Raw genomic sequence first — 144,179 nt, 5'->3', positions numbered from 1 at the left:
ATATCTGCTAAAGGTCCCCAAATAAAGAATTTGAATTCTAGGACATTACAGTTCACTGACATTCACATTACAGCTGGTGAATTCTTTTCATCACTGTAGTTCTCGACGGTAGCTGGAAATTAGAGTCAGATGACGCTATCTGAAACGCCTCTTTTAGGCCCTCGTCTTCCACGATTGAAGTCGGCCTGCAATCAGCAGCAACCCACTTTGCGATTGAGTTTGTCAGTTTTTCTGTCGTGGCTTTGCTCATTCGTTTTCCTAACTCAGCAAGTGTGGGTTGGCGGAGTGAGCTCACGGTAGCACTAGCGGCACTAGCAGCAACTACATGTTTAGCGTTTAAATGATAATTCAGGCTGGAGCTGCTACGGTGATAGGAAAATTCTTTTTTACACAAGGTACAAATCACTGCGTTCTTGTTAATAGTCCCGTCTTTGTTCTTTTTATAAATAAACTTGCCGTTCAAAGGTCCAAGTAGGCTTGCCTCGCTCTCTGGTGTCGCATCCATGTCTGTTGTCACCCTGCGTTTGACTAGTGCGCAGGTAGGATGCGACCTCACTGCAGCCTACGGGTCACTCAAAGGGCCAAATTTAAAATGCTTGCGCATTGACTTGCCACTCACGATTAATTGCGTTAATTTTTATAGCGCATTCATTTGCAGCGTAATTAATTAATCTAATTAACGCGTTAAACTGACAGCCCTAGTAATTGCACCATCAAGGTTTTTTACCCAGCCTTTATTAAAAACAGGCCTGTATTTATTCTGTTGCTTCTACCAATGTGCAGTGTTTCCTAATGCAGTTTTAAATAGATGGCAGGAGGCAGGAACAGTGTGTAACATGACAGAGATGTGTGCTGACTTGAAGATGAATAAAGGCAAAGCGAGTGCACAAACACTTCCTCTGAGCATTAATGATGCAGAAAGAGGCTGCAGGCACTCACATTGTTACAGATGTGGCTGTCTGCCCCCGCCTCCAGCAGCAGACGTACTGTCTTCTTATGATTCAGAGCAGCTGCCACGTGTAGCGGTGTGTCCCCAGCCTGAAGTCACACACACACACACACACACACACACACACACACACACACACACACACACACACACACACAAATGCACACATGCATACATGCGTACACAGAGAACAAGAGATGGGAGTGTGAGACTCAAAACTTCCAAACGCTTGTATGATGCTTGTATGAACATTTATGTCTTAAATATGTTTATGTTAAGCACAGGTCCACATGCAGACAAACATAATGTCAAAAGAAGTGGGACATTTTAACTGTGTAATTCACAATGCACAGTAACAGACTAGATCTAACAAAAACACTTTGATGTATCACATTTGCAAGTGAAATTCTGGACAGAATATTGTGTCTCAAATACAGCAGGAAACTGACGTTCTTCTTCCAATGGCAAAAAAGTATCAAACAACTGTCCCATGTCAAAGTGGCCAGTATGGAACAGTAGCCCTGACAGGCTTCTTCAGCATGTAGCTGGTGGTGAGTGATTATTTTCTGTGGAGTGGGTAACTGACCAGGTTCTTCTCTGACACGGAACAAAAGGCTCCCAGCAGGATGTGGATCATAGCCACGTGGTTGTAGCGAGCTGCCACATGTAGACATGTATCTCCAGCCTGGAAAAATATTTAGAGATTAGCAATCTTATAGGAATTTAATCTCAAAATAAGGCATTCATTTACATCATACAGCATAAATGTGTTCTATTACATTTTGAGGGACCTGACAGTATTTTACATGCATGTATATTTTGAAGGGTGGTAGAAAGGAATCCTCAGTGATTATCTTTCCGTCATGCTACTCTGGTATAAAATCCATTTATATGAGAACTGAAGAAACATTTAAGTATTTTCATTTTAGGCATCAAAGGTCAACTAAACAATTAGCCAACCCTTTTCTCTGTCGAAAATCATGTCAATTAGATTTTAGAATTTATTGTTAGTACTTTTGAATTACTCTGGATGTACATCACAAATTCTCCACCTCTCCTTTGAGTTGGCCGCACACTGTATGTGTGTATGTTAGCTGAGCTGAGCCGGGCACCAAGGCTCAACATGAAAGAAAAAATGCTGCTGGTAACTATAACCTACAAGCTAAAAACAGTGTTTTGTTAGCACTACTATTGAAGATTAAAAAACACACCATTGAGCTTCTTAAATGATCAATGCTGACATTTGCAGCTCAGTTTTTAAGTTGCCCAATGTGCAACAGCTGACCAGCTAGATATGTGGCCGGCAGACTGACAGCAGCACACTGCCTCTAGTGGATGATAACTGTCAGTGTCACTGTCAGCCAATGACAGAACAGTGATGTTACAGTTTCATGCCAGTAAGTTTAAAATGGAATCGTTACATTGGCTATATGCCAAGAAGTTCTCTTGTAGATACAGAAACACAGCATTCTAGATGGTTGTAATGCTACTTTTTCCCTTTTGGTCTAGTTTGTAGAATGTTCATATAAACATATGAAGTCATTAAATATGATGCATTATTATTATTTACTCAACAGTACTGAAACACGCAAAACTAATTCCATTTCATGCCATTTAAAATAGTATAATGTGATGTTAGGAATTTCCTACGATAGTAATGGTACCTGGAAAGCATCAGTGCATGCTCCTATAACTGAAGGTATGAGAGGGGAGAGTAATGTGTTGAGTGTGTAAACATGTAGTTCAGAGCAGCGACTAAAGACTTTGTGAGTGTCCTCCTTCGTGTTACATGTCAAGCAGACATTACATATACCGAAGGCTTTTTTTGGACTGTTGGTCAGACAAAAAAAGGCAAAAAGCAATTCAAGACACATTGGCACTAAAAGTGAGCCACATTTATCTCTATTATGTCTGCTTCTATGTAACTGCAGTTAGTTTAGTTAATGACAGTATGCCTAAGCACTGGTCCTCCTGCTACAGACATCATGGTGAAATATTGAAGGCTCCACACTGAAAGTCAGCATGAGTGAAGCTTTCAACAAGCAGCACTCCAGCTGCATCTGAGGACGGCTGCTGCTCCAACCCACCACCAGCATCCTCCTCCTGCATTTGTGTTGTGCAGAGTAACAACAGTTTCCCCCAAGGCTGCAAATTATGTTTGAAGTGCAAATGTACCATGCAGCGTTTCATAATTAAGTGACTACTGTGCCATGTAACAGCACTGTGGTAGCAGTGCACTGCTGTGAGCAGGCAGTCACCCTGGATTTCAAAGCTGATGGATAATAGAAAGCACGTTTATGTCAGTGAGTGAGGAAGGAGCCATGAAACAAGTTTTGTTTTACATGAAAGAACAGCAAACTTGAAAAGTAACAGACGGAGAAAAGGTATGTAATAATACAGTAACAGGTGAAGAATAAAAGTCACTATGTTCACCAGCACAATGGGACATCCACCTCAAAGGTGAACCACACCATTTCACTAAAAACCCAACAGCTATATGATGATGATAAAGCAACGTTTGAATATGAGGTTTTTTAGACTGAGAGGTGTCTGCATGTCATTAACTCAGGTGATATCTGCAGCAGCATCCACAAAGCGGGAAGACTTACATGGTTCTTGCTGTCGGGCCTGGAACCTCCCAGGAGCAGAACCTTGGAGCTCTGAGCGTGACCGTTCTGACACGCAAGGTGTAGAGCTGTGTTTCCTGCCTGGAAACAAGAGAGTCAGAGTCTCATCATTCATGAGTGTTTACTCAGGCCACACATACAGGGATACAAACAACTGATCCTGAATAAAACTTGAAAGGAGCTGTGAGTCTACGCAAACTATGAAACACACTGAAAAAACAGCATCCAATCAAGCCAGTCAGTTAACAGTAGTCCAGTAGTAGTAGCAGACCAAGAACTTATACACAGGAAGTTATTTTTCCTGACCTTTCAACTGCCATGAAAGGTCTCCATCAGTGGATGGACTTTGCTCAGTCATAAATGTGATGATAAATGTGACGACATGATGATGGTAATGGAATTGTTTGTCCCACAGAGACACTTGGTTTCACAGCCAGTTCAACACAGAAACATACAGATAAAGACAAGACACAGAGTCTCCATAAATATCTGTACATCCATACATCCAGCACACAACACTGTTGGTGAGGCAGTTAGTGAGTTTGTTCAATGCTGCAATAGCAGACAAAACCCCTGCTAAAGCGAGCTTTCCTCCATTTTATGCTCCTGTATCTCCATCCTGACAGTACAAATGTGAAGTGATGACTGAGGGGTGTTCAGTGTCATTTGCTACCATGAGTACTAGGTGTGTGACGGCTCTGTTGTTCATATCTGACAGTTTGGGTGTGAGAAGGCCAATGATTTTAGAGGCAGTGTGTGTAAAAGTTAGATTGTCTTGCTTAAATATACAAGTGACCTCTATCGTCTTCTCGTCTCAGTGTAGCCATTCAAGGCTTTCCAGTTGTGTGAGGAGCACAAAATTTTAAGTTTTTTCACAGTATCTACTTAGTGCAAACAGATTAATTTTGGCAAAAGTTTATATGAGACAGGTAGAATAAAAAGATCTTGATGAAATCTCACTGTTTTAAGTTAAGTTTTCCTGATGGAAGTGCCCATAGCATATGATTACTTCATGGACCATCAGAGGGGCCCACAGGGTTTAGAGGGTTAAAGATATAGGAAGCACTGGATGAGAGCTTAGGTTAGGATTACAGGAAACCAGTTTATATCAAACGCATTTAATCAGTGCTGCGGTTAAACTGCAGGATCACCTTGTTTTTTGCATGAACGTTGGCTCCAGCTTTCACCAGCAGTTTGACAGACTGGCTGAAGCCATGCCAGGACACCTCGTGGAGAGCTGTGTTGCCGTCCTGACAGGACAAAAGACAAAAAGCCACATTCACAAACCTATGATTTGGTATATTCCCACTTAAACAGGGTGGTAAGTGGCATGACATGCTACAGTGATCATTCATAATAAGACAACTGTAAAGGAGTTATAGTGAAAGGGGCTTTATTAAACCATGCATTGTATTAATGGCTGGATTATTTTTGTACGCCCACTGGTACAACATTAACAGTCTACTAAAATAAGATAATAGTACACTATGTTTCAGTATGTAGAGTTTTGACATAAAGTACAAGAAAAAGTGAGTAAAATTAGAGTGTTCATGGTTATAATTCCTCTAGGTCATTTCTCTTTTCACTGTGACTCTAAACACACTACTCTCAGGCTAAGAAGATTACAGGCACGCTGGTTTCTCTGTGATTATCAGATGCTTTAATGCAGTCATTATGAAGGCTTTGACATTCCCCCTGTTCCTCTGATTGACTGTAGTAAAGATGCCTTTAGCCTCTGTGTGTGTTTGTAAGAATGTGTGTGTTCTGTCTTTTGGTCTGTACCTTGTCCTGTCTGTCCAGTGCACATCCTTCCTGGATGAGAGTGCTGATAACATCACTGTTTCCCACCACTGCAGCCCGGTGTAACGCCGTTTGCTCCCCCTGCCAACGGACACACAAACACACAGCACTGACGAACGACATGTGACAAGCAGCACTCAGCTACAGGACAAGAAAACCAGCATCCAGCCAGAGGAAAAAACAAGTCCATCATGTGAAAATCTTGGAGCCCAACTTTGTTATTTTATTAAAGTTCATTGTTACTTTACAGTGTTCTCTACTTGAATGAAGAAATAAAGCTGTTGAAGCTGTTGAACAAGTGGAACAAACACATGTCAGTGCATGCAGGTTGAGCCTAGTTCAGCTGAATTACTGCATTTTAATGGGATCAATAATAGACTCAGAGGACATACACATAAATGTTTTCACAGACCAAAAGCTGGTGTAAATGTCCTGATTTACATAGTTATACAGTCTCAATTTACAGCTAAAGGAATAGTTTGACATTTTGGGAAATCCAGTTATTTGCTTGCTCACTCTTTCTGAGAGTGAGATGAGAAGATGGAAACCAAGTTTTAAGTTTCCATCCAAATTTAGTGCAAATTTTAACAGAATTTCAGCAAAATCAAAAATTCTAATTAATATGTTTCCAACCAATTCTGTTACATGGATACTAGGAGTTGTTTCATCGGGATAAACATTCTCCTGTCAGGTGCCATTAAACCACTGCAGAAGAAGAGGGCACAAAGAGACGGCTGAATTAAAGGAACGCCAGTTATTTTTTGTCTCAGTGGAACAGAGGCTTCACCGGATGTTTGTCACATGCTTCGTGTATGCAATGATTTATTTACTAGGTCTGTTCGCTTGGCACTTTACTACCAGTAAATCAACTTTTCTACCTCAGCCAAGCGGAAAACCTTTTTTTTTTTTTTTTTTACTTTTACATTTTTTTCAAATGGAAAATGTGCATGAAACAGGTGGATGGAAACACACTTAATGTCATGTCCATATGTGAAGTACAGAGCTGGAGTCAGGACATGTTTAGACTGGAATCAGGGGGAAACAGTTAGCCTGGCTGTGTCCAAAGTTCAAACACACGCCTGCCAACACCTTTAAAGCTCACTGATTGAGCTCAGTGACTTAATGAGATCGTCAGGTTTGGTACCACTGTGCCTGTACGAAGACCAAGACTAAAACTTGTCCTCACCAACCAAAACTGGTAATCCATGCTATAGCTGGAGGCACTGCACAGAAGGGCCGGGGGACGGGTACGCTGTTATTCATCAAAAAATGAATTCCAACTAAAATCAGAAAGTTGTTTTAATGATTCTGTTTGTGTGTGGATTAAACAAATTCAATTCAATTCAATTCAATTTTATTTGTATAGCGCCAAATCACAACAGAAGTTGTCTCAGGACACTTTCCATATAGAGCTGGTACAGACCAAGCTCTTTTATCTACAAAGAAACCAACAATTCCCCCATGAGCAAGCACTTGGCGACAGTGGCGAGGAAAAACTTCCTTTTAACAGGCAGAAACCTCGAGCAGAACCAGACTCTGGGTGGGCGGCCATCTGCCTCGACCGGTCAAATGAGATACAAAAAAGTCAGTGCACTACAGAGGTGTTGTAAGTGTGTCTTTAAACTTTGGACAGAGCTAGGCTAACTGTGTCCACCTGCTTCCAGTTTTTATTCTGCACTAAGTTAACCACGTCCTGATTTCAGCTCTGTAGAGTTAACAAACCTGAGGCTGATACTGATCTTCTAATCTCACATTTTCAGTGGAGCAACAGTGGGCCTGTTCGATAGAATGCAACTTTAAACATTAATGAAGTCTCTAATTTTACAATATATAGCTAAATAATATCATCCATCCACCAGCGTAATGGTGGACAGTAGATCCAAATCAAGAGATCTCAAAACATAGTTAGTAGGCTCAAGAATATGAAACAGGAAACCCTCAGTGTTGCAGAGGGTGTGTTTTCCTGTCACTGAGCAGAACAGCTCCTTCATCCCACAGACTCAGTGTGCTCAGTGAAGTTCAGCATACTGTCAAATATATATTCAAAATAGTATCAAATTCCCAAAAAACAAACTAAACCTTTAAATGCTGACAGTTTTGCAAGCACACCATAAGCACACCATAAACTCACAATATTGATGTTAATATGGTCCCTATAGAGCAGTTATACAAATCACAGCAGGTAATCTCAGGCAGCTCTATTAGCTGTTTACAGCCCACAGTGGTTTGTATAACCATATGAAAGCAGTAAGAATAAAGTTCCAGGAAAAAAGTTCAGCTCACATTCATGCTCAGCCACACATGGGACTGATGCACACAGAGCAGATTAGTGGTGAGTGACACTTAGCAGGTCAGGTTTGACATGAGGGCGCAGGAGGAAAGAGCAATGAGCAACGACTACCATGAGGGACGGACGAGAAAGAAGAGACAGAAGAGGAGGAGAGAGGCATTCCAAGCTAGATAAGAACTGAGCCGAGCACAGCAGCAGTGGAGGAGGAGTGAACTTTGTTCAGAGAAGGAAGGATGGGGGGACAGATTTCCACTGGCTCAGTAAGAGCAGGTTTGGCTAACCTCCTTCACTCTCCCTGTTCCTCCAGGCTCTTTCCCAGCCCTCTTCCACTGTCTTCTCCCCTCCTCATCCTCCTCCTGCTTCAGTCTGCAACTCCTGCTCCCTCCAGTCCTGGAGGATGTATTGCAGCCTGTTCCGGAGCTCATTGACCACAGTGAATCAACTTGGCAATGCCATAGATTTGTGTTATCACTATTTGTGGGAAGGAGGAACTTGCATCCTGAGGGCAAACCCACAAGTGGATAGTCCAGATAGTCCCATTCAAGGCCACTTGAGGTCATTAGGCTACAGTTGTCTTGGTGTTAAAAAAAAAAAAAAAAATAGGTTTGCTTCCACTGTGAACCACCAGTCAGGACTGCAGTGTGAGAGCTGAAAGTGGATGAAAAGTGGAAACCTGGCCAAGCAGCTGATAAACAGATGAATTTACTCACATCATCTTGGATGTCCAGGTCACAGCCAGCTTTGAGCAGGATACGCACAACCTCAATGTGGCCTTTGTAGGCAGCCAAGTGCAGGGGGCTTCTGCCATACTGTGGACACAAAAACACACACAACTCACAGCCCAGTGAACACAAACACACAAAGTTCCCACAGAAGCAGACAACATCAAGTAAAGAGACCCACCACTGCTGTCCCACACAAAGAGTCACAGTCCAGTGAGTCAGATATCTCTGTACGGCAAGTCACAGTGCTCATAGCTGGTGGCACGACTGAAGGCAATCTGCCAGAGAGCACAATCCATCTCAGTAATGACTCAACCGAAAACAAACAAATCCTTAATCCATGATTTAAGAGAATAGTGCACAATGTGCACAGCTGTTCATGTCAGCTAAGCAGAGGATAAACTCTGCATCCTGCCAATATAAGGGAACTGAAGCAAAAAGGTTACTTCACTTGTTATTGGTGATACAGAACTGAGAAATGTAACTAAAAATCTGTATTATGAGGAACACCTTGGTGGTCGAATGGTTACCCCGTATGCCACATAACTGCAACATCACAAAAAAGAAATGTATTTTTTACCCAAGAAATAGTTCATATAGAAACTGTTGACAGCAAAGGATCTGTGGATTATCCCAAGCACGTCCAGAGAAGCATTTGTTCAATACCGTGAGCACCACAAACAAACTTCCATTCATCTCCACTGTATTCAGGATGCAGAAAGTTTCAAGACAGATATGTATGTCCAAACCAATGCTGGTATGTGTAAAAGAGCTGATGAAGAGCAACAGCACTGACCGGGTGGTGGACTACCAGAGGAACAGCAGCCGGCCTGTGGTTCAGAAGTACCTTGGCATCAAAATCAATTAAAAAAAAAAAAACTGAACTGCCCTCACAACACTGAAGGCCTCTTCATGAAGGGACAGAGGAGAATGTTCTTCCTGAGGAGACTCGTGATATAAATTGATTTGACTTGGTTAAGCTTTGTTGTTCTGCTGTATGTCTATTAGTGTGGAGGTTCATTGAAAGAAACAAACAACAGTCAAACTCCTTGCATGTGTTCACATGCTTTACCAATAACGCTGATTGAGGCCATGAAAGTAGACAGTGCTTCAAATGCACTTGTGCAGCACTTGTTTTCAATGGTTTGTTCAAAAGTCCCTGTGTAGCTTCCCCATTTATGCAAGGTCCGATCCCTCCGAATACTACCCAGCAGTCACTGTATGCTGCATTATATGTGTATCACACTGATGCATGCATGAAGAACGCTAATAGAAGATGTTTCCCCAATAGTTATATTGACAACATGTTATGCACTTTTAAAGCTGCATCCATAAACGTATACAAACAAATCTTAAATGACTTTGAGAGTGAGCAACAAGAGATCTATCTGTTGAGTTGCTCCAGAATATCGACCAGAGAGTCATCTTTATGTTTTCTTTTTCACTGTGGCTCTTTCATTTTCAACAACAACAAACACAAAAAAATAGCTGCTGCCCCCAGAATGACGTGACCTGTTATATTACACCAATACCAATATTAACTACAGGTGTCACCAAATCAACCAGGACTGAAACCTGTGAGATGAGACCGGGCATTATCACAAGATGAGATGTGTCAGGATTTGGGGGGCTTAATAAATTGGCTCAGTTATTTCCAATGGAAACCCTGACTGAGCTAACAAAACCAGATTAATGTCAATAGAAGTACAGTAAGCAATGACATACATTTTTGTAGTTTGCGTAAAGAGCCGTTAACATCCTGCAGTAATAGAAAACGTACAAGTTGGAAAGCAGCGATGCTCCATACTTAAACATACAGGGTGAGTGACATAAGGAACGTAAACAGTGGGAAATCCCTCTTTAAAGTAGCCAGGAGATATTAGAATAATACTCACTGGGAGGATTAGATGAAAAGCTCTCAACACACACTGACATCCTGACATTACATCCGACATAATGAACTGCATGAAAAAGAATGACAGAGCAGGATGTCAGCATGTAGATAACCATTCACACTTCAAACACAAGATCCAGGTGATCTGTTAATCTGTAATTATCCTGAGTAAATTCATCTTAATTACAGAGCCAGTGTTTATTCCCACACAACAGCACAAGCCACATTGCACCCCAGGTATTATCTCAGCATTTGGAGGTTTGTGCTTTGTTTAGGTGGGGCTCAGCTCCGCTCTGCATTCATGTGGTCCTCGGATTGAGTTACACTAGGCTGACTTGGAGGGAAGCCACCGACTGAGCTCAGGTAAACAGCAGGTTTCAGGCCAGTGAGGAGCCTCTGCTGTCATCAGACTGACTGAGGGTCTGTTTGTGGCTCTGTGTGTTGGTTTTTCACTGGCAGTTACTCTGTTGTCTCCTGCCTTTCTGATTTGCCTGCTACGCCCTGATCCTCAGGTGGTCGAACTTTTTACATGGTCTCTGAGTCTGAGGGCGTATTCACACCTGCCTTGTTTGGTTCGAACCAAGCCAAAAAATCACTGGCGTGGACCTTTGGGGCTGGTGTGAAAACAAACCATCGAACTCTGGTGTGGACGAAACAGCCGGACCGAGACCCAGTCGGAGAGGTGGTCCCAGTTTACTTCCAAACAAACCCTGGTACAGTTCGCTTGATATGTGAAAGCGACCGCGTTTGGTCAGACCCAATTCTAAAAATTCTATGCCTTTTTGGATGCAATGGGCTCCCCTTGCTGCGGCCATTATGTAATCATCAACGTCTTCGATGCTAAACATCACATTATAAAATCAACGTTGTGCCAAACACCTCTGATGTTCCAAAAGTTCTGCAAATGTTTGTAACTGTATGAAACAAATCAATAAAAGCACGACAAGTGTGTTTTCACCGGTTTCAACTTTTCATCTAGGAAAACATTCTTCACTCTCAGTTTAGTATTTCCAAAGTTTCAGTCTTTTCAGTATAAAACCCCCTTTGTGGTATTTAAATTTATATTCATCAGAGCTTTTTCATTAAAAACAGCTGCCTGTTGCTGCTAAACCAAAAACACCACTGACTGTCCACTAACTGTCTTTACCTGGACTATCAAACTATAGGCTGATGAAGACCATGAGATGCAGCTGAAAATATGTGGATTGTGAGTTCAAGTTGTTTTTTTTTTTTTTATCATGCCATAATTTCTGAGGTGAAGAATGGAGCTTCATGCTCACTGTATATGTGTAATTGAAAATTAATGCTGAAATGTTAACAGTGTTTCCAGAGTGTGTCATTTGTTTTTATTGTTTTATTTTATTGATTTCTATCAAAATTCAAATCAAATCAAGCGTCTGTCGTCACGTGGTGGAAACAGTTGACCTCTCACCTGTAAACCATCCCTTCTTCACACTCTTCTTCCACACATGTTCTTCTTCATTACCTAGCTCATCTAACTCCATACTTTATCCTTCCTGCCTTCTTTTCCATACATCTGTTCTCTGTTTTCTCAGCTTCAATCCATTCATCATATTAGCTTTCCAACAACTATTCCTACATTCCTTTTGCTGAGCAGAGTAATGTTTCTTATGAAACTCTGCCCCCTTTATCCCGGATTTAGCTTCCATAATGGCACCCTGCCAAAATACCCACATACAGCTGGTCAAAACAAATCATCAGAGCGAAAAGCAGCACATGTAATATTGTTGTAGCTGTTACAATACAATGACATGTGTTCATGTTTCCATGGAAAATTGGTTTGCAGTGCCAGAAAAGAAAACACAAACACATGATGGACAACAAACACATGCAGCATAAAGCATTCACAGATGGGTAGTGCTCAGCACTGGCGTTTCATAGTGTCTCTTTTCACTTCAGGTATCTGACATGGAGAATAAAATAATATCATAAACCAATGATTTTATACATGTGTCTTCTTCTGCTTCTGAACATCAAAAGTTAAACTCATTTCCTAAATCCAGGAAATATGCAGCACAAAATACCTGTTGTTACTGTGTCTGAGGAAACAAATTGATCGCAGAGAAAAATGCCAGTGCCCCCTCAGTCGGATTATCCCACAGACTATAAAGATTAACACTGTGGAGATCTACAAGCTTGATGTTTCTTCACAATGGAAACAGCTTTCTTTCACACAGATACAAGCTGTTCACATCAGTCTTACTGTATGTCCAATGAAACTGGCCCACAGTGAGTCAAGAAAAAGAACACGATGTCACAGGTCTGATAATATTGTAACTGTAAACCATCTATGACAGAAAATGCCATGGTTATAATGCCATAAAGTAATATTGTATGACACAGCTTGGTGGCAAACCCTGAGAATTCCCCAAACCACAGCTATGGGGTTCTCTCCAGCAATCCCAGCCAAATTATCCAAGACAGCATTATGTTTGACAAACACATCAGTTAGTCCTCAGCCTCAAAGTGCCTATAATCAATATTTCAAACGGTACACTTCTATCAAATGACAGTTTGACGTGTGTAACAGTGACAATGTAAAAGGTATTGATCATACTGATGAACAGAAAATCAGCTTTACAGTTTTAAAGAGTCTAATGAAGTTTCAGCTCATTATTTGGCTGTCCAGTCCACAACTTTACTGTGCTGGTTCACTCTCACAGCTCTTGTGGTACACTGCCTGCTCAGCAGTGAACAGCAGATAGACACAGTTAGAGACTAACTGATGAACATAGGGGCCGGATATTTCCCTCAGACATTGGCCTGAGGCCTAGAACAGAGGTAAAAGAGAGTGAATATTGGACTTGGAGTCATCAGGTGTCCACAAACACTAATCCAAATGAAAGATAATATTGCTCTGTAACTGCTGGATGAGTAAATAAACAACTATTTGCTGACAGGTTTGACTAAATAACTAAAAAGGTGATGATATATCAATGTTGTGTTCATTTAATACCACTGCCCTCAAAATCTGTTATTGCAGGTTTAAAGTATTTTCTTTTCACTGACAGACTCTTGTCCCATCCCATGGACACTACAAGCCCATTAATGCAAAAGTCTCTACATTCAGTTTGACATTATATTTACACACATTTTTGTTAATTTCCGATTTTTTTATTGGTGCACATTGCACACATTCTTTTTTCTTTCTTACTTTTACAGTGCTTGATTTACTAATCTCTTACCTTGTTTTATGAAGCACCATAGCAGCAAGGCCAATTCCCTCTATGTGAAAACCACCTGTTTTAGCTTCTGGTTAAATTAAACTACTGTTTTTTTTTTTTTATTGTGAGCCTCCAAACAGAGTACTGTTAGAATGAAATAGCAGTCTGATCTTATATTTATTTTTACTTATATGTTTTCTAGTGCTGTCAAAAATATTGCATTAACGCTTTAGCGCAAATCAATTTTAATAGCATCTTTTTTTATCGCAAGATTAACGCTCTTTGTGACCGAGTGAACTTGTAGTTTTTTAGAAGCTGTGGCCACTGTTAGTAACGTAAGAAAAACTATGGGATCCAGTTTAAACCAGAACAATAGGCACGCCCCACGCACGTGTTTGGTCTTGTCCGTTCGCTAGCTGTAAAAGAGTAGGTTACCGGTTTGTGTGGATGTCAAGTGCGAAACGCTGAATTGAATGTGAACAAGATTCTGAACGGAAAGTAAAGTTTCAAAAAGTTGTCAGATGGGTCGACTGACAAGACCAAAGTTATCTGTGTGTATTGTCGGTGTGAGCTGAATTATCAACGTAGCACATCCAGTCTGAAATACCACTTGATGGTGAAACACACGGCGAATGCGAATTCTCCGCCGCCTCCTTGCCAAAACCAGGCGACAATGGATGGCTTTCGACAGAGACATATGGATGCTATTATGTTCAAAGGAAACTTAAGAAAGGAAAGTTTAAGCCATGGTTTAACTGCACTAGTCCTTGTTTACAATGATGTGCACTTTGTAACTTTATCTTATATCACCCTGTTTTGATCCCTTAGAAAGGGTTGTTGAAGGGGCTTTTTTGTATCCAAGTATTTATTTTTTTGTCATCTGTTCATTGACAGTGTTAAATTGTGTGAGATTTGATTCATTCAAATGTGAATGACTGCTCAAAATGAGAATATTAGTGTGAAATATAACACTACACATTGTTTTCAATAAAAAAAACATTTGCACAAAGCAAGCCTATCCACTTTTCCATGTTGATAACAGTATTAAAATGATAATTCAAGGGACATTTAGAATAGATAAAAATGTGCGATTCATTTGCGATTAATGACATTCATGAGATTAATCGTGATTAAATATTTTAATTGATTGACAGCACTACACTCGGGCTCACTGGCTCTACCCTGCAATACAAGACCAGTGATGATGTTTACTTTCCATACTCATGTTGCACGTCACATGGAACATAAGTGGGTCAGGATGTTGACTTTTACATAGACATGCAGCTTTAGCCTCAGTCTTTTAGCACAATATCATGCAGCCAGAAAGTGGATATTTTAGCAGATACAGAAAAAGTTGGGATACTGTATAAAACAAATAAAATAGACTGTAATAATTTGCTCATTCTTTCTGACACACACTCAACTGAAAACAGAACAAAGACAATATATCTAATGTTTAACCTCATCTACTTCATTAAGTTCATTAATGACCGGGAAAGATGTGGAATGCTCCAAAAACACCTGTTTGGAACATTCCACAGGTAAACAGGTTCATTGGTAACAGCTGATAGTATCATGAGTCTGTATGAAAAGGCTGTCCTGGAAAGGCTCAGTCAATCACATGCAAGGATGAGGCGAGGTTCACCACTTTGTGAACACATGATTGTACGAAGGATATTGTGACGTGAGCCCTGGAACATGTCATAAAGTCTTTGCAATGAAAGTGATTGCATTCTGTTTTTATTTGCATTTTACACAACGTCCCATCTCTTTTGGAATCAGGGTTGTAATAACATTTCCACATCTGACATCCCGGCCATTGTTCTTGATGAACATTGGCCCAAACTGGCGTGTTACATCATACCCTGAATGTTGGTAAATGACCTTTGAACCTTGCCCTGTTTCCTGGAGATGTGGGATGAAAGATTACAGCAAGGCCTCAGGAGACTTTGTTGTTTGTTCTGACTGTCAAACTGCATATATGTGTGGGTGTGTGTGCGTGTGTGTGAGAAATTCTCTGACTGAAAGCTATGTCAGCATCATCCATATGGCCAAGCAGCAACTCAGTTTGTTATTGTTCTGTTAAACTTGTTAAACGTGTGGGTGCATACACCACGCTGCATGGAAAATGTATATGCTAGCTTAATTCACTTTGCTGAATCAAAGCTACATTCTCAGCTGATGAACCTGTTTGTATTGTGATATTTAAGAACTGAGAATGACTTCATACAGTAGAAGGATCTTAAGTGTGGTCATTGATAGCATATCCAAGATGTCAATATTCAGACACTGGGGACATGGGGATTTTTTTAATTTGAGTTTTAACATTTTTTCAGTGTGTCAAAAGGAAAAAAAAAAACTGTCTTTGAGGGATGCAAAATCCCTGAAATATCAACTCAGAAACTCCATCCACTGATGAAGACTGTGAGATGGAGGTCAAAGTACAGCTAGCTGCCAAAGTAGGATTAGGGTAATTTATAAGCAGTGTCACCGTTAATAGTTTGTCCAGCAGAAAACACTGACAAGTTCATTTCTACACTATAAAAACATATTCTCAGTGAGCCAGTATCTGTCAAGTTAGAGTTGAGAGCTCTTAAAAGATCTTAACCTTGACTTGAGATTGTGTCAAATGTTAATATTTCTTATGGTATTGTAAAAAATACTGCTTTGGTATTGAAAATCATGCATCAATTTGACACTAATATCAACAAATTTCAAATGATATCCAACCCGACAGCCTATCATTGCAAAAGACATCATTTTTAAACCACGTAGCTCTTCTGATTTGCTTTCTTGTGAAATGTGAAATAAAGCTGCATGCCAAGTCTAATTTTAGGATATCAACACTAGGATCAGTAAGTTGTAATTGTAAATTGTAAATTGTAATTGTAAAAGGATCCAACGGAAACATCTTGATATCTCCTCAACTCTCAGATCACACGGTGTAATTAAAAGGAGTCTTAGCACATCCCTGTGTGACACCCACACAAGCACTCTTCACCAAAATGATGAGAGGGCTGACACAGCCCACAGCAGCTAGAGGGGCAGTGAATACATGGGTTCTTAATTATCCCCTGACTGAATCTAGAGCTGCTGGAATTATTTTCATTAGTATAGTTTTGAAAGATGATAGGGTTGTATTCATATGTTAGCAGCTCCAGTGCTGCTAACCTTTTCATGCTCTGTTTTGTGTCTAATTGATTTAAGAAATGCAGATGAGCCCACAGAAACAGTGTCACTGGATATGTTATCTCAACTCATTTACCTCACAACGGCTGAACAGATCTGCTACAGTATCTCGCCAAAAATAGAAAATGACAAAGTGCCTTTTTCAAAGTTCACAGCTGCAGTGAGAGGACAGTCTGACTGATCCATGAGTTACACAATTCAATGACACAATGGAAATAAAACAACACCCAAAAGGTGCTAGAATACAGGCCACTAACAGGAAAGACAAAGCTTGTGAGCTGATTTGGGCCAACCGCAACCCAGGGCTCACCAAGAAATAATGAACCATGAGCTGAGTCAGCTGAGACTGCATCTGGGCAGGTAGGAAAAGGACAATGAAAAGGTGTTTCATACTGCAGTACCGTGTAATACAATGTTTCACTACAATGAACAGAGTAAGACACAAACTCATATACCTGTTTTAACTCCTTTTCACTTGGGAAAAATCCTTGTCCTGGCATGGTAATGTGCACTGGGGCTTCCATGGTGACTAAATTATCTTGCATAAATATATAAATAAATTATACAGATCAGGAAGTACTCTTGCTGTCAGTTCACAATCAGCAGGTGGATTTAAGAAGTAGTACAGATTTGGAATTCATGCTGAAACCACACTCCTACTATCACACAGGCCAGTGGTTGGTCTGCTTTGCTTTAAATACACCAGAGCCCCCTTTGAACGGAGAAAAGAGCAAATAACCAGACTGAGACTGTTTGACAAGGTGGGTGTCAGTCTGCTTCTCTGGATCACACCGGAGTTTCACATTAGTCTAAATTAAGTACACCAAACAGGCAAACACACGGCAGTTTGTTTGAACCGAACCCAACGAGGTTAGACCTGAAAGTCCAATTTGTGTTCATCTGTAAGCACAGATGAACAAAAAGTTGGTTAGTGTCAGCAAACCCAGCCTGTAGTTTTAAAGATACTTTGTCCAAGATCAAATCAGAGCTGAGAAACAATTAGCCTATTAATCAATTTGTCAATTAACAGAAATGAATCTGCAATTACTTTGGTAATGGACTGAGTTTCTGAGTCATTTTTCGAGCAAACAGAGCACACAGCCATGCTAATAGCTTAGAAGCAGCAGTTCTCAGTGCTCTGCCTCAAGCTTCTCTAATGTGAGTATTGGATGCTTTCCCCAATCACTCACCTTAGTGACGGCTACTTTTGCGCCCTTGTTGATAAGCTGAACCACATTGTCAGCTTGTCCCTTGTGTGCAGCTATGAGGAGGCGCTCGGAGAGTGCGAGGACCTCAGCTGCATCCTGCTGGCTCATGAAGCAGGGCGAGGGATGCTGCTGTCACAGTCAGACACGGTGTTTCAGATGGTGGGGAGGCAGCTGTGGTGATGGTCTCTGACGCCTCTAACTCATGGTGAGCTCCACTATAGACAGAGGTGTCAAACAGGAGCTGGAAAGGCTGCCTGTGCCACTGTTCCTTCTGATGCTACAAAGTCCACAAATGACCAGGGTTCCTCCCCTTCATCCTCTCAGCTGCTGGGGAGAGAACAGAAAACACATGGAATGAAAACAAGGCAACATGTGCTGTGCTCACAGGAGGCTGGCAAACAGGAAGCCAGGGAGGAATGGGTAGAGTGGACGGACATCCCTACTGTCCTGGTTGTTAAACTCTTACAGTTCTTGTGGGATCATGTGAGCTGTACAAGACTAATGCACAATGAGAGCCAAAAAGTGGGGTCAGATTTAGTGAGAGACTGAGAGGCTGCTGTACTGTGAAGCAAGCTCTTCACACATGAGTCAATAAAAATGGCGAAACACAATCACAACAGCCTCAAACAGCAGAGACACGCTTTATTTGGTTTGATGGGGTCTTCTGTGACACGCTTCTGTGGTTTTGGTCTAACCACAAGGAAGGTAGAGTGATTACACGGAAAACAGCTGACGGGCCTCAGGTATCTAATCTGTCTCTGATCTCTCACTCTGATCATTGAAATACATTGATAGACAGATATCACGCTGTCACAAAATCTCAGAATCTACAAGCTCACTGGAATGCAGTCCTGCCATATTAATCATTTCATGAGTCTCCCTCAGACATCCTGTTATCTCCCAGTTTGCTTCATTATTAACAACTTAGCAACTTTCAGAAAATGGCTATGGGCTCAAACCAGAGCAGTGCAAATGTGTTCAAGTGTCTTGGCTGTCAAAGGGAAAATCAATCAACCTTTTCCAACAGTACATTAGTCTGAGCTTTGACTCCTTGACCACCAAGCTTTCTACCAACTGGGAGTCACAAGTTTTCCTAGGAAGGAAAATTAAGGTTTATTACTACTTGGCTTTTATTTTCATGGCTCTGGTCATTGGTTCTATCAGTTAAGATTAGAGATGTGCCGGTATGCCTGTTTGTCTATATACTAGGGTCTGGTGATATGACAGTATACATTTAGTAGCGTCTTTGCAGCAACATCGATATCTGAAGCATTGCAGTTCCACTACAAGCTCACTGGTTTTACTGATACCGAGCTTGACTGATTGATTATTGTTGCAGCATGTGATGAAGCTCTCTATCAGTCCTCTTTACTCCTCTGGAAAAATAGTCTCCAAGTGAGGACAGCATGTCTCTCACTGGAAATTATTCACAAAATTCAGCTGTAATTCTAGTTTATTTTTATTTTCTATCTTTCCAAGAGAACGACACCATCCACAATCAATGAACACACACACACACACACACACACACACACACACACACACACACACACACACACACACACACACACACACACACACACACACACAGTGTTGCTGTGTAACCTTTATATTAACATTGTGCACGTCTCATCATCTCATTCTGAAGATGCTTCTCCCTCTAGCTTGTCACTGTTGTCAGTGCCATCATTGTCAGACAGTTTTTTCTTGGTGGCAAATTTCAATAGTGCATTTGGTCTATTTGCTTCATATTTGTAGTTGTGTGTGAGAATTTTTCTTCTGTCCTCCATCCGTCCCTGGCCACACAATACTTTATGGCGAGAAACATAAACAGAACTTTGTTTACAAAAAGTCCACACAGTGTACACTGACAGATGACAGCTTTAGCAGGCAGATGGAAAACTGTGATGGGTACCACAAATACTTTCAGTCTGGGTACATGGGCTTCTTTCATGTTGCATTATCTTATTGTTATCAATCCAGAGTTAAGAAATGAGCAGGGGCCCGTTGCACAAAAGTAGGATTAAGACATCCAGGATAAGTGACTGAGTTCAACCAATCCAAAACATGAGCGTCCAGGCTTAATCGGTTGCACAAAGACCAAGCCAGGATGAGCAGACACGGATTCAACAAGCCAGCTGAAACCTATCCTGGATCAGTATGTGCACGCGGCTTCCTCAAATAGACACATCACAGATCACCGATTCACCATGGCAACTAGAGCGGCGTACTTTTCCCCGTCGGAGGCAGAAATCCTCATGGAGGCTTACGAGGAGGTGAAGGACCAAATTGAAAAGAAAGGCAACACCGCCACAGTTATAAAACAACGAGAGAAAGCGTGGCAAAGTATTGCAGACTGCCTGAATGCGTAAGTAGCGCACAAATACTCACTCACTGCTCCACTGAAACATCACAATTACAATCCAAATAGTTGATTAACATCTCCGAAAACGTAGTTGTACTCTGATTATGAATCAGTTGAAACTGTAAGTGAAATTGTGCAAATGTAACTCCATCAAACTGTATAACTCCTTGTTATACCATGGTCTGTGTGAATACTCGATTCTGATTGGCTGCAGGGTGTCCGTTAAAAAGTGCTGTAGGACACCTATAAGAAAGTTCCGGTCTTGCCGTCTGAAATGATCCTTTGTATCATGTAACATAACGTTAAGCAGTCATCTCACTTCCCTCTGCTGATTAGGCCTAATATAACAGCTGCAGCCGACCGAGCTGCAGGTTCTGTGGCCAGAGCCGGTTACCTTGGCAACGCGTCACAACGAGAGATATTAAATAGTCCACTCAGCTGCTTCTTGTGGAAAAAGTTACGATTTTAATGGTAAAAAACAACCTTAACGTATTAATAATTGATTAAATATTTATTTCTTTCGTAAGTGACCATGGTATAAGCGGGATAATGCCCAACGAGGTGTCCATTATCAGGTGGAGGTGGCCTCTTATGTTTGTGCCATACACTAGCTTGCAGGCTCCTGCATCCATTCATTTGTCTGTTTACTTGTGTACAGATTTGTCCTGCACTTGTTTCAGTGTGCAGACATGTGGGGTGTATTACATACAGACCGTTGGATGTGTATTTATTCTTGTGTTGTATAATATGCTTTGATTCTGTGCTTTCTATCTTGCAGAGTCACTGTGTGACTTCAGTTTGGAAAGGAACTGATGCTTTGATTTATCCTTATTCAATAAAGGAACATCATGTTACTCTTTGATGTGTATTTATATTTATATTGGATGTGTATTTTATATATAGTCTATGGGAAACTGTCTATCTGATGATTGCAACACATCTAAAATCATCATTTATCTACAATGATTGAAATGAATGAAATTAATTAAAATTGAAATTAATGATGCTTATGTGCTTGTATATGCTTGTGTTAATGTTTAAATAATGACAGTGGATCTAGTTGAATGTGATAACAATGTGTAGTGGTCAGTGGAATAACTGTTGGTTTCAGTTTGTGATGACTGAGATAAGGGATGAGATTAAATAGATCCTGGAACTTAGCCTGGTCTGGAGCAGGCTAGCTCCACAGAATAAATCTCCATGGTAACTTATCCCATAACATATCCTGCTTTCCGCTATCCTGCTTTTGTGCAGCCGGATCATGGATAAGTTGAGCCAGGATAACCAACATATCCCGGCTTAATCCCTCATCCTAGTTTTGTGCAGCGGGCCCCTGGTCATAATTTGAGTGAAAACAGATGCTCAGAGCAGGTCCAGACATGAAGACTAAAGAGAGATTAAACCACCTCTAACACACATTACTTGTGCTGTCAGAACTCCCAATTACATTTGACAGGCATTTGTCCTTTTAGAAACTTTGTGTTATGGTAGAAAATTACATTTTAGGAGCCATGAGATGTTCATTAGCCATTAACCTGGACTGCAGCCATAATCCAAGCTCACTACGGCCCAAAACACAACACACCACAGCAGACTACAGCGCACACAGATGAAAGGGAATAACTTCTAGACTGCTGAGTTTGAGGTGAAGTTTTCCACATCAAAGGTGTGTTGATAAGACTCCAACACGTTTCATCATGAACTTTCAACGTAGTTCCCAGAAGACTAGCACAGACTCCCATGGACTTTTTCAGGTTTCTTTTTGTAAACACACCTCACAGTGGATTTAGGGATTAGGATTTCTTTCAAGTATGTTATCATTTATTTTAGGTTTTGGATTCTTACTGATTTTAGATCACTTTTTAAACATCTGCTTAGCCATTATTTTATTCTTTGGTGTAAAACATTTTTTGCATTTCATTTTTTGCATTCTCAGCACTCATTTGTAGCCAATAGTGAGGTGGTTCTCTGAATGCTGGGGGTAGAAGGAGGAGGGGGAGGGAACAAGTGGCTGCAGAGTTTCACTATTTACAGTATTTGTGCCATGAGGCCTTTCATCACAGCCACAGCAGGCTTCTTCTCTCTCCCACATTAAGGCTTCAGTCAAGGTTCTCACAGTCTTGTGTTCATTCAATCGTTGCCCTCAATTAACTGGATTAGTGTTGGTGTATGATGCCAGGGTCAGATTATTAAAGAGATCCCTGCACGTGCCTCTGATCCCCTGTGAAACTCGGTTGGGCTGCTTGACTATCTCTGAACCAGCAGTTCTCAAATGTTTTTGGTGAGCCCTCCTTAATAAAATAAATAAATAAAAAAATCATGTCCACCTTTGACTTTTGTTTTTATTGTTTCACTGGGCTACATTTTGAATGCGGTCTCTACCTCAATGTACTTCCGAGTTAAAATAAAGGTTGAATGAATGAATAAAGCCAATTGTGCTTGTGTTTTCATCAATAATGGCAATACTGGAGACGCTGAGCTGAACTGAACTTGAAAGGGAGCTGAGCTGAACTTGAAACAACATTATCAAGAATGTGAACTGCATGCTTATTTTCACCCTCATTAGTTTCTGTTGTGTTCTGTTCTGAGCAGCACTTTCTTTCTGGTCTGTCAGAAGAGCACTCTGTTTCCAAATGAATCTGTGTCACAAAGCGTTTTCAAAGCAGATGTTTTGACTTTTCGTCACACCATAGCTACAACTAATGACAGTAACAATGGCCCACTCCAGCAATTATTGTGATGTGGGTCCTGTGTTTGCCAAGTAGAAGTTTCCAAAAATGTGCAGAAAGTCCATGTGGAGTGTCAATGTGGACTCATTCCACATTTTCCACCCTGGTCATGCGTGTCTTCCCTGCAGTAACTCTACAGCTGCTCAGAAAACCTCATTCCCAATCACATTATTCTATTAGTAATGCAAATTACCAATAATCACATATCTAAAAATATCTAATTTAAGGTTGTTGTTTTTCTAACCTGCGATCGGCTGGCGACCGGTCCAGGGTGTACCCCGCCTCCCGCCCGTTGACAGCTGAGATAGGCTCCAGCCCCCCCGCGACCCCGAAAGGGATAAGCGGCATAGAAAATGGATGGATGGATGTTTTTCTAACTTTGTTATATTGTGTTAATTTAATTTGTAAATTTTTTAAACATTATTACTGGTCCCTTGTCATTTTAACCCAAACCACAATCTCTCCCAAACCAAGTTGTTTTGAGCCTAAACCTCACCAAACCTTAACCATAGTGCTGTCACATCATACAACAGATTTATCTTTTTAACAGTGAGTTATGGTTCTGGACAACACAGACAAATAATGCTGTTGCAAGGTGTGTCCAATCAAGTGTTGTTTAAAAGGGCTAAACAACATATTTTGTTGTTTAAATTGAAGGAGTTGTTGCTGTTGTAAACACCTTTAGAGGATGTCAGCAGATATTATGGATAACAGACAAACAGTTAAAATGGCGTACGGGAAATTTTCATGGCAGGTGGCTGTGGCATCAGGCTCTCTATTAAGGAAGGCTGTAACTAAACATGAAGCAACAAACTCACAAATAGACAGAATATAATGGAATGATGCTAACGCTATAAAAGCAGTATGAGCCATGAAAAGGATTAGCACTTTGTAATCATCTGTTTCCACAGGGGCATTACAAAGCCATGTGAGGGTAACCTGAGATCAACACAGGATGTGAGAGACAGTGAAAACAGCATTTTCAGCTCAACACTGATTGTAGAGCTCCACTGTGCAGAGGAAGAGGCATGTCCCATCTGATCCCCAGAGTCTAATCTGTCAGTCCCTCTAACGACTGTGTGTTTCATTACTGGAAACACAGCAAAGAATGGGAGGACATGGTACAGATGACATCAACAGGACTGATTCACAGTGCTGCAGGCATGCACGGCTAAATCCGGAGAGAGAAATGGATTATTTCCAAGTCATTAGCCTTGCATCTCAACTCAAGCATAAAACATGGCCATGCAATACAGTTCCTGAGCCAATTCATTTCCACTGGACACAGATTGACTTTAAAAACACCAGGCTGTCATAGCTCTCACACCAGAAGTCTGCTGAATTAATACAAGCAGGAAAAGTCCAAAAAAAACAAACATACCCAAATTGAAAAGAGCACCTCTGCTAGAATCAGAAGAAATGATAACAATTTAATGAAGCATGATATTAGGCTTGTTGAGTATCTGGAAAAATGAGCAGAGCTGCTAAATCAAACAGCAAAGGCCAGCTCAGTGGGTCAGCAGGTCAGAGGGTCAGAGGGTCGATCAGCAGAGGCAGAGCAGGACGGCAGGTAGGTGAATAGGTGAAAACTGCAACACAGTCCTCACATGTAGCTAAACTGTCGAGGATAAAAGCACAATAAATCTAAAAGCTTATTTCCACTGTGGTCCACATGTAATGAATGAGGTCACCATTTTAACTGTCATCTACTGACTACACTGAAACCCTGACATCACAGCTGTCAAATACCAAACATTTCAGTCAACAAAACTGCACAAGCATTTGCACAAACACACATTATTGCATATAAAAGCACACAAAACTAACGTTTCCTCTGTGGAATCCTGCATTGCCACACGCGGTTAATATCAAAATGCTGCTGGACGGAAACATGGCAGCTGCCCAGCTATGCACTGGGGAGAAGTTGACATGTCTACGTTGTTCTTCATGCTGGTGGCGCTGTTTGGCCTTACTCACTGGCTGACAGGCCAATGGCAGACACAGATGGCATCATGAGGAAGGTTTTTACAGAATTTACAGAGTACAAGGATGGCCAGATGGGCTCTTATGGTGAAAATGGTGTGGAGAGTACAGCGTTTCAACAGGTGTCTGTGCTTACAGACAATGGAAAAGATACAAATCTACAACACAATTACTTTTCTGTGTTGAAAGCCGTTTACAAAACAACTGCAGTGTGATATGAGGCTCATGTGATGTTCCACTTTGATTGAATTGTGCAATCTGCTGGACAAAAGGGTGAAAGAGTGACCCGAGGTTTGCGTTGGACAAAATATCCTTGAAACATCCCCAAAAATTTTAAATTAGACCACACAAAGTGGAAGGCCAAAGAATGTGTGAAAACCTCACCCTCAGAGGTCAATTCACTTGAGCTGAAAAGGGTGCTAATTCACTATGGTAACATTTGAAAGACTCCCTCCTGCCAGCTGAAAACTGAATAAGATTAAGCAAAGGGGGGAATTCTCTCCCTCACTGCATTCCAGTTGATTCTCGAGAAGATCCTGTTCACTCAGAGACCCGTGCACACAAAGCAGGCCTGGCAGTCGCAGTGAGGCTCTTCACATGCAGCTAGGCAACAGGGCTTTTGTGCAAACTTTTGGAACTCAGGACTCAGTTCAAAAACAAGGAATGCCAAGCCCTCGCTTTCACATGGCTCAGGGGGCGGCCCTGGCATATTTATTAACCTGCTCGCTTCTGAAAAAAGAGCCACCTTCTCATGCGTACAAGTCACTACATATTTGTGATGTTTCCAACTTGGAGAAAGGGGCATCAATAGGGGAGATGGAAAGCACTTTTTTCTCATTAGAAACAACTTTAAAGTAGAAGTATTTCTATTTTCTACTGACAGTGACAATGAAAAACTGCTGTTAAGTCATGTCTGTCAGTTGAAGAAAAACCTGAGATGTTGAAATATAAGATGTATCATCCACTTTGGCTGATAAGCTAATGTTACATTAGTTAACACTGTAATTGATTAACAGAGCAAGCTGCTGCTCAGCTCTCAATAATGTGATGTGCCTAAAAAAAGCAAGTCAAACTTTTCAGCCTGTGGTAGCAGTCCATCAGTAAATAAGAGCTATCCAGTTAAGACTTACAGGCTAGAAGTTTCTGTGAGCAGTCAGCTCACACTAGATTCATGGACAGCCTCTCTGTAGGTCATTTTAACAGTACAGTTACATGATCCTTACAAACTAAACTCCAAAACAACACAGAGTGCCATTTCCTACAGCAAACCATCTTTGGCCAAGAGTAAAGACACTGTTAGCGATTCATGCTTGCCACATAACAGGCAACATTTTAATGTTGTTGTTTGGCTGACTCACTGAGTACAAGTGTAAGAGGATGATAAGTGTGACAACCAACACTGATCCTGCACTCCAATTTATGGAGGACAAAGGTGCTGGAAGGTTGCCGTAATGGAACATGTTATTTCATAGGGGGGTCATCGTCACAATGACATGCTCTTTAATTTTCAGTTTAGAAGTTTCGTGAATGGAAACTCACATTTATTTTCATTTTCTTTGCTCTGGAAATTCTGTTCAACTCTGCACTGCATTTCAATGGAAGGTTGTAATACACAGAGACTTGTTTTACTGTGTAGGTGAATTCAAGCTTCAGCTGACACTGGAATCCTGATTAAAGCCTGGAGGGAACACAGGTGTTATACAGAGTTTCTAGGACAGGATGGCCTGTCCAGACCACAGGCCTTCATGCCTTGTTGTCACACCTCCCTCAAGAGAGAACTCTGGGTCAGTCTGGGGTCAACAGCTTGGCCGCTCAAGTCTTACCTCACTGGAATGCATCAAGACCTTTGGCGTTTTTATGTCTCTTTTCAAACCATGACACTTACTGATCACAATTTCTACTGAATCACACCTTAAATGTAACCAACCAACAAACAGAAATGATCATAACCTTTCAGACACACTGTAAAAAATGAGCTCCATTTATTAATGTAAGTCCCAGAGTCTGTTCTAATTGACGGAGAGCTGAGCTATGACACAGTCTTGTGTATCACAGTATGCCTCACAGACACTGTGGGGTAAGACTGTAATTCTGCCCTCAGATGGTTGAGATCATCAGGGCTCATCACTGCTGCAGAAATACAAATGTTTCATTCTGCCATGCCTTAGTATTGAGCCTGTCGGAGGCATCATTAGCTGAATTCAACCAAATAGGTACAAAAGGGGGTTGATCACATGATGGTCGCAATGACACACTGTTCTGCCTCACTCTAACAACCAGACCACCTCTCTGCATCGGCATCCACCTTAGCTAAAGACTGAAATAAGGATCATTTGATCATGCTCATATTAATGTCACATAATGCATATAGTGCGCACTTAAGCCTCTTCATTTGTTTGGGCAATGGTCTGCTGTATGGGGTTAAGTGAAACAGGAAAACAGTCAGCAGAACGTCATGTTTGGGTCAAGGCAGCTACTCTGAAAGCTGGCATGTTGAATCTTGCTGTTTGGCCTTCTGGAGGTATGACAGGCGTCATTCAGAGAAACAGCTGTGATGGGAGGTGCCAGTTTAGTCACAACCATATGCAAGCAACAAACATTTCTCACTACTAAGGTTTCTGAGGACCAAATATTTCACTGGTTGATTTAAAATATATGAAGAACCACAGACTACCAGAACCTGATCAGTGAAATCATACACTAGAATGACAAAGACAACTGGTGAAAATATGAATAAACAAAAATGGACAAAAGTGAATTCATTAATGACCTCATGTGCATTTAATATAGGTTTACTAAACAGGAGTTCATTTTAGTTTCTGCACTGTACTGGTAATTTAGAACTGCATGTATTCAAGTAAAAGAAAATCAGATTTATTACCATATAAAGATCATATAAAGTCATTTTCACGCTTTAACTGTTCAGAGCTTAAACAAATAATTGCGTGCTATTGACAGACCTATTTTAAAACTCAATATTCATTGATTCCTTCTTCTGAAATGTGCAGATTTTCTGCTTTTCTGTTATATATTAGGGTTTGGACTGTTGGGTTGGAAAAAAAAATCTGATTTAAAGAAACTGATTTTATAGAAAAGCTGACATTTTACAGACCAAATGATTAATCAGTTAATCAAGAGACAGCAGATAGACAGCAGATAAATCAATAATGAAAATAACCTTTATTTTAGAGCACTGCAACTGTTCATGTGTGTAGTCTAGTTTTTAAGCAAGAAATGAAGATGCAGATTTGGAATGTGGTCAGTTTATCAAAATAATGCTCACTTGAGCATGAGATTACTGCCAATGTCTACGCTCATCCCGAGGAGGACAGTGTTGTCATGTAACAGCTGTACAGTTATGCGGAAGTGAAATCACCTGAGCATGACTGACTGAAGAAGGCTTTGAATATTTCTGTATTAAACACTGTGTGAACACTGGACAAACACTTTCCCAAAAGGCAATAGCTCACAATAGGCTTTAAAACTCAAACTGCTCACTGCTATGAAATTGAAAAAACAAAGTTAAAGAAAACATGCATGAGGAGGAGTGTTTCAGTTGGGTCCACCTTGGCATATTTAAACATGCAAAGCACCCAAACAAGAATATTTATTGCACAACAGTGGCGCAACATAGACACAACATCTTTGTCTTATCCACAACTCACTCTTCACTACTGGCTGGGAACCCGAACTGACTTAAAGGACACAGGCAGGTCTTCAAACTCCAGTTTTTCATTGGTGCTCGCCATACTGTGACTGATGTCAATCAGCTTGTAACCTCATCACCTGCTGCTAACGGTGTATGGCTGAACTTTGGTTCTGCATTACAGGCATCAGTCTAGACACCATGTAGTCTGCATGCAGCTGCGTGCACCTGACCGTGACCTCCTATCTATACACAAAGCGTTACAGCCCTACGGTTAACATTATTACACATTTTGTACGAGGACAAACACAGCTACACAAACAGACTCTGTGGTGAGATGAAGCTACAGCACTTTTCCTCAACAAGTGTGCCAACTACATCAAATTACCACAACACAATGACAGCCCTGAATTCCACCTTTCAAAACAGTGTTTAGCAAATGACTCATGCTGAGTCAATATCACACATGATATGTTTTCTTCTATGTGCTCACAATCCAGGGCTGAAGTCAGGGTCACTTCATAGCTGTCAGCACACGTCACCATGACTGAGAAGTGAGAGGGCAGCTGTGCATCCTTCAAGAAGCTGGACGGAGTGGATATCCCAAGTACACCAGGAATGTAGCTGGAATTCCTGCCTGTCAACATGGCCAACAGTAGCCCGTTCAAAACCCCAACCAGCATTTTATCCAAGTTTTAGTGGGTGTGAGGATTTTAGGTCAGATGAACAATAAAGTGAAGTGACCATTTTCTGACCCCAGAAAAACCTTTAAAAGTGCACCACTGTTCTGTAACCTACATGTCAGGAAGGGAATATTGCCTTGCAGTTTTATCCACTACATTCCCATTGGTTACTCCCCCCCAAAAAGTTTGCTTGTGATGATAGATGTTGGATTATAGTCTATGAATGATTAGCTGAAGTGTGGGGGACTTTGTCTACTCTACCACCCTCTTTGACAGGTAACCAGAATCAAAGGTCCTGTTCTGTATTAAAAACCTAGTTTGTGAAGTTTAGGGGAAGAAGCTTCATTTTCTAATGTCATGGAGGAGCTGCTCCACAAAAAAAGTTTCAGCCTACAGATCCAAGTTGATAAAAATCCTTCCTTCACTGCAATGTGTGAATCCATCTGAGGTTATTACTGAAAGCTAAATCTGTATTACCTTTGTGAAATGAAGCAGGGCATGAATGCACTAAAATTAACTTCAGCGCTCTGAGCTACAACACTGCCTGCTGTACATTCTCTATTATGTGGGTCATCTTTTCACTCTCTTTGCATGAGCACCAGCCCCATATAAGAACGCCTTTGTTATAATTCAGTCCTGTGGTGCTCTGCATGAGCTTTTACCACACAAGCATGTTTTTCTATAAAAACTTTTATTTCTTTTACTAAAGGAAATAGAAATTACTGAGATGTAATTCTGGTGCTATGAGAACAAGCATACTGTAGCTCTCATGCTATGGTTTACCCTCTCAGTGTGAGGATTTGCTGCTTTGTTGGTGTTTCATGTCGTCTTTAATTTCATATTTTTTAGTTGATTAGACAAGACTAATGACTTTTGGCTTATCATTCACAATTTTGTGGACAAAAAATTGATCATGAAAATAATCATCTGTTGTTATCATTAGACGGAATTAGAGGCCATGCAAAAGCAAATGAAGTCAGACCTGCACACGGAACTTGAAAATATTTCAATTTTGAGCACAAAAACAGTTACTGCATTTCCTAAAAAATATAACAAAATTAAAGGCTTGATGCGTGGTTGACACAAACAAATAAAAGCCAGGTCCCTAATAGAGGCTGAGGAAAAAACCAATGGTGGGTTCAAACCCAGCAGCAGCCATACTATGTGCATACCAACTGAGCATAATGCATAATAATAATTCCACCACTTTAATTTAATGAAGTCAGCATTATAATCAGGCTATTTTAAAGGTGTTATTGTCCAATTTCAGTTACTGCAAATGTATGTGTGTTAATGTCTCAGCCTGTATTTTGTAATAGTGTACAAGTATCACAAGATAACAGCAGCTACATTTCAAGTGCCCTATGGGTAGCTTGCAAGTCAATGAGAAGCAGATCATAACAAGGCTTTATACTAAACCGTGACCAATTACACGAATACAAGCATGCTTCAGATAAAGGCCTGTTACCTTCTGCAGTTGAGGTAAATATCTGAAGAGTGAAAGATCTGATCTGAGCCCACATTTATCAGGCTTCTCAGAGCTGTTCTTCTGGGAACACTTAATGACATTAAGCTCATTAAAAGATAATTTGGACAAAACAGAACAATTTGTGAGACTGATTTTGAGCAGGGTGCTCACAATGTTACTCTATCTTGGAATGGGGGGAAATGCATCTGTGCAACAGTGTTGCTTCTGTCAGACCCAACTGTTTCACAAGTCATACATAAAACCTGATTGTGCTCATGCCCCTCAGAGAGATAACGCACACGAGGGTCCACAGTGAATACATACTAAACACAAACGAGAATCTCTGGCTCCCTGGTTGTTACCAGCATAATGAAGCATATCTCAATTTAATTATGACTGATTTTCTAAAATATCTATAGCATCTGAGAGAAATGTTCATATGTTGAATGCTGCCTGCATGTAGCGAACATACAGTACAAGGGGTGCAGCTGAAAGTGGAAGAGAAGATCAGACTACAGACAGGCACTGAATAATCAGGATCATACCTGTGTCTGCCCGTGCAAGATGTAGCACTGCAGGCTCGAAAATGATATGGCTGGATGAGGATGACAGCTTAATTTCATCCTAATATTTCAGTCTAAAAATAGCCATGTGAATGCCAAAGTTGCTAATGTTTGCTTACAGTCTGAATGACATATTTGTAAACATCAATAAGGATCTTCATGAATTTTGTAATTACGCTTTTGCATTGGGGTGGCACAGTGGAACAGCAGGTAGTGCACGTGCCTCACAGCAAGAAGGTCGCTGGTTCGATCCCCGGGTCGGGCGGGGCCTTTCTATGTGAAGTTTGCATGTTCTTCCCGTGCATGCGTGGGTTCTCTCCGGACACTCCGGCTTCCTCCCACAGACCAAAAACATGCTCATTAGGTTGATTGGAGACTAAAATTGTCCTTAGGTGTGAGTGTGAATGGTTGTCTGTGTATATGCTGCCCTGCTATCGGCTGGCAACCAGTTCAGGGTGTACCCCGCCTCTCGCAGTGACAGCTGGGATAGGCTCGAGCTCCTAACCAAACCCCGAAAAGGTATAGTTGGGTATAGAAAATGGATGGATGGACATTTTTGCATTGATTGTGCTGTACTGATAAATACAGGCCCAGGGCAACAAGCATTAAAAATCAGACTTTAGTTTTGGTCCAAATCCACCCTAAGAATGGAGTAGCATTCTATTAGGAGTGTTGTTGGTGTTCTTCTCTCATCACATGACAACTTCTGAACTACTGAACCTGACTGCAGACAGACTATCAACACAGTGACAGAAATCTAAACTGCAGCTCCTCCTCTACTGTTCTTTCACAGTACACATATTTCCCAGCAGGAGGGCTTTTCCTCTCATGCGAGGGATCACTGGCATCACTATATGTGTGTGTGAAACAAGTGGTCATAATGGAAGGTCCCCCTCAACCCCTCCCTCCACCCCCAGATTTCACTCAAAACTCAGCCATCTGTCTTTCCTGCATTAGTCAGGGACAGAGAGCCAAAACCAGATTAAAACAATACTTTGACCCACTCAGTAATCCCAAGACCTGTTTCAGTGCTAGCTAGCTCACTGCAGCAGTGGGGCAAAGACATTCTGTGCTAATTGAAGCATTTATGGTGGGCAAAATAGGTCATAAATACCCCAGGGAATGCAGGACAAACATTTACAGCTAAATTATCAGTTTAATCACTGTACCGCAAACTGTGCATTTTATGCGGAGACATAGGAGGCTGACACACTGCTGGTTAATCCTGAGGCCGCCGCTGGAAATAAACCTTCTGTCATCCATGACACAGCTGAGCCAGATGTAATAAATAAATAGTGCAGAGGTCAACCTAAACATGAGACTAAAAAAAGAAATCATGTAATGTCTTTTAATGCAAATCTGCTGGAAGTGACAGAGCATCATAATGACCTTGAAAAAAATCAGTAAAGTATCAACATTTTGTAATTTTTGCTTAAAGACAACAACAAACGAGCACACCTAATCATTTCTGACATTCTGAAGACCACCCTGGTAGCTAAGAATTTTGTATGAAACTTAGAGACAGATTTAGTCAAAAAGTAGTTTCCTTCTTCTTTAATTAAATGAGATTAAATGCTGTATTTGGCCTTGTAAAAGGAGGAGTTCCCGGGGGACTGGGGTCTCACGGTCAGGGTGATGATGTGTGGCGTCTGGAGGACAGTGGTGTTTAGGTATTCATGGTACACAATGAGAACATCTTATCAAAAGTACAGTTCAATACCAGATAGGTGACAGATTTTGTAGCCACACAGCGGAAATTCTACAGTAACTCAACTCAAACTTATGTTGACATGGGACTACTTCCAGTACAATGACTTTTGCTTTTGGTCTTGGATTTCATGCTCTGTGCACTCAGAGATGCTTGGTAGGCCTGATATTGGATGCTAGTACAATGAGAACCACTTTTTTCTTTTATTTCCGATGCAGATTACCATCTAATTGGCATTTGTGTATTCATTACAAACACACTAAAACAAACATCTTTGCTATTTACTAAACTTTACTGACTTTCAAAATACAGTACAGTGGTTTCAAATGCTTTTCAAATTACTGCACAAATTAAACGACTGAACTGTGTATAATTCAAATACTCTACAATACAGTACAGTACTGTATATAAAATACAGTTTACTGTAGTTCAAATTATAATCAGGCTATAGCCTTAAACAGTGTTGTGCTGTTTACAAAATGCACTCATGTCAGTAGTGCAAACAGGCTACGAAGCCACAGCTTGGTGTGGTTTCTGTGCATTTCTAAACTTTTAACAGTCCTGAAGATACAGTAGGCTATCAATGGCGCAGTGTTTGAAGTCTGAGTTTGAAAACAGCTGTATTGAAAAAATAAAAACTACAACAACAACAACAACATCAGCAGCAGCAGCAGCAAATGATCTGTGTCAGCTCTGTGCCGCCTCAAACACTCATTTCAGAGGTTTGTCCATCATAACTGTTCAGGGCTTAAAGAAATCTTAATGTGATTGTTGCTAGGGTGTGTACCAAACAAGCATGTTCCCTTATGTCCGGAGACTACGATTTGTAGGCCAGGTTGTCTCTGAAACACCACAATGCTTCATTTCTAATGGTATGTTGTGACACATTCCACCTTTGTCAAAAATTGCAGCTCCTGTGATTTAGATATTGCACTTGGCCATATTGCAATTTTGATGATATAATTAATCAATAATTGTTCAGCCCTACCTCTGTAGCAAAGTGATGTGAAAGGTCCAAGTTGATGAAACCCACATGCAACAGGCTAATCTTTAAAATGCCAATTGCACTGCTCATCTCAGCCCAGGATGGCACAGCAATCGCCTCTCCTCTCCCTCCCCCTCCTCGCTGCCAGCAGCAATGCTACCCGGGGATGTCTCACCTCCGTGATGACAGGGTGCTGTCATCAGTTACAATCCACTGCTTAAACTCTGCTCTGCGCTGCTCTCAGGGGGAGAGTTTACAGTTTACAGAGTTTACAGATCCTCCTCTGGTACCACAAGACAAAGTATAACAACAACTACTGCCTTGTGGTTGTATTCCTTCGTCAACCAGTCAAGTTGCAGTTTGCATCCATGTCTGTGCAGACTTACATCATATATGTAATGAAGATTTTGAGGAGGAATGTAATAAAAGGTATTAGGTGTATTTTTTGTTGAAATGGAAGTTATCACTATATTGGCGTATGATTCCAATGAGATACAGGCTGTCTTCACTTAGAGAGTGTGTTTACAGAGGAGCGCAAACGACTGATAGAGAGCTTCATCACATGGTGCAACGACAGTCAGCTGAAGTTCAACATCAGCAAAATACTTCATGCACATCTTCAACCCAGCAATCAGCACAGTTTCAGGGTGGACACCCAAGATTACAGTCACCAATTCAGTATCTGAGCAAATGTGAAATACGATCCCAAACTCCCCTTCTGTTCCTGAGTCATGGTGTTGAATAATGGACAGAACGGACTGAAACATTGTGATGTTGACCTTTGAACGTTTGGACATAATGTCACATTTTATACTATGAGACATTACTGTGACGTTTTGTCATAACTACTGTATGAATTCTTGAGTTGTGCTGTGACCACCAAAATCTAATCAGTTCACTTACGAATCCAATTGAACATTTGCACCAAATTTGAAGAAATTTCGTCACAGCGTTCCTGAGATATCATGTCCAAAATGATAGCACGTACGTACAGATGGGTGGACAGACAACCCAGAAACATAATGCCCCCAGCCACAGCTGTTGCCAGCATGGAGGATTAAAAATTGGAATAACATAGTTTCACATTTTCCATATCTTGTCATGTATGAAAAGACCCAAAATGAACACTAAGCAAAGCACTTCACCATGTTTCAGAGAAATATTTAGCAATGCTTTTTGATCCAGATAAGTACTGTAACCATGATCACTGTGTCCACTGTGTATCTGTATCTGAGCATCAAAAACAGTCTCACACATTGTTTTTCTAACTGTACTAAGTACAAGAACCCCTTGGATGAATACGGATGTTTTGCCATACGACAGGATTAAATGATGCAGCTGCACAACAAAGAAGAAGACCCTCCCAAATAAGAGTTTGAAGACCCTTGCCAGTCTGGTAGCCAAAATCACCTCCTGGGCCCTGCCTCATTGTCCAGGAGCAGCGAGCAGAAAAGGCCCCTTGTGCTCCCCAGTGAGATATCTTTACCCTTTTAGTGGTGCCTCACAATGAGTTCACCACCCGTGGGCTAGGAAATGCATTACCACAAAACCAGTGGTCCCTCCAATTTTCTTTAAGTACAATTCCAGCTCATCACAATTTGGCTTTTATTTTTGTAGCTTTAGCAATGACTCCAATCAGTATATTATTACAGACAGAAGTGACTTCCAAAATAATAGTAATTGTTGCATTTGATTATATTTTTCCAGGCTAAAGAGGTCAAATTATTCAGGATTTCATAATAAAAAATTCAAATGTCCATAAAAAAAACCTCATCTGTTTGTTTTTCCTGTTCTATTCTTGAGTTCTTGGGGGGTCCTGACCCTCAAGTTGTGTCCCACCAGAGTTCAGATCATCTGGATAAACTGCTGACTGGCCTTGTGTCTTGCTCTATCTGGCTTTTTCTAGGTGATGTTGCTGTGTTCCCAGATCTCAACCTGATCAACTTGATGAGCGCAGTGTTATCACACTGCAAATATGATGACCAAGACTAAGAAAATAAATGTATAATAAACTGGAATCATCCTTAAACATACATCAACAATGACTGCAGTCTGAGAAATAATAATCAACAAGCAAACAAACGCCCACACCCCCCAACACACACACACACACACGCACACACGCACACGCGCACACACACACACACACACACACACACACACACACACACACACACACACACACACACACACACACACACACACACACACACACACACCACTCCCCTCTGAAAACACACCACACACATATAAAGTACAGGCTCGATCCCACAGCACTCGGCTTTTGTCTCTTTTCACATTGCTCTTTAAAAAGCAACGCCACACCAATATTCCCCCCGTTAATCCTCTGCGCTGGGAGACCTTAATGACAGCAGATGCAGTGTTTGAGAAAGAGTGAGGAGCTGAGCATGACCGTAGAGTTCATTGTTTCAAACTTCCAACAAAAGGGTTAAGTGAGATTTAGAGCCTCCACAACGCAAACGACTAAAGAAAGCTCCTTTTCTTATGCCACAGAGCTTTTCACTTGCACCTCCAGTGTCTCACAAGGAAGCAGTGCAACGACAGTGTGCTAATCCCAGAGTCTGTCCTATTACACAGCCACCTGACGCTGGGTTTTAATTCATTGAATAGTACTGTGTATACTTCAATCCAAAATGATATTATCTATTTAAAACACAACATTAATATCGTAGATTTCATGTATTCTAGTTGTCAAAAAGCACTATGAATACGAATGTGACAACAAGCACATCTCAGCATCTGTACTTGCACTTGACAGCACATTCACAATAGGCACCATCTCACCATCTGACAGGCAAATCTAATAAGCAGCACTCACACAGCGTCTACTTTCCAAAGCCTGTAAAATGTACTCTCCCCCCTGCCCTGTGGCCAATTAAAGATCATTATGTGCCCATTATACACCTGGTGACCTCTGACCTCGTCAGCACTGTGCTGTGCTAATCAGCGCCCTGGGGACATGAGCAGATGGACAGATGGCTGAGGCTGTTCATACTGTGTGTGAGGGTGCATTCACTGACTTCACACAGAGCACACACTGCATGTCACTGTCTATAAAATGCCACCTTTTAGGGAATTTAGAGAAAGCAGCTTTTTTGACGTTATCCAGAGTTTTTAAAGGGGTTCTTGAAATTAAGTTTTTGTAAAATGGTCCTAGGAATCAGGTAAAATGGATGAATTATTAGCATAACTTAATGTCACATGAATTCAGCAGCTTTTTCACACGCAGTGACGTCACACTGCTGTTTCTCTTGCTACAGTAAGTACTGTTGCTGATTTGAATTGTATTCCTTTAACATAAACCAGCAGGTAATATTAACTGATAAAGCAAAACACCTCAAGGTTAGTGTGATATGACAGTATTTCTACCACCAACATGAGCCCTCAGCCTGCTACATCACTAGTTACAACTGCATCAGGTTTGAAGGCAACATACTGTAAGAGCTTTATGTGATGGCTTTATGTGTCAGAGGTCATTTAAGCACTCTGGCTGGTGGTGAGGTAGCAGTAGAGGTTTGTCTTTGACCATAACTCCACCAGGACCTTCCTGTACTTCAATTCTGATGACTTTCTAGCTTACAGTGTCTAGACAGTGCTGAGAGATTCATATCAAGTAATGTGTCACTAATGTGCTTTCACCTTTTTCTGTATGCTTTTACACTTTAAAATTGAACATTTTTCATGCTTAAAAATAAATAACATTGGATTTCATCAATAGCTCCTTCTCACCCTGAGGTTGCCAAACATCATCATCGTCATGGTGCACCAGATAATGTAGAACCTCTTAGAACCAGAAACTGGGCATGGATGGGCACTGCGAGGACAAATCCGCTTAACGTCAAAGCTCTTCAGCAGAGTCTGGGTGGCTGACAAGCAGCCTTCACAAACCACATTCTGAGAGTTTTAGGCAGGCAAGTTTTGTGGAGAGTGAGCTAAAAGCTAAGAAGCTGAAACCTCATTGGATGGAAAGCTGTGGAGCTGCTAGAGGACTTTCCCACTCTGATGAGACACGCACTGAAGTGTACATCTCTGTTTGGGACAACCCACTACTGAGAGCAGTTCTTTTCAAAATGGACTCTTGCACAGACTCAGTTCCTCTCCAGACTGACTGACCCAAACCTGGAAGACCAGCTGAAAGTGGCGGCATCATCATCATCATCATCATCATCATCATCATCTTCCGACCTGACATCAGATGCCTCACCAAAGAGAAACAGTTCCAGCCATTATCACACATATGATATACGTGTTCGGTAATTTAGCAGAGCCCTTGAAGGATGTTCTAAAAACTGAAAAGGCCCTTGATAGGAAAATGTTCCCCACCCCTGCACTACTTCAATCTCTCATGAGGACAGTCACCCTGAAAAGAGCCCTTGTTTTTACTGGGTTTCCATCCAGGCTCCCTGGGCACTGACATCACCTTGAAGACAAATCCTACACAAATCCTACTCAAATCAGTGCCTTGATCGAGGCTACTACCAGCTCGACCACTTCTTCTGCTCTCTGGGTGACAGTTGCTGTGGTGTGCTGAGGAATTCTCATTATAACACATTACTGACCAGCATTTACTAATTAACTCATATCTGGAACTGTTAAACACCCCCAATTTGAACCCTTATATATTTAAATATTGAGAAGAAGCCTTTGGCTAAATTCCATGCAGCAGAGAAGATTTCACTTAAATCTACTTTATTTCACATACACTTGGTGTTTTCTTCAGGGGCTGCAGCCTGATTTGCATCAGATACAACACACGCTGTTCTGCATGCAGACCCCAATTCGTGTTTTAATTGCTTAATTTAGTCTTCTTTTCAGACATATTTTATACACTCAGGGGTACACTAAACTAGACCAGACCAAAACCATTCAGGATACATTTTGTAAGAATACTTTGCTGTAACATCAGTAGCTCCACAGGGAATCACAGCACTGAGTGTGTGTGTGTGTGTGTGTGTGTGTGTGTGTGTGTGTGTGTGTGTGTGTGTGTGTGTGTGTGTGTGTGTGTGTGTGTGTGTGTGTGTGTGTAATGAGGGAGTCTGAGGAGCAGCGCGAGCATTTCAACGGAGATACTGAGTTACAAAACGGAAAAATACAGGGAATACCATGAGTATGACAAACACAATGGGGACTGCAGTGACATTTAATCCTGAAGGAATGCACAGAGACGTAATCCAAGTTTGAAAACTCCACCAAACAGTAAAATAAAGTCACCAGAAACTCAACATTGAGGTAAACAGTCCATGATATGGTATACTGTTGTGACTGGAAGGTGTGGAGTTGAGAGGACGCGTTTCAGGAACTGTGGCTTCGTGACAAAAATAACAAAAACAGTTATGATAACGTCGCGATAAATTTATCAGAATTATGTAAAATAAAGCTATTAGTTATACGAAAGTCACTGTGGGAAATAACTAGCTCACATTATGTGAATATTGCAGTGATTTCTCACAAAGTACAAAACACGTAATTCAAGTCAGCAGAGTCCCAACGCGGAGCTCGTCACGTCCACTCAACGCAGTTTGAAAAACAGCCATATAAACACATGTATTCCTGATGAAAACACGAAAAATAAACAGAATTAACAAAGAGACTAACCTCGAAGACCAACTTTCCCACCAAGAGTCGACTCGGACGGAGACGGTGTTAGCTAGTCCGACAGTCCGTGAAGTGCATGCTGCTGGAGGGAGGCGGTGGAAACGGTCCGCCGCTGCTGTGGTCCGTGCTGAGCCGCCGCCTCCTTCTCTCTGTCATTTGCATGTGAACAGAGCCGCTGACAGACTCTCAGCACGGTGACATGAGAGAAAGAGGAGACAGTCCAGCTTCAGGCCAACTTTTTCCTCAAATTAAATGACTTATTTCCCGCTTTGGACCCTCGGCTGCAGAGCTTACTCCGCCTGCCTGAGGGTCTACTCTCTGCAGTTTACCCGTCATTAGACAGGTGAAACGCTGTCATTTTAGCAAAATTAACAAAGTACATGTAATGCACTGTATAAAGTGGAGCTAAAATTTGATTAGAACATTTCAGATTGAGGCCTTAAAGAGAAATTCCAGCGATTTCATATTGCGCTTTCGTGGAAGTTGGAAACTTGCAAAAGGAGTTTGAGTTATTGTGACTTTTAGTTCATATGGAAAACATACAGGATCAAAATATACCATTTTTGGTAGTTAATAACCAAAAACAGCAAGTCACTTTACTTCTTTCTGCTAAAATTAATTTATGTGATACCTGTGCCAACGAGTGTCAATCAAAATGCAGCTTTTGAAAGTCATTGCCAGTTAAGTTTGACAAAGGGCCAAAAGTTCTTTCAAGAGTGTAATCTATTGTTTGCCATTTCCAGACTCTTAGAATACTGATAGCTACTTGAATTTGTCACTTTTCCAGTGCACAATACAGACTGAAAACCTTAGAATTAGTGTGTTGTGTGAAATTTGGACAGAGCTCAAATCTTTAAAACTCCACGCCCTAAGTTTCTAACACATACTTTCCATTAGAAATGTGTAGTCTCTGCCAGAGCTCAGATAATCCTGATGACCCAGTGCCATCAACAGTTATTTCCCCAGACTTGTTAAAAGCTTCTCCAGAGCCACAGAACACATTCTACAACCAAGTGAGTAGTATTCCTCTTGACTAGAAAACTGCTCTGCATGTGTAAAAACCTTCATTTGTGTAGTGTTTATGAGCTAGAGGATGTGAGAAAAATGACTGGTGTCAACTGTGGGTGACCACTACATGCCCGAGGAAGGCAACACTTGTGTCAGCTCTCAGATGTATATATATAGATATTTCTGTACCCTGTATTTTTTCAAATGGTGCCCCAACATCATGTGAAAGAGTATCTTTCTCTTCAAGAAATGCCTTCATTTGTTTTAACTTGCCACTGTCACTCATGTGAATTTAGGCCTCACATACTTTTTAAATTATGTAATTTCATGGGTAGAAACTCAGAGATATCATCAGACATAGTATTTGTAAAAATCATCTTAATTTAAGGGATGGTGACATCTGAGCAAGTCTTTATTCTGTGATTCCGTCCCACCCAGTCTGTATCGACAATAGCAGCCCCCAAGCCATGGAGACCAGAGGGGGCCCCATCCAAGGGAGAAAGGGTGTGTCTGCAGCAACCTGGATGTTTCACTCCTCTTTGTGCTTTTTTTTCATCTGCTGTCAGCTTAAGACAATATTTCCATAGAATGGAACTAGATATTGGAGAAGCACAGTCTGTATGCCATGAAACTGTCGGTTCATGATTCTCTGGTGATTCTTCTGCTGACACCGACACACTTTCTTCAGGTATATAAGAATGGCATTGTCTCATCCAGTGAGTAAGAGGAATGGGAGTTGTTCCAAACTGTGTTGTACTAACCTAAGGGCTTGTTCTGATCTATCCACAATGCAAAGTTACAGGCTTGCACATATAAGGCGCTTACCAGTGTTGATTTCATACTGAGGGGATAAAGCAAAGACTGGAGGATAAGTACATGTGAAGGCTGTGGGATTCTGAGAACAGATGAAGATTCACACTTCTGTAATAGAAAGGCTGCTGTGACCTACTGTACAAATCCGATTCAGATTCCAAAGCAGATTTACAGTATGCTTGTCTTTAGTTTTCACTCATTGTGTAATGTTGGAAATGTGCCAGAACTATACACTCAGATGTAACTATAGTTTAATTGTATTCAATTTATGATTTGATAAATATCTAAAAGCCATTGTGAATTTAAGGTGCATTTTAGTGATGCTTCAATGAGATAAAAACAATGATAGAAATACTTACCTCACACACAGTTCCTGCCAACACAGTAACTTTCTAATCAGACATCAATCTGCTGCTGCTCTGTTGATTGGTCATTCATGGAAATCTTAGTGTTTAGTGGTCCTAAGATGCAACTGGAAGGTGTGAATGTTCACCATACGTGAGCATAATGGATGTGCACATGTTGTACAGCTGTCTTTCTGTTTCAAATACAAACCCACAGCAGGAAGATGTGGCAAGAAAAAACAAAGCACCTCAAATGCAATATGAGGAGGAGGAGGAGTTCATGTTAAGGCCCAGAGTGTCTGTGTGATTCACTCACACAGATTTTGGAGCAAAGACTTCTGAAACCTGATCAGTGTAATCTTTCGACCGGCAGCTCCGACATAAAGCCAAGAATGATTTGTTGGCTGATGTCAGTTTTTTTTAACTTAGTCAGACAAACCTTGCTAAGGTAAATGTGCTTTTCTTGTCCACTTCACAGGCTCTGACCTTTGATGTTTAGCAGACTCCTCAAAAGCACTGAAGACATTTTCACTTCTCTCATCTCAAATTCCAGAGTGGGAATCTGACCCTGCATTACCGCATAACCTTCTGCTTTGACTCTTGAGTTTTGCTGGAGGAAACTTTAGCCATTGAGGATAAATAACATCATCCTCTTTGGAATCTTATACTCTGTGCTCTATGGGCCTACTGGCAGTCATCATCTCTCTCACAAGTTTAGAAAAAGCTTGAAAAGTGGGGAGGTTAAACAGCCTCATGTCACCATTTTCTATCTATCTATCTATCTATCTATCTATCTATCTATCTATCTATCTATCTATCTATCTATCTATCTATCTATCTATCTATCTATCTATCTATCTATCTCAGCTGTCACATAAACACAGCACAACATGACCTGTTTGTTGGTGTTATTTTATTACCAATCTTATTTTATTATTTTATTTTGCCAGCATAAGAGGTCCCATAAATCTGTAGAGCTGTATTTTCTTTTTGAATAGCAGTATGTTAAGAGGTTGAGTTCAGTGAAAGTCAAGACATTAGGGTTTATGAACAAGCCTGTTGTTATTGGCCACATGTATATTTTACTGTTATTTACTTGACAGTGTGCAAACAATTAAATACTATGAACAAAGATTTTGAATACATCAGTTTTTCTGTTGGAATCGTGAGAAGCAAATGCATAACAGAATTCACAAAGCTGGCAATCACCTGACTTTACCTCAGACTGTACAATGGACAATGGTGTCAACCTGAGGAAGTCTGCTAACAACACAGTGCCATTGTGTGGCGAGATGAGTGAATAACACCATGAAAATATTTTGTAAAATATTTTGTTCTTGCCTGTCTTGTGATTTACAGACAGGAATATTTTTTATTATTATTCTCCACCAGTTATCCTTGACACACAGATTAAACAAGTTACTTCTTACCAATATGTAGGAAATTATGTGAATGCGACTGAGGTTTGGAGTCGAAGAAGAAGAAGACACGTACTTTATTAATCACATCCACCACTGGTCAGGTGGTGATCTTCTTGCATGTTCTTAGTGGGGGTTCTTATGGAGAAAACCCCGGGTGAACATGCCATCTCCACACAGAAAGGCCCCCTTTTTCCTCGAGCAGTAGGCACCGAGGGCATGGACACACCACCAGCGCCCACAGCGGGATTTGAACCGGGGACCTTCTAACTGTGAGGCAACAGTATTACCTCTTGTTCCACCGTGCTACCCAAGTATGCAGTATAAAGTAGAGTATGCATATAAATTTAATCTGCAGCAAATTAAATAAATAAAAGTATTTATTTTGGAACAAATGGACAGATTTTGTTGTTATTTTCCCAATCTTTGATAATATGCAATATAGGATTATTACATGGTACAGCTGCCTTTCTGTTCTGACTCGGTTGTTATACTAAATGAATTGAACAATTTAAGACAGTGGTATATTTATATTTTAAAGCAAAATTAAGACCCACCTTTTTAATCTGGCTTTTCGTTTAACCTTATTTATTGTATTTATTTACCTTTCCTTTGTTCATTTGTTTTAGCCTGGCTCACATTTTTATTCTCTTTTTATTTTCTTGATTATGTCCCTCTACATCTCCAGGGAAATTTCTACATTTTATCGCGTTATGTTTATCAAACAGCTATAGTTTAATGTCACATGACAGATAATGATATTACAAAAAAAAAGAAAAAATGAAATTTTGCTTAGTTTGCCCTGCGATCAGCTGGCGACTGGTTCAGGGTGTACCCCGCCTCTCGCCCATTGACAGCTGGGATCGGCTCCAGTCCCCCGCAACCCCGAAAGGGATAGTCGGGCATGGATGGATGGATGGATGGATGGATGGATGGATGGATGGATGGATGGATGGATGGATGGATGGATGGATGGATGGATGGAGATTTTGCTTAGTCAACTCAGCAGCATGACTCTTACACCATCCATCTTCTATGCCGCTTATCCCTTTCGGGGTCACGGGGGGGCCAGAGCCTATCTCGGCTGTCAATGGGCGGGAGGCAGGGTACACCCTGGACTGGTCGCCAGCTGATCGCAGGGCACAAACACACAACCATCACACTCACACTCACACCTAGGGGCAATTTAGAGTCACCAATCAACCTAATGAGCATGTTCTTGGTCTGTGGGAGGAAGCCGGAGTGCCCGGAGAGAACCCACGCATGCACGGGAAGAACATGCAAACTTCACACAGAAAGGCCCGACCCGGGAATCGAACCGGCGACCTTCTTGCTGTGAGGCACACGCACTACCTGCTGCCCCACCGTGCAGCCATGACTCTTATACCAGGCTGGTAAAATAAAAAGTTCAAGTTTTCTCAAGGTCAAGCACAGGCAAAAGTCAAAACCAGGCAGGCCTATCCAACAGAGATTAGGTTCGTAAGCAGGTGTTCAAAAGGCAGGCACGAGGTCAAAACAAGCATAAGCATACACTCAGGAAACTAATCCTCTTCCTACTCTCCTACAGAGCAGATACTTCTGCAGATGATTGCTTAAATTCTATCGCTGAAATTCTTGTTTTCTCCGCTAAAAGTTTTAGAAAGTGGTTCCTGGATACTCAAACATGACAAATGTTTAAGTTAATGAAATGAACAGAAGGCTGCCATCATATTTTTATCACTTTTTTATTTCTCTGTACTATGCAAGCCTTTTTGCACAGGCTTGCTGTGCCTGTGACTGGAAACCTGGGATCAAGACAGAGAGAATATGGCAAAATCTGTGAGCTGCACAGACTGTGAGTGACTGACTGGACTGACGGAGAAAAATGCTCAGCTTGAAAAGAAGACTGAAATGCTGCATCAAATAGCAGCCTATATACCTGCCGCTGAAAACAGACAGACTTCTATACATGGTTCCCAAGAAATAGCCTCAAGACCACTACGAGGTCCAAGGCCAGGAGAAATATTACTGACTCCCCATCTGACAAGCCAAGGGCCAGAAATAAGACACATAAACCCACCTCATCAGCCAGACACCATTCTGACTGGGGACTATAACCAGACATATAAGAATGGCAAAGACTGAATCTCACCATGAACGACTCATCTGTCAGTGAGTTAACAGAGCTGCTACCAGGCATCTTCTCTGCACATCAGTGATCAGATCATTCTTATTCAATTTGGATCTTTTGACATTCTGTGAAGGAAAACTGGCTCTGAGGTCCTGAAGAAAAACTTTTGGTTGCCAGTGGAGAAACTGATTGATTGTCAGTCAAAACAGGTATTCAATTCAATTCAATTTTATTTGTATAGCGCCAAATCACAACAGAAGTTGTCTCAGGACACTTTCCATATAGAGCTGGTACAGACCAAGCTCTTTTGGGCCCCATTCCAACCTTGGGGAAAGGCATCAAATCTTTCAGCAGACCCCTTGCCCTGAATACATGGCAGACATTGGAATGCCTCAGTCGTGGGATAAGGTTTATTGACAACTTCAATGTCTTTTGGAACTGTAACGAATGCTCTCAGCCTGCTGGAGTACATCCAGACATCACTGGTTGCAGACTGCTTGGCATCAACCTGCGTCATGCTCTTGGCATACTGTACCAAAACAAGAATACACAGATAACCTCCAAGGTCAGCCTGCATAGACAGAGAGCCTCACCAGACCCTCTGCTTCATCACTCAAGGCATCCAGAGGATGTCTTTCTCCCAGTCAGGGATCCAACACCCCTCATTCCCCTCTTCATCTCTTTCTCCATGGACCCAGCCTCAAGAACAATCACATATCAAGGACTTCGTTGAAGCTGCCACACTGAAGCTCAGTCAAATTGGTGAACTATTAAGCAACAGTAACCACGGATGTCATCACTCAGTCAGAAATGAAACAAACTCCATGCCGATTCCTCAAACATAACGGTGATCTTAAACAGCCGGTGACATGGGCAAATACATCATAGCAATCACAGACCATCTGGTACCTGTAATCTGCAATTTGTCAATGTTCAGCCAAGGTCAGTCTTGTCTCCTAGAATGCCTACAGCTGAAATGAATTATTCTTCATGTCAGGTCACTATCCTTTTTTGTCAATGATCTGATAAGTGAAAAGAACTTGTATTTTATGTTTTTAGTTGGGACCTGGCCAAACAGCACTACTGGTGTAGCTACAGTGATAGAGGCTTATCTTCCAATTATACTTTTTATCAGTCAGTCAGACAAAAGAGGAAAGGAGAAGACATTGCAGCCATTTTTATAAAGAGTTTGTGTATTATGACAGTAAACTGGGTGAATTTGTAGATTTTGATTCTGCTCAAAGCAGAATGATCAGTGCTTATCATTACATTATATCAACCACCAAGATATTAATCAGGGTTTGTGTAATTCTCAGATGACACTTAGTGTAACTAAATATGGCAGATTAATCCTGAACAGAGACCTGAATATCCATATCAACAAAAAGAATGATTTCAAAGCCCTTGAGCTTATGAATTTACTGGACAGCTTTGAACTCAAACAACATGTAAATGAAGCCACTCATGGTAACATTTTGCACTTGGTAATAACAACAGGGTTTAACATAAACAGCATTTCAGTATTAGAATGACCTATTTCTGTGTCACTGTGTGTATTTTGATGCCAAACTAATCTTAACAAGGACTAAAAGGGAATTTCTAAGTTCGAAGATGACTGCTTGATGGCAAGGAGAGAGAAAAGAAAAGGAAAGGTTTTGTAAGATTATGAGATCATTTGAGTCAGGAACACTTTGCACACAGTTCACTGTAATGTAAAGAAGCTGTGACTGTCTACGTTTTTCCAAGATTATTACAGAGAATGCTGGGAACTCTACAATATCATTCTCCACTATTGACCAGCTGCTCAGCATCGCCCCCACCCATCCACATTCTGTACATCAAACTTTGAAAAATTTAATTCTTCCGTGTTCATACAGCATTTTTAAAGCGGGTGTTTGAGAGTGTCTCAAGTCATGTCATGAAGATTATAAATGCATCTCTCTTTATTTCAAGCCTACTACTTGATTACTGTAATGCATTATTTACTGGCCTCCCCCCAAAAACACAGAGAGACTTCACTTCATTCAAAACTCTGCAGCTCGGCTATTAACCAGAACCCAGAGGAGAGAGCACCTTAGTCCAGTTTAGCTGCTCTGCACTGGCTTCCTGTAACATTCAGGAATGTTACAAGGTCCTCCTCCTTGTATACACAGCTTTTAGTGGACTAGGACTAAGACTAAGACTAGGACCAAGCTACATTGCTAACTCCCTCATTTATTATTTGTTTTCAAGAACACTGCGATCATCTGCTGCTGGTCTACTGAAGGTTTCCAGCAACAGGTTGACAGAAAATTGGGGATGCAGTCTTTCTCTGTTACACCACAAAGTTCTGAAACACACTACCTACAGATATCAGGGAAACCAGCTTACTGAATATTTTCAAAAGAAAGCTAAAAACTTTTCTCTCCACTTTCACTCGCCTTTCACTCGCCTTTCACAAGCTAGCTATGACTTCCTGATTCAGGTCTGAATCTTTTGCTCCTCGTGATTATGCACTGTGGCACTCCTTTTAAAATGTTGTATCTTGCTTGATTTTATGCATTCTATGTAATTTAGTTTAACCTGTATTTTTTTGCTGTGATTTGATGCTGTATCCTTAATTTTCATCCTTGTTATCATTATCATGTGGGTTTTATTCTCCATCTTTTTTTACATTCATTTTTTATCTGCTTTTATGTCCATTCTGTCTTTTTTGTATAAGGCACTCGCTTGATGCATCTGATTTCTTTCTTGTAAAGCACTTTGAGTTGCAATTCCTGTATGAAACGTGCTATACAAATAAAATGTATTATTGTTGTTATTATTATTCTAAACAGGCAGGCAGAAGCATAATAGATGATCTGACAGGGAATGCATTGAAGTGGGTTAGTGTATATGCTAGTAGACTTTGGGGAGGTGGGAACAGGTGGGCAGCGTATGTCAGGTCAAGTCAGAGTCAGGCCGCAGCAGGGGAAAAAGGCAGACAAAAACGTGAGTTTATAAAATATGATTCGTTGATAAGATTCCTACCTAACCAAGTATAGAGAAGATAAAATGAGCCCTGCCATGATTATAATATCAAAATACTGCTTACAAATGCATCTATGATGAGACTCTACTTATATTACACTAAAATGGATAATTGCCAAAAGATACTTATGGTAGCAAAACTATTGGTAGGTGTGTAATGATTGAATCACTGACTTACTTTTTCTGCCCACAGTCAGTGGGATCCAAACTGGCAACATCTCAGTCACAACGTTATTTTTCTGACCACTGTTCCTGTTATCTTTAAGAGTTTGCAGTCCGAAAATATAACTCCTAATCTGACATTCTGGATCATTCTGAAGGGCCTGCAGAAGCCTTTTCGCTGACAGATGCACTGATGTTTGTTTTTATTGCATCACTCCACTGCATCTTTTCCTCCAGTGTTTTCAGCACATGCAACAGTAAATGATTGGATGCTTGATGCGAAGTGACAGCTTTTTCCCCATTACTCTTTGTGTGTTACACATGAACACACACTCAAGCACAGGCTGTCTGCATAATGTTACAGAAATGTAATGACAACCATGGAATTCCACTTTAAGAGTTCTGTTTTAAATCGTGTGGAAAACAAAGGAATGACGAAGGTAGAGGAAACCAAAGTTTTATCTGGATATAGATTATATATATATGTATATAAGCAAATAAGTATAATAAATATAATGATATTTGATTTATCTGAATGATCCCTTTCAAAGACTGTTGAATCTGTAGCAGGCCTGTATCCAGCTGTGTCCCAACTTCAGTTCTGTCACCACATCCTTAAAAGCCATTATCGCAATAATTGTGTCTTTCTGTTGCGTACGTGCTAGATGGTCCTTCAAATGTACAATATTAGAGACGTCACATGGGAATGTCATATGTCAGCTTTCACAGTAGGTTGTAAGCATCTCAGTACACCCAGCAGATGTCAGCAGAATGCCACATAACATATCACACTCTTCAAGGCATCAGCAGAACCATGCAAGGTTGAATCTTTTGCAATGCCGCTCCTTTGACCTGTTGAAGAACTTCCTGTTCATTGGAGCTGTCACAGTGTACATCTCAAGTCTCTGGCTGTATTTGGAACTGCATACTACATGCCTCTGATGAATGCAATATACAGCATTTACTTACGTACCATTTTTCATAGTAGTATGCAGTATGAAAGTGTTAAGTTGATTTATTTTGCAGTATACTAGGCCAGGCTCCACTGGTTTCCAATTTTGGAAAGTGGAAGCAAACTATAACATGGCTATGATTTTCTGGAACTTTTACCTGAGAAATGGGTAATGCCTATCTGATGATTGGAAGGAACCAGATTCACTGGTGTTCTGTCACATTACTTCGCTGCAAATGTAATGTGAGTTGAAGCTCTTCCTCGCGGTGTTTCTGTTGCTTCTATCAAACTGGGTGCCTTTTCACTTGTAACACTTGTTGATTGATTTTATTTTTGTTCGTGTTGATGCCCATGCTGGTTTGATCATATTGTGAACATTTCCCCCTTGGCAACAGTTTTGTACATTTAATCAAATCCATCAAAAAAAATAAATAAATAAATAAATAAAAATAATCTTTTTGGCTTTCTTCTGCTATCATTGCTGAAGTCTGCTGTGTTGGTTTCAGTGGTCTGTGTGACTGTGGGGGAAGAGTGACGAGCCAGCTGTCGAGCTAGTTACCCCTGCAGGCACTAATGGAGCTTCTCAACTCTGACAACAACACTTTTTTGGCAAAAAACAAAACAAAAAAAACCCCCAAAAAACCCCCAATATTTAAAATCTACAGTTGATTTCTGGACTCAAAAATTGTCAGAGGTGAAATTTGTGAAAAAAAAAGAAGAAAAAAAAAACCTTCCTGCTGTTGGCCCAGCTGGTTGTTGCAACTGCTATAGCACCTTGCATTATGGGACACTGTAGGTGAGATAGACTGGTCTGATGCATACTGGAGATTTTTGCTTTTGTTTGCACACTACATACCACATGCTACATTTTGGCCATATCAGTACCCATTGCTAGTGCTGTAGGTAGTCTGGAATACATTTTTTATTTCCTTGTGCCTTACTTGAAGTAACTTCCTTACTTGGAAGTCCTTAGGGTCCGCCATCTTGAAGGCCATCTCAAAGCTCAGATTTCCGAGGAGCCATCAATGAAGATACACAAAAGCAGCCTTCACAGAAGCCTTTCACTGGGCAACACACCTGCTCTTTGGATATTAGTTACAGAGAAAGTGAGCATGCATCACAGCGTACATCACACCATATTCCATGTTGGGACACAAGTGCCATCTTGTGAGGAACAGACTGTTTACTGTACATCTGTTTACTCATGACTGCCACCTGCTCACCTTTATTTTGTTTGTCGAAGAAGTTGTTTAAATCAAAATGTAATGAGAAGGGTAAAGACAGAGAAAAGGTACACTACTGGGACAAACTGAATGCCAGAGCAAAGAAATGGCATGATGATAAACTAATAACTATAAAAAACATCGATGCATATGACTCGACTGAACAAGACTGGTTTTCAGATCCTATCAAACTATTTCCACTCACGTACCCGGACATTGTTAATCATCTAGTTAGGACTGAGTATATACACTTTGCATGAGTTTGAGAGTTATAAATCTCTCAAAGCTCATGAACAGTTTTGCGTGGCTTGGTTCAAGATCATTTTTATGTGTTGTTCCTCAGGCTAAGGTTTTGGGCTTGTGACCAAATAGATGCACAGGGCTGCAGCATACATTTTTGCAATACATTTTTGCAATCACTGCAATCCTTGTGGAGTGGTGTGTGACTGTGTTGAAAATGTTTGTGCCCTTGTCTAAAGATTCGATGGTCTTTCTATCAAAACTTCAAAGCATACCGCAATGGCTGCAGAACAATCTCCAAATGTCTCCACCAAGTGGTACAGCATACTGACATTCAAACTCCCCGTCGGGACAGTGCACCAGTGGAGAAAACCAAGAATACAAAACACTGTGTACTGAAATAGAGGACAAAGAGTTGCTCTGTGCAAACCAAATGGATGGTCTCAGAACCATTAATCCCAGAAATATCATCTGAAAGGTGTCACCCTTTTTCCCTAAGGCAGAAATGGCATCATATGGCACCATACAACCTTGAAAACTGGCATAGTTTGGAATGCAGGAAAGTTTTATGGTGAGCCAGCTAATAGCAAAAAAGCTCAAACTTCATTCAGAAGGAGAATTTGTTGTTGCTGCTGCAGAGCTGCTAGCACCAAACAAAGTAAAATCTATTTGTCAGGTAAATAAATCATTGAAACAGAGACCTGTTGCCATGTGCAGGGAAATGCAAGTCAGGTAGCAGATAAGATGAAAAGTTTCAGACAAAGGCACTTAGCACTTTTCTTGAGTCCTGGTCATTTACCAAGCAGCAAGGCAGATGATACAACAAATACTGGTTGAAACCCGGGTGCTAAATACTGTGTGGGCAATTGAGTATTGATTGGTTGATTGAGCACACCTGTGCTCAGGAGGAGCCCAACCTGTCAGCCATGCCCTGCAGTAACACAGACTCAGACTTGACGGACAGGGGAGAGACAGACACAGCCCTCTTATTTCTCCCACATCATTGCAACAAGCCAGAATAACACTCTGTCTTTGAAGCTCTTTCATTGTGAACTTTAAAAGATACAACTGCCGAGTTAAAGCCTTCATTAAGCCCCTTAGATGTGATGGCCGCCAGATTTCTGAGGGTGTTCCTGCCTGCTTTCAGCATGCAGTGCACCCATTTCTTTAAAATCCCACCATTGACCCTCTGGATTTTAAAAATCTTGGAATCATTTCAAAATGACCATTTTTATGACAAAAATTTAGAGGTTACTTTCTCTCAGCTGATTTATTTTAGGAATAATTGTAATCTTTGACAACTTTCAGTTTCTGTGCATGTCATAGCACTAAAACTGCCGTCAACAAAGATACAAGCAGTCTTTCACTCCGCTGATTCTAGAGATTGTTTGATTTGATTTTTTCTTAATCTCAGCTCAACATTTGACACAGTTGATTGTTTTATTCTAATGGCTCATCTTGAAAAGCGCGTTGGCATCAGGGATACTGCCCTCGGCTGGTTCAGATCTTACTTGTCCAGACAAACTTGTTCAGTAGTGGTCGGTGCTATCTTTTCCTCTGTGGCCCCTCGGACTACTGGTGTTCCCCAAGGCTCTATCCTTGGCCCTCCGTTATTCTATTGTATGTATGTATGTTGCCACTGAGACATATCATGCATAAATGATCATTGCTATACACATAAGTTTATGTCCCATTAAAAACCCTTCAAGAATGCAATTTTCATCAGTTGCTATCCTGTCTGTCACAAAGTGCTGGATTTCCCAAAAATTTCTGAAATCATTGTTTTCTCTATAAATGCCAAAAATGCAGCCAGAAATATGGCTGTAAGGTCTCTCCTCTCTTGGCCTGATCTCAAGAAGGTCATTTGTGCCTTTTTTTCCTCTCGATTAAATTATTGTAACTCACTGTATTCAGGGTTAAGCACAGTTAAGAACCTTCAGCTGGCACAGAATGCAGCTGCTCAGCTTTTAACAAATACCAGAGGACAAGATCATCTCAGCCCTGTTTTAGCCTCTTTTCAGTGGTTACCAGTAAGTTTTAAAACTGATTTTAAAGTACTTCATAGTTTAGTTCCCAGTTATATTGTTGAACTGTTGCTTCCCTATGAGCCAGAGCACAGCCTCAGATCTTCAGGCACAGCTCTGCTGGCTGTTTCCATGTCCTGGCCCAGAACTGACCTTTTACAGTCAGAGCCCCTCAGCTCTGGATCTCACTGCCTGTGCTACAACCACTCTGTTTTACTCCCAACGTGTCTTATCTGTATTATTATTATCATAGTTGCTCTCTTCTTCATTGTTGGGAATTTTATCTCCTTTTTATTGTTGATTGTTAATTGAAGTGTCTGATTTTACTTGCCTCAGTCATGAAATTTAAAACATGTAAAGCATCTTGCAACTTTGTTTTGAAAAGTATTATTATTATTATTATTATTATCATTATATTTCAAGCTGCACTAATCAATATTTTTGTGTGGAATGTGAAAAGTATTGCTTGTACTTATGAACTGAAAGAGAATTATTAACAACTCTGCAATTACTGACAGTCCTACAGAACTTTTTATCTTCTGTCTTCTAAGTCGGCTGGATGTCTATTTAGGAAACTCACAATATAATTTTCATGAGGTCATAGTATGTCAGATGTTTTGTCTACAGCTCCTCCTGCTGTGCCGAAGTGGCCAACAAATCAGTTAATACAGCTTTAACACAGAGACATGAGATTGATATCAACCTGGTATTTCTCAGAAGAAAGCAAATGTGTATTCCCTCAAAGCAGTTTTGTACTGAGACCTTTGCTGAACCTGCTAATTAGTGTTTCTAAAATTGTCAAAAATATTTGAGAAAATGTTACCATAATTACCAGTGTCTGACTGGTGACTGGTGCCTGACATCCATGCCATAATTGCTAGGAAACATGGCCTTATTTTACAGTGAACCGTTAGTTGAAGAGATGAGATGTGCAAGTAATCTAAGATGTTGGATATCCTGTGTATGTGTATTTTTTTATTTTTATTTTTATATATATATATAAATATATATATATATATATATATATATGTGTGTGTGTGTGTGTGTGTGTGTGTGTGTGTGTGTGTGTGTGTGTGTGTGTGTGTGTGTGTGTGTGTGTGTATGTGTGACCCACACAGAATGTGTTCACATTGGTTTAAAATGTATTTTTTCTGTAATATAATTCTGTTTAAGGGGAGTATAAAAAGTACAAGTTAATGTCATGTTATGACACAAAGGGGGCCACTAGGTGGCGGTAGTAGAATGTTGAGTGGCCGGGAGCGTCTCTTTCTCGGTGGAGCGGAAGCTCCTCATTCATACGAGAGCTGCCGTGATGAAAACAGCAACTTCTGCTCCTCGTTTCATCTGTTATATACAGGTTGGTCCAATGTTAGACAAGTCATAACAAGTAACAAACGTGATTGTTAGTGTGGTTAACATGATTAGAATGTTGTAAAATAAGGTTTGTAGCCTTAGCGTATTTAGATTGTTTATCTGCGCTAGCATCGGTGGGCTAGTGGCTGCTGCCTAGCGTAGTGCTAAATGTGTACTCCCGCTGTATGAGATATCCCGCGCACAGGTTATTCTTCTCTGCTGTGTGTTTAAATTGTTATGTATATTGCATTTTTGGTGTTTCAGAGTGTACTGTGTTGAGTTGAACTGCTGTTTACTACTGTGTGTATTCGCTCTCAGGAAGTTAAATGGGTGCCTTATTGGTTGAGATGTGAACAATGTGAAATGAATGACAGTAATGTCAGTAATGGGAAAGGGTTTGTATTCCTGGTTAAACATGGTTTAATACTATATTTACAGGGTTTAATACTGTATGCTATATGAGATACACAATAAACATATTTTCTCATGTGTGCTAAGTGATAGATAGAGCCATGTAAATATTTTTGGTAGATGAATATCACTCGCCATATAATTAGATCCCAAAGCAACAATGATGTAAGACAGGAAGCTATCAACAGTCATCATCTCTCACTGACACAAATTAACATTCCACCTGAGTTCCCCTGTTAATGAGGGTTTAGATCAGGACATTGAATAATTATTTTTGCCTCTGTAACCCAGACCTTTTGTCTATTAAGCAAAGATAGAAAAAAGCAATGGGAAAAAAAACATAGATATGGGTAATGTTCAGTTCAAATCAGTTCAAAACTACCTATAGCCATGGGCTTTGCACACAAAGGGATTTGTAAAACTATTTATATCATATCATATCCTTTTTTGTGGCATTTCAAAGAAATTTGTGTAAATGTTTATTAATTTATCCCAGACACAACATATTACAAGCCACAGCACAGCTGTTCTTGTAGTAGGACAATAAGTCCTTAAGGATCTGCCACTGAGTATAAACCACGGCCAGACATATCAGAGCATGAGTCAGTATATTACCTTAAAGCAACAGCTGCATTAATAAATAATTCAGATAAGAGTGTGGGATCGGTTGCCTGACTGCAGCGCTGTGTTCTTAAGTAGTGGTAGCATAGTCAAATCTGACATGATTTGTTTATTTGGGGATTAGATGTGCCCGGAGTGCTCTCTAAAATCTGGATTAAGGACGGATGTGCGTCACCAAGGAAGATTCTGTCTGATACATTATTCTTGGAAGTTATGACTGTTTTCAGTAAAGCTGTTTCTTTGCCATTGCTGTCTTTAGAAAACAAAGTGGACGAGCTTGACAGTATTGTGGCCTCAAAACCTCAAATTCTGCAGAATCTTCAAAGCTATAAATAAGCACCCATTTAAATGTGTGAAAGACGTACTTTATTTATGAAATTGCTCTGAAAGCATTACATTCTGAACATTTTCTGAAGATGAAGGTAGAAGTGATGTTGGTTTGGAAGCTGACGGATCTACAAGTGTGCTTGTCTTTCTTGTTTTGTTTTTTGTACTAAGAAACCATCCAACTTAATGTAGTGAGAATTTTGTGTCAAAATATTCACCATTAAAGAAATTAATGAAAAACACATTTTGTTTTGGCAAATGAATTCTACCATGAAGCTAAAGAGCATTACTGGTGAGTGAGAAGATTTTGCCTTTTTACCAAACTGCACCTTTTCATTGAGTATCAATCAATACCACTCTGATATCATATCATATCTGTGCAGTAAGTTTGTAGCTAGAGCCAAGAGGTGGTTAGCCTAGCTTGGCATAAAGACTTGAATCAGGGGAATACAGCGAGCCTCGCTTGGTTCCAGACCCCTAAATCTCCTCAGATTTGTTTGCCGGGTCAAATAGTTCTGGTGGTGTGTGCACTGACTGGTGCTTCCAAACATTCAACCAATCGGAGCTTGGTGAGGGGAATAAGGATGTGGACCTTATTTTGCCACACAGCTAGCCAGCTACTGTGCTACATTCATGAAAATAGCGACTGAAAATGATGACGAGCGGAAAAAATCAACACAGCTTTCCGGAATGTTGTAAGTCCAAATGACATTGGCAGGATGGATATGTCATTCCTTCCTGGTTGGTTAGGGTAAAACTAATTAAAATAAACCCCCTCCCAAACAGAAACGGTTCATGTACACAATGTTGAGCTGAAAGAGGGAAATGAAAAGAAACGGACAGGCTACAGCCTCTCTCCAAGTTTCTCCATGCTTCTGTTTAAACAACAAGTACTGATTAATCAAGATAAAACATGTTATCTATTCCGGTTTGCAGGTGCTGTTGGCATGTTTTTGAACTTTGTACAGAACTAGGCTAGCTGTTTCCCCCTGCTTCCAGTCTTTATGCTAAGCTAAACTAACTGTCTCCTGGGTCCAGTCCTGTCCCAAATGTACACAGACATGAAATTGATATCAATGTTCTCATCTAACTCTTAGCAAGAAAGCTAAGAATCTTATTTCCCAAAATGTACACCTGTTTCTTAGATATGGAATATCTCTGACAGTAGAATCTGCTTTTGAAATACTGACTTGTTAACCAGAATTATGCAATGAAAATGCATCAATTGTAATGTGTTATCACATTGTGGCCAACCTAAGAAGAGATTCTAGCTTACTATTTACTCACATGATTAAATGCTATACTGGATGGAATACTGCTTAGAAAACCCCAATGTACTGTAACTATGCAGTCACTCATGATACTCAAACAAACAAATTAAAAAAAACAAAAAACAAACAGCCATTAAACTATGTTGATGTATAAAAAATGTTCACTTAAGGCGGTTCAAGTCGGTTACATCACTGATAAAGCTTTCCATGGTTTTCAGTCCTTTCTGATAAATATACAGCCGTAAAGATATAGTATTGCACATCTGCAGCATGCATCAAGCAGTTCTGTACAAGCCCTGTTTTGTGTATCTTTGCCAACTTAAGGTATAATGGCACATGGATCTGTTGCTGCACTAAAAATAAATGAATAAATAAATAAAAGAAACTCAGTGAATGAACAAGACCATACATAAATAAGCAAAGACTGCCCCAACTGTGGTGCATGGTGCTTTAAAACCCATAAAGTAGCAAGATCCTGTTTTGTCCTGGCTTTACAAGTTACTTCACTCTAGTTAATGTCAATCGAAGTCCATAAGTAATACAGGGCAGCAGGATTTACTGTCACTTTAATTGAAATGTTGTCATTGCAGCCAGAGTGCTGTTAAGGGAAGAAAGCCTGGTATTTAGCTCACTTACTGTCTCATTAGCCATCTGCTCTGGACACATTCAGTTGTGACTCAGTTGCAGTGGTTATAGAGCCAATAGCAGCCAAATTATATGCTCTTATTATTTTGACAGTTTGATCATGAAGACAGAGAACTTCAGAGAAGAAAGTGTTATTTAGGGGAGTCTAGGCAGGGGCTGATTGCACAAAGATTTGTAAGATGTGACACAGATCAAACTGTCCAACTTCAGATAGGCATGCAGTATAAGTTCTCAGTTGCACATAGCTCTCTTGACAATGTGGAAGGTCTGCCAATCAATATATTCTATTTCGACCCTGCCCAGATCCAAACGACAGAGACACAGTTAGCAATTAGCTGATGAACATGGTGGAGCGTTTAGCAGCTTAAGGAGACAAAAGGGGTTGAAATTCAATTTCCAAAAATAACTACTCTTAAATCAGAATATTTCTTCATGTTATGAAATACGTTACATGGAAATTGATCTTCAGAATTCAGTGATAAGTCTACCAGAGAAAATTGTGTAAATGATAAGGAAGGGGCATACAAATGTTGTCAATACTACAGTTAACACAAAAATGATCGAAATAAGATGCCAACAAACAAGAGGTTGGCTTTAAAACATAATGAAATTTGGTAGGCAATCACCTCTGTCTTGTTTTTTTATTTTTGTACAACATTTAGACTAGTCTAATAGCAAAACTTGTGCAACCAGCCCCAAAAATGTTGTTGCACTATGAGCTTGTGATATGATTATGTAAATGAGGAGAAGCTGAATAAGTAGTCCAGTCCAAAGGTAGCTTGGGAGCCAGAATTGGAGATATTCGCACACCAGAAGCCTCTGACCTCTATCTTGCCAAACTCATTGTCCCACGTGAATATGCAGAGTGGAAACAACTTTATACTTCTTCTAAGATCAAAAGTCATGTGGGTTTTTCTTTCATTGCTACAGTTTAGGCTCAAATGCACTCGCTCAGCAGTACACACACCAATAGATCAGGTTAAACAGGATGTAGGCCCCAGGGAAGATCATGCGAGAGTAGGTGTCGATAGCGTGGGTGTTGTGGATGATCCGGAAGCCACGTATGCCCTTTTTCTTGGTCCCTGTGGGCTCGTCCAGGGAGAGATGCACCACCATTCTCTCCTGTTTTTCTGATGTATCCTCAGCCGCCATGGAGGCCCTAGTGTACCCTGCCAGGCTGTTGGCATCTGCCTCACTGTATGTACCATCCAGCATCATGGTCCTGGCGTGGGACATGCCACAGGTGCAGGGGAGTGTTTGGGACTGGCAAAAATGGAGGAAAAAAAAATAGGATTGAATGAAAAGTGGAAAGAACCATTAGGAGAATAATGGGATTTCTGAAAAGATGTCTGTACCTGTTCCCTGACTTTTTCTCTCAGCTTGCGGTCTTTCCCATCCCTCACTGTTGTCAGGTAGTTGACAGCGGCATATTCAAGCACAGACAGGAAGACAAAGACGAAGCTGACCCAGAGGTAAATATCCACAGCTTTGATGTAGGAGACCCTGGGCATGGAGGCGTTGACTCCAGTGATGATGGTGGACATGGTGAGCACTGTGGTTATACCTGAAGCACAGAGAACATCCATCCTTCTATTAGTATGACAGTCAGGAAGGATTTTTGGGACACATGAATAAGATTCCTATTCATTTCATCTCTGTCCAGTACAGAGACAGCTCTGGAACTTATAGGACAAAAACTAGAAACTGGGGGAACTTAAATGTTTTTTGGCTTTAGTGAGTGTTTCCCAGAAAGGCATCAATAAAGAAGACGTGTGAACAGAGTGCAGTGATAGTAGATGATGAGGCTGAGGCTGAGTCAAACCTAGAGGTGTGCCCCTGAATTTACTCACCAAAACTTTAGCTGCATTTTTCAAGTCCACTCAGGCTAGTGTTGCTTCAGAAATTTACAACAAAATAAATTTGATGATATTGGTAGTGTAGCAAAGCTCCATATTAGCTTATGTTTTGGACAAAAAGCAATATTCCTCATTTCCGTAAAGTAGTTCATGCAGTAACCATTTTTGCTTCTCCATACACTGTTGGGGTTAGGTTATTTTTTTAGTGTAGGTTTCTGTACAGGTATGATATATCAAACCCAGCAACCTCACTGTGGCAACAAGACTGCAGGATGCTGCACATAGTCACCACACCCGCCGGATTGTTCATCAGGAAACAGCTCCAGCCTGTACAGCGTTGCCAACTATTTTCAATGCATGACAACTGAATCCTGCTAGATGTTCCTAGATTAGACTGCATTTAATTGACTCTCATTAGCTTTGTCATGAGCTATTATTATGTTGCAAGCTACTCTCATCTCATCACTTTGAATCTAAGTCTACCTCTAACTTGAAAAGCTGTTCATGAAGCCTGTTGTATAAGATGTGGAAGTGAAGTGTCATGAATGCAGAGGATCCAGATACAATATGATGTCGGAAACTGTGTGTATAAAAGAGTGTTAAAGAGAAAATAAAACTTAAATACTCAAGTTATTCACCAAGAAATACTGGTGACTCTCTTCAAAAGAGAAGAGATATAGTCTGGTTTAAAAGTCATTTGATTTGTCACTGGGCTTTGAAAGAAAGTCACAAAAAATTTCTAACCTCTAAGTTGGCCCCCGACACCACAAATTGTGGTTTTACATTTGTGTTACATTTATGTAGTGTATGTGTATAAGCGAGATTTAGTGTATTAATTAGTGAGCTTTAGAGGAGTTGGTTGATACTTTTTAATAATTGTTAGACAGAGCCAAGAGCCTTTATGCTAAGCTGGGCTAACCACGCCCTGCCAGTTCTGTATTGAGTGCAGAAAGGAAACTGATATTGAAACAAAAAGCAAATTTACCAAAATGTAGTGCTTTCCTTTAACAATCTGATTCCCTCTGGGGTTTTCATGTGCTAACATTATGCTTTGAGGTCAACGGGCAAGATGGTGATTGTGTTGCATATCTTTTTACCCAATGAGACTCTGGCAGGGACGGCCCTGCGGTCGATCCAGAAGGACACCCAGGACAGCATGACCATCAGAGTGGCAGGGAAGTAGGTCTGCAGCAGGAAAAAGAAGATGTGACGCCGCAGAGTGAAGTTGATGTACAGACGATTGTACCAGCCTGGAAACAGAGAAGAAGTAAAATATAGCATTGTGTCTGCAAACTATTTTATGTGTCAGAGATAAAACAAATGACTGGTGTGCTAAAATGGCATGATAAACACAGAACCAGGTGAAATTAACAGCTAATGATATAGAAATGCTTAAAATCTTGAGAGGAATATAACCAAACCAAAACAGCCCATGGACTAACAAAACAACAGCTGAATATAAAAGAGATAATTAAAAAAATGACAGCAGAGCACAACAAGGTAGAAAATGGCACAATAACAATGTGAGGGAAGTATATGAAATATATTAAAAGACTCCAGTGGTATGTTCAAGCTCCTATGTGACAGAGAACAGCATTTACTGTTTCCCACCTTTAATAGCACTGTTTTCTATCTTTGATTACCGTTGTCAGTGTGGTCTGCTGATCGTGGTGAGTAACCAGGACTTTGTTCCTCTATAGGCTTCAAAATCCCTCAGTGAAAAAGTCCATCCATCCATCCATCCATCTTCTACACCCCGACTATCCCTTTGGGGGTAGGGGGGTGGGGGGGCTGGAGTCTATCCCAGCTGGCAGCGGGCGAGAGGTGTGGTACACCCTGAGCCAGTCGCCAGCCGACTGCAGGGCAACATATTCAGACAAACAACCATTCACACTCACTCACACTCACACCTAAGGACAATTTTAAGTCACCAATTAACCTAATGAGCATGTTTTTGGTCTGTGGGAGGAAGCCGGAGTGTCTGGAGAGAACCCATGCATGCACGGGAAGAACATGCAAACTTCACACAGAAAGGCCCGACCCGGGGATCAGACCTTCTTGCTGTGAGGCACGCGCACTACCTGCTGCTCCACCGTGCCGCCCCAGTGAAAAAGTCATTTAAGTCTATTATATTGAGATGGGGCCCTAGGCTGTTTTAATCTGAAATTGTAACTTTAATTAAAACTTTGGAAAAAATAGATATATAATCTGTAATAACCTCTTCAAATTCAGAATTGAGTAATGAGCACCAGTTACCCTGACCTGTTGCTAGATTAGTAAACTAAGCTATAGCTCTATTTCATAGCAGACATTTTGACTTGTCAAAGCACAGATGGTACTACTCAAATTAATGACGCCTCTGTTCTATTCCTGTCCCAGTTTACACCTGGACTTTCCTATTGTGAAATGTCAAAACACCTGAAGTGAAAAGGGTCTATTTACTCTATTATCTATTAGTGAGGTGTGCTGAATGGATAATCAAACCATCAAGTAATGTGTGGAAGCATTTGGATTCAATACCAGAGATGGAAAAACTGGGATGAAGACTGTTTGCTGACTTTGTAAATGCAACTGCTTTAGCAGAAATGTTTGTCACTCGGGCATCAGAGGCATATCGGTAAAAGGAAAAGATTTCATTCTGCAAGGGAGTTTAAGAATAAGGTTGTGTTTTCTATTTCTATTTTAAATTGATTAGTACCATCTGTGCTTTGACAAGTCAAAATGTCTGCTGTGAAATAGAGCTATAGCTTAGTTCCATCCATCCATCCATTATCTTCCGCTTATCCGGGGCCGGGTTGCGGGGGGAGCAGTCTGAGCAGGGACGCCCAGACTTCCCTCTCCCCGGACACTTCCTCCAACTCTTCCGGGGGGATCCCGAGGCGTTCCCAGGCCAGCCGAGTGACGTAGTCACCCCAGCGTGTCCTGGGTCTTCCCCGGGGCCTCCCCCCGGTGGGACATGCCTGGAACACCTCCCTAGGGAGGCGTCCAGGGGGCATCCGATAGAGATGCCCGAGCCACCTCAGCTGACTCCTCTCGATGCGGAGGAGCAGCGACTCTACTCTGAGCTCCTCCCGGGTGACAGAGCTCCTCACCCTATCTCTAAGGGAGCGCTCCGCCACCCTGCGGAGGAAACTCATTTCAGCCGCTTGTATCCGGGACCTCGTTCTTTCGGTCATGACCCAAAGTTCATGACCATAGGTGAGGGTAGGAACGTAGATTGACCGGTAAATTGAGAGCTTCGCCTTTCGGCTCAGCTCCTTCTTCACCACGACAGACCGATACAGCGACCGCATTACTGCAGCCGCTGCACCGATCCGCCTGTCAATCTCACGTTCCATCCTTCCCTCACTCGTGAACAGGATCCCAAGATACTTAAACTCCTCCACTTGAGGCAGGAACTCTCCTCCAACCTGAAGGGAGCAAGCCACCTTTTTCCGGTCGAGAACCATGGCCTCGGACTTGGAGGTGCTAACTCTCATCCCAGCTGCTTCACACTCGGCTGCGAACCGCCCCAGCGCATGCTGAAGGTCCTGGCTCGAGGAAGCCAACAAGACAACATCATCCGCGAAAAGCAGAGACGAAATCTGCCGGCCCCCGAACTGAACCCCCTCCGGTCCCTGGCTGCGCCTAGAAATCCTGTCCATAAAAATGATGAACAGAACCGGTGACATAGGGCAGCCCTGCCGGAGTCCAACATGCACTGGGAACAGGTCCGACTTACTGCCGGCAATGCGGACCAAGCTCCTGCTCCGGTTGTACAGGGACTGTACAGCCCTCAACAGAGGGCCTCCAACCCCATACTCCTGGAGCACCTCCCACAGAATGACGCGAGGGACACGGTCGAATGCCTTCTCCAAGTCCACGAAGCACATGTGGACTGGTTTGGCAAACTCCCATGAACCCTCAAGCACCCTGTGGAGGGTATAGAGCTGGTCCAGTGTTCCACGACCAGGACGAAAACCGCATTGTTCCTCTTGAATCCGGGGTTCGACTATCGGCCGGATTCTCCTCTCCAGTACCCTGGAATAGACTTTACCAGGGAGGCTGAGGAGTGTGATCCCCCGATAGTTGGAACACACCCTCCGGTCCCCCTTTTTAAAAAGAGGGACCACCACCCCAGTCTGCCAGTCCAGGGGCACTGTCCCCGTCTGCCACGCGATGCTGCAGAGGCGTGTCAACCAAGACAGTCCTACAATATCCAGAGACTTGAGGTACTCAGGGCGGATCTCATCCACCCCCGGCGCTTTGCCACCGAGGAGCTTGCGAACTGCCTCAGTGACTTCAGCCCCGGTGATGAATGAATCGACCTCCAAGTCCCCAGTCTCTGCTTCCTCTACGGAAGACATGACAGAGGGATTGAGGAGATCCTCGAAGTATTCCTTCCACCGCCCGACAATATCCCCAGTCGAGGTCAACAGCTCCCCACCTCCACTGTAAACAGTGTTGACAGAAAGTTGCTTCCCCCTCCTGAGGCGCCGAACGGTTTGCCAGAATTTCCTCGAGGCCAACCGGTAGTCCTCCTCCATGGCCTCCCCGAACTCCTCCCAGACCCGAGTTTTTGCTTCTACAACCGCCCGAGCTGCCGCACGCTTGGTCTGCCGGTACCCATCAGCTGCCTCAGGAGTCCTATGAGCCAACCAGGCCCGATAGGACTCCTTCTTCAGCTTGACGGCATCCCTTACTTCCGGTGTCCACCACCGGGTTCGGGGGTTGCCGCCACGACAGGCACCGCCGACTTTACGGCCACAGCTATGGACGACTGCATCAACAATGGAAGTGGAGAACATGGTCCATTCGGACTCAATGTCTCCAACCTCCCTCGGGATCTGGTTGAAGCTCTCCCGGAGGTGGGAGTTGAAAACTTCCCTGACAGCGGGTTCCGCCAGACGTTCCCAACAGACCCTCACGGTACGTTTGGGTCTGCCAAGTCTGTCCCGCTTCTTCCCCTGCCAGCGAATCCAACTCACCACCAGGTGGTGATCAGTTGACAGCTCAGCCCCTCTCTTTACCCGAGTGTCCAAGACATACCGCCGAAGGTCAGATGATACGACTACAAAGTCGATCATTGACCTCCGGCCTAGGGTGTCCTGGTGCCACGTGCACTGATGGACACCCTTATGCTTGAACATGGTGTTCGTTATGGACAAACTGTGACTAGCACAGAAATCCAATAACAGAACACCACTCGGGTTCAGATCGGGGAGGCCGTTCCTCCCAATCACTCCCCTCCAGGTGTCACTGTCGCTGCCCACGTGAGCATTGAAGTCTCCCAGCAGAACAATGGAGTCCCCGGTTGGAGCACTTTCCAGTACCCCTCCCAGGGACTCCAAGAAGGCCGGGTACTCTACGCTACTGTTCGGCCCGTAGGCCGAAACAATAGTGAGAGACCTATCCCCAACCCGAAGGCGCAGGGAAGCGACCCTCTCGCTCAGCGGGGAGAACTCCAACACATGGCGGCTGAGCTGGGGGGCTATAAGCAAGCCCACACCAGCTCGCCGCCTCTCACCGCGGGCAACTCCAGAGTAGAAGAGAGTCCAGCCTCTCTCAAGGAGTTGGGTTCCTGAGCCCAGACTGTGCGTGGAGGTGAGCCCGACTATCTCTAGCCGGTACCGCTCAACCTCCCGCACTAGCTCAGGCTCTTTCCCCCACAGTGAGGTGACATTCCATGTCCCCATAGCCAGAGTCGTTGTCCAGGGTTTGGGTCGTCGGGGCCCCCGCCCACGACTGCTACCCATTCCACATAGCACCGGCCCCTTCTGATCCTTCCTGCGGGTGGTGGGCCTACGGGAAGGCGGGCCCACGTCGCTCCTTCGGGCTGTGCCCGGCCGGGTCCCGTGGGCAAAGACCTGGCCACCAGGCGCTCGCCTGCGAGCCCCAACCCCAGGCCTGGCTCCAGGGCGGGGCCCCGGTGACGCCAATCCGGGCGACGTACGCTTCCTTGCTTTAATTCCTTTCATAGGGGCTTCTTGAACTGCTCTTAGTCTGACCCGTCACCTAGAACCTGTTTGCCTTGGGAGACCCTACCAGGGGCATTAAGCCCCGGACAACATAGCCTCTAGGATCATTCGGGTACTCAAACTCCTCCACCACGATAAGGTGGCAGTTCAAGGAGGAGTTTAGTTTATTAATAGAAATAGAAAACTAGTTAGTTTGGATTGGTTTGACTGTAAGCGACAGCCTTAATGTGGAGAGGAGTGTCAAACATTGGCAGTGGCAGGCCTGCTTCCAGTGTGTCATTCAGTGGAGTAGAAAGTGCTACTGCTTGTTCAGAACCGAAGTATTTGTGTGACTATCTTTAAAATATGAAGCCTCAGCTAACTTTTAAACTGGGTCCAGACTAAACAAGAGACAGCAGCAGAGAAGACTTGCCCGAACTAAATCTGGGTTAAAACCATTTATGTACTCATCAGTATTTACCCTGCTCTTTCATCATGAGATACCTTCTATCAATGTAAGTGTCTCTTCTAATTTCTTTGAAATGCCCTTGTGTATAAATAAATTTGATAAATAAATGGACTTTGACTTGCCTGTCTTGCTTTGTGGTTCTTTGGCTTGCTTCACTGAGGTTCAACTCAGCCAATGTGATCACTTCTGACTCTGTAATATCAGGGCCTGATGACCTGTCAGCAGGCCTCAGGGCAAAAAAGGGAACTAGGGGTTCCCTCTGATTCCCCAGTTGTTCTTGATTAAATGTAAATTATTCAAAAATATACAACATGTGAGCATAATGTCAACTGAAATTTCAATGCATTTGACATGGGACCCCTCAATAATACTAGAGCTAATGACTAGGCTCAAATGTAGGAGCCACATTAAGGTCCATTGCATTTCAGTTTATATTGATCAGTGTAACAAATTACTCCAAACTAATTGTCACCCAGTGAACCTGAAGCATTTGGGGCTTTGGGGTAATGCAGCCTTAACCCTGTAAAACCCAAAAATAGAAAAACACACAAATTTTTTTTTTCAACCATTAAGATGTTGTTGTAGGAGGCCTTTGAGGCTGAAAATGAGGTGTTTTTAAAAGAAAAATGTTTATATAGAAATGTATGACCCAATAGCATTCTGAGACTGAACAATAGGACCAAATGAGTATGTTAATGTGGTTGAACCAAAAAATAAAAATAAAAAAAAGGTTTTTTGGGGGGTAACAAAAATTGTTGTAATTCTGCAACAGTGTGTCTTACAGGGTTAAGGAAAACATCAATGTAAAACTCCACTGCGTTTGTTCTGCCCGTCTACCTGTGCTGCTGTAGAAAGCCAGTCTGGAGGTAGTGTGAAACTTCTGGATGAGGAACTGAGACAGAGAAATCCTGTCATCGGTGCTCAGAGACTCATCACCGCTTTTCCAATACAGCATCAGGTCTTCGTCTGTGTAAGCATCTGAAGGACAGAGAGCATGAATGCTTGTATAATCATACTAGTTTCAATATCAGTAGAGGATGTCTTTGATCTCTGTTAAGACTGAAAAACACATTTGAAAATTCAGCAAATTCTCAAATAAAAGCCAACATTCAACTGCTAAGACTCCAATGACTGCCAAAGAAATAAAGGAGTCGCGACTAAAGAAATGCAAAAAAGTCTGCTTTAAATATGACGATGTAGTCGTATATGGGTATCTACTGTGTGTGTATGTTTGCATATTTACATATACACATATATTCATACTCACCACTCTTTTTCCTAATTTCTTACATTCCATTTGACTCATTTAGTGTTTTTCGAGTGATCTTATGTTACCATCAGTGAAACTCAACACTCCCTGCAGGCGTTTCGGATGAATGAATAAATGACTGAAGGACAGTGTGCAAGCATCTTTGCATTTTTTTATTCAAATTAAAGCCTTCCAGAAATGGGAGAAATGGAGTGCTGTCAATGTGAAATATTTGTGAGGTCTCAGTTTATTGGTGATATCTTAACAGTGTCCAAAAAAATACAAGTCTGATATTACTGCAAACAATTAGTGAGTTAAAACTGCTTCTGAAGAACAGATGTAATCAAAGATAATGTAGTAATGTGAAAATACCGACATGAAAAAATAATGCAATTAACAATTGTTGTTCTGCAAACCTCATTGATAAATAACAGTACATTATGATAAAATAGTCATAGATAGATAGATAGATAGATAGATAGATAGATAGATAGATAGATAGATAGATAGATAGATAGATAGATAGATAGATAGATAGATAGATACTTAATCCCCAAGGGAAGTTCACAGTTTATTACAGTAATAGTTTATTGTCTTTGGTTAGTGCAGTGCTGATTGAGGCAACACAATCCAAAATGCTCTGGGCCTTTAATAATTAGTAGCCCATTACAGTATTTCCACTATGTTAGCAATAGAGTAGAGGGTCAGGGCATATGAATACTTACAGCTCTCCAGCTCCAGCGTACATGTCTGCGAGTCCAAAGGGAAACGACTAAAATCCATGTTGCATGCAGCAGTAACTGTAACCCTGGGGAATTAAAAGCAGAGTGTGTCAGCTCTTAGCATGTTGCACCAAAGCCTACCAAGTCTCTCTTGGTTGGTGTGGGAAAACCCAGTGAGAGCAGATATCTGTGCATGGGGGAGCTTCCTGCCCTCACCTCAGGCTGTATAGGACATGACCGTCAGGAAAGACCCGCAGCATGATATTGTCAGTGGTGGTGTCATGGATGAATGACCTCTTAGAGTGGACGAAGAACACATCAGGCACCCAGATTTTCTTCACTAGGCGCCCGTCGAAGGTCATGCTCTTGTTGGTTGAGCTTGGGAAGGCCAGCCTCTCATCCTTCCAGTAGTGCCTCAAATACAGGGTCATGGTGAAGTCCTAAGGCAGGGGGGGATGGGTGACAGAAACAGAAACAGCCTCTGGATTAAGTCTCACTACGAGGACTCCGCTTGCTTGCTGCCTCTGGTTTATTGAATTCCTCTGGGATTACACTGCTGTGGCCTGTGTCTGCTGGATTATATGAATTGTTTATTACTAAACATACATGGTCAAGAGAAGTACTGAACATATGTTAACTAAGTGCAGTCCACAGCTTCCATTTGTCCTAGATTACCCTTGTCTTCCCACCTCTGTCCTCCTGTTGCTATGCAGGGAAGAGTGGACCTCTGTCTGCAGTATATCCCCCTACCACAGAAGGTGATCCTCTATCCTATTCTCCTCATGGTATTACATAAGACCAGATCAGTTTGAAATAATGGCTCCAGCAACACACTGTACTCTTGGCATCCACCATAAAAGTACCTATGATGTTGTGTAAGATGACTTCAGGGGCATATGTGAATTTCTCAGTTTCTGATAACTGTAATGTTTTGTAAGTTTACTAATGAGAGATGTTCTCATGTGTAGTGATCTAAAATCTGTATCCTTGAATGTATATAAATGTCAGCATATTAGCTATTTAAAACTTTGATTAATTGATTTTAATGGTCCTGAAAGCAAGACTTGAATAACTATTGGCAATGAAACTCGTTCAGGGACTTACACCCACCTGGGGATTCCACCAGGCACAGCTGCATTGCGTTCCGTGTTTTTGTTCATACTCCTTCATACCACACTGCTTCACAATGTTTCAGAAGTGAGAAGAACACTAAATTCTGAACACTCAGTGACATTTTAATTTAACTGTTTTGCACATTCACAGCACACAAAAATGCAGTCCTTCCTTGTCTTTTCTTGAAGAAGTCCCTGATTGTCTCAGATATTTTCCTTTCATAAGCTGGCCAGACTGACTGAACTTCTTCACTACCTGGAGCTGGGAGTCCTCACCATGCTGTTGGAGCAGGACCCTTCCATGTCTGGTAGCGTCAGCCGACACCACAGTTGGCCTGATAGTGTCATAGAAGGAGAATACAGGTGCAGATGCTGAGGCAGACTTCAGTCTCTGGAGACTGGTCTGCTGTGTAGGTCCCCCCGGGTCATTCCACCTTCACCTCTGGGATGAGTTTGGCCATGTAGTTGATCATTCAAAGAAACTGCTTGAGCTATCTTAGGTTTTGAGGTTGTGGGAAATTTTCTGTCCTAGTCACTTTCTCTGGGTAAGGTCTTATGCCACTCTCATCAAAGATTTGCTCCACAAAGGGACTCTTCCATTGTTCAAACATACATTAGGCTCTTTTCAGTTTGAGGCCAACTGTCTCACTTTCAGTACCTGCTCCAGAAGTTTATCATAGATCTTCCAAGATTTTCCATGAACTAGGGGGTCATTCATATATACTTCTGTTCCTTCCTTGGAGTCATTAAAGTGGTTAATTTGCACTTTTCCTCATGTACAGAAATCTAATAAAATCCACTGGCATGATTCCCTCTATTGCAAGTAGCACATACTCTTCCAATTTCACTGCACAATTTAGTTTCCTTAGTTCTGCACAGCATGAGAACTCTTTTTTTTTTTTTTTTTTTTTTTTTTTTCAGACTTTAGGACTGTGACGATAGTGGCACAGAATTCTGTTGGGCATGTTGCTTTCCCAATGATGCCCTCCTCTTCAAAATGGTGCAGCTCCTTCTTAACTGCAAGCATAACTGTCAGTGGTATGCATCCAGCTTCATGTACTGAGTGTGACTAATTCTTCCTTGAGAATGATTTCAACAAGTTCAGTGCTGCTCCACATTCTTCATTAGACACATTTTTACTGCTTACAAAAAAGTGTTAAACAAACCACAATATGTTTTATATTTTAGCTTATTCAAAGTAGCCACCATTTGCTTTGATGACAGCCTTGCACACTCTTGGCACTCAGCTTCATGAGGAAGTCACCAGGTGTGCCTTATTAAGAGTTAATTTCTGGAATTTCTTGCCTTCTTAATGTGTTTGAGACCATCAGCTGTGTTGTGCAGACGTAGGGTTGGTACAAAGGTCTATACAATAAATAGCCCTATTTGACTACTGTTCTAATTCATATTATGGCAAGAACAACTCAACTAAGTAAAGAGAAACGACCGTCCATCATCACTTTACGACATGAAGGTCAGTCAATCCAGAAAATTTCAAGAACTTTGAACGTATCCTCAAGTGCAGGTGCAAAGACCATCAACCACTATGATGAAACTGGCTCTCATGAGGACCGCCACAGGAACGGAAGACCGAGAGTTACCTCTGCTGCAGAGGATAAGTTCATCAGAGTTATCTGCCTCAGAAACTGCAAATTAACAGCACCTCAGATTAGAGACCACATAAATGCTTCACAGAGTTCAAGTAGCAGACACATCTCAACATCAACTGTTCAGAGGAGACTGTGTGAATCAGGCCTTCATGGTCGAATTGCTGCAAAGAAGCCACTTCTGAGAAAGAACAAGAAGAGAATTGCTTGGGCCAAGAAACACAAGGAATGGACATTAAGCCAGTGGAAATCTGTCCTTTGGTCTGATGAGTCCAAATTTGAGATTTTTGGCCCCACCCGCCATGTCTTTGTGAGACACAGAAAAGGTGAGCGGATGGTTTCTACATGTGTGGTTTCCACCATGAAGCATGGAAGAGGAGGTGTGATGGTGTGGGGGGGCTTTGCTGTTAGTGACACTTAACCAGCATGGCTACCACAGCACTCTGCAGCAATATGTCATCCCAACTGGTTTGTGCTTAGTGGGACCATCAATTGTCTTTCAACAGGACAATGACCCCAAGCACACCTCCAGGCTCTGTAAGGGCTATCTGACCAAGAAAGAGAGTGATGGAGTGCTGCATCAGATGACCTGGCCTCCACAATCACCTGACCTAAACCCAATTGAGAGGGTTTGGGATGAGTTTGACGGCAGGTGCTCAGCATCTCTGGGAACTCCTTCAAGACTGTTGGAAAACCATTCCATGTGACTACTTCATGAAGCTGATTGAGTGAATGCCAAGAGTGTGCAAAGCTGTCATCAAAGCAAATGGTGGTGTTTCCTTTCCTGTCTCTCAAAATTAGCATTAATCACCTGCAGCTCCACAGTGTTAGACTGAAGGCTAATTCGTTTAGAAACCCACTTGCACTGCCGCCCTTGCTAGATAACCTGTGCTAGTGTCAAGTTCAGGTGAGCTGAAACTTCTGAGACAACTCATCTCTGATGCCCATGTCAATCACGGATGTGTTCATCCCTTTTGTCATCAAACTCTGTAAGCTTGTACAGAGCCCTTATGTATGCTTGTGCTTTCTCAATGGATAGCTGGCTCATTTCGCAACATGTAACAGACACACCAGTTATTTCCTGTTGACAAGGAAAAGTTAAGTCCTTCAGGATGATAGAGAAAAGATGTATCGCAATTGGAAATCCCATTCATTACAACAACTGAGTCAGTTTTCTGTCTTTATGACTTATCTCCACTCTACCATTGTACTACATTTTAGGATTTACCAGAACATCATAACTGCCACAAAATATTAAGTTGAAAAATACACTCTGGTGTCTGATTGTAACTACTAACAAGCAAACTTTAGATGGATACTGCTGTGTAACTAAATATAAAGGGTCATTTAACTGACTTCATGACTCTATGGCTCCTGTTATGCTACATTGTAGCATTCATTATCATTCCATAATTGCTACAAAACAAAGAGCTGAATTCATTAGCAATAACGGCAATATGCTTCAGTCTGCTATCAGCATGATGACTAATGTTTGCAAAATGTAGACACATATTACTGTGTAAATGGTTTTACTGAGACTTTTTGACATTATGAGTCTTCTCTATTCATGCCGTTGTTATATCATGTTTTAGTTAAACAGAGCCTTTCTTAAATTATAGAGTTGATCATATCCTAGATTTTTTTGTCTTGTGATAAAATCCCATGAGCAAATGTATCCTGCTAACAAGCATTGTGTGTGCATCCAAAGCCTGACATGTTGTATTCATCTGTGCCATAGAGCATATTGATTTTGACTCACTCCCACACACACTGCCTGTATTATTTCAAACAGTCTCTTGTAGTTGTAGCAGAACATTCTGAGCCCAGTGTTTCCCTTTTATTATATCTATACTTCACATGTACAAATAATTGAATCAACAACCTAAACAACCTGTCGTAACATGAGAGTTATCACCAGTGAACTGTTTATACCAAAAGAGTGTTAGTCAAACCAACCTGTGGTACTGTACATGCTTGAGTCTCAGCACATTTCAGCTCTCCTTTCTGAATACACTGCACAACTACTGTATGATACTTATTATTTGGTTGGACAGATAATATTATGGAACATTATTTCCTTCATGATTGCTTCGGTCTTGGACAGTGGACAGAAAAACCCATATATTCTTGGCTTAAACGAGCCTCTTAACATTGTATGATACAACAACTACCTCAGTGTTAGTGTTGAACATCTTCATTCAGTGTAAACCAGAACTAATGCAGGGCTGGATTAGTACCCTCAGGGAGACCTGGGCACTAAATTTGTTATATTGACATCATCCGTTCAAAAACGCACACACTTCCCACTGATACAAGTTAGCTAATACTGATTCAGATAAAATTATTGCACTGTTTTTATCCTTGGCTTGGCTTAGGAAAAGCTGATCTTGAATCTGTGCGATGTAAGTCACCTGCTCTCTCTGTTCACCAACCGTCAGCATTAGCCAGTCTATAGGCATAACTGCTGCTTGCTCACCAGTCACTATTTGTCTGCCATGTCACCAATAAAACAATCAATCATGAGATTTCATTTTTGTGGAAACAACTTCTAATTTATTCTGATTGGATAATTATTGAAATCAAGAGAATGGTTTATGCTTCATGCCATAGTTATATGGAGCCTGACATAAAAAGTGCATACATTTTTTTCTCCCCTCACAGAGGGCACTTCTGACAGATATGACATATGACAGATCTGATAATGATAATGATTGGTTGGATGATGATTCGATGATTGGTTTAATTAACATTTTAGTTGAGTTAGTAAAACTTACCTTGCTGCAAATCCTCGATTAATGAGAGGCTCCATTATTGTTTCAAACGCAAATCCTAGCCTGTCAAACCTATTTACTACGATGATCATTTTATTGTCAGTATAATCTGGAGGGATTAATTGGACTATTTCCCCGGTATGACGCACTACTTCCCTCTGTTTGAGTAACGTGTGTTTAAACCTATAGTGACCAGCTGTTTCAGGAAATTCATTTATCCAAAAAACTGCTGAGCCTTTGAGACATATTTTTAAAGATTTATGTCTTCAATAGGAACCAATGGGCTTTAGGCTGAGTTCCACAGACAGGGTAGGGAAGTCAGAAAGCATTGAGACATGGACAAACATAGATGGTTTTGTTTTTTCACGAGATATGTTGAAAATGTACAATAACACCATATATATACTACAGCAAATCTTATGTTTGCTAAACCTGCCAACTTCTAAGTGATACAGCAAAAGATCATTTGCCGAATAACCGTTTAGCAACCTGCAGCTTTGTGATATGACATAATGTCATTAAGAGAAGCTGTCGTCTGGAATCATTATTTTTTTCCCCCACTAGTTCCAAAACAATTACATACACAACCCTGGGATCCAAATTAAATGTAATCCTTGGTTGTCCTTGCAAACAGGAGCTTACACAACACCAGGACAACTGTTGTGGATCCAATTTATGGTTCCAGAACAGAAGGTTGATTTAATTACATTACTCAACATGCATTCAGTCTGACTTTGAGCAAAATAAACAATTCCTACCACTGAGCTTTCATAATCTGATTCTGATTATCTAACTGAAATGACTGTAACTAAAAGGATACATTCATTCATCACCTTTGGGCTCTGATCTGGTGTGCCCAATCAAAAAAGCTGGATTCAGAAGACCAGTATTACCACAGTCTTAGTCACAGTGGTGCTCATGTGCTCATTCTCATTCTGTAATGAAGAATGTTTCTGCGTCATTAGCTGCTTTGTCTGAAGAGGCTCTCTTCCGCATGTGTTGAAGTAGTCTGAGTCAATTTGTTAAAGTCAGCAACTTCCATGACTGCAAACTGAATCAGTCACAGATTTACTACATACATCTGCCACCAGTAACATGATCCCCTGAAATAGTAGCGCTAATAATGCCATTATATATCTACTTCTCCCATAACATCATTACTTTCAGTTTGCATTGGTCTTTGTATTCAATCCTGACTGAATATTGAGTTAGAGACGGAATTATCCCAGTAATCCTCCATTTTTACACCCAAACTGAATCTATTCTAATTAGCTATTTTTAGCAGATTTCAGTTCTTTTTGAAGTCAGATTATAGCGACTACATGACTTTCCAACAACTTTACTCTGTGTACTGTACGGCATTTAACAAATTCAAGCCACCTACCATGTCTACCTCTGATATGCTGTCCAAGCTCTCCACCTGAACATCCACTCCAACAGGTACAGCTGGACCTGCACATAAATATCAAACAGATTAGGGCTGCATTCATATTTTTCACAGAGAAATGGCTGACTGTTTCATGTCCACTGACTGTCTCAGTTTGTTTTGAAGTTACATTATACTGCAGAATTCGAACCAAGACTTGAAGAGATGATCCCAAAGCAAAGGGCTATGTGTTCTACGCATGTCATACTAATATAGAACCTGGATAAACATTTTAATTTCAATAATTTCACGTATTACAACCAGGAAGATCTAAAATCCAAAGAGATATAACTGGGTTTACCAACCCTATTGCCTGACAGAACATTAGATGTGGTGTTAGATAGATGTGGTTGTCATAGAAAATGTAGCTACAAATTGTAAAAATAGATGCTTCACACATCTTCAACCAGGCTGATCTATACAATCACCACGGTTTCAAGGTGGACACAAAAGGTTAGAGTCACCAATTCAGTATCTGACCAGATGTGAAATTATTATGAAGATTATGATGTGATAATGAAGTTGACCTTTGACCTTTTGGATTTAAAATGTCATTTGTGTGAAATGTTGTCAAAATTAGCATATGAATTGTTAATTAATACCCCAAACCATATTTTGTGAGGTCACAATGAACTTTGACACCAAAACATTATCTGTTCATCCTTGAGTCCAAATGAACAAATTTGAAGTGAGTTGCTGAGATATCGTCACATGGATGAACAACCTGTTTTTACGTTTGATATGCAAGGCGCTTTAGAAATATGACGTGCTCTTTCCTGCTCAGCTATGACGAATAACTCCAATCATTTCATATGAGACTTTACAATCAACAGAACACAACATTCTTTTATTTGCTGAATATTTCATATTTACTTCACTGACTGATTGAGAGGACTGTCAGATCAGCAAATACATCAGTTTGGAATTTCCAGTGATATGAAACAGTATCCTCTAACTTTATCATCAATAGCAAAACAAATTCACACACTCTTCTGTCATTTGTGTACTAAAGTCACATTGACTGCTGTAGTATTGTTAATCTGAGGAGCAGTAAGGGTGCCAGCCTTACATAACTACTGGCACAGCAAAGCTGCTACCTGGAAGGGGGGATATTAACTCATGCCCAGTTCCAGCTGTCAGCAGAGTGTCCTCCCTGCTTTTACTCACACCATATGCCACACATCACGTGCCAGACTCAGCAATGGCTGACCTCCTGCTGACGTGTCGCCTGAGTGGATGGGAGACCAGACACCTGCTGAGAAAAAAGTCTGGACCGGCAGTGCTTTCAGGGTGAGATGGATCTGTGGTTTCAGTCTGTCTCATTTCTCTGCAGCTTGGGTCACAGGAGGCCACAGCCAGAACCCAGCAATAGAAAAACTTTTGTCCAGAGGAGGGATATGGCTGTTTATGTTTTTAAAATTACAAGGCATGACAGCCTGTTTTCTGTGCTTCAGTGTTGAAAATGTTGGCTCCAGATTGAGGCTGGAAAAGTGAGGTTTGTGTGTGTTCAGGCGGGACAATCAGGCGCAGATGAAATGTCCTGCGTGTGGTTTTGCCAGAAGATTTCCTTTTGCTATTTTGAGCTGACAGCATCAGCAAATTATTCCACGTCACCGATTATCAGATGAGACCCATGAATGCGTCATAGCAATGCTCCACTTCATAATTCCTGTTGGCCCTTGTAGCCCTCAGTAGCACTTCCATGTGGGCTGCTTTCAAATGGGGCACAAAGCATGAGAGCGCCAGCCAGTGGTTTCCCCCTGACCTTACAGCCCCACAGACATCACCACCACAGCAGTGCCAACTGCACAGAGGAGCAAACTCTGTGAGTCAAAGTTAAGATCAAAACACCCTGTTGGTCCTGAAATCTCCACTAAACCTCAGTGGCTTAATTTGTCTTTAATATGGAATTAACATGTGTCATCAAATGAAAACAAATTTCTGCATTCACGTGACAGGAAAGCAGACATTTTATTAGCTACAATGTGGGGTTTTTATTCAGCCACTGAATTTTTTATCAGGCTAATTCTTACTGTTTATATGGATTTTCAGATCTTCCTGGTGATGAAATTTTATAATGTCTCATAAAAAAAGTTACACTAGTAGGCTACATAATAATCATTACTGTAAGAAATACAGGATGTCAGTGTTGAAGAGGGACTTTTATTTTGATGTGTACTGGCAGATGTCCATATTAAAGTCTAAAAAAAAAATGTTCCCTCAAGCAGGGCTAGTTTAAACTATCCGGGACACCTGATGCAAATCTGAGTTGGCCACTAATTTGTAGTAATTAGATGAAATTTGTGAAATGCTCTTCATAAGTTTTCCTTCTGAGTGATATGAAAGGTTGATATAAATCTTTATGTCTGTGTGTTAAGTACAGAGCTGGGGTTAGGACAAGACTAACCTAGCTAGCATAAAGGCAGGAAGCAGGAGATACAGCAGCCTGCCTTGTTATCATTGTGTCTGAACAAAGATGACAACCAAAAGCGAGGGGATGCTCAAAAAGTACTGGGCAAGTAGGTGAAATGTTACCATGGTGATTGCGACACATGTAGATGGGGCAGTTAGTAGATCCTTCAAACAATGCTACATTTTTGTTTAATTTGTTGTTATTTGCTTTTGTTGCTGAAGAATGTGGCACATGTGACAGAAAAATCTCCTTCTCTTTGGCACTGAAAGGATGCACAGGGATTGGATTAGGTGCAATGGACTTTGGGACGATCGCTGGCCACAGCATCATCCAGCCAGTCCAGCCAGTCCAGGAATAAGACTTCAGCTAAACCAGCTTGGACCTCGCTGTTCCACAGCCCAGCCTACTTCTGGCTCATGTTCAGTTGCGGGAAAATGGATTGCTACACTAGGTGTGGAGCTTCTGATGAAGATTCTGCTGAATCAGTAGCTTTAAAGTCATCATTCATTCTTTAAGACAGAGAGCGTTCAGCATGGCTGCTTCCATTGTTTTCAATTAAACTTGATGGCAGCTGTGCCTAGGCTTGAATGTACACGCCTGTTGCTGCCATCAGTGTCGATAAACGTTCAGCTTTTTCTCATTTCTATTGCGGCTTGCTGTGGCCATGGCAAGAAGAACCGCAAGGAAGAAAATATTAGTTGAATTTTACAGTTATCTGATTTCCCTGAATTATAAGGTTCAAGGTTAATTTATTTATCATTCTACAACCGAAGGTTATACAATGACCTGCAAGCTGTGGTCCCTTTCTGCTTTAAATAATAAATGACACTAAATTAACTAATAAATAAAATAACAAATAAACTACACCTCTTCAGCAGCAGCGCACAAACATGATCATTGAAGAAAAACTTCAAAGTACGGTCGTAGCACCCAAATCCTTGAGTGTACTGAATTCCATTTTATGCTTTATTGCTTATTAATTAAACTTCTCACTCATGAGTGGAAACTAGTTATTTCTTCTTCCAAAACTTTCAAAACCTGTCTTCATGAGTAGCTGGATACATAAACCTGTCCATCATCCTCATCACACACAGCACAGCTGATCATGAAACTTAAATTCATCTTGTGTATTAGTCACGCTTTTATAGACAGTCAGCTATTTCTGATTACTGCTGCACTTTTGTCTCATTTGTGCAGTTACTCAGCCACGTTTTCACAGATTGAATTGTCCTTGTATGATTTCAACAGACGTGTCAAGACTAAAGGGAGAAAAACACCCTATCCATTCCACCTATGATGGACTGCTCCGCTTTTCATGGATTAGCAACTGTAAATCCACTATTGGTTCACCCTGGCTAGATTAGACGGGCTAGAAAGAAATCAAGTGAAAGGATGCCTTAGGTGGAGGGTTCCTCAGAATCCTGGGGGTGAAATGAGGAGAAAACATGCTGTCTCTTTAATGCAAATGTGACTAATGCATGACAGGTCCATCCACCCCATCACATGTTAAACCTGAGGCAGGCAGTGAGGAGGAGCTCCATAAATAGATGTACCCAGGAAATCACAACTCAATGTGATGACAAATGTTCCATCCAAACAAACGTCTTCTTCCCTTCAGTTTCCTGTATTTGCTTGAATTGACAGGTCACAGTGGGGGACCGCCCAGTGGGAGCAGTGCAGGTGCTGCTGATTATACAAACATCCTTCCTCCCTGCGTTCTCTGAGGCATACTGTTGAAGAAGAAGAAGAATCTTGACCAACCAGTTCACATTTTTCCATTCCTTTGTTCTTGGGGATATGGAATTGCAACAAAGCAGTTTATTGTGTCCATTTGGACAATGAACTGCTCCACAGTCAGGATTTGTCTGATTGTAATTTAGGAGTTTTCCCCATCCCTACACTGACATCCCCATTGGCAAGCAATAGCATTGTTCTCAATATCGTTCCCCCAGCGAACAGGAAGCTGCTGTGTAAGAGGCTTTCATTAGTAACACTGCAGTCGCTCCTTTTGAAGCCAGGAGGAACCACAGCTGCTGCTGCTGCTCGCACACTTTTTCCTCAGCCAAATAAACGCACGGCAGTTTCACAGGCAGCAGCAGGGTGCTTACACAAGTCAGCTTTTGATGATGTTTGAATAAGACGATCACGATCTTCTTCTTCTGCTGCTGCAGAAGATGCCTGCAAACAAAAGCTGACAAACGCAAAGCAAAAAGTGATCCTCAGTGGGAGCCATGCTCCATTCTGAGGCTGTAACTGTAGTCCCTCAGGAGCATGATATTCTCTGTGGGACGTTTCATTTAGCTTGCCACCTCCTCCTGTGCTTAAACAGAGCCCGTTTAAGCTAAATGCCAGAGAATGGGACTGTTTAGTCCAACAAATAAGCTTCTTATTTTTAATTGCCACCCTAATTCCCAGCAGCAGTGCCATTGTCCTGACATTCAAGGTGTAAAGCAAGGACACACACAATGCCCTTAAGATGACTTTTGCTCCGGCCCAGCACGTGACTAATCAGGATCAGTGCTGGAAGATACATCAATCAGAAGTGGCACAGCGAATTTTTGCAGGTTTTTCTATGAGGCGCTGTAGGATGACCTCTGCCCACCTCTGTGTCAGACTTTATGTGCAGTGTAACAGAACCGGCTGTGGATTTCTCTGTTTCTTCCTTTCTTCTTTAGCTTGGGGCTGTGAGCTCCACATCTTGCCTATTTCTGTCCTCTTTAGAATTGGCAGTCGAGTGGAAAAGAAGACAGGTGGGTAAAATAAAGCTGCTGCTGCTTTCGCAGTCAGCGTGGTATCAACATTCACTTCACACTCAGGTTCAACAAAGGGTGAGCCTAATCTAATCCTGTTGGGTGTGACATGACTCAGAAAACAGACTTCTTTAAAGACACAAGAACAATGGATAATTATTCTCATATGGTCACCAACATGACCGCTGACTACAAGCTTAAAGTGGAACATGTACCTGCAAAGGCGGGTCTCATGGTGAAGTCATGCTCGTCGATGCGCAGAAGGTGGCTGGTCTTCACCTTCCGAGTTTTGGTTCCATCCGAAACCTTCTTGGACAGTGGACTGGCAACAAGCAAGCAGACAGAGAGCAGGTTTTTAAAGTACCCTTAGAGTGTGCTCTTAAAGGATGAGGCTGCTGTTATTCCTTATCTTTATTACTGTCAATAGTGGCTCAGTCTGTCTCTCTTGCCAGACAAAAATGTTGATAGTGGATGATTTTAAAGCCTGGATTACATCTAATGGTCATGATCTTCAAATCTTTGGTTATTGGCAAATAAACTATGGTTAGGGTGAAACTACTCAGATACTTGGTAAGGGTAAGGAGAGACTGTGGTTACAGTAGAAAAAATACATGCAAATATTAGCTCTAACTCAGTGACAGAACACAAATGCTTATCTCACAAATCTGTCCACCATCCAAAAAAAAAAACCAACAAAAAAAAAAACCCAGAATAAATCTACTGGTGCAGTTTGCTAAACAAAAACATGATATTCAAGTTTTGCTGAGGAATGTGTGACCCTGTTTGAAAGTGACAGTCAGGGAAAGAAATACCAGACAAACTGTGCTCTTACAGAGAATATGCCTCTTCAGGTCCCTCCACTTTTCAGTCTCTCTGTTTGGGGTCTCTTGCTGATACCCTTAAAACAATCCTAATCAGGAAGCTGTGTTCCCCTGAAATAACATCCAACATTCTGCATGAGGGAGGATGGATTTTCTTTGCTGATGGAAACACACACAAGTTTTCACTCGCAGCTGAAGGAGAGCGGATCTTTCTGGTTCGGGTGGTGTGAAGGGTGGTGTTACTTATCTCAACCTCACTGAATGGTTTAGCGTGGGAATCGATAGAAACAGCTTTTAGACATGCGCAGATTGCATGCAAATGTTGCCATTCTGACTGTTCTTGAACATGAAGCGCGGGGAAAATCCGCAAAACTGCCGCCTCGTCACACATCTGAAGCGCTGCTGGTTGGTGTCAGACTGGTGTGCGTGTTAACTGGTCTGCTGTAGAGTTGTGATTACATGGGAGTTCTTCGAGGAAGCCTCCAAGAGATAAAAGCAAGTGATCGTCCTTTATGTCCAGCTGGATGTGTGTAACATGCTGCTTTCTGCAGTCCCCATCTCAGTTTAATGCAAAGAAAAGACAGAAAGGTTTGCAGTACTTACGTGCCTGGCTTGTGTGTCTCCGCCGGCGCGGACCACCGCTTTTTCCTACTTTTGTGCTTCCTGCACTCCCCGATCAGGATCAAACACAAAAGTAACAGCAGGAACCTAACGTAACACGGCATGATGAGTTTAAAAGTCCCGCAGCGAGTCGATCAGTGACGCCTTCGGTCCGCGTACAGGACGCTCTGTGCACGGTACCATCTTCCTGCCAGGCAGAAGGAAGAGTGTGAGAGTCGAGGGACAGCGGCGAACAAGTGCGCCGGGGAGAGACGGGATGCTGAAGTGTGATCAGGGCTCTGATTGGTCTTCAGACTCCAGAGGGGCTTTTTCTGGCTCAGGAGCGCGCAGCATCAGCACCGCATGCAGCGCGCTGCAAAAAAAGAAAAAAAAAAAAAAAAAAAAAAAGAAGAAGAAGAAGAAGAAGAAGAAGAAGAAGAAGAAGAAGAAGAAGCACAGAACAAAAACAAACAAACAAGAGACACGTCCCTCCTGACGAGTCGCTTAGAGGCAGAGACACTGCTGAGAGAAGACAGTGTGTCCTCAGAGGAGAACAGACAGAGAAGGAGAGAGTTGGAGTAGATGTGACAGAATGTTGCTGCAGCCTCGCTTGTTTTTAGTTCTCCTAAAATGCGACCGACCAGATGAAATGTTGACGTGGGTAGACCAGTTTTCTGTTAAAGCGGCATCACTTCATTTGATATTATTTTTTTGAAAAAAGTCAAAAGTGAAATCATTTCATCTCGCTTTGAAAAGTCTCTCATCTGTTGAGGAGTGGAGCGCTCATGGTTTGTTGCGTGTATCATTTTTTGCAGTGGAGGACAGTGTGAGGGCATCCTCTTAAACTGACGTAAGACTCGGATGTCCACATCTGTCTCACTCTTGGGGCTTCTCTTCAGTCCGAGCGTCTGGAATCTGGGTAGAAAAGTTCTTGGAAGATGTGAAATTGCATTAGAGGCCTGTGGAATTACAATATCTCACCCGATTGGGCAGCATTTCTAATATCCTTCTTAGACTCAGTTTAGATTAATATTTTTATACGGGTTTCCTACAGAATTCTCCAAATCCACTTTTCTATGCGTAATGTCAGAGGACAAACCACGCCGGCAGCTGCTGACTGCATCATTTCACTTGACCAGACGCAGTCACTGCGGGAGGGAACATTGCCCCTGATGATTTTTAAAAGATGTGGCCTTCTGGTTGATTTGTAATTGTTGCATTCTGACCTCTGCTCTCCATCGTACAGTCAAGAATGAAAGTGCCTGTGGTGTCAGCTCTGTCTCCTTACACAAGCCCTCAGCTTCAGTTTTTGTGGATGCTGAGGAACATTCTGTTCCCACTCGACAAAGAGTATTTGAGATTAAAAGTATTATTCCGTCAAAACCATGTTTTCTAGACAGCCACATTCACCCGGATGAATGCTCAGTATTCAATGACTGAAGAGCTTCAGTGAAGAGAAAAGGTTTCCCTCTCTTTGAAAAGGTGGCTAACCAGATGATGCGTGTAGTGATACATACATTCTGTTAACTTTATGCTTTTCAGGGCTGATTTTTGTAGCCAACCTCACATGACATAAATACCTGCCTTTAAACAATCTTGCACAGGGAAAATGGCGGCCACTGAAAATATGTTCAGCTTCAGCTTCTCTTGTCTGTTTGAACTTTATCGTTAATTTATTGATGAATAGGTTTAGATATGTGATAGAAATTCAGTTTAAACCAGAGCTGTCTTTTAGGGCAAGTATGTATCAAGTTGAAGAAAAGTTTGAATCAAGCCTCATGGAGACTGAAACAAGTCCAAGTCTCAAGTAAGACAAGTCTGAAGTCAGCTGACACCAGACATTATGTGCTCCTTCTGAATTTGATGCAGAAATCTAATCCTAATCACAGTCTATACATCACATAACCAGGTGGTGGTTGGTTGGTGTTCCCTTTCTTCTTATAGAAATTGCTGACAAACTCAATCAACTCTGGACCTGACACATTGAGGCAATGACACCTATGGACAATTTAGGGTTGGACTGCGGGAAACTGGAGGACCCACCTCAGAAATCCCACACAGGCACAGGGGGAACATGTCCACAACTCAGGACCTTGCAGCTGTGAGGCGATAGTGTAAACCATTATCTCTCAATTCTGCTATAATCACTGCTTAGGTATTTGTGATTATTCACAGCTACATATATTAGAAAATGTGAGATAAGGGATGTAGCTAAATGTATTTTACACACATTTAGACCCTGACAATTACTTGATCCATCATCAGGACAACATAAAGATAGCAGCAATGCCACATATTCCCTGTGGGATGTGTAGGTATAATAAGACATTTTAAAAAAGCTGACACACAGCAAAGACATTCTTTCATTCAAGCAATTTATTTTCTGTTTATATCCCACAATACCAGCCTTGAGCACAATAACTGAAATGACAGATGTGGAGAGATTCTGACAAAATGGATATTCAGAAAGAATCTCTGCTGCCTTCAAGTAATACCTGGACATATGCAGGTATAAGATGTTGCTCAAATAAAAAGAAAAACTACAGAGACAGATTTGTTCCCAAGGTAGAACAGGTAGACCGCTCTGACTACCACAGAGCCATTTGTATGCTGCCAAGTTGCTGTACATGTCAAAAGGCGTCAGCTACGATGTGCAGAGGGTGAATGTAAATTGCTTCCCAGTTCCTCCAAGTCTCATCAGAGTGATAAAGCCCTACTCAAAGTATATCAAAGAGGGTAAATGTTAGACAGTGTTTGGGTCTATGTATACAAGGGGGGTGGGGGGGGGGTGATTGTTTGCATACGGCTTCAGAGAATGCAAGCCAAACAAGAGATTAATGCACAGGGACGTGGTTGGAATACCATGAAACAGCCAGAGAGATGTGGAGAGAGGCAGTGAGGGGTAAGACACAAATGAATGGGATTACGGTGAAAAATGACTTCCTGATTCAAAGAAAATAAATAGGTCTTCTGTGGGTGAACGCACAATCAGAGTGAAATCCAACGCATCCTGCATGCACTGAAAGTGAACAGACAGCTGACTGAACCTGCGCGTTTGCAGTGTTTTCTGAGCATGTTTACTTGTGGAAATAATCCCTAAAATTATCTCACCAGTAAACGTTGCCATGGTGATAAGAGTTCAAAGCAGTGTGCCCTCTTGCTGCACTCCAGTAAACATGCTGTATTTAGCTGGATCAATCAACTTGTTCCCTTCACAGGACTGTTGGCGATTATTACCTGATGAGCTGTGTTTTACCGGAAGCACAGCGGCCAGTGCACGACGCGTGCCAACAGTTTGGTATTTTACTGACCTTCACATTCTCTTCGCGTTTGGTATTCTTGTGCCCAGCACAGGTGAGAGTTTGATTTAAATAAGGCAGTACAAAGCAAGTGGTTGGTATTCTGATGGAAACTGGGCACTCATCTCAGAACCATGTCCGTCTCTAGAGCAAATTCACCACACGAGCAGCACAAAAGCAAACTAAATACGAGCAATTTCTAGTAATTGTGAAACAATGCTTAAAACTGTAAATACATTTCAATTAAAGCCCTCCAACCAGTAGATGCGTTAAAATGACCTTAAAAAAAGAAAGTTTAATGTGACTACAGCAGGTGTTATGCCACTTTCTGTGACAACCGTAAAAGAGTACTCCACCAATTTCTCATTATACTCGTGTAACATTCACACTCACAATGGACGGTTTTAAAACAAAGAGGATTAAAATCGATGCAGCAGAACCAGAGAAACTGTTTTTTATTCCACACAGTCTTCCTTGTCAAAGCCTGGCACCGAAATTACTCACAATGGAACTTGACCGCCGACAGTTGTCAGCTGGAGACTGGGGTGTGTGGAGAGCCTCTAGCCTCCAGCAGAGATGAGGAGTGGGTCACAGAGGTCTGGTCAGACCACCTCTTTCTAACTCCCCTGATGTTTTTCCACTCTCAGACTTGTAGTCTTGCGATCCTGACCCAAGTGACATCACTTGAGGACGGTTCTCAGACTTCACACAGCTCCCTCTGGAGACACACAACACTTTATACAACATGTTTGAGACATGCAGCAGGACTCTCCAGGTCCTGGTAACAAACTTTGATGAGTAAAATTGGTGGAATTCTCCTTTAATGTGTGACTGTGGGAGCTGCTGTGGCAAGGACACTGTCACACTCCTTCAAGTGTTACTGTTAAATGTTATTGATGTGATTACGTCTCTAAAAGAAGTGAGAGGAACAGCAAGGACCTTGTTTTTGTTTGGTTTCCAGGTTCAGCAGGATGACGTTTCTCATGGCCAGTGTCAGGAACAGCAACCTCTTTTGTAGTGCTTCTGTTTTCTATTTGCAGATTGTTTGATGTCAGTTTCTTTAAAAAGGCCGAGTACCTCTGTTAGAAATTGCGACCTCAAGGCACATTCTCAACTACTCCCTGCTACAAAGTGTGATAACAACCCTGCAACAGCACCCCTGCAGTCACACATTACGATGGTCACATGGATGTTAGTAAATTAATATGAGTGATTTTCTTAGAGTATCTGTAAAGCTTCTTCTTTAGTACATTAAATCCCTGCAGCCATCTGAAGAAAGCAGGGCATATATGTTGACAAATCTGCAGCCTCTGATGTGCTGCCACACACACCTCTACACACATCACACTGCTCAGTTAGAACCCAGCGTTGTGCCTGTTTATGTGGGCGATGTCAGATTACCAGGGCTCATCAGTCCTGTGCATGACTGGCACCACTTCAACTCTTTAAACAACAGGGCATTTCGTGTTTTGTTCTGGAAATGCAATGTTGCTATATCACATTAATTACAATATGATGCGACCATTTACGACACTGTGAGATAGAGTAGAATGAAGACCTCAGTACCATACCAATCATATCCATATGAACCAAAATAGCTGGAGGCCGTGAGGACACCCACACAGCAGTTGCTGCACTTGCACCATTAAAATGGAGCCCTGTATGGTGTGACTGACCTCATAGGAAATTAAAACACATAAAGAGGAAGCCATTATAGCACATACACTCTGTGCAGATACTTCCCCAATTAAATAATTACCTTGAGACAAAAATCCCCCATAATTCTATGTTGTTGACATGTTATATTACAGTTGTAATTAAATAATGGGAACAAGCGGCAGCCCTAGGATAAACAACAATTATATGGAGGGGGAGATGTGGTGTGTGTGGCTGCTGAACTGATCGCAAACACAACAAAGCTTCCGGTTTATAACAATACATGACTCTCCGCAGAGAAAATTCACACTGATTAAAGGACACCCTGGAGGTGTGGTGGTGAGTAGAGCACCTCCTCTGCAGGAGTGAAAGTTCCTCCTCAGTGGAGACTGACCCCTCTGCTGACGGGCGGGGGGGCAGAAAGTCAGTGCCAGACACTGCCTTGGCTCTAGTTCCACTTCAGCGGGTCATAGTTCCGTTAGGGTGGTAGCAGGAGGGGTCGACTCGAGGGTGAGGTGGGGTTGCTGCTGAGTCGGTCACAGCTCGTAGTCAAACTTGTACTCTTGAGCAAGGTAGATCCTGCGGAAGATGAGTGCAGCCAGGGCCAGAGTGAGCACCACGATGAGGACCGCTGAGCCCGCGTGGCTTTCATCCTGAGGCTGGCGAAGAGCCGGGGCAAAGGCCGGCCTGCTGGCTGGATCTCTGCCGCCTCTCTGATCCTGCTGGCTGTGCTGCTGGGCACGACGCTGCCGGGGGCTGAGAGGGCGACCGGTGCCGGGGGCCGCAGGGGGCTGGGGCACCTCTAATCCTATTGCTGGAGACGCCTCTGCCTGTGGAAGAGGATGGCATTGAGAGGATCAGTGAGACAGACCTAGGCATTAGAGGAGAAACAATTAGTTATGCTTCATGTCCTCTGGATCAGGCTGCAATGCCTTTGGGTTGTGCTGCAGCTCCATCATGGTTCCATTTGACACTGGAAACTGCTGTTTTTCTCACCCCAAAACAGAACTTTCACAAAGAGATGACAGGCCTGCCCTGTGAGGGTAGGCAACCTTTCGTTGCTTTCTGTGATTCCTCATTTTACATGTCTAGCTGATCACACAGTGCAGCTGTTGTCAGTAACCTGTATTCATACTGACTCACACGTTGTCCTCATGAAATAACGATGTGATCAGCAGCACAGCCGACAGCTTGCAAATGACTTTTGGTTAAAAGGTTTTATTTATGAGCTGCAGTCAAATCACTATTAATACCCATTCCAACAACAGAAACTATGTAAATAAGAGCAATAAATTCAGTCGTTTGGAGTTTTGATTTTAGTTGACCTGGGGATCGAACCAACAACCTTCTTGCTGTGAGGCACGCGCACTACCTGCTGCTCCACCGTGCAGCCCGTGTTGAATTTCATATTTAACAATAAGTTATCATTAATTTGTCGTGATACTCAGTTAAGATGAAGAAAAGATTGAAATTAATATGTTTCTGAAAATTCTATTTATCAGTCATCTTCAATTTTTTAATACATTTCTTTGAGATTAGAACTAAATTTGTATTGTTCCTCTCTTATACAGATGTAGCTCTACATCATTTATTTTCAGGTGTACAAAACTGTAATTTTAGTTTAGCAGAGTATGTCGCCGTTACACTGGGACTCTGCACAAACCTGCTAATACACCGCATATACAGTTGATTTGCAAAATGTGAATATTTCACTAAAAATCAGTTTAAAAACAGAATTGAGAATCCTGTCAGAAATTGACTTAATCTTTTAATTTTGTTTTTTGTAGTAGTTACATCTTCTTCTTTTTTTTTTCATTTATTTTCAAAATTAGCCATAAAATGACATCATGGCAGCTGCTCTCCAAGCAGTAAGAAAAAAGGATATATCTCGAAGGGTAAGTTCATTTCAAATATTATACAAATATTACTGTTGCGCTCTATAAGTTAAAGTATTTTGGTATTAACACCCACATTTTTAATTTAACCAGATATGGTGTATCATTAATACACGTCTGACATTTGCCACAAACCAGTTGACTTTTGAGTAGTGATGATGTTAATGAGTTATGATCATGTTAATTGTGGATAGACTTCCAGGCTCAATAGACTTACATGTATTTGGAGACACAGCTTCCCTGTACCGATACGGCTTGCCTTTCCCTTGGAATTGTGGGAATTAGTGTTGGACGTGTGTATATATGTATGTATGTGCACAATAGACAACAACTACCAAGTTGGATAGCAAGGCATCATCCATTCACCTCACACACAAACAAGCAGCTCTGTCTCCAACAAAAATAAGCACACCAACTTTCACCTCACACAAACAGCAGCGCTGGCTACAACCACAACACGTTTTCATTTTAAAACGCCATTTCAGTCTCAATCATCGCACACACCGATTCTTTTTGCAGTGTGTGTGACAGACATGTCACACTGCACAGCCTGTGTGACGTACCAAATGTGAGGTATCACATCATTTATATGAAAGGTCTGAAGCTTCTATGTAGTATGAAGTGTGACATTACAACATTGTTTGGATCAGTGATGATGAATCTGTGAAAGTTAAATTCATTCACAGCAAATGTGTCTAATTCTGCCAATGTAGAAAAGTGTTTCTGTCACAGACACTCTACATGGAGGTAAGTCTTCCTCTCCGCCTCTTCATCAACCCACAGATCTGGTCACTGTCCATCATCCATCATTGAAATCATCAACCTTGCTTACTTTTCTACCAATTTTCAAGCGGTTTGGGTTGTTAATAAAGCAACTGACAAATACAAAAAAACCATTGGATGAGAGGATGTGTCCAAAGTTTTGACTAACTGCACATACAGAAAACTGAACCCTGCAAGCAAACCCCAAAAATGTGTTCGCCATCACCAGACACGCTTTTCCTTTTTTGCAATTTCACAGAAAGAATGTGTGATTCATGAGCTTCCTGGATCAGCGCACTAAAACCTGCTACCATTCTCTGTGATAGAATTAGTTTAAGATCAAATCAATGATGATCATGTTCATTCAAAGTGACCAGTGCTAACAGAATGAGTCCTCTCTGGAGGACAGGAGGCTGTGAGGGGGATGACTAACCACGAGTAGTTCTGATGGGCTCAGCTTTTACACAGAAAACAGACTTCACCCAATTAGAGAATGGCTGGAGGGAGCTTGCAGAAACTGGGAAGAGGCAGTAAACAGTGCACAGTTATCCTACACCCCCTGTTCTTGGTGAACACCAGCAAGGCAGTGTGGGATACCGTGGGCCGGCCTGTCTCATTGTAGACGAGTTCTCTGTCTCGTCCCTCCAACTTGAGTGGCAGATGGTGAATCCTATTTTTTCATGTGGCCCTCCTCAGTTTATCCAAACTCAGAAACACTAATCTAAGTTGACCCCCCCCCCCCCCCCCCCCCGCTCCTTCAGACTCTGCCACTATGGCTCTGTGGGTAGCAGCTGGCACCAAAATCAATCCTCTTAGGCAACAAAGCTTGTCCATATCATATGAGCTGGTGAAAAGAAGCTGGTGAAAGGAAGCCATGGAACCACAGGCTTCAAGCTACCAGGACACATCCACGATGATGTGTGGAGACTGCTGATGTCTCGCTGCTTGATTTCACACACTAACTGTGCAAGCAATACGGCTGGCATGGTGCTGCTGTACAATCAGGCACAATCATTTCCTTCCATACACATTCAAAATGATTGGGGAGCTCAGTGGGATGTCAACAGGTGATTAAGCGTCCCACCGATTAAAAGTGTGAAAGATGGGTAATTGACTGCATACAGACTGCAATATATAATCTACACTGTGGAACAGTCACTGCTCTGTCCAGTAGTTTGGAGCTTAAATGGACTGAAAACCAAACCACAGAATGGTGAAAATAGGTCTATTTTTTCATTACGCCAGACATCAGGAGAAGGAATCAGCAAAGCCTAAATAATCCTTAGAGTCAACTGCGTTGCATGTCAGTGAATGAGATTTATAGTTTAGTGGTATATACGTCTTCAGTGATTTAAGCTTTGACCTTAAGAGTCAAAAATTAGTGGCAGCATTATCTAGCCATCACACAGGCAGAGGTGTACCAGCACCGTTGTAGAGGCATGTATGAATGTATTTATTTTACTGCATATCATTTTATTATTTTATGGATATTTTATACATAGACATTTGTTTTTCCAGAAAATTCACTATACAGTATGCTGATATTTATTGATATCACAATATAAGCTTTGCTTGAGTTTTTATACAGAAAAGACACAACGCTCTCTTGAGTTTGGATTTGACTCGTGTTTGTATTTTTTCTGTCAAAACTCCAAAGCTGCCCATTGAGTACTTTCTACATCATTTTGCTTTCTGAATAAATCTTGCTAACCTGAAACCAGGATAGCTTTGCAGCATCTCAACCAAATGAATCAGATTCATGTAGGATGTATGAAATAACATTATTGATGGCTCGTTTCCAGCATTAATTGCAATGTAATTCAGCCAACATGACACCAGTGACAGCAATGAAACCAGTATACTGCCCATCCCTAGCAGAACCTGGCTTGTTTGTTCATGTTTTCTCATGCACACTGTTGTGTCTTGTTGCTGTTCTGTTGTTCATGAGCTCTTGTTCTTAATTAATACAAAAACAAGTTCATATTAGAATTCACATCAGTCTGTGTAAGAAGCTGCGAGTACAATTTTACTTCTACAATAAAAACAGATCTAGAGCATTCTCATTTACTCTTTAAGATAGTACAGTGTTATCAAACCACATCATTAGCAAACTGAACAGAAAAGAACAGGTATTTTACTTTACTTTTTTTTCTTACAGGTGGGACTGAAGGACTGTAGAAAGGCCATCTACACTCAGTGCGCTTGGTGAAATGGTTGCAACGTTACATATGCAGTTAAAAGCCAAAACATGCAAAACCATGGGTATGGTCTGTTCTGTGGGTGGTGGGCTGGCTGCAGGCAAGGTATGTGCTGTCCTGTGTGTGTGTAACCCCAGCGTGGCAGTTCAACACCTACCTGTTCAGCCCGGGGACCATCGGCAGCTTCCCTGTCTGCAGATGTGGAGGTTTCTGTCTGGGTGACTGTGGAAGGCTCGCTTTCTGTACCTCCACTCTCACTTGCTTGTCTTGATAAACTGGACTCTGCCTGCATTAACACACAGGAGACAGCAGTCATCTGCACTGTGTCTTGGCTGAAGAGCATGTATGTTAAAAAGAGAAACTGAGAGCAACTGTGACTAGTATGACATGATTCTGTTTGTGGAAGTCCATTTTTGCTTGAAACATTGTCATGTGACAGTAAAAGCACATTAGAAGTGCATGTGCTGTTTCACTAATGGCACCTTAAGAGTGGACAAGAAAATAGAAACATAGACATAAGAAAGAGCATTATTTGTATTAAAAAGCAAAACTCAAAGCAGCAGATTACTGAGAATGACATGACTGTGGTGTTGTACTGATGGAAAATGCTGTGTTTGCATGAACAAACTGCAAATTAAAACAGGAGCTCACTGGAAAACAGGGAGAATGCTGACTTAAATATGATCAAATATCCCGATAAAATGGGAAATTAGAAGCCTTCTCAAATCATGGCCTCAGATAGTATTTCAGAGTTAAAGTATTCTGACTTAAATCACACAGTATTTAGACAATTTATTGACAAGCGTGACATGGGTACATTGAAATGTGTAGGAGATTCGTAATGGTCCAGCTCTAACTTGTCACAGCACTGAGCAAATCAGCTTTTTCTACATAAAGAGAGAAGAAGGCAGTAGAAGCAGACATTCCTTTGTAGCTTGTGCTGTCAACAGCTCTTTTGCTCTTAGGGTTAAATCATTGACTGAACTGTGAATCAAACATGACTCATGTAACAGCCAGTGTTTGTACCTTGAAGTTGATTTGCTGGGCCAGTTCTTTAGCCTTGTGGTCCTCGGCGCTGGGGTTGCTATTGGGGCTCAGAGCAAGGAGGGCAGAGCGCATGGAGCAGCCACACGCCTCACAGCAGAAGTCCTGGGACCTGCCAGAGAACAGACAGCTGGTGAGGTCACTCTGCCGCGAGAGCACCTCTCATTCCACACAACATTTAGAGACCTTCACTTTTTTCACTTGACAGTATCAGGTCACATGATGAGTAACTAGGTCCCCCCACTCTATACATGAAGAACCTGCTGCTAATTATGAATAGCACCCAACATGAATGTTCTCACACACTTGTTACAGTGTGTCAGGTTATAAAACAATTATTTCTTTTAATGGATATGTCACACTATCTTAATGCAATTATACAGTAGCTCATTCTTGTAATTTAGCATGAAGTACAATTACATTTAAAATACAAGACATATACACTTCATCCAGAGTGCAGATCAGGACTGATGCAATGCACAAAGGATAATTTGGGTCATAATTTTCCCACGTGCTCTTGTGTTCTCCATCAGATCACTCTGGCAAACCTGGGTTTTTACAGCCTGTCTGGTCATCTGACTGCTCATGTCATCTGAATTCTCTTGGTGATGATGCTGCGCTCTCAAATCTCAGTGGATAACAATCACATTAAACAGACATTTGTTTAACTTCATTCATTCAGCCTGACCTCAAGTTCATGTTAGGCAATTTCTTGTTGTCACCATAACTAATCAGTAGTGAGTGATCTGCTCTGCTAATCTAATCTGCTGTTATTTCTGTAAATTTACTTACAACAACCTGTTTGACTTATTCAATGTAGCTAGCTAGCATGAATGAAGATGATCCCTGTTCTTAATTTCATTTACAGTACAACGGTTTGTTTGTTCAGTGGGTTCACCAACTGGTGGAAAAGACATCAGTGAGCATAACATCAGATCTAAATGATCCTTTCTAAATCCAATTAACCAAACCTAAACCTTAACCTGCATCAAAAACCCTTCAAGAAGTGATGCCAGCCCAGTCCTTACTGTGATGGTGTAAACATGAACAAATACAAGAACTATTATGGAACAGTCTACCAGGCAGCCAATCAACGATATCAATGTTTGATAGAGAGCCACAGTTTAGATTTGTTGGTTGATGGTCAGTGTGTCATGGTCAGCTCAAACAAAGACAGAGAGACCAGACAAAGAACTCTGAATTACTCTGGCACTTAAATACTACATTTCACAAAGTTAGCAGCCTCCACAGAGGGTGGCTCATTGATTTATCTGCCAAAGAAAAGTACACTGTCAACTGGTAATTTGGGATCTTGATTATGAAGCTATAAAGATTTTTAGATTGAGCTGCCCATACTTTTCACAGCTATGTATGAATCCTGTAAACAAACTGGCAGAAAACCAAGCTTCAAAAGATGTGTGCATCTGTGTGTAAGTAAGAGTGTGTTTATTGTATTGGCAGTCTCTTTGTACTGTTGGCTGCTTCACACTGAACCCTCATCTGACAGGTGTGTTTGTGCTTTCACCACCTGTTGCACATTCGAATGCCAGGTCCCTGATAAGGTTTCAGACTGTTGAGGGCATCTTTAAGCCTTCATGTCAGTCCTGGCTTTCAGTGCAATATTGCTAAGAGAAGGATCAACACAGATATATAGTGCAGCGATGTGGAAAAAATGCAACACATAAAAAAGGTTTCTTTGGAATTGTCTTGGAAAAACTAATCGTCCCTTGCAGCAGCTAATGGACTGATGTCACAGCTGTCAGGAGGAGGGATGAATCATGCTCTGAGGATCACCACATTATCACTATGGAGACCCTCAGGCTGAAGGTGGCATGGAGAGATTTGAATATATTATGGTATTAATGATCTAAATCAGTGTCTTCCTCTGTAGCCAAATTGAAATTGGATTCTATTCAAGAGAAGTTAAGATGCAGCTGAGGAAGAAGATGCATTAGACATTTTGTGAGGCACAGTGAGTGATGTCTTATGACTCCAGTGATCATGTCACTGGACTATGACAACTTGGACAGGCAGTCTATGTGTCCAAAAGTGGACAGCATGCAGAGAGGCTCTACGGTAGGATGATGGTTGCTCACATGAATTACTGTTTGAACCCACACCTGAGATTAAAGAGGAATATCAAAACTTGATATTTGGTTTGTAAATTCTCAGATGCGTACTGAGAGGACAGCAGGATGTTTGAGCTGTTGTGTCAATTATTGGTTCAGAGGTGTTGCTCCTGCAATTTCATTTTATATTTAGTGGCAGGAAGGTTTTATAGTTAGATGATCGGACAAGCACTTCACAAATTTTGGAAAATTTTGTTTCTTCGTCTTAACATCCACAAAAACATGTTGAAGAATTATTAAGATTCTGCAACATGCAGAAAAGTAGATATATATTGGGCTGTAAGGATTTTCAAACATGCTAGATTAGAGACTTTATACTAGAGCAGAAAACTTTTTGTCAGGTTCTCAAATATCAATGCATGCTGTGACAACTGTCCCCCCTGGCTCACTGGAGGTGATTCATAGGAGTCTATGGCCAGACAATTATTTACACAACAAGCCGTGTAAATAACACACCACAAAAATGTTGGCGCCATGGTCCCAGGGTAGAAAATGCCTACTGCACTTTACCCAAAAATATAGAGCACTTAAAAATAATTCAGCAACTGAGTGGGCGGGGGTGTACACAAAATACTACAAACATCTTTCCAGACACTTTCAGGGATGAAACTGCTGCAGCTGCACTGAAACTGTCCTCATTAAAGTAAAAAACAATCTTTACTTACAGCTGATGCTGGAGACTGTTCCATTTTAATTCATCTAGAAGATCTCAGCTCAGCATTTGACACAGCTGATCATTCTACGCTTTGGATCACTCTGAAAAATGGGTTGGCATCAGGAATACTGCTCTAGACTACTGTAAATCTTATTCATCAAACAGAGCTTTATTGGTAATGGTCGTTGATTCCTCCTCTTTTGTGGTCCCTCTGACCTGTGGGGTTCCCCAAGTGACCTCCAAAGAGCACAAGTCTTTTTGTGTCTGCACTGGAAACCTGGAATCAGGACGGAGACAGGACGGCAAAACCTGGCTGCTGCACGGAGTGTGAACCACTAACAGAGAACTGCACAGCTTGAAAAGAGGATTGAAACTCTAAATCAAAAATGTGAGAATGAGAAGCAGGTTGTTACGACTATTTATAAAGCAAAAAGATGAAAGGTTAAAAACCAATTCACGCCTTCATTTCAAGCCAACACACTATTTACTGGCTGCCTGAAAAAACCTTCTGAGAGACTTCAGCTCATTCAAAACTCTGCGGCTCAGCTATTAACCAGAACCAAGAGGGCAGAGAACATTAGTCCAGTTTAAGCACCTCTGGACTGGCTTCCTGTAACATTCAGAATCGATCAGAGGTATTCCTCCTTACATACATACAAATCAGTCTGAAATCAGTCATAAACCTGGATGTAATATTTGACAGTAAACTTCCAAAAAAAACCAGCTCCATCGAGTTTATCAATTGACAAGCATCTCCTAAATTGGTCTGATTCTGAGGAGGTCATACATGCTTCTATGTCATCTGGGTTAGATTACTGTATTAATTGTATTCAGTGTTATGTCAAAAAATTATCTCACATCTTCAGCTCCAAGAAAAGCTGTTCGGCTTTTAACAAATACTAGAAGGAGAGATCATACCAGCCCAGTTTTAGCCTCTCTTCATTCGTTACCAGTACACTTAAGAATCAGTTTTAAGATTACCCTTAAAGCATTTCATGGTTTAACTCCAAGTTGCATTGCTGACTTGCTCCCCTGTGAAGCAGAGCACAGCCTCAGATCCTCTGGCAGGGCTCTGCTGGCTGTTTGTAAGTCCCGGCTCAAACTAAAGGCTTTTAGAGTCAGAGCCCCTCAGCTCTGGACCTCCAAAAATGCCATGCATCGCATTCAACCAATCTGCTACTGTGGCCGTTCCTTGGCATGACCATTTCTTTGTAATGGCTTTTTTACACTGGCAACCAGCATAATTTTAAACATGTAAGATGTTGTAAGTTCAGAAGCTGTGGAGGCACCTTCCTTAGAACAACTACAGCTTAATTTTTAAAATGTTTTTCATTCTATCTCCGATTGTGTTCTAGTAGATAAGTAACTGCCTCACCTTGGACTGTTTAAGTGCTGGTGTTATAAAGTATCTAATCATATTTTTCAAATTAAACTCTCACCAAAACAATGAGTTGATTGGTTTCCATTGCCTATTGTTTAAGTTTTCACTTAAACACTCCACTCCTCTATTGATAATCCCTGGCTTTCCCAAATTATATAGGATTTGCTCAGCTTTTGAAGGCCCTTGTATAGTTTAGAAACAGATCTGAGACCTCCAGATTTTCTTTATTATTTCATCAATGTGATCAACAATAAGAAAAAGGACCAAAAAAAACAAAACAAAAAGAAAAACCCTTTCTGGTCCCTCAAATCTTCAAAGCTTTAAAGTAAAGAATTCTTTAAGAAACCCAAATAAATATTCACACTTCTAGCCTTCAGCCTATGAGGGACCTTGATCAGGTTCTGGCATTCAATAGAATTACGAACAACAAGGGTCACACATATTTACTGAGGGTTTAATCTGAGCTGCTTGGTAGTGCCAGATGCCTTATAGCCCTAGGAATGTGAAGGGTCTTACAAAAAAATTATCTGGAATATAAACTGGTAGTGTTTAATACAGCAGCATTGGGAGTCTTGAATTAATGCCAAGATGGGCAACCTTTAGTGTGTTAAAACGCTTTATTATTCATGAAAACATCTGCAAAGCTTCAAAGTCTACTGCAGTCCAGGACACATGAGAGTAATTCTCTCCCACAAACACTATTCCTGAACACCTGAACGCCCTGTTGGCAGTCCAGCCTTTTCTTCCGTTACCTGTCTATGTCACGATGTAATGCAGCATTACCTACAGCTCGGTGACCATGCTCTGTCTAAGTGGCCATCTCGCCCACCTCTCTATCTGCAATTTCCACATGAAGATGTGGAAGGTAACATTAAGCGCAAAGCAGCCAATTTCTTTGCTGCTGACTGCAAGAACCAACACTCTTCATCTACTCCCTCCATCTAAGGATAGATGCAGTGGATTCATTAATTTTTATGTGTGGCCAGTACACTGATGGTGTAAGGTTCTGCCATGGATTTTGTAATGCTGTCTTTACAGTGATAAATGTTTTAGCAAATCAAAAATAATGTGTTTTACTGTGGCTGTGATAACATGCATGGAGCGGGCTACGCACGCACTCCATGTAGCCACCCACTAGTCACTATTTTGCTCGCAATAATGCTGACTCAGGTAACACGAAGATGTGGAAGGTAACATTACAAAGCAATGCACAGCAATTTCTCTGTTGTTGGCTGCAAGAATCAACACAAAAGTATTCATCTTGTCCCACTATCCAAGTGAAACCCAGTGGATTAACTTGATGGAAATGTTCCCATAACAACAACTAGAAAACTCAGGCTATTTACTTTGGGCAGCTTCGAGGGCCAATACAAAGCAAGTTTCACTTCATAGTCTCACAACAGCTCAAAAATTGATCTACACTGACTTCAAACTTAGAACCTGTCATTTTTGACATTTTTATGTTGATTTGCTGTCTATTTTGCTGGTTAGTCTGTTGAATTTAGCATTAGCGAGTTCCCTGGTTAATGTGGCTAGTGGCATCTTTTAGAAACCCAGACACTGGAGCAGTGTCAGCTTATTTAATATGAAGGGACGGTCAAGAGAAAAGATCATTCCCTTACATTGCCAATAAAAAAGAAAGAGAGAGAATCATGTTTTAAGTGGAGTATCCCTTTTTTTTTGCGATAACATTATATAATACAAGTACTGTTAAAAAAATGAAAAAGAAATGAAGCTACTGCGATATAAAGGTTGGGTCATATTGCCCACCCAGAATGGAAATATGATGGAAATGTCCCCACAATGAGTGGAAACTGTGAGGCTTAGCAGATGTGGTTACTCCCACAGACTGGGAGCAATGTTGGACAAATTATGTAATACTGAGGACAGTCAACTGAAGCCAATTAACTAATGAGAGTAGCAGGTTTTTTATGTTTCTTACACTGCAGCCCTTGATTTGTTGTTATATGAAGCCATTCTACTCTGAGATCATGTGCTACTGCTGTAACACATATGTGGATTTGTTTTGTGTTGACATGGTGACCTTTGACTGCAAATATAAAACCCATAAAAGCGTTTTTGCAGAACATGTGATGTCACAGTGAAGCAGACCTTTGACATTTTGAAAATAAAAAAATCATGTCATCACTTCATTTTTTAATGAGACGTTTGTGTGAAATTTGATCATAACTGATGTGAATTTGAGTAGATAGATAGATAGATAGATAGATAGATAGATAGATAGATAGATAGATAGATAGATAGATAGATAGATAGATAGATAGAGCTGCATGGCATATGGGGGAGGAACAGTTCTGAATGCGCTTCTGAATGATGGACAGGAGTCACAAAACAAGTGTCTGTCATCCAGTAATTACCATTTTTCTAACAAGCAAGACATGATTATGTTGAAACAATATACAAGTAGCATGTTGGTTTGCCCTCCTATGGACACACTGTCCAAAAATAGTTATTCCAATGGTTCAAACCTATGTTTATTTTTTTTATTGAAGGAATAATCAAACATCATTTTAATTAAGAATACTTTTCAAGAGAACTGCTCATAAGATTTCTGGAAAGGTCGATCAGAACCCCATCCAACTGCAAAAGACCTTCAGGGAGGTTATGCAGACTCTGGAATGGGGGCGTTCTGTTCTCCTGGAAAATACTCAACATGGCTGGGAACAGTGTCTGAAATCTTACCTTTTTATTCCTCAAGACCCTTTTTGTCTCTGCACGTTTTGCATTTTTTGGAGCACCCCTGGAGAATAGCCATGGTCTAAATTCACTCTTCTCTCCTGGAAAACAAAACCCTGTCTCTCTTAGGTTGACATCTTCAGGTCGAAGGAGGATGGAAGATCCAGGGTCTCTTTCAATAATGTCTCACCAAAATAGAGAGAAGGCGAGTTTTTTTCAGTCCATTTACAGATACCATGGATTCTGAAGTTGTCTCAACCTTGTTGATCCCCCTGGTCTGCTAGTTGAGATAAGGACTCCCTCACAGGTAGTTAAACTGTGGATTTTGTATTGATCACTGACTGCCTCCTTGGCAGATGCCTACTTCAGTATCTAGTTATCATTATGGATTTTCCATGTTTTTTGAGAGTCTGTTCACTGATTTTGTGGGGTCCACCATAGTTTGCCCTCTCCCTCTGTCTCTTGCCCTCTCTTCCTTGTCTGTCAAGTGTAAGTGTGTTTCATTATGGGCTCAGCACTCCACCCAGTATATGTCGAATCGTCTGTTCATTCAGGTGGCAAAGACTGAGACTCATGACGATCACCTAAGTAAGTACTGCGTTTTTCCCTTGCCTGCCTTCCTGACTCATCTTTTTGTGTGCTCAGGTGTCTAGCCCTCACCTGTCGCCATCCATGCCCTGTCTGTGTGCGTCCTCGGAAAGGACTGGATCTACACTCATCTGGCCTACTCCATCTCAAGCCGTCTTAATGTTCTGGATCCTCTCAGACTCATCAGTCTGCCAAACCTATCAGTCAAACTTTAAACTCCTTTCGGTCTCCTGTCCTGTCTGTCTGAGTGTGGCATTGTGGGTCCTCTAAATATGTGAACGTAGCAGATATCATCAGAAATAACATGAATTTTGTAAGAAAGTGAAATGATTGAATCTTAATTCTTCTCTTTTTTTTTTTTTGCATAAAAATTCAGGCACTTGGACAAAGCCAGCCATGTCTCATGATGAATAGATGAATACATTGTGAAGTGTAACACTTTCTATTTTGAAATACATTTTCTACTGATCAATAAATTGTTAGTGACGTTGAATAGTGATCCTGTCCCCAGATGACCGTGGTTTTAATGTAGCTTATTTCAGTATCACTGACATCTTAATTAATTCCACTCAAACTATGCTTAATTGGTCAAATGAAGTCTTTATTTGGTAATAAATCCATTTTTACCAAAATTTGATCCAGAAACGACTTGAAAGTCGACTTGAAATGAAGGGCTGTTAATGTTAATTGTCCTGAGTTCAGTTGAATCTTTTGTTCTCTAATTAACATAATCCACTGGTAAAGCCATTCAATATGACCATCAGTCACACCTCACAAGTTACTTTTACTAGCTAACTTCAAACTACATGTCATGACAGCAGGTTTCCTGTATAGGAATGAATGACATTTTCATACTCTTGTCTCAGATTTCAATAGCCTTCACAGGGCCCCTGTGTGTGTATTTGTCCTGTCTCATCACAAGCTGGTCAACTTCTTTGGCAGTTTATAAACTGCAGTCAGTCATAAACTCAGCAAACTCTGAAAATATTGGACAGGAGCCTTTTCCCGCTGTGCAGAGGCCCTTCTCTGACTGACACTTCTCACAATTACCAGGGGCACAGCAACAGAAGAAGAGAAACCAGGGAAGTGCTGCACCAGCTTTAGACTGAGTGGAAAAAAAGAAAAAAGGTTTCCCATCAAGGAGATAAGCAGCATGTATTTATAGCAAAGTGTGTCTTCCTGTCCATCTCATCTCCATGTGCTAATGAAACAGCCTGCTGATCAAGACCTCTGTCTCATCTGCTAATAGAAGGATGGCTTTAGGTGGAACTTTTTCTCTTTCTCTGGTTTCTCCATGGGAAATGCAGTGTGAAATGAAGAGCAACGAGCCCATTCCTGCTCCCTCCAGAGATCAGATATTTTGGCGATAATGAATTTGTCATCTTACAACTGGCTTGGGCGCGCTCCTTTCCCTTTGTGACTAGGCAGTTATTAATGGGGAGGCATGCCAACCAAGGCTCAGGTGCTGATAACAGTACATGCTTGTATAAAGTTTGCTGTGTTAATGATATCTAACCACCATCACGCATGTAATGCAATGTCAGCACTGATCTTATCCTCAACCTGTATGTTAACCTGTGTGATGTGATCTTGTATACTAATCCAGCATGCAAAATGTTCCACACCACTCTTCTGTACTCTGCTGTACATACACATGCTTTGCAGAGTAAACACTGGACAGAGTTTCCTCTACCACATCTTACTTTTTGGCAAGGGCTCTCCTCTCTTCTGGGGTATAATCAAGAGATCCTATTGCTCCCTCTCCTTTCGTTGGCATGAATCCAATTATAGCTATTAGGGCGGTTCGGACTGGAAGAGAAACAGACAAGAGGAGAAAAAACAAAAAGATGAGAAAAATTAAAAACAGAGCATATCCAACATTGCTGGGTAAAACAGAGAAGGTTAAATTACACGACAGGTGGCACATGCCATCATGTTCAGTACATGAACATTATATAAGTGGGAATAATGCTTTGTTTTTGGAATTAGCCTGGACTCCATGAGGACATCCACCATGGGTGCGACATTGACGTGACTGGTCATTCAGCTTCCCATAGACATGGAGTTGACTGGTGTTTTGTCAGCAGAATCGATGTGCTTTTGTTTTTAGCAGTGTCACTCACTGTACACAGAGCAATACAGGAGCAACAGCTTGGCAGACCGCAAACTTTAAAAACCAAGTCTCAAAATGACCACAAACCACAAAACCAACTGTGATGGAAGCAGAGAAGGGTGACAGAAATGGAGGGTAACATGACGCTGGACAGCATGAGGCGGGCAGTGTGACTCCAGCCACTGGCTGCTCCAACTCTCTCTGCTCCAGTGAGGACTGTCAGTGAAGTTGGCTAAACCACCTTTGAACCGGATGGTCGTACAACCTCCTCTACTGCCATCCACTGTGACTGATTCTTCTGCTGAGCGCTGTCAGCAGCCTGGCACGAGAGGCACTTCATGGTGCACTGGGATTATATAACTGAAACATGAGCGGAATGCACACTTTTACTATCTCTGACTATGTGGAAATCTGATGGTTTCACACCACAGACGACACAGAGAGGCACTGAAACATGAGTCTTACAGGTAAACCATCAAAGCTTAGTGTGGTGCTGAACTGGGGGGAAAAGAATAGTCAAATCTTCATACTGAACAGTCAAATCTGATTTGACTGACAAATTCTGACTCTACAGCCTCTTCATTTCTCAACATCTCAACCTATCTTTGTCAATTTCAGTATTCACTGTCTGACTGGAACGGCAGAGGATGAACCCAGATTAGTTCATTTACTGCTCTGCTTGATGTGACATCTTCATCATCAGTCATGGAAGACAGGAGAGACAATAAAAAGTATCCTCTGCATTAACGCTGTCAGACTTTCATTTCAGGATTCAGGATTCAGGATTCAGGATTCAGGATTCCTTTATTGATCCCCGAGGGGAAACTGTTTTTTGTAGCAGTGCTCCATATAAGATTTATAGAATTAGAATAAAATTAGAAAGAAAGCAAGGAGAAAGAAATATATATATAAATATATGAAGGCAATATAAAAAAACAGAATATTAATACTAGGAATATATGTAAATAACAAATATACAACACAACAAAATGTACAACAATAAAAGAAATATATATACTGAGCATGGGATGTGCAAGTTGGATGTGCAAAATTGAAATGGAAAATATATATTAGAATTACTATATATACTATATATTCAGTGTGTATGACAGCTTTTTAATCCTCTGTTTTACTTAATTAAGGACAATGTAACTCTCGGTAAAGACACACCTGCTCCCATGACAGTGATCAGAAACCTGCATCAGGTGTCACAGCTTCCCAGAATATGATGTTTACATGCAGAAATACATAATCAGGATGGCCCACAGTGCTGATCACAACCAGGATTTTAATGTCAATGTTAGAGCACTAATCTATAGCATCCACCTCCATGAGTACATTTTAGTTGTTACATCTAATTATTTCCTCATTATGGGGTGTGATGTGTAAGATGAGATCACACAGGGGCACTCAAACTGTTACACTGTCAAAGTGAACATAATACAGCAGCATTTGAATTGAATTATGGAGAATTCAAATTAATTCAGTATTTGTCATTAAAATTCAACGCAGTAAAAATATCGTCAGGCAGATTTGAACAATGGCAGAACTCAAGATACTGCAGCTCTTATTTTCAAATACAAACCACAAGCACAGCAGGGAGAGAGTGTGAAAAAATATCAAAGCATAGTCATACATAATGAATCGATCTTAATAAACAGGAATGTAACATGTACGTATGTAAATCTTCTCCAAAGTGACATCAGAGGGAATATAAAAATGACTTGGCCACACTTTATGAAATCTGTAGGCGTAGCTATGAACTAAAGCAGCAGCCAACAGTAGGGAGTGAAACCCTGAAAGCACAACAGCTGGCCTGCTGTGATGGAACTCACTGCAATTCCAAACAGGATGAGCCACAACTTGTCCACAACACTTTAAGAACCCAGCGGGGGAAGTCAAATCTCTCAGGGCATGGCCAGCCATGTGACTTGAAGTATGTAAGTAAAAAGAGGCTTAGAGCAACCTTTGTCTTTGATTTCATTCTGCCATTGATTTCAACTTTTTTTTTTTTTTTTCGTTACAAGCATGGTGGAAAACTGGCAGCAGCCGCCCATCAAACAACGGTAAAATAGGAGTGTGGTAAATGGAAAGATGGTAAATAGTGGACACAAAATAATTATTTTCTATAGAGTGGCCGGTGAATTTGAAAATGAATCTGTCAGTAGACAGTAGATGTTTAAAAAGTTAATCTACCCTCCTGGTTATGAGGTTGGACCAGAAGGAAAAATGCCTTAGGACAACGGACTGTCTCCCACTGAGTTCCCTCTGATTTAAATCCCACGCTGAGACAGAACATGAAAGTAGAACTGCAAAATGATGGGTTGACAGTGGAAAACTAAAGTGAGTTCTAGAAATAGATGACCAGTTCTGACTCTGGAGGCACAGAAATATGCCCTCGCCATCAGGTAGAGTATTGTGTTTGCAGTGACCAAAACAAAGGATATAAGGTTAATAAAACCTGAGCTAAACTCATCAGAAAATCCACATGATGTGCATTAGTTTGGTGGGGATTTTTTCTTAATACATGTTTTGAACATGTCAACAGAATTCTAAGATTTTTGTTGGTCCATGTTGTACAAAAGACACAGACTTTCATGTAAGATGGAAGACCTAAAGGCGCCTTCAGCACCTTCAGCTCTCTGGTTAAAGGCTTGATATTTGTGCCATAGAGAGCGGGCCTTCACTTACCTTGACTGCAGACAGGCCTTCATCTTAAACAGGCTTTGTTTTTTAAATATATCATTTCATATGGTGGTAAGAGGCATCCTTGCTTTCCATGTTTGTTTGTTTTCTCACAGCAGTAGTGAGTATGACATATGACTGCTGGACTGAAATGTACAGATTGGCTGAGATGCAGAATTTGCCATGTGAGCCGTTACAGTGCAGATAATTGAGCCCACCTAAATGTTTTTTGCCTTGCTTTTATTTTCAATGAACCTTTATTTGTCTGTGCTAGCCACAGTTCTGTCACTTCACTGTGTCATTCCAGACCCCTCTTCAGAAAACAATAACTAAATTAACTGTACAGACATATAAGGACGCAACATCAATGGTTTTCCATACTGTTGCTGTACATGTCTGTGATCGATTTCATTTTCCAGCCCTGCAAATAATAACACTCATTATCGATACTTCTCCGTATTCATTCAAACACAGGGAATGAGCTTCATCTGGAGAACTTGGGACTTGTGTTTGAGAACACTTACTGCTCCAAGAGGGCTGCCAGGTTTCTGGATGGTGGCCAGAGATGCTCAGACAAATCTTCTTCCCAACTTCGAATCTTCCATTTGGCTAGAAGGACAGGCAACAGAAGAAGATAAAAGTGTGTGTGTGGGTGGAGATAAATGAATACAGCACACGCACTGAAAGTTATGATAAGCAGACTGACATGGAATTTTGCAACAGTTAAGGGTTGAATGAGGAAAGGCAGGCGGCCATTGTGCTAAAGTAAGAGTTTTCAAACAATGAATCCAAAATGAAAAAGGAACAGTCTATAAAAAAAGGAGCTGGACATAATGACAAGAGGGTCTGTCACAACAGTTCAGAGAATTCTGAGGTTTTTATCAGTGTCTGATTAGTTCAGGTGTCATTCAACTGTCTGAATATAAGACGGCCTCATATTCTTGTAAAACCAGTGCAATTCCCTCGACAGTGTGATGACAGCCCAGGCTTTGATCTGACAACTGTCGCTTCGTGTGTTGCAACCAGAAATGCCTGATGGTTATGACATGCTGCCCATTTTCCCCTCTTTGATCATCTGATTTGACGTCTTTCTGTTCCACTTCAGCTGGAGAACATTCGGATGCGATTGAGATGTGGCCCTTTTCTGTCTTACCGTGAGGAGGATGATGCTGGGGGGCTTCATGGGGTACTCTGGGGGAAGTACAATCCTGCCATGGTAAACCCCGCCATCGAAATCGGAATCTGGGGGCCCCCGTACAGAGAAGTGCCATTCAAAGAGGTTATCCTGCAAAAAAGAAGAGAACTGTCACACTGAGCACATACTACAGACATTATTCATACAGACTGACCCAACTCTGTGACTCTGCTGACGTGTCCTGTTAGCCCACAGCTCTCTGCTGTGCTAATGGTAAGCAGTTAACTGAGCAGTGAAATTCTTTTTTTTTTTTTTTTTTTTTTTTTTTTAAATGTATTGTGAATTACTAATCTGTGTAATTTAACTTCAACCTCAGCTGTTTTTGCTCAGTTTTCTCTACCTTTATTTACAGACTTTTGGCACGACATTCACTAAATGTCTTTGGTAAATCATGAATCCATGTTGAGGATTCGCTCTATCCGCCCCCTAAATTCACTCCCTGTTCCTCGTTTCTGTCAAGCTTTGACTGCCTGAAACGCATTTTTAGTACCAATGAATACCAGTTCTTTGCCATGGAGGGATCTGTCAGTTTTTAATAGCTCTTACATGAATATTTTCGATTTTTCAGCTCCTGTCAGATATAAAAAGTCCAAAATCATCTTATATGCCACGGTTAAATGAAGATATGAGGATTTCAAAAGACAAAGACAATGCAGGAAGGCAGAGCAGAAATGGAAGAAGGATAAGCGAAGCATCTCCCTTGTTTCTCTCAAACATCCAGGACGTGTTGCAAACATGCTGAGAGTCACAGAAACATTCGAGCATAGAGTCAGGAGTCCAATTCTCAGAGCAGCTCTGAGCGGGAGAGGAACAGAAACTTCCACCTCAGGACCTCTGTTTACGGCGAACATGCATTGTCTTAACTGTAAGAGAAATCTTTAGAAAACATAATTCTATGAATTTTCTCAGGGGGCATAATTCTGAATTCTCTGTAACACCATAAACTCTGTGATTGTGTGACCTGTTCCCCGCTCAGCCAGCCAACCGGATCCTCCCCAAAGAGCGGTGAAGAATGTCTTCATTACCTTCAATACAAAATGGTGCAGATTCGGCAGCACATTAATAGAATTCAGAGAGCTTGATGTTGACACCTGTTCACCTTCAACATTAATACACACACGCAAACATCTCTGTGTCAACTCTCGAATGCACTGTTGCACTCCAAGAATCATCCAGCTGCCCTTCAAGCTGCAGTCACATCTGGTATTTCAGACTGTTTGTCAGGATACTTTAGCCATTATTAACTCTGTCTCTGTCTCTGTCTCCTGGCATTTTCCTGTCCAGTTTCAAACAGGACATGGTCATGGTAACCATCTTTATAGGCATCCTTTTAGACTAAAATTGTCTCCACTAAAATGATTTATTTTATGAATGACTAGTCTGAAAAACCGTGGCGTCATCAGTGATGTGGCTTGGGACTGGTTCATCTCCTCAGTCCTTCTCTGCTGTGCTTGGAGATGTCTTCTCTCATCCTCCTCTCTTTTGTGGGGTCCCCCAGGGGTCTATTCTGGTTTTAAGGTTTTATTGCTCCTTTGTACAATCTTGAATATGAGCATGTTTGCAGCTTGAGCTCCTCCAGCAGGGCCTAGCTAATGGTTCAAAAATCTCAACGCGTCACTAAAGGCAGAAGGGTCTTTGCTGCCTGAACCCCTCAACTTCTTAACTTAACCCAAGCAGGTTCTGAGCATTTTTTGCTCCTGTCACATTTTTACTCCCTGTGGGCTAGTTTTTCACTGCAATAAGTAAGTTGAAATTATATATATTTTAAGAGAAAATGCACGTTGAATCTTGATATTCTACAAAACTTGGGACAAACATGGAATCTTTTGATATACCATTATTCCAAGTGTGACGTGTTACAGATACTGGAAGAAGGGGGCACTAAATGCTGTAAATATTGAAAAATTTATGGTTTTACAACCTCGTCAAACAAGTTCTCCTGTCCTCTCCTCTCTGCTGTGTAAATACATTTTGCAGTTCAGTCAAAGTTTCACTGAGTTTTTGTCATGTGACTGTTGTTCAGCCCAATCATTCAAGACTTCCCTGTTTCACCGTGAGTGTAATGTGTTTGTACAGGATCTGGTGCAAACAGTTAGATGTGCTTATTTTTCCTACAGAAACACTCATCGCACATGGTTCATTCAGGTTCTGTTAGAAATGTGAAAATCTGACAATAATTTGTTTTTACAGTGTCTGGCTGTGATAAATGGTGTAATTTTGGCAGTTTTCTAAAGAAATCATGCGTTTCAAACCCACAGTTGTGTTGTGGGGTTCAGGTATTCCATGGCATCTCTCTTTCTCTTTCTCTATTTGCTGTAATTATTTAAATCATTTAATCATGTTTTATATCTTATGTTTTGCATTCTTTTTACTTTCAAAATGTGTTTTTATTGTCAAGCACTGAGTAACTTTGTCTTGAAAAGTGACATACAAATAAAGTTGTGTTTTTTTTCAGGATAAGTTATACTTCTGAGAATTGCCATACACGTGTGGGAGTTTTCTGGCTCTGTATGCATTGCTATTAATCAGATCAGTCTCAGGCCTCAAACGTCATGTCAAATAGGCCACACTCTACTAACACATTTGATTGGGATTAGGTAAACATGTTCCACCATTAGGGTGAGAAACATCAAGAGGCCTTGAACGAATCAGGAAAGGAAATGCATGTGGAGCCAAAGTGTTTTCTACTCGAAAGTTTACTTCCAGTGATCTGCACCTCACTACAACCCTTGGTGTGTGTTACTTTTTTATAAATAATTCCCATTGCTCATGAATCCTGTGCACACACAACTGGGGTTTTTGCAGTGTTCTGTGGTGGACTTACTTCCAGGGGCTGGGCATGGTAGTGCTCTGTGGGATCCCTCAGCTCAGCAGCCTCTTTCATCAGCCTCTTGACCGCTGGTTATTCAAAGGAAGCAAAGACAAAAAAAACTGAGGTTAGTGCATGCAGAGTCAAACTGTTCACATCTTCTTCATGATCGATGCAGCCTTCATCCTCAGTGTACACCAACATGCTTTGTGTGTGAAACCCTACAATTCCAAGTCTCAACTTCAGCACTTCTACAGACATTATTACATTGTTGATTTCCAGATGCAGAGGGCTGCAAATATGCTGCTTCCCTGGGTAACAGAACACTAACACAGAGGGACAGATGAGAAGAGCATGCAGAGGGACTGGGCTCTACGTAATGGCAGCGCACAATGTCTCTGCTGAAAATCACCCTGACTGTCACACTTACTCAGACAGCGAGGGCAAAAAGGCTGAAGCAAAATGCTCCTTCAAAACACAATCCAAAAGTCGTGGTTTCACACCACCTTTGGTACCTATTTCTTTGTGACACACAGTCTCCCGCTAAGCCGTTGGTGTGTGGACCAGCATACTGCATGATTAAATCATGAGTCTTTGATTAAGAAACAGATTTTAACGCAGAGCCAAGGGTACATATCAAATGACAGGGGATGGCCAAGCTGTGAAGAGGTGATTTCTTATGGACATAGTAATAATTGTTCCAAATTTTCCTTCTATCATTACAATGTTCCGTCATGTATTAGTAACAAGCCCGCCCAGCTTTCCTTTTTGCTCCTGTTTTAATTTGCTTTTGAAGTCTCTTGATTGATATTTCGTCACTCGTCTATCCTCACTTGAAACAGTATCAGCTGTTGATCGGACTATGCCTGAAACATTTAGCCTAATAAATGTTTTCCAATATTCAAAAGACACCATTATCATATCTGAGTTATTCAATAAATTCACATTCAGAATATCAAGAAATACAGACCCAAATGGTGAATAAATAATATAATGGCATTTTGCCAGTAGAAATGGCTCCTGTGCCTCTCAGCAGGACACAGCACACAGTATAAACACAGAATGCAGGTTGTTAATCATGTGCAGGTGTTTGTTAAACAGGTAACAGAGAGAGAACACTGATGGCTCTGATGACTGTGTGCCTTTATTAGTATTAGTACAGGGCACGTGTGCACACACAAATTCATCTCTACAGCTGTTAAAGCCGACTGAGAGCTGATCCAGCTGTGATCAGCTACTGCCATCATCACAAATGGATGTGGATTCACATGAAGCTTCAAAGGGAAAAAAAGAACATATTTCCTTGTTTCTTCTCCCCTCACATGTTTTCCTGCATCTCTCCCAGCATCCTCAGTGTGAGGGACTATGGTAAGGAAAAGATGAGTGAATGAACAGTAGAAGGGATGTACTCAATGCAAACTCAACACTTCCTCCATATTTACTTGTTGCTGTGTCTCAAGGCAGAGGCTGCATCTTTTCGTAGGCTGCATCTGAAGACCAAATGAGTGACAATGGCACGACCAGGCTGCCTCATTTCAAAGGCTCCCTCAAATAAAACTGGAAAGACCTTTTTGTCCTGAATGTGGAGGATCCAGTGGGTGGATCCTTACACAGTCCAACCTATCCCAAGATTCACTGCATGCCGCTGGTGGTTTTTCCAAAGAGAGAATATGGCAAACAGTAGCAGCAGCAGGGAAGTACACTTTTAAATGTGAGTACTTAGTAAATGTAAAAAAACACCAAGGTGCTTTAAAACCTCAAATGATCATTAAAAAATAGCTGTTATGTGACATTAGTCACACTAACTGACATTGCTACCTATCTAGCTAGCTACTTGGTGCCACTGCACTTACTGCAGCTCTGCTGCACAGATCGAGATTAAAGCCCTCGCCAAGGTCAACCTAAGAGGTTGAAAGGTTGACTTCTATCTTGTCAACATAGTGGCACTTATAGATAATGTATTGCTAATGCTATGACATACATAAAATGGACCAGCTTGGTTTCAGATGGCAGAATATCACTTTAAAACTCCAGTAATGTTGGAATTGATTACACAGCTCCTTCAGCAGCTTTTATTCAGTGGTATGAAGCTAGACTTTCAGTAGCATTTGTTTTGTTTTGTTTTGTTTTGTTTTGTTTTGTTTTGTTTTAGGAAGCAAGGACCATAATGCTTAGTTTATTAAACTGAGGAAAGATAATGATCACCTCTTCGCTGGGGCCAAAAATTCAGCCAGCGTAGCTTAGGGGTAAGGCAGTAAAAGCTCCTTCGCAAAGCTCCATTTGACTATCTTGTACCTGAAGTTCCCTCTTTTTTTGTAGTGCTGTCACAGGGTTGTAAGCAGTAACTGTATCAAAAATCCAAGTTAATTATTTCTGGGGGATTTTGTGTCTGTCCTGCTGTGTCACCTTTTCCAGTCTTCCTAAATCTGCATCCCTGTTTTAACATGATTGATAGCTGTTTCCCCTTTTCTCTTGTTTCCTCTCTGAGATTAGCACAACTCAGGAGAAAACGCCTCCATCCCTGAGGTCAAACCCAGGCCAAGTACAGCAATGGATGACCAGGAGGAGGAAAGCTAGCCAGCACAGGGAAAACAGAGAGAGGATAAGCTTCTTCAACGCATGCAGAGGGGAGCGCAGGAGAGCAGAGAGACACGAGGCCCTTCTCTCTTCTTGAGAGATTAGTCCAAAAATTACTATAGATGAATGAATTCAAATAAAACAGTTGCTAAATTATTTCATTTACAGTGGTGATTACAACTATTTACTACAAATATATATATATAGTAATTATCTACTACGTGAAAAAGGTTTTCAAAAAAAGAAACTGCAAGTAGCCACATGGTATGACTACTCTCTACTCTGCTGATATATGCACACACAAACACACACACACGTGTGTGTGTGTGTGTGTGTGTGTGTGTGTGTGTGTGTGTGTGTGTGTGTGTGTATAATGTATGTTGTTATCATGACTTTATATATATATTCTAAAAACATATTATATACAAACATAATCGCGACATAGCTAATAGTTGATTATCAACTGCAACTGCAAGGTTGTTAGGCAACAGGATCAGCACAGTGTGACCAAGGGTAAGGCCAGACCGTCTTGTATAGTCTGCGCCTTCGTAGACTGCTGAATAGTGTGTACATTTCCACAGAAGTAATTCTATCACTGCAACAGCAGAGCGTAGTGAGGCACTCACCACGTGGCTACTTGCAGTTTCTTTTTTTAAAAGCAATACTCATTTCACTTAGTAATTAATTACTGTCCAGTATACAGTACTTTGCTGTTAAGCTGCTGTCACATTAAAAGATTTCCAGTGCCTCAAGGGCCTTTACACCTCCCTCTCCTAACAGGCTTTTAATGCGACATGTGAGGGCCACTCTAAATGGAAGCTGATAATAATAAGAACTTGGAATGAGACAGCTCTGTGCCGGTGTTTCTTCATCTTTCTGTTTTCCAGCACCTGCAAAGACTTTTTGACTGTGTGTGCCTGCTTGAGGCTTCTGATTGCAGCATATACAGGAAGCAAGGAGATGACATGATGACATTAGTGCTAGAGAATTTACCCAGTGAGCTATTGTTACACAGCTTTGCATCCAGCCTTTATTTGTTTATGTGCAACTTAGTCCACTACTACTACAGCGATCAGTAACAATAGTAACTCTCCAACGGTGATCGCAAAGCACTTTGCAGTAGAGTTGGGCAGTATCCAAATTTTGATACCATCAAACTTTCCCCACATTTTCCCAGGGTATGCGGTATTACCGTGAGTCCGTGACTAATTAAAAATCACTTTGCAGGGCAGCGTGACATGCGCGCAGTTCAGACGGTCAATGCTCACGCTAAGAAGCACCAGTCCTAACTTGTAGCATACCAGAATGACGGGGAGAAACTCAGTTAAAAGCCGCTACCAAACACTGCCCCCCAAACGAAACATAATTCATACCCCACGAAATTATATGCGCATGTAACGAAAACACGAAAATAGCGTACGTCAAAGGTACGGCATCTGCTGATTTCACCACTTCACGCAAACCTCAAAAGCCCGGCATCATATGAAAGCAGAGAGTCTGATGATCACGAAGATGTCTGCCTCCTCTCTGTGCGACGAAAACTCGGCAAGCTAGCAGCCAGAGAGTAGCACAAAAAAAACGCTAAATCATAAAGTATGTTTTACCTTTGCTGTTTTGTGGTCAAAAGTTATATTCCAGCCCGAAAAAAACGCTGCTAATGTCTCCTCCTATGACTCTGTGTTAGTTTGAGATCAATCACGAAGGTCCTGGTTGTTTACATAAAGAGGAGGGGGTTTCTAGAGTGGAGGGAGAGCTCTTCACACAATAATCTATCTCTGTGATTACTTCCTTCTGGATCGTCATTGGTGTTTCTATGGTGAATGTGGGCGGGTCGCTGAGCTATTGACCGGCGTAACCACGCAGTTAGTTTCAGCGCTCCGTCTCATGAACGAACAGAGCGCCCACAGAGGACTCTGCTGAGCAGCCCGAAGTGTTATTTTACAGTTTTATTTGCATTTCGTCCTTTTATGAGAGCTAAGAACAACAGCAAGCAGAAAAAAGCTGAAAAAGTGTTTTCAACAGAGGAGTTTCTCCATATGCTTGGACGAGATAACGGTACTCTGCTCAGATGCGCCTAAATGAGCGCCTGGACATGCCTGTGTTAAAACATCTGTGCGACTGCTCGGGTTCATTCTTAGCATGTACTTTTGCACAGTCACATTTTCCTCGAGTAAAAATTCAACCAGATACATTGAACGGAGTGGACTTCATTTTCGGTATGACGATGCTACAATTATGTTAGACCCCTGTAGACCTATATGCGCAGCATTTTTTTTAATGACGGCAATGAAACTGTCAGTGCACTTTACAAATGTATGGACAGAAAACGGAGCTCAATCCACCAGGGCTGTGATCCCCACAGTTTGGCGATTCTCTGCAGAAGAGGAGCTACTGTAAGCAGAGCTGCAGCGTGGAGGAATCTACCACAAGGCGTGTGTTTGAGATGAGCCAGACAGATGCAGACCTGCGAAATTTCAATCGCCATCCCACAGAGTGCATTGCATGATGGTTAGTGATTTAGTCTGATTCGCTCTAGATGCTCAACTGTGCGACACTTAAACATTTCACGGGACAGTTGTGACAGCTAGGTGCAGCAGCTGCTCTTCATGAGTTGCAGAAGCCAAATGCGTGATGGGAAACGATTTGCCAATAACTCAGGCTGAGCACTCATTGGGAGTTTTTACCCCGTGTCATTGATGAAATTCTTCAGTTGGTTACAAAAATGTGTTCCGTCACCACTTTGGTTAGCATTTTTCATCATTATTCCACAGTGTTTACCTCCATGAAGTGGAACAGTAACAAATATATTCATTGATTTGTTTCAAAATGAACGGACACTTGAGTCCCATCAGTTTTTAGTGAGGTGTTTAACAATTTTCATTTCCCCGAGATTAAACCACATCAGTACAATTATGGATGCTCAGACTGATTGGCCACCACTTTTTATTCATCCAAGTGAGGAAATAGAATATTCACAGTTCTCATAATCCGAATGACAGTCATATACATTTTAAGTACTGGAAGATCCAATCATCACTGAAGTGCAAGTCTTGCAAGAGAGCCAATAAAAACAAACGGAATGGTCAAAGTTTACATTACTGACATTTTAAGGCGTATCGATTAATTCACAACATCGACTGATGCATTGATTAACATGCAAGAAAACATTCCACCTGCATTGCTGGTAGCTGCTGGTAGCCTCAGAGCTGTGCAGTGACCTAAATTATTTTTCTCCAGTCCATAGCTACTGAAGACGGATAACTACTACAATTAACTACTAAAAGATGAAATGGCAGCAAAACAACCTTTCATGCATCATTCACTCTTCTGAAGGTTCTTTATTGATGATGCATTTGCAAAGAAACATTACAAAATCAGCCAATTAAACAAGTCTTCAGTCAACCTGCTAGCATCAACTGTACAGGCACTGATGTGACCACATAAGAGAAGTGTGCTGACTATGAGCACTACTTCAAATCTAAATCCAGCTGTTTATGCTTCTTTCTTTTAAGCCTATGTATTATTTATCCAGTTGATCATTACCTGTAGATGTCACAATTACTCAAGCTTAGAAACAATTAATAATAATCCGACACACACAAAAGAAAACCTCCGTATGTTTAATGGACTGTCCCTCCCAATCACACGCAAAGCTGAGGAAGCAAGCAAATGACGCCTTTGAACATAGGATGGAAGACAGCCAATGATGATAACTAAACAATGATTATGGTGTTTATTATATTTGATCACACACCATATGCACTCCTGTAACTTTCAAAATTAAATTTCAAAATGAATAAATGAAAAAAAACAGGCATGTGGTCATGATTCTCCTGCATGCAACAAACAGCTGAACTGGGGCTCAAAACAGAAAAAGCAAGCTAGTTTTTTTTTTTTTTTCCCTTTGTGTTTAACGGGTCAATCTCCAAAAGCCATTTTGGCATTCTGTGAGTTTATGTGCAGACGCAACATGATCTCAGAATGAGGTGCCAGAGAAACATCTGCTGGCATTAACCCCTGTGTCATGACCCAGCCAGCAACACACTCAGGCCTGCTGGGTTAATCTGAAGACAAACAACCTCATCACTCTGGGAGGGTGGTTACACAAGTTCAGCTGATGATGATGGTGATGATGATGGCGACTGTGGGGGTTTACTCACTATCCTGTCAGGAATGGACACAAAGATGCGCCTTGATGTAATGCAAAATATCAGGCTGCAGCTACACCTACAGAGAACAGGACGCGAATCTTCACAGTGAGGCCACTTTTAGAGTCCAACTGGGGCAATGCCTGGGGTTAAATATCCCATCATGCTTTAACACTAGGTCATGAGTCACAACAAGAGGTGCTGATGTCACAGTCTCAACCTCATCTTGACAAAGTGCTTGTCGCAGGTTCAAAGGAGCTGTTGCTCTTCAGACAGCAAGGTCAATTTGCTTGCTGTCGCTGGTCTATGGGCTGCTACTAGAGCACCAGCTATCAGCTACCAGCCCACTGCAAGAGGAAACAGGATGGGCTGAAAATTGCAAAGTAATTGTGAAAAGGAAAGCGGAACTAAGAGGTATTCATAGAGGCAAAATTGGTTTGGAATCCAATCGAGTACAGACTGCTAGGGTGTTGAGCTGGAAATGGAGACTGTGAAATGAACACAGAGGAAGAGGATGACGGGTAGCAGTGGGGGTGGGTGGGGGTTGGAGGGCAAATAACAGGGATGAAGGCGAGTCGAGCTGAGAGGTTGTGCCGGCTGAAGGGGGGAGTGAAGCAGTGGAGCAACGAGATGGCCTGACACCACGCGGCTTTCAGGGCACGTGTTCTGTCTGATTCTGCCTGAGGACAGACATTCTTCAGTGAAGATGTGAACCAACCACAGTAATCCTACAATGGATACACAAGGAGATAGAGGGACAGCATGTATATGTGTGTTTGGCTTCCCCCGCCTCCTCCTGTTTACACAAGGGTGCAGGGGGTCACAAAGTGCTTGCAGTCTTACGCAAGCTTAAAATTATTAATACAAGGGGTCAGATGAGAAACTGATCCTCTGGAAGAAGAAATTCAACCTCCATGCATCAGCCTATCAAACATCTTGGCCCAAAACTGATCAAAACACACCTCATGTTTTGACAGTTTTGCCAGCAGAGTTTTAAGGCAGGAAAGGAGACCAGATTTCTGTCTTTAATGCAAAACTCTACCCACATTTGCCAGCTCTATTTCACTGAAAGACAACTAAAAAACAGGCGAGACCTGAGATGAGCTATATTTCCATTAGAATGAGCAAATAATCTGCCTGGTGGACGTCACTCTTTGGGCATGAGGGCATGTGCCTTTAATGTTGTAGGTTTGATTCCAGCTTCTAGTGTCATCTGTGCACTCACTACACACGTACACATACACCGTAATTCCACCTTCATCAATGACAATCTGCTCAGTTTTCTGAAAATGTTAAGCCTGAACAGAAACCCAAAATACGACAAAGCTGTTTGCCCATGTGGCACCACACATAAGAGCCAACAAATTAAATAACAGACAGGAAGCTTAGCTGTGCTGTGATCTGTGAGCAGCTGAACATGCGGCTGCAACACTCCACAGTGTGAGCTCCATCCGTCACGAGCGGCAACATAACATTTCAAATTCACAAACGCTGAGCCAGCGGTGGGAGGGGCAGCTTACATGTTGAAAATACAAACCCCCGAACCGGAAGCTCAAAATGTGACCTATGTCAGTGTGATCAGCCTGTGTCCAGTTCCATAAGCATTGAAAATGATATTACATTATCCTGCAGTTTTAAAGGCCACAAAATATATGGTTAAGGAATTAACATATTATGCATGGCTCCTGATATCTAATCTCATATCCTAATATCAATATAAAATCTAATGAGCTTTATATTGAGACACACACTATTGTACACTCTAATAATAGTTTCAAAACTTGTTAAAATGAAAATAACAATAAAACAAAAACTGACAAAACCAAAGTAAGCTTCATTTTTCTAGTTCATCTAGTTCAGACTCTTTTCTGTACAAAGTCATTTCTCATACAAAAAATGAAAGATATAGAAATTCTCTAAAGGTATAAAAAAAAAAAAACTCATAACACTGTAAAAAGAGACTATCAGTACCAGTATCATCCAGACTTCCTATAACACCAAGCAGCTGGTAGCCAGGAGTGTGAGAGTGTATCCTGAAGATGTTTGTGAGACTTCAGATAAGTTATGCAAGAGAGGAGCGCGAAAGAGAAATGAGAAGAGAAATGAGGAGTGAAAGAGAACATTTTTCTCAATTAGGATGAAAAGAGGACAGGGGACGAATCAGGCAGGAGAAGGTGACATGAGGTACCGCTTAAAAACAGTTTTTAACCAACGACAAAAGCTGCAGAGTTTTGACTGGAGAGGAAAATGTCACTCCACCACTGTGAGTGCAGGAGGGAAACTTTGAAAACTCTGATGCTCTCACGTCTGTTGATGCCATGTGTTTCACTGCTGAGAGTGTGAGGGAAAGCTGTGGAGGTGTAATCACTATGTGTGTGTGCCTGTGTGTGTGTGTCTTTGTAGGTGTATTCCTTTCTTTGTTGGGTTCCTACATGTTTTTCATTTCATAATTTCAGAGTTTATTTATGAAGTTAAATCCTTGCCTGCCTTAAAAGAATGTTCAATGCTGATGGAACAGTAGGAGGTACTATGGATGCTAACTAGGCCACATCACTCTATGGATTTAGAACAAACAAACTTATTATCTTTGCCTCCTTAATGCTGAATGATTTGAGCAAAAAATATTTTCTATAATTACGACATACCTTGTCTCTAAATGAATAGAATCAGTTACAACATAATTGCTGGTTGTCAAGGTCCTCCCAGAGTTCAAAGCACTCAGTCAGAGAAAAGTCAACTTCTGAGTAAACTTGTCTATTTTTCTATAGAAGAGCAAGAGTTGTGCCTTAAGTTTAGTGGTTACATAAGCATGGTAACATGGTAAATGGACTGTATTTGTATAGTACTTTTCAGCATGCGCACTGCTGAGGTCAGGAATTGAAAAATCGAAAAAAAATCGATTGGAAAAATAGAAAATTAATATGCTCACAGTAACAACAGAAGTATGGCCAGTTGTAGTAATGATGGTTTTGGACAAGTGCAACTTTTTTTTTTTTTTTTTTTGACAAGATTGATGGACACAGGTTTACCCAACAGAGTCGGTGTCAGGCTTAAGTCAGCTTAAAGTTAGTTGCTGACCAGCTGGACTTGTATTTGTTAGCTCTGTGTTGTTTGCACAGGCTCTAATGAGCTAGAGAGGGAATTACTACCAACGAACTTCCTGAGCGAGGCTGTGCACTCTGTTGGTGTTCTTCCACCCACACCACAGCAACACAGCACACTATCTATTCTTTTCAAGCATTCAGTTACACAGAGCAGTGCGCTTCTTTACAAAACCACTTGGTCAAGCATAAATAGCACAACATCAGCATGCAGCGAGGACAGCAACCTGACAACTCACAGAATTCATGGTAATTAGCTACAATAGCTAACTTTACCACCAACAGTTGTCATTATCTGACTGATTATAAATTCCATCGCCTACAGTTTGTTAAGACAGAGTTAATTATGTATAATTAAACTGCTGCTCTTGCAATTTGACAATCACACACCTTCAAATTGCGATGTAAATGTAGAAATGAATCATTCAGCCCTTGCTCTACTTTTCTGTAAGCACCAAGCCTGAGTAGGAAGTCTGGAACACAGAGTCCAGCACAGTGAGTGGCTCAGAGTTACAATACATCTCTGTGTATGTACTGTATACAGTAAGTCCAGCTTCAGAGTATGGAACATGCCTGTTGCCCAAGGTGACAGCAAGCCTGATGTGTGGCCTAAGTTGTCCTGACAGCACAGAGCAGTGGTCTCTTCAACAACTACCCAGCATGCCTTGGCACATGCCAGCAGCACTGGGCCTTATTCCCGCAGCAGCAGCAGCAGCAGCAGCAGCAGCAGCAGCAGCAGCAGCAGCAGCAGCAGCAGCAGCAGCAGCAGCAGCAGCAAATGAGGCATTTAGTCCCACATTATGACTGTGTGGAGGAGGAGTATGAATGTGAGCAGTTCAAAACTGTTAGCACCATCCTCCTTCCCACTGTTATCTAAATGCATGGTATGCACATACGCTGGTCATCTGCTCCCTCATCTGAATACTGTGAAAGTATCTTACCTCCTAAAAGAGAACTTTTTTTTTCCTTCAGAGTTTGTGTTTTACACATCCCAGCATTCTAGAGAATACTGGTGGGGTAGATCGAAAGAGAGACTTTAAAATGCATGTGTGTGTGTGTGTGGGGGGGGGGGGGGTGGATTGGGAGACTGAGAGAGCTATAGCTAAAAGCTATTCAGGTTAAAACATCCTCTCTATCGTCCTGGCCACCAGTTAGTCATGATTTTCCACTTGGGGAATCCATCAGTGCCCTGCAGAGTGGAATCAGAGCACTCATAGGTGTGATAGGCTATCAGGACTGGACAGGCACTTCAGAATGAGAGATGAGTCCACTCTGTGACTCATCCACCAGTATCTTCTGGGATGGCAGCTGGCAGGTTCAGCACTGATGGCAGGGCCAGGGGCAGCTCTCACTCAGCGTGGGACTCCGTGGGTCATGGACAACATATTCTGGTGTCTGGACGAAATCTCAGAGAGCAATGTCTGATCTCCTATGTCAAGTTATATGTCCATCTGTCCATCTAGTCAGCCCTCAAACGTTATAACTTCGATTTATTATCTTGTCCTTAAAGCAGGACTTCTCAAAGTTTTGAGTGCCAATTTAGGGAACACTCGTATGACTGAGGGCCACACAGTGTCCAACATAACTTTTTTCTCCCACTTACATGGTGGATCAGAGATTTAATTCACTTGTATATTTTCACTGGCCCAAAAAAATGAATGAACTCTTTTTTATTATGAGAATTATACAGTTAGGCAGAGCCCCACTGGCGAACTGAAGCAGATACAAACACTGCTGTTTTAGAGGTAGTAATTCTTTAAAACAAACACCTATACATATATCAACATTTATTATAAGGATCCCTCAAAATGGGTTATTAAAGAATTGTGACTAAGATATAAAGTCAGAGACATCCGACAGTTGAAAAGTAAACTTGTTATTGGCAGTGCTCTCTGACGGGTAAAACTACATAATGGAGACACTGTCTCTAATGACCTCAAACACATCTCTGGCATTTACAATAGGTGTGGAAATTTCAAGTAATTTTCTTAATTGACTATTGGCCATGTTAAAATTAATACTCAATTAATTACAAAATTACAGAGGGCAGTCCACCAAGTGCTAGCTTTCCCAGAACAAAGGTGCATCTAGACCACTGCAAATAATGAGTAAAACATAGCTGCAAGCGGTGATTCCAGGGTCAAGCCCTTTCGTGTTCAACAGGAAGAAACAGCTCAATGGGCCAAAATTAAAGCCACAAGCAGCAAAAAGCAGCTTTCAGACTCCATGAAGGTGAGCAAAGTCACTTAAGATAGTTTTATTCTGTTTAAACAATGAATTAAACAAAGAATATGACCAGTCACACACTTCACACAACCTGCAGCACTACACTAACTGTATTCTACTCTATTTTGACAGCGCTAGTGCTCACAGAGCTGGAGTTACATCCAGTAACTACTATTTTCCTTGCCATAACGCCAAATCCAGTGACATGAAGGTGTGGAAGGTAACATTACAAGCAACACATGTCAGTTTCTGTGTTGTTGGCTGCAAGAACACTAAAGTCTTCATCTACTCCCTCATCCAAGGAAGAAAAGACAAGGGCTGTCAAATGGGGCCAAAAATGATATTTCAATATTCCCTTTAAAAAAAACACACAGGTTTAAACCATTTGAATATCTATTTTTGCACATTACGCCCATAAGAGGGAAAACCAATACAACAAGAAACATACTGGTTGGATATTATTTCAGCACAAACACTTTTTAAAAGATCACAATACCTACACACTACAAAATAAAGGTCCACACATCCTGGAAGACAAACGAGGAATTCCAGTCACATTTTTTGTGTCCAAGTGACTGTTGTACTTTGGTTTTTCTGCCAAATAAATGCTGTCGCCTGATGCCTAAAGCTACCCGCTTGTCTAACTCTGAGAATGAATCACATTACGTTTACTAATTAACCTCCATTATGGAACGTGATTTTCATTCCTATTTGGAGCCAATGAACACATATGTTTTTATAAAAGATTTCTTTCTTTCTTAGGACATCATCAAATCAAATCAAATCAAATCAAACTTTATTTATATAGCACTTTTCATACATATTAAAATGTAACACAAAGTGCTTCAAGTGCTGACATGTTCCCTTATGTTGTGAATAGAGAGAAAAGAGGCAGAATGATGTTTTGAGAGGAGTATCCCTTTTATTTATGAAATACCGTGACATAATACAGTCACCATAAAAAAGACAAAAAACTACGGTGATATGATTTTTAGGTCATATCACCTACCCCTAACACCTTAGCATGCTGAGACAGAAGAGGAGACAGGAGGGGGAGGCAGTCCAGATCTCAGCAAACGCCATCCTCTAACGCCACGGTCCCTTCCAGTGCCAGGACTCACTGTGACAGACGGTCCAGTGCTCCATATCCCCTGCTGAGTTTCATATCCCATGCCCATTTTTGGCTCTTCCTTCCAGTAACACTAAGCAGAGATGACATGGAAAAGCCCTTTCCCACACAAGTACCTCTGGCCTCTGTTGGTTTAGCAGAGGTCTGGTCACTGGCTGATAGGGTGATAATCCTTGTACGCCAAATCATATTACGCAACACATATTTTTGAGTGTTTGCCACTGGGAATGAATCATAGTTGGTCCAGAGGACAGGAGAGGAGACACTATTGCGTAATAATAACAGCTCCAAAGATGCGAAAAGCACAGAGCACAGAGGAGGGAGGGAAGGAAAAGACTCCTCCAAAGTCTGAGCACTTTTCTCAATGCTGCTGCTGTTGCTTCTACCACATTCAGCAAAAAGCCAGGAGTCCTATTCGTAAAGCTTCCCACAAAGAACTGCTTGGGACGAAACACAAAGAAAATTCCTAGAATTATGACATTGTCTAATAATTTACCCTTGCAGTTATTCAAAGAGCATCTTAGCCCCTAAAAGAGCTCCTCAGGTGAAAGCACGGAGGAGGACTTTAACGATGCGCAAGACTTTATTAAGCAGAGAAGAAAATGGTGGAAAAGCAAAGATGGAGGAGAAATACTCTCCAAACACTGAATGACAGAGAGTTAATGAAATGCTACAGATTAGATCATGCAATGTTTGCAGTTAATCTCATTTGAGATGAGCTCACATCTCCCACCCAATGCAACAATGCTCTAATGCCAGCAATCATGGAAATTGATGAAACTGAGCCATTTTTTCCTCCCATTAACAGGCCTATCAAATAGATTAATTACTAACATTAGCATTGTGGTAATGTAAGCAAATAAATATAACAAATAGCACGTGAAAAGGTTACTGCACAAGCAGGCCTATGTTTTCAAACATTTTTAAGATACTTTGAATGGCCTACAATTTTTTCAACAGAGATGTTAGTTATATAAAATTGTATTCATAATTACACCACGTCTTAACAGAGACCATTCTATGCCTGTTATAAGTAAGAGTGCATTTCTAATTACATTGTTTTTTTTGTTTTCTTTTTTGATCAACCAATTACACACTTGACAAGAATGCTTCATACCTAGCAATGGGGTCATCTCCTCCACACTGAGGTAAAAGTATCTGTTCTTTCCTTGCTCAAAATTTTGGGCTAAATTAGGAGCTGTCTGAGAGAACATTTGTAAATCATCCCAAATTTGTGAGGTAATCAAACACTTTGAGTTAGCTCTTGAAATAAGTGAAAATGGTGGGGTATGATAAGGTACAGTACAGAAGGATGGAGTATAGTACATTTTACACTCAGGACAGTGCACATTAAAATCAAAAACATATTATACTGCACTGTTGATGTGATCATCAGAGACGTGCACAGAAAAACAAAAGGCAAGCCAGTAATCAAATGGAAACATCTGGCAAACCCAAGGTTTTCTGTCAAGGACACAGCATCATTGTACGTTGAAAACGTCATTTTCGTCCTCTCCCACGGTGTCCACCATGTTGCACCACCATGTTTCTACAACAGCCCAGAACAGACAAACCAAACACTGGCTCAGGAGATTGCCTTGTGCATTTTTTCATGACCACCATAGGATCTCCTACATGCCTGGAAAGTGACTGGTGAATGAGGCAAGAGGTATTCAGTTGAACCTCACTACAAGATGATACTAAATCCTACACACTGGTCCCTTAAATATTGACATAGTGGTAGTGGATGGAAACACACGTTAATTTGCATTTCGTTTCACAGATTTTCTGTAAATTCACATAAAATTTGGGCTACAGGGTGTGCTAACCTGGTAAAATACACGCCTCATACTAAGCCGGGGTCCTTACTAGGGATGTAATGATATATCAAATCTCATGATATCACGATAGAAATATAGCTCAATGTCATCATGGGACTGTGACGCTATCTATCATGACATTACATGGTTGTTTGCTACCTGTAAATTGCATTGTTTCTGTTTGAACAGCAGGGGGCACAAACATAGTAGTCAAGACCACAGACTCCAGTCATCCTTTGCATAAAAGCCAAGCAATGCAAACAATAAACCCAATGAGAAAATTAATGATGTGCCAATAACGAAAAAGAGACTGAAGATCCTCCATCAACACTTAGAGCTGAAATGTGCTAACATTTCAGTAAGTAAGTAAGTAATTTATTTATCTAGCACATTTCATACGCCAGACGTAGACTCAATGTGCTTTACATGATACAGGAAGACAAAGGACACGATAAAACACATACAACACTGGATCCTGACACAGTAAAAAGACAGATAGGATTACAATAAGGATGATAGGAGACAAACAATATTTGATAGGAGACAAACAAGATACAGTTTCTCAATTTGGCAAACCAACTGTAAATACTCTCACATGGGAACCTAAATTAAAAGCCTGTTTTTTCTTTCTTTTTTGAGACAGAGACAAAAGCTAAAGTGACACAGAGCTTCAAAGAAGCAAAGTGCATTTTAGTACCCACAGATGGGTGAACTTCACAAGCTACTCAGAGCTAGATTACAGTCACAGCTCATGTTATGACCAGCGAATGGGAAATAAAAAGTTTTATCGCACAGACGCGGCCTCTTTTCCAATCACACACTGGACTCAACATAGCTGAGGTTTTGAAATCTGCTGTTTTGGAGTGGGAGCTCGAAATGAAAGGACAACAATCATCACAGTACTGCTGTCATTACAGACAAAGCACAAGATATGGCTGTAGCAGTGAGAGAGGCCAGACTGTTCCCACACAAAGTGTTTCACACGCACTTTAAACTTCACTTCATAAACAGGTTCGTCGCCGTCTGCTCAGTCGAGTGACACGTGTAGCAGTGTTTTTTCACTGCAGTTCAACTGCAGCAGCTGTGCTGACCACCAAACAGAGACTGTTCAACCTGCCAGTACATAAACTGATGATGGATGTAGTCACCTGATGGAACAGCTCTGTTAATTATTTTATAAAAGGAGTGCTACTGACTGCTGCATTGTTTCTGTTTTGAAATTATACATGGTTCACTCACTCATTGCCAAAGACAATTCATGTTAATCTTTCACACATACTAAGGTCATTGCTGGCTACTTTTATTTTATTGTATGAAAGAAGGAAAGCAGACGCACTTTAAGTTAAAAAACATGTTTTACAAGAATTTAGACTCACTGATAATAAAGGGCATTTTATAAAGTAATGCTTCCGTCTTTTTTTTTAAATATTGCAATAAATATGGTATTGTGACCTTAATATCAAGGTATTATCATACCGTGAGTTTTGGTATCGTTACATTACTTTTCCGTATCACAGTGGCCCTGGTTTGAATTCAACCTGGTCCCTCTGCTGAATGTCAATACATTTCAACACCCATGTAACATTAGTATTTGACTCTCAGATCATAATCAGCCACAAAAATGACCTCACTTTTTTATGCATTAAACACACTGATGAGAAACTTCTCAAGGTGAGACTACTAATCTCTGCAGACACACAGCAGCTGACAGAAAGAGGAGGTCATGCAGGGAAATATTAGCTGTTTCTGGGTGAATAAATGTTAATGTTACTTTAAAAGGGGAAGCTGTAAAGGACAACAAGAATGCTGAGTTTTCAAGTTTCACCAGAAGTCATTAATAACACCATCAAGCACGTGATGTTTAGGAAAGCAGTTAAAGAGCATGTGCACAAAGGGCAACCATTGACTGCATCCTGTCTTTAAAAACAGTACAATTAGCTGATAATTAGCCTGATCAGCCACACACATCACTGGACTGATAAACCATTAATCAAAGCAGTAACATCAATGAATGTTAGACAGACTTTTCATGCTTTAGCAGTTACCTTGCGTTTTTTGTGTGTGGTGGTGACAAAATGTCATAAAATTTAAATACAGTATTTGATTTGAACTCAAGCTTCCTGCACTGTCTAGGGAAAATATCACGCTATATTAACAATTCTTTATCTATAAAAACACATTACTCTAGAAACACAAGATACTGTAGAAGGTGCATATGTCAACAATCTTGTCATTTCAGCATCAATATAATCCATAAGAATTTTTGTCAGTTGTTGATATATGATCGGGAGTCTGCACAGGTTGTTTTATTTTGAAACTTGACCGGATTCTGTATGCCATTCCTGTGTCTTCCTGTCTGACTCAATCTGCTCTGTGCAGCTTGATGTGCCATCTGTCAAAAATAGACTAGGCATGTATTCTACACAGAGCAGAGTGCACAGCCGCTTCTGAATCACACTGCCGCGCTTAGGTACAGCAGTGGAATCTAAGGGTTAGGCTGCAGCCTGAGCTTATTTTGATGCTTAAATACTGACTATTATAACTCCTGCCTGTAGCATGTACTTTATGATGGTATCCAGGTACTCTTCACTCGAGGGAGATCTACTCCCACAACACCCTATGAACTGTATCACACTCAAACAGGTTAAAAACAGGGCAAATTACTTTTTAAGACAACACATTAGTCATTTAAAGTAGTGGATTTTTTTTATGATTTAATGACTGTTCAAAAATTCTAAAATCAAGATCCATCTCTTAGTGTCCCACAAGGATCATTATTCGGGCTCATGCCTCTTTTGTTCTTGGATAGTTGCAGTAACATCAGAACATTCCTTCAAAGACATACTTAGAAGAAAAAATTTCAATTTTGGAAAGGCCATGACCCTCACACTGTAAGTCCAATTAACTCAAAACTGGACACATGTTCAGCTCAATGTTCTCAACAAAAATGCCTCTAGGACCATAAAAGTCCATCATGATGGTTTTTCTGCCATTTTGAATTTTGACTATAAACAAAAACAAAAAAAAAAGAATATACAGTATCGTGGAACTGAGATACACTTTTCAATTATAACTGAGACATCAATCTTAACAGGAAAATGGGAATAACTGATACTTTGCTAATCACAATAAATCTGGTAAATATCTTCAGACCATAATTGGAAATAGGCCTACAAAAGCATTTGAGCCTGGCAAATACACAAATACCAAAAATGTGTACCTCAAAACCCAGTGGACAGAATTTCACCAAGTTACATGTGAATGCTCTGGGGACAAGTGTTACCGTAATCTGAAGTGCCACGCTGATTGGTGCAAGTGGGCATGGCGTACCACATATCTGCTCAAACCTCAGTATGCCTTTGAGTAAAACCGATTAAAACCCACTGGAGACATCCTGTGCTATCTCCTGAATGTAGACACTGAGTTTGTCCAGTGAGGGGGGGGGGGGGGGGGGGGGGGGGGGGTGGCAGAGCAAGGAGTGCATAGTTAGTGTAATGCTGCAGGTTTTGTGGAGTGTGTGAAAGCTCTCATTACTTGTTCAGACAGAATTAAACTAGCTGAAGTGACTTGAAACCTGAAACCCAGTCGTTATCACTCACAGCCCTAATTTTGGCTACTTGCAGCTTGATCATTTAACATTTGATATTGTGTATATGTAATTTTCTAAGTTTAACTACCATTGTATTAGTTTGTCTTAGTATGTCTTGTTATTCAGTTGGTGAACTATTGGTCCACTGTGAGTGTGAATTTACTTGCTTTTAACAGAAACTACAATATCAGCACTGTGATAAAGTATTTCTAAAATGCAGAATACTAAAACCGAAAGCTGAAAACTGGAGATAGCAGTTCCAACCCAGTAGCTCTAAACAAATCATGTATGCCTGTGGGTACTGAGCACCTGCATGTGTGTGCATATGTGTATGTGTGTGATTGTCCTTGGAGCAACAGTTGTGCACCAGTAGAGCAAACATTAAACTTAAATGAAACTTGGCATGAACTCAATGCTTTTATAACTCTAAAGTACTTTTTATCTATTATTTTCTGTCTGCTGATCATCCAATTTCTTTAAAGTATAAAGAAAATTCTTATCACAATTTCACAGATCTTCTTCTTCAAATGTCTTACTTAACCAAAAGTCCAAAACCCAAAAGGTATTGCATTTATATTTTATATGACAAAGAGAAGGAGCAAATCCTGCCAACTGAGAAGCTGGAGCTTTAAAATGTGAGCCATTTATTCACTATTTTTGCTTGAGAAATTTAACAATTGATTGTCATTTCTGACCATGTTTCTGCTGATCAACAAATTGATTAACTGACTAATCATTTCAGTTCTACTAGTATCCTGATTTAGATCTTACTCAGAATATGACGTTAATATGGAATATGAGAAACTTGGTTATTCAGCTCCGGGTATACATGATTATACACTAGTACAGTATTAGTACAGCAGTAGTCCAGATGTTGGAGTGTATTGTGTAGATTCAGGGTCATGTTTGATTTATTAGCATATCAACAGCTCTCGGTGAGCTAATTGTACTTCTAATAAGTTCTCTTTGTTAAACTGCTCACTAAGCATTAGCATGCTGCTGTGAAACATACAGAATTTTGATAATGTTACTGCCTCTAACTCTCTCGTTCCTCGGGTTACATGGCCCAGTAAATGTACTTGCAAATCACATCCATCACCATGCTGACCCCACCTAGGTCATCTTCCGTGCACAAAACTCTAACATCTGCTGTTTTCAACTGAACACCAGTAAGACCTCCTAATACACGTCCAAGAGTGTACCTACAACTTTGTAGGTAACAAGTGTAACGTAAAAAGTCAGTAATACCCACACCCACACACACACACACACACACACACACACACACACACACACACACACAACTGAGTCAATAAAGATTTTAATCTGCTTATAATACTGTGGTTATTTCATTTCTACAAAGTCTGTGAACAATTATTGTATGTTGACGCTTACGTCTATCGAGAAATGTCATCAGTGAACTTGTGGGTTTCAGCTGTGTCAATCACGTTAGCAAACAGAATAACGGCTGCAGAACAACAGAAAAACAACATCTCAGAGGGAGCTTACCTGGACTCTTGAGGTTATATTTATTCTCCATACTGACAGTTGATGACCACTCTGATTAATGATGAAACGCTATTGACTTTCTCTTGCTAACTCGCTAGCTAGCTACCAGCTAGCTTGTACCCACGGTACTTAACGTTAGCTACACACGGCTAGGTTGCTTCGGTCCTCGTATACGAGCAGGACAGCTGAGCCAGGAGGTCGTTCACGCTCCCCGGCGCTCCGGTATGTAGGTAAAACAGAAGCTGTTTAAATCCAGCCTTCCTAAGAATCGGGAAGAGTTGTTTCTGAAGTTATCCGCTGTTTCGGAAATGAAACTGTTTTCCTAAATGTTATCCGCGTACGTCATTTGTGTTAACGTAAACAGGAAGTCACTATCTATTGGCTGGTTTTCTTCTGGAGAGAACTGAGGAAGAAACCCATAAAGATTTGAATTCCATCAGCAAATGGACAATTAATTGTGAGATTTAATCACTGCTTAATGATTTCATGCAGAAATTCAGATACCACATTTCTTTGTGGTCTGAATTCCCATCCCGGAAATTTTCAGTAGTCGATTTCAGTAGAATCATTCTGGGAGGTTCACAAATTCTGGAAAAATCCAGAAACCACAGGTTTAATAACTGTGAAATATTCATTGTAACAGAGTAAAAATTGTTGTAAAAATATATTCATATGCAGTATGTAACATCTGGCAGGGTACCTTGTGATCTTAATACGAAGTCCTTACACTGTCATGCACAGAGCCAACATGAGCATTTCTGTAAGTAAAGATTACAAGTTGTTATTACTTTGTATATATATATATATATATATATAAATCCAGTAAAAGTGAGTCCTAAAAATTCAATTGTGATTTATTACATAATTTGAAAGTTCTGTTAATTTCTGTTATTTTTGTTTTGGAACGTGAGAAAATCAGCTTTCAATTGTTTACTTTATACCAGACAACTCAACACCGTAAAATCTCAAAAACAATTTAATTAAAATAACAAATCTTTCACTATTAAATTATTATATAAGTTTGTCAGTTCCCAAAGGGGTCAACTTCAATCATCTAGATATTGCATTTAGAACATTTCTGAGTCTATGTAACTTAAAATGATGAATTGACTAAATTCTTAACTGACCCTTCATTAACTCATCAAATGAAGTTATGCCTTGTATATCGGTTACATGATCTAAAATAGCTTATGCTTTTATCCCTACTCTTATTGCTCTCAAACCTTCAAGTGGCTCTTTGTATAGATTATGTGTAAGTTTTAATTATGTAGTTCATGGTTACAGAACAAATGCAGCTGAAACAGGACTGGTGCCATATTCTGCACACATTTTTACTCATACACCATATTTTTGTCTATTTAAACTTCACATTCCCAAGTGGTGAGGGAATGGTAAATAACCAGGTGCTGTCAGTTGAAGAGCGAAAAAATAATTGCATGTCCCATCTTTTGTTTAATGTTCCCTGCATGTTATTTTTACTGAGTCAAAATGCAGACAGTCACAGTTACTCTGCTTCATGCGACTTTGACAGAGACATGACATCTCCCAGGCTGTTTATGAACCACTCCACCACAAGACTCCGCTGATACCTTTCTGCGCGGCTGTCAATCCCAGCAGGTAAAACACTAATATGGGATTTTTCTCTATTGATCCATCTTTACATTTAGACCCAATTGCCACCATCCTGTCTTCCTTTTCCTGCCACTAAAGATTCCAAAGGTTTGAAAATGGCAAAAAACAACTATCTGTCTTTCTTTTTACTTCCTTTTGCCCCATAATGTTAATGCAAAAGCCATTCAAAGGCTGAAATGTCAAGTAAATGTCAGTTTCAGGGATGAAGCAACATGCTGAAATTCAGAACTCACACATAAGGTTATTTTACTTTTTGCTTTGAAAGCTGTATGGAGGTGTAGCTGTTACCATCAGTATCCCCTCTTGGATGCAAATGTGCAATAATATCTTCCCAATGTCCCATAACACCAAACAGCAAATTAATCAATGCAAAATTCTGCACGGAGCACACCTTACCCAATATACACTATACAAAGTGGGACATTAAACACTGCAGATTACTGCGTTTATGGAACTTGGCTCTGACCACCTTCCAAACATTACACATAAATTATCGTCAGCATATGTCACAGCATTCCAGTCTCCCCATCTATATGTCTGCTAGGAGATTTTTCCTCAGCTGAACCACTGCTGAAATAGTCAACAATCAGTGGCAATCTTTTTACACTGGAAGGACATAACAGGAAAAGAAATAACCTCTCAATATCCAAATGACACCTTCTACTCTCCGAATAAATTTCAACAGAAAGACAAATAGCATTCAAGAACAACCAAGTCAGTTAATTTCAACCTCCTCTTAGTGCCAGTGACATCACTGGCCTGAATTCCACATACCTCAACTGTGGAATAGACTGCTCTAAAGCCCTGCCAGGGTGCACATTCTGTTCAATTGCAAATTATTCATTTTTTATTTCTTCCCTTATTATTACCAGTTTATTATTATTATTGCACATAGCATATTCAATGGATTTCCCCTAAAACACTTTGATATTACACCAATTTAAATCACCGTAACTGCAATGATGATGATCTATAGTTTCAACCTTAGTACCAGTAATATCAAGACATTCTCTCTCCTTGAGTATTTTATTCATTGTTGTATCTTTGAAGTCACTTCTGTTTTGTTTTTGCACCAATGAGAAAAAAAAAGAACTGTCATGTGTCACTCTTGTGCATTGATTTCGGCAGTAATCCTTTTTCTCTCTCTCCCTCTGCTCCTAGACTGAGTGCACGGAGGCGGGACGATCTGCTCGGCAGCAGGGTTGATCACTCACCTGCTTCTCATCCCGTAATCAAGCCGGCTACTTTAGCCGGCTCCAAACTTGCTTCTGTGCCAGAGTATTGCGTTTGCTTGTCTCCTGTGCCCTGTTCTCGAGCTGATCTCCTGCCTCATGTTGTTTGCTCTAGTCTTTATATATTTCCTTTGTACCTTGTCATTATCCAGTTTGAGCATTCTCCTGGACGCTTTCTGTTTTTTAAGTACTTTGTCTTTTGTTCTATTTGACTTTTATTTGCTACTTTTTCCCTTCAAGGTGATTTTCAGTTGGTTGTCCTCTGGTTGAGTGTTTTCCCTTTATGGTGATTCTTTGTTGTTTTTTCGCGTGTCCGCATTGATTCCCTTTACGGCGATTTTCTGTTGTTACTGTTTGAAAATAAACTTGTGTTTTTTTGTACTCTGCATTTGGGTCCTGGCTATTCCTTACACGAACCCTGACAAGAACATTGCCATCCTGCCAGCATGACTAAAAAAAAAAAAAAAAAAAAAAATTGGATACTGCAATCTTATTATTAAACTTGACTTTTGAAAAATGACTGACAAAAAAATGATCTGTTGGCGTAGTTGTTATCATGTCACAAATGCATGCTGGGGAAGGCCATGTGATGTGGCTGAAAGCAAGTGTGATATTTTTTGCCTTTTTGTCATATCAGTGATACCATATTCACCAGGATTTTCTAAGTCATCTGCATTTCATGTGTGTGCATAATTACTGTCAGAATTTGCCAAAAGCAGTTCACATGCTGTTTGAGTACCCCTTTAGGTGGTCAGTATATGACTGAGGTCCACACAGAAAAAACCCATGAACATTTCTAAGGAGTTGTGATAGGTCTCATAATGAAGTTTAGCATTAAATTCCATGAGCACTGGATTCACCCGTTTGCAGATAAGGCAGATCACTTTATCTGTCCCCCGAGGTCTGACAAACTATGAGTTGATCCATTTTCACTGAAACCATTTTCTCCTCAACCATACAGCATTTTTTCCATTTCATTTCCAATTAAATTGCCAAGTTTACTTTAGCTAATATCACTAGTACTGATGACAGAACATAGCTGAGTGAGTACATTATGTTTGATATCTAAGGGAGGACCAAGAAATGGGAGCAGTTAGCAATCGCAAGTCATCACAGGCCAGAACCCAGTCTGTGAAGGATAGTAGCACCGTGGTCTGAACAGAGCCGTTAGGTTTGCTGGGCCAGTTGGATATCAATTAGTAAAATGACTTTCGTCAAATTCGGCAAATGAGGGTAAGACTACAGTCATGGACAAAAGTATTGGCACCCCTCTGGAACTGTTGGTTTTCTAACAAAAGTCACAGGTTTTTTGATAAAATAACCAAACCAGGATCATTTCAATAACTTAACACAACAAAAACAACAATTGGTTTCCCCAAATTCAACAGAATATACCACCAAAATGAAAACTGCGTGGTCAAAAGTGCTGGCACCCCTTCACAGCAAGTGTCTTTTGTACTGAGAAAAGCACACTTCTCATTGTTAAAATCTTGTGTTAAGGTTATGGGTAGTCAGACGTCAGCTCTGGTAGCATTCCTGACAAATATCAGTCCATTTCTAAAGGACAATACTCCCCAGTTTACTCACTATCTCACTATACATTTCTATTGGTTTCTATGGACAGTGTGATGTTTTCTCCCCTGTTCTCTCCTGTGTGTGTGTGTGTGTGTGTGTGTGTGTGTGTGTGTGTGTGTGTGTGTGTGTGTGTGTGTGTGTGTGTGTGTGTGTGTGTGTGTGTTTAAGGATGACAAAGAAAAGGAAAAGAAAAGGAAAAAGGCACACAGATGTGGAGCAGGTGGTACACATGTGGAGCAGGTGGTACGCATTTTATTGTACTAACTTACTGTTACTGTTATAATACAGCATTATGATTAATAATTGCAATATTTCATCTATATAATATATAGATGAAATATTGCAAAGCAAAAAAGGGATGCTTGACCACTGGCTCATGTCACACCACATCAAGTGCAACCCTCTTATTCTGCATGTGTGCCCACGCACTTCAACCCTCGCAGTTGATTGTTCTAGTCATATACAGATGCCAAAGGCATCAAAAACACACCATTGCAATGTCAAAACCCACAAGTCATACACATGCCATATAGCCCAGTGACCTTTGCCCTCTTTCAGCATGGCTATGCTTTTGTTGCATGACGTGCATCCATGGAGCCAAGGTTGGTGATAGAGGAGAAACTTGGTTCTCTTCTGCTCCATGGGCCAGCCACAATACAGCCTATATTATAAAGGAGGTATAATGCAACTGAATTGTAATTGATTCTCCATTCTCTAGTATTGCTCAAAATGTCCAACACTAGCAGCAATGAAATATGTGAGCAATTCAGTTCCTTTATTCTCTATGACAAAGTGTTAGGATTCAAGACTAGAGAAGGCAATTTCAGAAGAAATTGTGACGTGAATGCTGGATGTTGAAAAGCTGAGGCAAACAGCATTGCTTTGTTTAAAAGTTGAATAATACCAGTGATGTATGAAAGATGTCGAATATTTTAAGTTTTGTTGAAAAGCTGACATTCAGTTGAACTGCTGGCTTTAATTTGTATAAAGAAGCAGCTGAAGGAGTATAAAGAGTTGGAACAGAGGGAAAGGGTCTAATTTGTATGAATGGTATTTTAAGTTTGAATACAACTCAAGATATGAATGATGTGGAACATTATAAGGTTTGAAAGGGAGTTTCTGACTTAAAGTATGGCTATTAGATAAAAGTTGAAAAGAGTAGTTGGAAATATGGAAAAAGGATAAAGGATGCAAAATATAGTGTAAGCTGGGAGATGAATTACAATGCTTCACTAATGGCTGGGAGCTAAACTACATTTGTAGTTTGAATTTTTATGAAGAAGCAGCTGAAGGAGTATGAAGAGTTCAAAAAGTGGAAAAAGGTCTAATTTGTTTGAGCGGGATTAAAAGTTGAATAAATATAATAATGAATGAAAGATGTGGAGAGTTTTAACATTCAAATGGAATTCATATCCGAAAGTATGAATGAGTAAATAAGACATGAAAAAGTGCAAGGATAGCTGAGTCTTGAGTGACACCACAATAATTAGCTCATCTCTGCAGTGTGATCCCAACTGCAGTCAAAGGTTGCTATGGTAATGGTAACTGCTATGTGTACTCCTGACTCAGAGAGTGAGAATAATGCAGAGTCCAACCTCTCATACATACTTCTACCTCAAAGACAGTACTCAAACAATTGTATATATTTTGTGTTTGTCTGTATGTTTAAATTGCTAATGCAACAGAATAATTTCCCAAATTGGGATTCATAAAGAAACAGTCTCAGTCTAAGTCAACTGATATCACCTTTTAGCTGATACTGTAAGAAATAGGAGACCCTGCTGAGCACATTGAATCAGAAGCAGGCATCAGATGCATTCCACTGAAACAGCTCTTCTCTGAGTCTCCCATGATGTAATGATGTCCCCTGATGTGAGTGACTGTTTAGGTTCTGCTGGATCTTTGTGCAGCCTTTGATTCTTTGATTCACAGCATCTTGACTGAAATGCGGCACTGACAGGAGTGTCCAGGAGCGCGCTGGACTGGTTCTCCTACTGCTCAGATCTAAGTTCTTCTGTGCTGCTTGATCCTGTGGTGGCCCTCAGGGTTCTGTCTTGGGTCCTATATTATTTGCTTTGTATTTGCTTCCCTTATGTCATATTGTTAGCAAATTTAAAGGCATCACTGTTACACTGATGATATCCAACTATTTGTCTTTTACATTTGATAGGATTGATAAATCGACAGTTTTGCAATATTGTCTGATTGCCCTTAAGGACTGCATGGCTAATTACTTTTTACAGTTAAATACAGATAAGATAAGGTCCTTATCCTTGCTTCACATATTATAGCTTTGGTGCAACCAGATCAGCTTAGTATTGGGTCCTTTTCTTTAGTTTTACAGTTAAATCCTTGAACTCTTGGACTAATATTTGATCAGGCCGTGTACTTTGATCAACATATCAAATCACTGACGTGTACATGTTTCTTCCATTTTAGAAACATTGCCAATCTCAGGTCTGTTGTATCACAGTCTGAGATGATCATTCATGCTTTCATATCATCTTACTAGACTTCTGTAATTCCATTCTCACCTCCCTCACCAAGTCATCTCTGGACTGTCTGTAAATGGTCCAGAATGCTGCTACAAAGCTGTAAACCAGGCCAGCAGGACAACTCACGTCACACCCATTTTATCTTCTTTACACTGACTTCCCATCAAGTTCAAGATTCATTTTAAGGTTCTTGTTTCATGGTCAGGCACCTGTGTAGAACTCATTTATTCAAAATGGCCTTTGGCTTGCTTCATGCTGTCTAGAGTTTGTAATTTTGTGTTTTTTAAGGACTGTTGTTGCTTTTTTTTTATGAAGCATTGTGTGACTTTGCTTTGTGAACAGTGCTACGCTAAATAAACTTCTTACTTACCTACATTGTGTCAAAAAAGTGTGTTAGAATGGGAGCAGTTAAGAAAAGTGTCTGTCTTCTTCTTCTCTCTGGGTTAATGTGGGAGTCGTTGCGGCAGTTGGTTGGTGCTTCTGTTGCTGGGAGGCTCCTGGAGCCAAAAAGTGTAAGTCTGTTCGCTTCTGCATGCCATCTGCGACAAGCATAAATTTTCCTGTGCCATGATCTAAAAATTATGTATGTCAAGTGAAAAGAGGTAAATAGGAAGAAAATGGTAATCTGCTGTCCCCAAACTCTGGTGCTCATAGAAAGGCTGACAGGAGCTAATATCTAAATTTGAAGTCTAACCTCCACATATAACATCAAAGATCAGTGGCGAAGACTCTACACAGAGCACAGCATCTTATCAATCAGGAGGAGGCAGAGAGAGGGAATTGCATTACGTCTGGGGGCTATTATGATCATACAGGTCATACAGGTACATAGAGTGGATGATGAGATTCCTGCCCGGACCTAGGACCAGGACAGACACACCACAAGCATCTCAGTAGGACTTCCTCATGTCAGGTCAGCACTTATCAAAAAACACTATAAGATCTCTCCTGGTACACCCTAAACACAGAGAGTTCCACACTTAGGTCATTTGAAGACATCTGTGCCCGAGTAGAATTTGACCTGAGATTATTCTGTCCTGAAGTTTGATTCTGATTTTTGCATCTTGTAAGGATTATTCTTTGCCTTGGAAATACAGTAGTAGTGTGACAGTAGCACTTAACAAATGGGTTCTTTTACAAACTGTGAGCTTTTGAACATATCTCATGGACTTCAATGAATATGGTCAGTTGTAATGGAGATGGCTCAGTTGTCATGACCTAAGTATGGAACTTTGATTATGTGATAACAGGTGATTGCAAATTGGAGAAACATTGTAACATTTTCTATGTCTATCTGCAGATGAAGGCCATGTGATCTGGCTGACAGCCAGTGGACCTTGTCTTGAGATTTTTTGTCAAGCTATTAATACATTTGTATCTTGTATACCAAATGCAATATAGTATACTGTGTCAGTCAGTATGTTACATATAATGTATACAGACTTACAAAAGGGCAGAGGATTACTAACCTCCAACCAACTATGCTACATTGTTAATTCCTTTGTTTATTATTTGCATTCAAGAAGACTGTGATCATCTGCTGCTGGTTTATTGGAGGTTTCCAGCAACAGTCAAAAAGAAAATTGGAGATGCAGCCTGTGTCCATTACACTCTGTTATAGATATCAGGGAAGCCAGCTCCCTGGATATTTCTTAAAAGAAAGCTACAAACATATCTTTTCACTTTAACCTTTAACTAGTTATGACTTACTGATACAGGTCTCTAAGTTTTGCACTTTGCCTCGCACATATGCAAGTACATTTTTTTGTCCATAATTTTCTGTCCATCTTTTAATGTACATTCTATGTCTCTTTCATGTGAAGCACTCGTGCATGTTATCTTTGTAAAGCACTTTGAGCTGCATGTCCACTCTCTGCTTTTGATCAAGTCACAGCCACTTCTTAGCATCATTTCTGTAATTTCTTCCCAAATCACTGTCACATTATTGCAGACAAATGACAATGTAAAGAAGTGTACTGCAAATCCGGAGAAAATTTGCACCCACATCAACTGTTTCCTTCATCTGTTCATTACTTCTGATTTTCTAGATGGTAGCGAATGACAAGAACTGTGGATGTTAAAAAGGAGGAAAATGCACATTAGCCTGCAGGTCCCTGTGTTAATCTCATAGTTACTCTTTTAATTTGTGACTTGGCAGAATGGAAAAAACTTCTGAAACAGCTTTTGGATCAAAATGATGCACTAACATTTACTATCAATCTATGATTACAATCCAAACTACACCTTTTGAGAAATATGCATATTAATTTAATTATCCTGTCTGAGTAATTAGCACTCCTTTATCTTGCTTGTTTATCCCGTACCCCCTCAGAAAGGGGCATGGCATAACCTAACCTGTTCCTTGGCAATGGGCATGTATCCATCCACCAACACGGTCCATCCAAACATGTATCCATCCACTCAGTTTTGCTTTTGGACAGCCACCGTACAGTTAGTAGCAGTCTGTTTAAATTTCAAATTCAGAGAGAGCACAGGCAGCGAGGTGCGAACAAGCCATACAATCCAATGAGATGATTGGAAACCAGGTGGCAACCTTTCCCGCATATCTTGTGTTTATGCTGTGCTCCTTTTAGCTCTGGTTTGGTCTCCACCTTAAAGGAGCTTTAATACTTTCTCTGTGCATTAACAGTGCAGCAGTTTATGTGTATATACTCAAACAAGCCAAGCTCTCTCCTGTGAAGAAGTTGCCACTGGCACAGGGTGCTGTGGACTGTCCTCAGGAAGCACACAGGAAGGCTGCTGCAGAAGAAGAAAGAAGCAAAAGCCAAATGTGACCATTCTTACATAAAAGTATATTGTGCCTGTATGTCATTGCACAACAATTATTTTGGTCATAAATAAATAGTAAACCACCTAAATACATTGATTGTATGTTTATTGGTGGGTTTTGGAAGGAGGTGGAAAAGAGTGATTGGACTAGAATTCACAGAGACCAATGAGCCAGTCAACATCAAGGAGCCCCCACTTCCAACATACACTACCAACATCTCTTATTTGTTTAATCTATACACATGTAAAATCAATAATTTATTCGTTATATTTTTATTGTCATAGTGAGGTTGCTGGGTTTGGTATCATGCCTGTCCAAGACCAAAACTGGGTGGACACATACATGCCCATGCCCAGGAAACTGTTGTGCAATTAGACACTTGCCCTGAAAACAGATCATTTTATAATTTCTGTGTGAGTATGGAATAAACAAGCAGATAAAGGAGTGTTAGTTATTCAGGCAGTGAATTTAAGACAGTGAATATGAACTCTCAGAGGTCTCTCAGGTGTTTCATTCTGCCAAGAATAGAATTATTCTTCGGATACTGAATATTTTGGGGGGGTTGGTTTGAAAATGGTTTGATAAATTCATTTAGTCAAATCAGTTTTTGAGAATCCATATGTGTCAAATCATTATATACAGTAGTGATATGACTTCAGTTTCATGAGTTTCATGCATCATTCACAGTGAAGACCTCTCTCTCTGTGGCTCTGCCAGCTCAATTTATCAGTCAAACTATTCAAATTATGATCATCAACTTTAACTGTGTCTCACAGTCTGTGATGATGAGATAGCATAGCACACTGCAACACTGCCTTAAAAATGATGGTGTCTGAGTTTGACACGTCTGGGCCATATGATCGGATGACAGTTGGTGTGTGTATAGATTAACCTCTAATGAAGAGTGATGGAAAAAAAAAAAGCTTTATGTAATGTCATGAGGTTGGCGCTCCATCAAGAGCAGCAATCTTCCACCCACCAAATCCAGATTAATTCTGCTTGTGTTTATGTGTGTGCATGTGTGTGTGTGTGTGTGTGTGTGTGTGAGTGAGAGAGAGAGAGAGAGACAGAGAGAGAGAGAGAGAGAGAGACAGAGAGAGAGGAAAAAATCTCAGAAACTTGCACACAGTTTGTGCAGTTTGTGATCATTTTCAGTCCGTGCTGTGGGATTTACAGCACAGAGGTCTTGACTTGAAGCTATCTACAATGTTGAACATACATTTATTAGAAATGAGTCTTTATTTGCTGCACGGTGGCGCAGCAGGTAGTGCGCGTGCCTCACAGCAAGAAGGTTGCCGGTTCGATCCCCGGGTCAGGCGGGGCCTTTCTGTGTGAAGTTTGCATGTTCTTCCCGTGCATGCGTGGGTTTTCTCCGGGTACTCCGGCTTCCTCCCACAGACCAAAAACATGCTCATTAGGTTGATTGATGACTCTAAATTGTCTGTAGGTGTGAGTGTGGGTGTGAGTGTTTGTTTGTCCTTGCATGTGGCCCTGCAATCGGCTGGTGACCGGTTCAGGGTGTACCCCGCCTCTCGCCCAATGTAGCTGGGATAGGCTCTGGCTCCCCACAACCCCGAAAGGGATAGGCGGTATAGATGATGGATGGATGAGTCTTTATTTATTGCATTAGACATAACACGTATGGCATTCATTATTTTGGTAATCTAAAATGCATGTTCCTTTTTTTCTGAGGTGGCAGACTGTCACTCTCAATAGCATGATTCCACTACAGGGTTTAGCCTTTGCTGCCCTCTATTGGTTAAATAGATAAAATGCAAAAAGGAACAGACTGTACAGATATCATTACTTCAGCATGGTCAGAGTTCATTTTATTATTTAGATTTATTCTTTTACACATACAGGTTCACACACAGCCCCGCACACACAGACATTACCCAGAGGAATTTACACATCTCATCAGTGTTGTGAGCAAAATAATTAGACGCTGGAGCAAAGAAGAGAATTGATGTGAAATGACTTGGCTCGCATTACTCAGCAGTTGGTAGCAGTCTGTTTAAATTTCGCAATCAGAGCAGACACAGTGAGGTGCAAACAAGCAATACAATCCACTGGGATAATTAAAAAGCAGGTGGCAACTCTTCCCCCATATGCAAAATGGAACAGGCTTTTTTCAGACATCATGAATCCAGCATGGTCAGATTTATTTAGTCTGTTGTAGGTTGGATAAAGACTTTAGTTGAAGCTGACTGCTGTACTTGAACATCTAATGGAATAGCAGAGAAGACAATTTCATATTCCCTGGTGTGTTTTTCAGTGACATGTTGGTTCTGGTGACATCACATTAAAATATGTTTTTGAAAATTCCTTGTTTCTTATGTTTTCAGTATGGTTTTGTACACATTACATCTACTCTATAAGCCTTCACATGACAGTCACTGAACTTGATTCCACCTGTAACATTTCTGAGTAGTTGTCAGTAGTCAGCAGCAGGTGGTGCTGTAGGGAAGATGACATCAGATGGGGTCTTACATCTGATTCCATCTCTAATTTACTAATCATATAAAAGAGAAATTACCCTCTGGTAGTTCAAAACAGGCAGACAGTCACAAAATTTATCATTATTCATCAGCAAGCTGTAACAGGTTCCCAACAAAGTGTCACCTAAAATGTTAGTACGGATAAGTGCAGTAGTTATTTGGGGGGAATTTTCCTACAGAAAATTTGGACAGATTTAAGCAAACGCAATGTCTCTTTCCACCCGTGTTGCTTTTGTATTCCACAGGGATGCACACTAAGGAGGGAAACTGACCACAAGCTGCTGAAGTGCCATTGAGCAAGACATTCAGATGCTATGGCCCTGGTAGCCCACCTCACTGACACCCTGTCCCTGACGCAATACCAGCAGGAAGTCCATACCCTGGTCCAAACCTTTGCCGAAAGCTCACTTCAGCTGAACATCACAAAAACCAAGGAGCTCTGCTGTGGGTCCATGGGGAAAAACCCGGTGGATCTACTTGTACCACTCAACATCCAGGGTCAGCTAGTGGAACAGGTACAGAGTTTTAGATATCTCGGAACAGAAATTGACACCTGCCTGTCCTTCACACAACACGCTGACTCTGTCTACAAAAAGGCACAACAGCGTCTCCACCTGCTCAGGAAATTGAGAAGTTTTAACATCAGCAAAGACATTTTAACTCTGGTATATAGATCACTCATTGAATCCATCCTCAGTTATAACATCTCATCTTGGTTCAACTTTCTCACTGCCAAACATAATGCAAAACTTTCCCGGATAATAAATCAAGCCAGCAGCAAAATAACTGAAACATCTCAACATCCTCTCTGTGAACTGTACAGGCGCTCAGTGATGAGGAAAGCCACCCTCATCACTGGGGATCCCTCCCATCCCCTCCACCACTCCTTCATGCTGCTGCCATCAGGCAGACGCTACAGACCCCCACTGGCCCGGAAAAACATTTACAAAAAATCCTTCATCCCATCTGCAATAACTGCCCTTAATAAGAACTCATAGACTTTTTCCTTGTTTTTTGCATTTGTTTGTTTTTTACTGTTGTTGAATGTGTTTTAGTCAATGTGCTTGAGTGTGGTTCTTAATTATGTTTTAATGCTTCAGTGAGCTGTTTTAAAGATGCATTTCTGTTTTTACTCGAGACAGACAATAAAGAATCTATCTATCTATCTATCTATCTATCTATCTATCTATCTATCTATCTATCTATCTATCTATCTATCTATCTATCTATCTATCTATCTATCTATCTATCTAATCCAAGCAGCTTTTCAGAGGGTCCACTTTATTTTGACTACTTATTTAGTGGTAGGATCTCCTTTGCTGTACTGCATCAGTTTAGTGTTGAACACAGGAATATGTCCCTGTAACCTCATACCAGACTATACTGCCTCTGTAATTATTTTGTTGGTATGAACATTGCTGAGCATGAGGTCTTTAAAGTCAGTGTTTGGGAAGTACTGATAAAGGCAAAGTAGACTATCAGTCTAACTACTCTTGTATGATAGTACTGATTTCTGGTATTATAAGAAAGCCAATATGCCAAAAGCAGCAAAGTCCTACCTAGGGATTTATTTCATCGGCCATGTTACAGCTTGTTTTAATAAGGATTTTAATATCAGAAATGGACTGATGTGATGGCATCAGACCTAAATATAGTAAATATTAATCTTATACAGAGCGCCCTCCTCTGATCCCACCCTGACCCAACACTGGATCAGTTCTCAGTTTTCACAGGAACTTGCCTATCCAGTCTATATAAGACAGGATAAGCTTTTATTGATTGAGCAGTATGATGTGATTAGCAAAGTCAGTAGGTCTAGTGTATGTAAACAGTTCAATCAGGAGAGACAAGTGAATGAAGACAAGACAATTTGTTATTATACAGATGACATGTCATGATGATCAACTCCGCACTTACAACGGGTGTGTTCCCTACTGCTTTTAAACAAGCCCCACTGCTAAAGAAACTTACACTCAACCCAGTTCACGTTGAAAATTACAGGCTGGTTTCACTCCTCACTTTCCTTTCCAAGACTCTTGAGTGCACAGGCTTTAATCAAATCTCTGAATTCCTTTCTGATAACAACCTGCATGATCCTAGCCAATCCAGTTTCAAATGCAGACACTCTACAGAGACTCTGCTCTTATCTGTAGTGGAAACACTACGATCAGCTTTAGCTACTGGTCAGTCCTCGGTTAACCACCAAATCCTACTCTCCACACTTGCTGAGCTCAGCTTCTCAGGATCTGCTTTCCACAGGTTTGAGTCCTACCTCTCAGGGAGATCCTTTGCAGTATCTTGGATGAAAATAAATCAGGCGTCTCAAACTCATTCCACAAAGGGCCGTGTGGCTGCAGGTTTTTCTTCCAACCAATCAAGAGCATGCAGTCTGACCAATCAGCTGTCTGAAGACTGAGATCAGCTAATGAAATGAGTCAAGTCTGGTGTGCTGCTGCTTGGTTGGAAAGAAAACCTTCAGCCACTCGGCCCTTTGTGGAATGAGTTTGAGACCTGTGGTCTAAATCCCACTGCTTGTCCACAGGGGTACTTCAAGGATCACTGCTTGGACCCCTTCCCTTTTCAATACACACCACCGCACTTGGTGCAGTCATCCACTCACATGGCTTCTCATACCATTCATATGCTGGTGATACCCAGCTCCTCCTTTCGTTCCTGCCAGATGACCCCACAGTCTCGGCATACATATTGGCATGCCTCACAGATATCTCAGAGGCTGAAAGAGGAGCTAGAGAAGATGTGGGGAGTAAAGGCAACAGTGGTTCCAGTGGTAATTGGATCACTGGGGGCAGTGACCCACAAACTGGAGTGGCTTCAGCAGATTCCAGGAACAATATCTGAGGTCTCTGTCCAGAAGAGCACAGTCCTAGGAAGAGCTAAGATAATACGAGGACGCGAGCTTGAGGAAAGAAAAAGAAACACACCACTGCCCTTGGGAGTGTGGTGACCTCAGGATGGGATACATGCTTTAGTTCTGTTGTCACTAAAAATAGGACGTCAATATTTTAGGATTATTTTAGAAGGATTTTTAACACTTGGGCCCAGAAAATAAATGTCAATAAACTGAAAGCAGTTATCACCCAGAACACTGAGAACTGAAACATTTCTGACTTAACAAATGGAAACACACCTTTTGAACTCACTAACAAGTACTCATACTTTAAATGATTAAATGAACATCCAGGAGAATATTTGAATTGGCCATGGCAGAACTACAAAAAACTCATCCTACAGGGATGAGGTTCAGCAGCTGGCAATGTGGTGCACTGATAACAACCTGACCCTAAACACCAAGAAGACCAAGGAGCTCATCGTGGACTACAGGAAAACTAAAGACTGCAGTCACACACCCCTTCACATCGACGGGGGCTGAGGTTGAACATTTCTCCAGCTTCAAGTTCCTGGGCGTCCACTTCTCCAAGGACCTCTCCTGGACCCTCAACTCCTCCACCCTAATAAA

The 144,179-nt window shown here is 41.1% G+C and overlaps 3 protein-coding genes across 6 annotated transcripts in view; all 3 read right to left on the bottom strand.

The window, feature by feature from the left end:
- The window catches only part of ankrd6b (ankyrin repeat domain 6b), a 51,750-nt gene extending 12,011 nt beyond the window's left edge, over positions 1 to 39,739 (bottom strand). The window contains exons 1-8 of one of the 4 annotated variants that reach the window (XM_070987787.1): positions 39,611 to 39,739; positions 17,847 to 18,188; positions 8,377 to 8,475; positions 5,359 to 5,457; positions 4,728 to 4,826; positions 3,559 to 3,657; positions 1,536 to 1,634; positions 940 to 1,038 (exon numbers count right to left, since the gene is read on the bottom strand). In XM_070987787.1, the coding sequence (XP_070843888.1) occupies positions 940 to 1,038; positions 1,536 to 1,634; positions 3,559 to 3,657; positions 4,728 to 4,826; positions 5,359 to 5,457; positions 8,377 to 8,475; positions 17,847 to 17,972 (720 nt within the window). In that variant the 5' untranslated portion in view covers positions 17,973 to 18,188; positions 39,611 to 39,739. Of the gene's footprint in view, positions 1 to 939; positions 1,039 to 1,535; positions 1,635 to 3,558; positions 3,658 to 4,727; positions 4,827 to 5,358; positions 5,458 to 7,947; positions 8,227 to 8,376; positions 8,476 to 17,846; positions 18,192 to 39,610 lie in introns of those variants that run through there. The other 3 variants (XM_070987786.1, XM_070987788.1, XM_070987785.1) reach the window with 3 other exon arrangements.
- A 15,909-nt stretch (positions 39,740 to 55,648) lies between these two features.
- On the bottom strand, positions 55,649 to 81,574 carry LOC139347808 (gamma-aminobutyric acid receptor subunit rho-2-like). The gene is made up of 9 exons (XM_070987613.1): positions 81,277 to 81,574; positions 80,068 to 80,174; positions 74,648 to 74,715; positions 67,990 to 68,213; positions 67,777 to 67,859; positions 66,640 to 66,780; positions 60,495 to 60,647; positions 58,897 to 59,105; positions 55,649 to 58,804 (listed from the first exon to the last, which is right to left on the bottom strand). The coding sequence occupies exons 1-9, from the start codon at positions 81,396 to 81,398 to the stop codon at positions 58,493 to 58,495; spliced, it is 1,419 nt and encodes a 472-aa protein (XP_070843714.1). The 5' UTR covers positions 81,399 to 81,574; the 3' UTR covers positions 55,649 to 58,492.
- Positions 81,575 to 83,627: 2,053 nt separating this feature from the next.
- Positions 83,628 to 128,848, bottom strand: ube2j1 (ubiquitin-conjugating enzyme E2, J1). The gene is made up of 8 exons (XM_070987744.1): positions 128,479 to 128,848; positions 108,395 to 108,468; positions 105,529 to 105,660; positions 104,900 to 104,984; positions 101,281 to 101,386; positions 92,110 to 92,239; positions 91,241 to 91,369; positions 83,628 to 87,058 (listed from the first exon to the last, which is right to left on the bottom strand). Exons 1-8 carry the CDS (start codon positions 128,507 to 128,509, stop codon positions 86,765 to 86,767), a joined length of 981 nt encoding a protein of 326 aa, XP_070843845.1. The 5' UTR covers positions 128,510 to 128,848; the 3' UTR covers positions 83,628 to 86,764.
- Positions 128,849 to 144,179: the final 15,331 nt, after the last annotated feature.

This window comes from Chaetodon trifascialis, chromosome 19 (assembly GCF_039877785.1).
Source record: "Chaetodon trifascialis isolate fChaTrf1 chromosome 19, fChaTrf1.hap1, whole genome shotgun sequence".
Taxonomy (NCBI): domain Eukaryota; kingdom Metazoa; phylum Chordata; class Actinopteri; order Chaetodontiformes; family Chaetodontidae; genus Chaetodon; species Chaetodon trifascialis.
The sequence above is the reverse complement of the archived record's forward strand: the minus strand, read 5'-3'. Positions and strand labels throughout refer to the sequence as shown.

Bases quoted from the DNA above. Each gene is read 5' to 3' on its own strand.
- LOC139347808 (XM_070987613.1), bottom strand. From the start codon at position 81,398: ATGCCGTGTTACGTTAGGTTCCTGCTGTTACTTTTGTGTTTGATCCTG. The intron at 80,175-81,276 runs GTAAGTACTGCA...GCTTGTTGCCAG, and splicing joins GAGACACACAAGCCAGGCAC to TCCACTGTCCAAGAAGGTTT. The intron at 66,781-67,776 runs GTAAGTATTCAT...TCTGTCCTTCAG, and splicing joins TACGCTGGAGCTGGAGAGCT to ATGCTTACACAGACGAAGAC.
- ube2j1 (XM_070987744.1), bottom strand. From the start codon at position 128,509: ATGGAGAATAAATATAACCTCAAGAGTCCAG. The intron at 104,985-105,528 runs GTAAGACAGAAA...CTGTCCTTCTAG, and splicing joins CCAGCATCATCCTCCTCACG to CCAAATGGAAGATTCGAAGT. The intron at 92,240-101,280 runs GTAAGATGTGGT...GTTCTCTGGCAG, and splicing joins AGGAGAGCCCTTGCCAAAAA to GTCCCAGGACTTCTGCTGTG.